The 142,956-nt window shown below is 37.0% G+C and overlaps 9 protein-coding genes, 1 long non-coding RNA gene and 1 other non-coding gene across 18 annotated transcripts; 5 read left to right on the top strand and 6 right to left on the bottom strand.

The window, feature by feature from the left end:
- The first annotated feature begins 7,624 nt into the window (after positions 1–7,624).
- On the top strand, positions 7,625–11,806 carry LOC100265848 (ABC transporter G family member 9). Its single transcript, XM_002281913.4, has 4 exons — positions 7,625–8,100; positions 8,826–9,615; positions 10,184–10,503; positions 10,841–11,806. Exons 1-4 carry the CDS (start codon positions 8,002–8,004, stop codon positions 11,501–11,503), a joined length of 1,872 nt encoding a protein of 623 aa, XP_002281949.1. The 5' UTR covers positions 7,625–8,001; the 3' UTR covers positions 11,504–11,806.
- Positions 11,807–15,908: 4,102 nt separating this feature from the next.
- LOC100243607 (NAC domain-containing protein JA2L) lies at positions 15,909–17,916 on the top strand. The gene is made up of 3 exons (XM_002284632.5): positions 15,909–16,535; positions 16,614–16,882; positions 17,001–17,916. Exons 1-3 carry the CDS (start codon positions 16,355–16,357, stop codon positions 17,550–17,552), a joined length of 1,002 nt encoding a protein of 333 aa, XP_002284668.1. The 5' UTR covers positions 15,909–16,354; the 3' UTR covers positions 17,553–17,916.
- Positions 17,917–29,290: 11,374 nt separating this feature from the next.
- Positions 29,291–31,181, bottom strand: LOC109121808 (uncharacterized). The gene is made up of 2 exons (XR_002029068.2): positions 30,543–31,181; positions 29,291–29,500 (listed from the first exon to the last, which is right to left on the bottom strand). It is a non-coding gene; the product is annotated as an uncharacterized LOC109121808 (long non-coding RNA).
- Positions 31,182–32,800: 1,619 nt separating this feature from the next.
- LOC100248744 (NAC transcription factor 56) lies at positions 32,801–34,841 on the top strand. The gene is made up of 3 exons (XM_002284618.5): positions 32,801–33,304; positions 33,417–33,724; positions 33,796–34,841. The coding sequence occupies exons 1-3, from the start codon at positions 33,121–33,123 to the stop codon at positions 34,363–34,365; spliced, it is 1,062 nt and encodes a 353-aa protein (XP_002284654.2). The 5' UTR covers positions 32,801–33,120; the 3' UTR covers positions 34,366–34,841.
- A 5,083-nt stretch (positions 34,842–39,924) lies between these two features.
- Positions 39,925–44,948, bottom strand: LOC100253839 (uncharacterized). Of its 3 annotated transcripts, none has more exons than XM_010645921.2 (7): positions 44,161–44,948; positions 42,528–42,668; positions 42,320–42,433; positions 42,039–42,212; positions 41,129–41,244; positions 40,345–40,429; positions 39,925–40,265 (listed from the first exon to the last, which is right to left on the bottom strand). In XM_010645921.2, the coding sequence occupies exons 1-7, from the start codon at positions 44,638–44,640 to the stop codon at positions 40,263–40,265; spliced, it is 1,113 nt and encodes a 370-aa protein (XP_010644223.1). In that variant the 5' UTR covers positions 44,641–44,948; the 3' UTR covers positions 39,925–40,262. The 3 variants fall into 3 exon arrangements, with proteins under 3 accessions (XP_010644223.1, XP_002284644.1, XP_059591291.1); XM_002284608.3 differs by having other exon boundaries at positions 39,925–40,268; XM_059735308.1 differs by having other exon boundaries at positions 39,925–40,429.
- A 2,025-nt stretch (positions 44,949–46,973) lies between these two features.
- LOC100258986 (peptidyl-prolyl cis-trans isomerase CYP37, chloroplastic) lies at positions 46,974–77,799 on the bottom strand. Of its 2 annotated transcripts, none has more exons than XM_059735311.1 (12): positions 77,480–77,799; positions 76,557–76,817; positions 76,386–76,475; positions 75,021–75,116; positions 74,683–74,790; positions 74,390–74,439; positions 49,044–49,146; positions 48,252–48,305; positions 47,875–48,024; positions 47,645–47,767; positions 47,420–47,469; positions 46,974–47,323 (listed from the first exon to the last, which is right to left on the bottom strand). In XM_059735311.1, exons 1-12 carry the CDS (start codon positions 77,639–77,641, stop codon positions 47,212–47,214), a joined length of 1,359 nt encoding a protein of 452 aa, XP_059591294.1. In that variant the 5' UTR covers positions 77,642–77,799; the 3' UTR covers positions 46,974–47,211. The 2 variants fall into 2 exon arrangements, with proteins under 2 accessions (XP_059591294.1, XP_002284643.4); XM_002284607.5 differs by having other exon boundaries at positions 76,557–76,825; positions 77,480–77,616.
- A 727-nt stretch (positions 77,800–78,526) lies between these two features.
- LOC100253761 (trafficking protein particle complex II-specific subunit 130 homolog) lies at positions 78,527–116,198 on the top strand. Its single transcript, XM_002281885.5, has 21 exons — positions 78,527–78,924; positions 80,101–80,330; positions 87,862–88,043; positions 88,614–88,797; positions 89,166–89,256; positions 90,266–90,426; positions 93,888–93,977; positions 94,062–94,223; positions 94,550–94,611; positions 94,808–94,898; positions 95,708–95,871; positions 96,084–96,297; positions 103,679–104,224; positions 104,333–104,545; positions 104,921–105,314; positions 105,431–105,521; positions 105,625–105,709; positions 110,131–110,320; positions 114,452–114,750; positions 115,439–115,529; positions 115,645–116,198. The coding sequence occupies exons 1-21, from the start codon at positions 78,861–78,863 to the stop codon at positions 115,818–115,820; spliced, it is 3,780 nt and encodes a 1,259-aa protein (XP_002281921.2). The 5' UTR covers positions 78,527–78,860; the 3' UTR covers positions 115,821–116,198.
- A 707-nt stretch (positions 116,199–116,905) lies between these two features.
- On the bottom strand, positions 116,906–116,977 carry TRNAQ-CUG (transfer RNA glutamine (anticodon CUG)). Its single transcript has one exon. It is a non-coding gene; the product is annotated as a tRNA-Gln (tRNA).
- Positions 116,978–117,357: 380 nt separating this feature from the next.
- LOC104877516 (uncharacterized) lies at positions 117,358–119,972 on the top strand. The gene is made up of 4 exons (XM_019217119.2): positions 117,358–117,444; positions 118,612–118,744; positions 119,279–119,404; positions 119,580–119,972. Exons 2-4 carry the CDS (start codon positions 118,670–118,672, stop codon positions 119,742–119,744), a joined length of 366 nt encoding a protein of 121 aa, XP_019072664.1. The 5' UTR covers positions 117,358–117,444; positions 118,612–118,669; the 3' UTR covers positions 119,745–119,972.
- Positions 119,973–123,509: 3,537 nt separating this feature from the next.
- Positions 123,510–125,505, bottom strand: LOC100264154 (uncharacterized). Its single transcript, XM_019217487.2, has 3 exons — positions 125,408–125,505; positions 125,073–125,116; positions 123,510–124,839 (listed from the first exon to the last, which is right to left on the bottom strand). Exon 3 carries the CDS (start codon positions 124,698–124,700, stop codon positions 123,825–123,827), a length of 876 nt encoding a protein of 291 aa, XP_019073032.1. The 5' UTR covers positions 124,701–124,839; positions 125,073–125,116; positions 125,408–125,505; the 3' UTR covers positions 123,510–123,824.
- An 8,203-nt stretch (positions 125,506–133,708) lies between these two features.
- LOC100264076 (PAP-specific phosphatase HAL2-like) lies at positions 133,709–139,807 on the bottom strand. 5 transcript variants are annotated; one of them, XR_009465279.1, is made up of 5 exons: positions 139,174–139,662; positions 135,080–135,767; positions 134,442–134,802; positions 133,891–133,990; positions 133,709–133,800 (listed from the first exon to the last, which is right to left on the bottom strand). XR_009465279.1 is itself a non-coding variant. In XM_059735415.1 (3 exons), the coding sequence occupies exons 1-3, from the start codon at positions 139,352–139,354 to the stop codon at positions 134,499–134,501; spliced, it is 1,173 nt and encodes a 390-aa protein (XP_059591398.1). In that variant the 5' UTR covers positions 139,355–139,662; the 3' UTR covers positions 134,092–134,498. The 5 variants fall into 5 exon arrangements, 1 of the variants encoding a protein (XP_059591398.1); XR_009465280.1 differs by having other exon boundaries at positions 133,709–133,990; positions 139,174–139,807; XR_009465278.1 differs by lacking the exons at positions 133,709–133,800; positions 133,891–133,990 and adding an exon at positions 134,092–134,265.
- Positions 139,808–142,956: the final 3,149 nt, after the last annotated feature.

The raw sequence follows: 142,956 nt of genomic DNA on the forward strand, positions 1-142,956 counted from the left end.
TGTTTCAGATTTTCACCACCATAGATTTTCATCTATGGGCATTTCAGATTCACCATCATGGATTTTCATCCATGAGCCTTTGTTTCAGTTATCACCACCATGGATTTTCATCCTTGGGCTTTTGAGATTATATCACCACCATGGATTTTTGTCCTTGGGCATTTCGAGATTATCACCACCATAGATTTTTATCTGTGGGCATTTCAGTTTTCACCACCATAGATTTTTATCTGTGGGCATTTCAGATTTCACCACCATAGATCAGACATCCATGGGCATTTCAGATTCACCATCATGGATTTTCATCCATGAGCCTTTGTTTCAGTTATTATCACCATCATAGATTTTCATCTATGAGCATTTATTTCAGTTATCACCACCATGGATTTTCATCCTTGGGCTTTTGAGATTTTCACCACCATAGATTGGCATCTATGGGCATTTTTATTGTATCACCACCGTAGGTCTTCACCTATGGGCCTTCTAGTTTAGTGTTTAGGGTTAGTTTTTTTTGTTTGGCTTGCAGAGCTTTATTTTCTTATTTTCTAGTTTAGTGTTTAGGGTTAGTTTTTTTTGGTTTGGCTTGCAGAGCTTTATTTTCTTATTTTCTAGTTTAGTGTTTAGGGTTAGTTTTTTTTTTGTTTGGCTTGCAGAGCTTTATTTTCTTATTTTCTAGTTTAGTGTTTAGGGTTAGTTTTTTTTGGTTTGGCTTGCAGAGCTTTATTTTCTTATTTTCTAGTTTAGTGTTTAGGGTTAGTTTTTTTGGTTTGGCTTGCAGAGCTTTATTTTCTTATTTTCTAGTTTAGCGTTTAGAGTCAGTCTTGTCATGCAGAGTCACAGCTCCTAGCGTTCATATTTTCTGGCATTGCATGTCTCACCTTCATGGATTTGCACTTATTCTCACTCTCCTCACCTCGTTACCCTGTGCTTATCGCCTATTCATCTCGTAGTCCACATAGGGCATTCTCCTTTAGACGCATTCTTGTTCATGCTCTAGGGTGGTTCGACCGTTACTCACCTTTGACATCGATCTTCGGGTCACTTTTGGAGACGTTTTAGAGGGAGTTTGGATCCTTAGTGTGGCTTCAGAGGCATTTCGAGACACCCATCTTTCTCTTTTAGGATTAGAGCCTTTGTGTTTGTCTTTTGGCCTGAGTGAGTTCACATCTCACTAGTGTCCCTATGGGGGTCTCCTTAGTTCTTCGGTAGAGTTCACTTCATTCCACTCACTATTCACACTTACCTTTCACTTCAGTGTTCATATTCTTTACACTCGTGAACTCTACCGAAGAGGGGCATATTTGTAGACCCCCATTTGGAGCTCATTTTCTGCAGCTTGCTTTTAGCTAGGTGACACCATCTGGGGGAAGCCACGTGTCACATTTTGACTAGCTGCTAGAGAATCACAATAGTGGAGTTGGAGGAGCAATCAGGGATTGACACTTGGAGGGGAGCTGCAGAAGAGGTACGTTTCTGTTATAGTGGAGGAGGCCGGCTGCAGGGTAGGGGACTGCGGTTGAAGATATTTTGGAGGGAGATTTTGAGGGAGCTTTGGGGGATGCTAGTCGGAGAGAAGTTGAGAGAAGGAGATCTCTGGAGCTAGGGGGGTGAGGGTTTTCCAGGGGGGCTTCCATTGCCATTGAGGAGGTTTTCTTGAGAGGTGCAGGGATTCTGCAGTGATGAGAGAGCCGTGAGGGGATTTTCCTTTGGGGGCTTGGAGGTCAAGAGAGTAAGAGTTTTGGCTGGAAGGGATTCCTTGAGCTGAGTGCTGCCTGGAGAGCAACTTGAGAGAGAGGAGAGTAGAGACAGAGAGGTTGATGGAGGATTTTTGGGGGCTGTTTAGTAGGAGAGAAAACTAAGAGGCAGAGAGCTGAGCGTTTGGTGAGAGAAGAGGTTCGACTATTTCAGGAGTTTCGTTGATTTTGCAGGGGAACAAAACCTCACTGGAGAAGGACATTCTCAGGTACGAAGGCAGCAGGTTTATTGTTTTATTTTGGTTTCTCATTATTCCCCTACATTTCCTGTTGATATCTGCATGTTGTTTGGTTTGCTTGGGGTGGATATTGAAGGCCACTAGTTGTTTGTTGAGATGAAATCTTGCATTCACGTTCGCCATTGCTGTTTTTGATATGTTGTGCTCCTATTATGAATATGCCTCAATGTTATATTTAAAATGGACTTTCTCACCTAATCAGGGGGTTCACGGATGATTCATGAAGTGAAACTCCTGAGAATCACCTTTACTTGTTTCCTTTCCTGTCTGTACACCATCTTTGCTTTTTCTCTGCTTCTGGGCTTTGGATCAATGCAAGAGTTGTGGGGAAGTGGATTCGGGTTTGGACTGTGTGCTCCTTCAAAGAAATCTGACAGAGGAAAAGGACTATGACCAGGGGTGAAAAAGTTCTGCTATGAGGTTTAAGAGAGGCTCCATAGCCCCACTCGGAATTTGTTGATATCCTATTTGTGTGTAGAAGAGATGCTCTGTGGGGGTCTCCTTATTGGCTGTCTTCGTCATCAAGCACCTACCAGCCAAGGCTATCGTAGAATATGCCAAGAAATGCAGAGCAAATGAACAAGGCTCACCTGGTTAGAAATTAAAAGGTCCATCTCCATTATTGGGTATGGTGGGAAGGCCATCGTTCACTTCAAAGAAACCATAGTGGGCAACGGGAATTTAATGTTAGACCAGAACATTGCCATTCCTTCAGGAGACATGCTGGCAGAAACGGAAGTAATGGTTCAGACTGGGGTGCCCATGTCTATTGATGAAGAGTTGTCAGGAAATACCGTCTGGGTTTATTCCAGCTTCGATGCAGGAAAGGATCCTATATGGAGGTGAAATGCAGATGAGGGTTCAGCATGAGATGCGGTAATGCAGTCCCGTTTGTAATCGCGGGCCCACATGTATAATTGCTATTTGCATGGTCAATTTTTCTCACCACTGTTTTAACCACTGTACCCATGTACTAATCCAATGCTTTACATGCCCGCTGCCCACTCCTTCATACCCATTAACGTCCATCATCATATACCCACTTCCCAAACACCCCTTCCATTCCACCTCATCGTCTTTCTACCTTTTCAGGTCATCCATTCCCCATCTTTCATAATACCCATACCCAGCTGACTCGCCCCTCATTTCCCATGCGCACGTGATCACTATGCATTTCTACCCGGGCTCAATTCGCTTCTAGGCCTCTATTATGTCCAATCTGCTGCCCATCTCCCATTTGTCTACCATTCTCCATGTCTTTCTTTCCTCATTTGATCATCATCTCAGATTTAATCTTTTTATTCCATCATCATGCCCACGTCTCCTTCTTTCATCCTACCACCCAACCAATTTCTCTCATTATCCGTCACATTAATCACAACCTGCACTTGTCAAACCCGCTACCCCATCCAGTGGTATTCGGATGGTCATGCATGGTGTTCTGGATATGAGCTTGGGAGGCATTGACCCGTGTTCCATGTGCATGTATGAACTTGGTAATGACAGATGTCTCTTTTTAAAGCGGATAGCTGCGTCTTATGGACCTCCATGTAAATATCAAAGTCACGGGTGTTTGAATATATATTCTCGTTATAGCTAGCTGTCGTGAATTTTGTGGACTACTTGGGGTATACCTAAGATGCTAAGGAGCATGGAATATTTCATAAGAGGAGTGAGAAAGCAAAGAAAGCTTCAATGTAACGGAAAGTCATGGCTTATAACCAGCTTAACAGAGATGTTTCAGGTCATCAGCTAAAGCAACATGGGAGAAGGATTGTAGATATTGCATTTGCTCAAGATGCTATTGATAAGTACCAGACTCGTGAAGCTGCAGCTGCTATCCAAGGAAAAATGGTGGGCACGCAGCGTAAGAAGAGGAAAGCATGCTAGCGATCTTGAAGGAGAAGAGGAGGGAATTATTGGTGCTGCGGGGACTGCTTGTCTTGGAGATGATTCTGTAGAGTGCTGTCAATGGCGATCTACACTGCGCTGTTAGTGGCTTTCTCATCACTATTTCTGTAACAGCTGGAGTACAAAAGACATGGAGATGTTTGATGCGCCTGAAGCTTGATTGGCCACATGTGATGGGATTTAGAGAGGGTATTTTTGTGCCGATATACTGAATCTTTTGACAAAGCTGTACGTGAAGGAGTAGCATTATCAATCCTATTCAGTTTCAAAGACGTCCAATTCCCTGAAACCATCAAGTCTGGTGGCATCCTCATGGGTTCGTTTCATGTTGTGGGTGTATACAAGAATGGCAATCACTTGATCTCTTTTCAGCAGCAGAATGAGAACTCCACAATGTGGAATCATGGGCCTGGTTCCCAAACGATGTCTGCTGTTCCAGCAAACACATATTACAGCTTCCAGGGCCAAAATCAGCAACCCGGTGGATTTCGGCAAGGGCATCAGCCTTCCCAGCATTTTGGGGTCCTTGGGTATCCAAATTTCCACCATTCTCAGGCTGGGATCTCGCTGGAACATCAGCAACAAAACCCTAGAGATGGGTCCCTGAGTGGGTCTCAAGGCCAAGCGTGCAAGCAGTCCCAACAGATATGGATTTACAGAGCCTGACAATCCAAATGATATAGTGAATATTAATCTTGAACTGATACTTCATTGGAGTTCAGCTTTGTTCTCGGGTCGGCATAGCAAAGGAAAATTTACCCAAGATTGAGAATATATGAGCGAGTATCTAAGGGGACTTCTGAAATTCTGGAACTGGCATTCTGTAAGATATTCCAAACCCGAGCGCATCTGGAGTACAGCCATAAGTCCAAGTGAAAATCAACAGTTGCGTGTTCAATGATGTGGTTCAGTGATCAGCTTACCTACACCCCGGGGGACCCCTAACTTGCATGTTTATTCCTTACCAACTCTCCCACTTATACCTTTCTGCATGGCCACCTTTGGTGCCACATACCTTTTCTTCTCTTTTCATTTCATCATCTTTGTTTTTAAAATAATCCATCAAATTCCAGTTTTCAAATGGTTTCTCAAATTTTAAATTCTTCAAATAATTTTACCATTTTTTTAGTTTTCATCCTTAGTTTATTTTTTTTTAGGACCTAAAAATCCCATTTTCAATGAAATTTGGTCGCCTTTTTTTTCTTCTTGGTGAGCCACTTTCGAATTTTTCGTGATTTTAAAATGTTTTAAAATAAATATGAATTTAAATTCCGTAATTCCGAATAATGGAATTTATGGAATTAATTCATGCAAAAATAAACGGGCTTTGGTGGGGGCCCTACATATGTGATTTCATGATTGATTTACTGATTAGTTGATTGGCTTTCTAGGCATGATTGATTTGCTCTATTCTTGATATGCGCTTAATTATATCTGTTTATTGTTCACTAACCATGTTTCAAGATAGCGCATTCGTGATTGCCGCCCAGGTATGCATCTATTCATATTTTGCTCATTCTTTATATATGTTTTGCCTCTCATATTGTGCATGATCGATTTGAGTATTCATCGATTTTCTTGTTGATGGCCATGTTAGCTTCACTTTATTAGTAGAGACCCGTTTTTAGGGACTTAGAGGGGTGCTACGGTGTTTACCGTACCTTCCCGATAAGTAACCTGACCCCCGAACCCGACCCGGTTTTTCGCAGACCGCCTTTCCCAAAATAAGGAGTCACACTTAGGGTTTTTCTTTCTTATTTTGTTTACCCTTTAAAAATAAAACAAAAATAAGTGGCGACTCCGAGTCAATTTTTCTTAATCAATAAAAATCAATTTTTTTCAAATAAAAATCGAGCTCGCCATCGAGTGGGAAACGCATTCGAGCGATCGAAATGCGGGGTCCACAATAAGTCATTGAATAAGGATATAAATAAATATATTACAATATGAAGAAATTAAATTAAAGTGTAAAGAATTAAAGTGTAAAAGGCTACTTAAAGAAATGAGATTAAAGTATAAACTACTTTGAGACATATACGTGATATGTATACATTCTTATTAATTATAACAACATCTTATTAATGATATTTAGCTTTTTGTACGTCTAAAGAAGGAAGGCTTATGACAATATTTTTAGCATAAAAGGTTTTTTTATTTAAAATAATAAATTCAATTTCTTTCAATTATTAAATATTTTGTAAAGTCTTATCCCTTTTAATCCATAGGAATGTGGAAAGATGTGAAACAAAATTTTTAAACATTAAATTATTAATATTACACATATGTGATTAAAACTAAAAATCTAAAGACCTAGAGATACAATTCAACATCTATAAGAATAAATATTAAGTTAGTTATTAAAAAAATATAAAATAATTTAAAAATATAATCTTATATTATTATAATATGTTACAATGTATTATCTATTAATATAATAATTTATTACAATGGATTACTATCATATTATTAATAAAATATATTATATCATTTTAGGGGTGCAACTTGGACAGGTTGACCCGACCCAACCCAAACCCAATTTGATATTTGGAAGGATTTGGACAAACATTTTCATTACACAAGTTGAACTTGGGCTAGGTTTTCTCAATTCAAGCTTAATTTGGATTGGGCTCAAGTCATGGTTCAAATAATCCGAGCGAACCTGATTTAATATTTTTATAATTTTTATAATTCGTATTATCCTAATAATATTTATTTTATTTAAAAAAAATCAAATTATAATTATATCATATATTTTTTCATTTAAAAAAAAAGATATATAAGTTTATTTTTATTTGTATATCATACTCTTTTTTATTTTTGTAAAAAAGATATAGAAGTTTATTTTTACTTTAAATTTTTTTGTTATGTATTATTTAAATTTTAGTATAAACTTATAAAAAAAAATTAAAAAGCACTATATATGGATTTTGAATTACACAATCCACGCAATTTGGCTAAGCCAAGTATAATCAGATCAACCCAAGTTCAACTTGACCAATCAAAATTCAACCTGAGTTTAAAAAAATGAGATTGAGTTGGATTTGTATCGAGTACTTTGAGTTAGAGATTGAGTTAAGTTGAACTTGGATTGGTTGTTTTTTAATTCAGGTTGGGCTTGCCGTCCAAATTACAGGTCTATGTCATTTAATACATATTATTTTAATTAATTTAAAACTATTTATAAATTATTGAAAGAAAATAAATTATAATCAAATTACTTTTTAATAATATGTATATATATAAACTCTCAAATTTAATTTAAATTTTTTTATCTCACAAAATATTTTATAACAATTTTATATATTTAAAATAATAAAATAAAATCTCCATAATCATTAATTATAGTATGAATATTATCTCTTCTCATAGCTCCACCTATACTAATCAATAATTAGTAATAATTTATAAAATGGTATTTTAAAATTCATATTTAAAAAAACCATTTTCAAAACGAGATTCTATGAATATTTTCTATTACTATAATAAATTTTTATTTGAAATAGTAATTACGAGAAAACTAAATGTTTAGATATCTATAAAAAACAAATTTAGATGTTGTTTGAACTTTCATCTAGCAAAATTATCGTAGGTTTTTTATTTGAAAAAAAAAATCATTTTTAAACCTTAAAACTAAAACTCTACATATTTTATTCAATAAGTATATTTAAAAAATTATTTCAAATATTGAATTATTGAAGTAATCAACAGTCAACACCGCCCAAAATGGAAATTTGAGATGGTTTGTTTGTGAGTGGTAGTAGGGTTAGAGAGAGAGAGAGATGGAATAGAAACCGAATACGAAATAGAGAAGGAGATAAAGCTATGGACTCGGGAATCAAAAACAAACGAAAAAAAAAAAAACTCATAAAATTAAAGAATGCCTCTCCACCTGTGACCACCACCCTTCTCCGAGCCGCCCAGCTGCCCCTCTAATCCCTCTTGCATGAACCCCTTCTTTTCTCCACATTTATTGTTCACACTCATAAAGTGATTCTCAGTCACGCAACACACAAACACAGAAGCGTTTTTGTTTTTCGGTTCTTTCTAGGGAAAGATTGAGTAAAATGGAATAAGAAGAAGAAGAAGAAGAAGAAGAGATGGTGGACATTAAGGCACAACCAGAGTCTATTACAGCAAACCCTGAACCACCACCCATCTTTACGAAAGCTAAGAACAGTGGCCATGTTATATTGAAGGTATTTTGCGACGTCGTTTTATGATTGTCTTGTCTTTCTGTCTCGCAAGAACCTCTCTCAAGATCACCCATGGCCCATGCATGCATATCCCTCCTCCTCATCTTTCTGTCCAAGAATACTGAAACCCACATTGAATAGTTTTTTCTTTTCTTTTCTTTTTGAAGCTGGCGATTTTTTTTTTCCTGTTATTTTTTCTCTAGCTTTTCTTTCTTTTCTTAAATTTGTTTCTTTATTTTCCTTTATTGTTTATGGTGAAGAAAATTATTTTAGGGCTTGTGGGCTTGTTTGGATGCCAAGAAAATGGCATAGCTTCGCATTTTAGGGTTTCTCTGTAGTTTTCTTTTTCTAGGGGTTTTTCATTCCTGTTGATGTAGTATAAATAAACAAATAAACAAAAAATAACAACTTCGCCATTAGAATTTTCAATCAAATATATTGATTTTTATAAATAAATAAACAAAATCAGATTATACTGGGCAAGGATGAAAAACAAAAAGGAAAAATAAGGAATGCAAAACCTTTTTTTTTTTTTTGGCAGAAAAGGGGACTGTTTCATTGATCATAATGCATGCTATTAAATGATTCAAAATTGATTGTGTTTTTCAAAACGGCATGTCAAATTGCATCTCACTTAAAATGAAGGGAATTCATCCTTTATTGCAGGATATATTGATTAAACATCTATTAACAAGAATTTCCTCATAATAATTTGATCAAATTTACAGTTTGAGGAGGTTGATTACAAGGCTAAAACCCATAAAGGAGGACTGCTTAGGAAGGATTCGAAACCAGAGGAGAAGCACATATTGAAGGGAATCACAGGCATTGTGCTACCAGGTGAAATGCTGGCCATGTTAGGCCCATCAGGCAGTGGCAAAACAACACTGCTTACTGCCCTTGGAGGTCGTCTTGGTGGACGGCTCAATGGAAGCATAACCTACAATGGCAAGCCCTTTTCAAACCGAATGAAGAGGAGCACAGGGTTTGTAACACAAGATGATGTTCTTTATCCACATCTAACTGTGACTGAGACATTAGTATTCACTGCCCTTCTCCGGTTGCCTAATACTATTAGTAAAGAAGACAAGGTACGGCATGCGGAGGCAGTGATAACTCAGCTTGGTTTAACTAAGTGCAAGGATAGTATAATTGGGAACCCCTTTCTGAGAGGGGTTTCGGGGGGAGAGCGTAAAAGGGTTAGCATAGGGCAAGAGATGCTAATAAACCCTAGTCTACTGTTTTTGGATGAGCCCACATCCGGCCTCGACTCAACAACTGCTCAACGCATCGTGTCCACGTTATGGGAGCTAGCGAAAGGAGGAAGAACCGTTGTGATGACGATACACCAGCCTTCTAGTAGACTATTTTACATGTTTCATAAGGTGTTATTGTTATCAGAAGGGAACCCTTTATATTTTGGGAAGGGAGCAGAAGCCATGGACTACTTTTCTAGCATTGGATTTGCCCCATCAGTTGCAATGAATCCGTCTGATTTTCTACTAGATCTTGCCAATGGTATGTATACCATAACTTTTATAGAAATTGCTTAGTGTAAGTGAAGCTGGAGACAAATTGTTGCATGGTAGGTTAGGCTCGGTAAAGGATGTGAGTGCTTATTTGTAATGTCTATCTTACAAATTTTGTATTGCCTTAGAGTATGTCCTACTAATTTTCCTCCATGTCCTTATAAAGCAACCAAACAGAGTATATTAATCAAGAAGAACCAAAACTAAGTGAATTGAAATGTTAAAAATTGTTGGTTACTCAAAGATTTTCCCTATGAATGATGCTTTCTTTTGATTCTAAAGCAAGTAGTTTCGAAAGGATGAATTAGAGAACTAGAAAAACTCTTATGTACGTCCTCAATAAAAACTAATTTTTATAAATGGAAGTAACTTGTATTAAACTCAACTCTCATCAAACAATGTAATTTATGCTGAAACTTGTATCAAAGTGTATTTGGATTGATATGATGAAAGTCTATTTGCTTTAACATCATGCATAAACCCGAGAAATGGTATCTAATTTAGTTCTATTAACTAGTATGTAAACTGATTGCTGCATTGTAAAAATTATTTTGCAGGTGTTTTGTCTGATGATATACATGAGGATCCAACCACCATCAAGCAGACACTGGTTTTATCATATAGGAGCAAGATTGATGAAGGACTGAAGGCAGAACTCCGAGAAATCGATAACCACCTTCAAGACGGATTAGAAGACAAGCAGCTAGACCGGTGGGCGACAACTTGGTGGCAGCAGTGCTCTGTGTTGTTTAGAAGAGGGGTAAAGGAAAGGAGGCATGAATCATTCTCTGGCCTCAAGATTGGTCAGGTCCTGGTTGTGGGCTTCCTTTCAGGGTTATTGTGGTGGCAATCTGATTCTTCACACCTGCAAGATCAGGTTAGAAATCCTTCACTGACTCCCTACATATGGCAGATACTGTCAATGAAATATTGTTCTACATGGAAGTTCTTCGCTTTCTTTTGGCGGGAATTTGGAAATTTATTGAAAATAAACTCAACCCTTCTGCTTTATATGGTAATGGATGATGCAATAACTTAATAGAAAGTTATTAAATAGACCAGAATGATATTGAAATTTCTTCCCTTTTTTCCTCTCTTTTCTGGGACAATTTCTTAGTGTTCATGCAGCTAAGCCTCTTAGACTGATATACAAACAAAATGAATTCAGATTTTGTGTTTTAACAATAGGAAATCTTGTTTATCTATCTATGCAGATTGGGCTTCTCTTCTTTTGCTCTGGATTTTGGGGCTTCTTCCCTCTGTTCCAAGCTATTTTCACCTTCCCCCAGGAGCGGATGATGCTTGAAAAGGAAAGATCTTCAGGCATGTACAGGCTTTCATCATACTTCATGTCAAGGACCATAGGTGACCTTCCCATGGAGCTGGTTCTTCCCACCATTTTTGTTATCATAACCTATTGGATGGCAGGCCTCAAACCCAATGCCATTAACTTCCTACACACCTTATTTGCCCTCCTATTTAGCGTACTAGTTTCTCAAAGCCTCGGCCTTGCTCTGGGTGCTGCAGTAATGGACCAAAAATCAGCCACCATACTAGGATCAGTAATCATGCTCTCATTCCTTCTTGCGGGAGGGTACTATGTCCAAAATGTTCCCCATTTCATAGCTTGGATTAAATACGTCTCTATTAGCCATTACACATATAAACTGTTGTTGGGTTCACAATACAAGCCTGGAGACATCTACCCATGTTCTGCCAAGACCACCTGTTTGGTGGGAGACTTTCCTGCTGTACAGCTTGTGGGCCTAGACAAGCAAATCCTTGCGGCGGTTGCTTTGGCCATAATGCTTGTGGGTTACCGGCTTATCGCTTATATTGCCCTCATGAGGATTGGAGTGCCCGGTAAAAATAGCTAGACCCCCTTTTTATGGTCATGATCATGAAGATATGAGGTGGTTCACATCATTTTTATAGATGCATTTTCTTTGTATATACTCTTAAGTAAATTTGAGGTGTAAGCTAGTGAAGAGATTCATATATAAATGAAGTTTAAGTAGTGAAAGTTTTTCTAAGGCATTTGAATGTCCCATTGCTAGAAATTCAATCTATCCATTGTGATTTCATGACATCTAAAATGAGTTGTTTTGTAAGAATCTAAGCTACTTTTTGTGTAGGCACTGAAATATACATAGATCCCATGGCTTTATGCCCAAGTTAAATTCTGTTGTAATTTTTCAGGTTGATAGGTTTCAATTACATCTGAAAATCGCTTTTAAGAAACATTGATGTACAAAATCACTTAGTACTTGAATGCATGTCACCCCCCTTGTCATGGCCAATCATTTCCACAGGAATTGTGTGCATATTTTTTTGTTAAATTTTGATTTGTCTCTCAACCCAGAGATGGGGCATGGCCCAGTGTCTTGCTCATCATAAGTTTTTTGAATTATAGTCCTTTTATTATTGGAATCCCAACTATCAATACTGTGAATTATGCATGTCTTCATCAAGGGCAGTAATGGTGGTTGTGATGGCAAAGTTTCAGTTTAGAGTCATACATAGAAATTGAAGTCCATTGATGACAAAGAGATTCCACTATCTTTCCCACATCTTCTAGATCCAATGTTGAGTCATAACTTTAGGTGAAGAAAACCAAAAAAGGCCATTGAAATGCCCTTTTTCTCATTAGATCTTCTCGATTAAAAACATAAACATATTATATTATCAAAATTATTCAAAAAACGTTTCCAAGACATAGCTCAACTCAATATGTCACTGCTCACATCTGTAAATTTTGAATCATGGGGTTGCCTTTATATGACATTTGGGTTTGACTTTGCCTATAAAACCCACGTGGGTTCAAGGCCAACTGATAAAAAATTAGTAAATGAAATTGAAGTCAAGATCCCTAAGGAATTGGACTTGATTTTTCGTAACAAAAAACAGTATATGTTGAAAGCTGAATCCATGGTGGGTGGGCTTCCACCACAATTGATCAGTTTGACTGATTTCAGGGCCAATCCATTAAGGAAGGCTATGTCTAGACACCTTTTAGAGAATTTATATGAGTTTGGCCTTAACCTCCCACTTGATCAAACACCAAAAAAAGGTGGAATTCAACAGAGATCCGGATACAGCTCATTGTGGGTTTGACCCCAAGAGCATGATGTAATGGAACTTTGTCAAATAGTCAAAGCTTGGCCTGAACCCTCGGAGCCATTTCACACTCCAAATCAGCCGTGCCCATGATTGCCTGGTTGAAAAACACTGCGCTATGATCAAACCCAAGTCGAGAAAATCAAAGGGTTGCTGCCCACATTATTGTCCAATAAAGGAACGTGCTTTGAGCAGTTGGTCTAGCAGGAAAAACTGACCTGAATTTTGTGGCATTTATGTTGACTCCAGCTTTGGTGTCATGGAAGTGTTTTTCTTCTTTCTCTTAAACTCAACCCATTCCACATCAGGGCTTACATAATACGATGCTTTCCTATGACATGTGGTCTGCACGTGCGTGCTTCATGCAACAGTAGATCGAGGCTAAACGTTTTCAACTCATAGGCTCTGTTTGGGAAGCGTTTTTCAAAACATTTTTTAACCCGTTTTTTATATTTTTATATACATTTTAAAAATTATTTTTTATATATAATATTTTATTTTAAATCATTCTTTATATTTATATAACTTTTTTTAAAAAAAAATTCTCTTAATCGACAGACTTGTTTGTAGTCACGAGGTTCCATTGAGTTCAAACCAGTGTCATTACCCACAATTTCTAAAATTGAAATTAAATTCAAGAAACAGATTGTATAATTTATCATTCTTACTTTCAAAAAGGAGAAAAGGCCATTGGACTGTGAAGTGATTTTTGTTGTTTATGTGTATTGGTTCATTGTATAGTGTCTTTTGACTTTTCTGGCCCATTCCAAAAAAGCAATGACACATTTAAAAGGCCCTTACAGTCCATTTCCTTTTGTCTTTTTACTCATCTTTTTTATTCCGGGCATAAACAACACATGGTGCATGTTCACATCGGGTCAGATATTTTGTCTGATGTGGCAAAGACGAATCAATGTGGAAAATTGAAAATTCCATTTCTATTGTTGGGTGGATTTTGCTTAACAAGAATATTATAAAATTTGGGGTAATTAAGAGCATGTTTGATAGATAGTGCTTCTAAAAAGTGTTTTTAGAGCTCGTTTGATAGTGATTTTAAGAAACGTTTTTAATCTTTATAAGATTTGAAAATTTTTATCAATCAAATGTAAAAAAGTTAGAAATGTTTCCTAAAAGCACTTTCAAACATACTTTTAGAGTGCGTTTGGGAGTTATTCTAGAAAGTATTTCTAACATTTTTAATATTTAAATGATAAATTTTTTCAAATATTATAAATATTAAAAGCGCTTCCTAAAATCACTATCAAACGGACTCTTAGTCTTCTTTTAACGCTTGAAAATGTTTATATTTCAAATATTAAAAATGTTAAAAATATTTCATAAAATCGTTATCAAACGTACTCTAAGAATTTATGCGATAGTAATTAGAAAAGACGTGGTCTGATATTTGAATTCCTTAATATTTTCCCGCTAAACCAAATAAAGGAATTTAAATTCTTTTGTATAATTTTTCTTCTTTCCCCAAATGCAAACCAAAGATTTCAACACAAATTTAATGATAATAAAATCATTTTTCCCATTTGTATAAGATTGTCCCCAACTACCATCATCCCTAACTTTTCATTGGATTAATTAACTCTATCCATCCCCAGGACTTTGTGTTAAACTTGCACTCTATCACAAACTCTAAAAACCTCATTCAATACCATCTTTGACTTGGACCTCATTTGATTAACTAAAGTCCTAATGCACATTTAATTTACTTAATGTTATCCTATACACATAGTTTTAATATAATCCTATCTTACCTCATCAATTAAAAAGTCCATTTGAAAGTGACTTCCAAAGGAATAAAGACATTTTTAAAGATTATCTTATAAAAATTAAGGATATGTTTTGTATTTGTTGTGAAAAATAGTTTTTTATTCTTTAAAATAAAAATAAAAATAGGATAACACGTTTCATAATTATAAAATAAAAAATGAAAACATTTTTTTTAATTATTTTCACTTGTTTCTTGAAAACTGTTTTAAAAAATAATTATATAAAAAGAAGAATGATTAAAAACAACACATGGGAAGCCGGCATATGCCCAGAAAAAGCAAGTAACCCCTGAAAAATTAAATTCTCACTAAATTAAAAAAAAAAAACTTAATGACTAAGGTGGTATTTGTTTTTTTATTTAATTATAAATAGAACTTTAATATTTAATAATGTTAAATATTAGGTTGTTTGTTTTTATAGTATTTTATTTCTATTAAGTATTAAAAAGTAAAAAAAAAAACTAATATATTATTTTTTTCTATTTAGAAAAAATTACATATTTTAGTTTTTTTAATTTAGTAAAAAGTTTATAATAAATTAGAAAAAGTAGAAAAACAAATAATCTAAATTCTGAAAACAAATTACTTTCAGTAAAAAACAAAAAAAACAAACACCACCTAAGTTAATCATACTTTTTTTAATGTGACATTGTCCCATTTAAAATCAATTCAAATTCTCAAATAAAACTATTTTTTAAAACAATTATCAAACAAGGCTTAGGTATTATATATGATAAATTTTTTAAAAATCAATTATTCTAACTTCTAAGACATGGAGCCAAATAAGAGTGTATCATTCTTTTAATGGATGCACATAAATAGTAATGGCGCCTATAATCTCGGAGATTACACCTACTAAATCTTATCATAATTTGACTATTACATCAACAAATTTGTCGATTCGAATTTCTAACAACATGACACGTCACAAGTCTCGACACCGTCTACGTGCCCATTTGACCCACCAAACCCTCCAAATTCCATATCCTCAGCCATCACCCCCCACATTGATTCCCCCTAACTTTTTATTTATTATTTTTTTAAGTGCACATAACTTCACAAACTACCCTCCACGTTCACTAAAGTCTAAAAGACACCCCAATCAACACCACAACACCCCCCCTCTTTATGCCTTTCATTCTTTGACCTAACCAGATGGCTCCAGAGGTAGAAGAAGAGTGAAAGAAACCCTAATTTTCTTTTTCGCCTTTTTTTGCTTACGTGTCGCCATTTGGAGGCTCCACCGCACAACTTTGTGTGTTTTCTCTTTCCTTGTTTTTGAATATGTTTCTGCCTAACCTCTTCGGAGGTGTCCACGTGTTAGCACGTGTCTTACACTCCAAGCCCTCCTTAGTACCGACGTGGTTTAACCCACGCGTGAAAAAATGCCGCCACCACCACACACTCTCTCTCACCCATTAAAAAGCGTGCTTTTTTATTCTGGGCCTCCTGTGTTTTTTTGTTTTTTTCTTTCTAGAAGTTTTACTGTAAATGGCACGTGGCGTCTTGGTGTGGTGAGTCACCGCAGTTTTTCGTGACGGTTCATGCACCGAGTGGCGGATAAGGTCGGCCGCATGATAACGTCGAACCTTGTGCACGTGGCGCGTTTTGAACGGTGATTGAAACCTGAGGGTCCCACTCGACCCAGATTGAGACAAGGACGACCGTACTTATCTCTGCTGCTCTCCTCTATATATAACGCCATATCTCACCACCCAAAAAAAAAAAAAGAAAAGAAAATAGGAAAAAAATAAATTTTGAATTTTCAGATTCGCCCTCCAATCTTCTTCTCTCGAGAAACGATCATCATCATCATCATCATCGCCGGAAATGGGTGTACCGGAGACTGACCCGCTTTCACAGCTTAGTTTGCCGCCTGGGTTCCGATTTTATCCCACCGATGAGGAGCTTCTGGTGCAGTATCTCTGCCGGAAAGTGGCCGGACAGGGGTTTTCATTGGAGATAATTGGCGAAATCGATCTGTACAAGTTTGACCCATGGGTTCTTCCCAGTGAGTATTGATTCGAAAACCTGCGTTTTCTGCTTCAATTTGGATTTGTTTCTGATCATTTATTTACTTGTTCTGCAGGTAAAGCTATATTTGGAGAGAAAGAGTGGTACTTTTTCAGTCCCAGAGATCGGAAGTACCCAAATGGGTCCAGACCCAATAGGGTTGCTGGGTCTGGGTATTGGAAGGCCACCGGAACTGATAAGGTGATTACCACCGAGGGCCGGAAAGTTGGCATCAAGAAAGCTCTGGTGTTTTACGTCGGCAAAGCTCCAAAAGGAACCAAAACTAATTGGATCATGCATGAGTACAGACTCCTAGAAAATTCGAGGAAAAATGGAAGCTCCAAGGTAGATATTAAATATTATCAGTTAAACCAAAAACTTAAATTTTTTCAGTACTAAACAATAATATCAAGTACAATTGACGCTTAACAATCTCGTATCTGGGTTTCTTGTTTTGATGCAGTTGGATGATTGGGTTCTGTGCCGAATTTACAAGAAGAATTCCAACTCTTCGAAACCCATAGCAGCTGTACTTCCCAGCAAAGCGCACAGCAACGGCTCGTCATCGTCATCGTCGTCCCACCTCGACGACGTCCTGGAGTCGCTGCCGGAGATCGATGACAGGTTCTTTTCTCCTAATCGGATGAATTCTCTGAGAGTTTCACAGCCGGACGAGAAAGTCAACTTCCATAACCTGGGCTCGGGCAACTTCGACTGGGCCACTCTAGCAGGCGTCTCCTCCTTGCAGGAGTTGGTCTCCGGCGTCCAATCCCACGCCCAGCCTCCCGCAGCTGTCAACAACAGCAACGAAATGTACGTTCCGTCACTGCCGCCGCTAATCCAAGCCGAAGAAGAAGTCCAGAGCGGACTCAGAACCCAGAGAGTCGACCCAGTAATGAACCAAGGGTTCTTCCCGCAGAACTCGAACGCGTTCAGTCAGAGTTTCTCTAACTCACTCGACCCGTTCGGGTTTCGGTACCCGACCCAACCTAGTGGATTTGGATATAGGCAGTAAAAAAAATGTAGAAAAAGAAAAGTCGGCGGAGAGCAGGAAAGGAGTGGCAATTGTGTAAATAGATGGGAATTCTTTGGGCTAACCTTTAGGCTTAGGATTCCTAACAGGGAAATCTGGGATTTTTAAATGTCGGCAGAGTGGAAAAGAAAGGGCTTTTCTTCTTGTGATTTTAGGGCACATATTCAATGTACACGTGACAAAGGTGATGTACATTTTTTTATATTTTCAAATTAAATTAGAGTTTGATTTTGGACCATGTTCTCAGAATCGGTCGGACCAGCTGCTTCCCACCTTAAATTCAAATTTACATTGTACTTTTGTCTGGATTCATCTTTCTGAAATAAAAAGGTTGTAATTTCTTCCACGGTTTGTACACTTGTGCCTTTCTAAACATTTCTGTATTATATTTTACTCTCAATTTTATTAATAAAACTTTTCTCATTAATCAATAATATTTGTACATGCAGTTTTGTTCATTAGTTGAAATTTGATGGTGAGTGAATGATGGTTGCCCAAGCATGCCATGGACAATCATGGCAGTGATGCATGTCACAATTTTCATCACAATTTTTATTTTTAATATTTTGATCTTTTGTATATCTATATATCTCTCATCTTTATTCACAGTCTAAATTTTATCATGTGCTTGTCATTTTCAAAATTATAAATTTAATAGGCATCAAATTGATACCCTAAAGTTTACTAAACCATAGAAAACTATGGTGCAATTCTCAAAATTAATTATAAGAATATTTTACTATGTGTAATCGAGTAGTCCCTTAAGAGCAATGCAAGCAAATCCTTTTGTAAGAAGAGGGTTTTAATCGATACCGATATACTCTCTAATAATTAAATTCATTACAAAGTTTGTTGCAGTTCATTTCCAGGAAGAAACAAGTCTTTCTTCCTAAAATACGTAATAAGTTCAATAAATATTAAATTGATATCCCAAAATTTCTTTTAATTTTTAAGTCATTCAACAATTTCATTTTCAGTGCAATGGTTATAATTTAAGAAAATCAATAATTATTATATACCACTTTGTGTGCACAAATATTTTTCTTTAGATATTTTCGAAATATCATAATCATTTATTTAGATATTTTCGAAATATCATAATCAATATTTTTCTTTAGATATTTTCAAAATATCATAATAATTTATTTAGATATTTTCAAGATATTATAATCATTTTTTTACATTATGCGATATTTAAGGTTGACTTGAGAATAAGTGTAGTCAACCAACACCATACATGGGATGAATGGGGAACCAAATACAAAATAACATATCATTATTGGATTTAATGAAAATGAAAATAGAAGCTTTCACTTTGGGTTTGAAGATATTTTTAAAAATTATAACTTTGAGAGTTGGGAGAGATAAGATGAATGCTTGCCTCATAAGCAAGAAGGTGATAAATCTAAAATAATGGTAACAAATAAAAGGTAATTAAATTAAAGAAAGGTATATTTTAAGAATAATAATATGATATGGATCATATAATATAATATATTAGTGATGGGAAGCGGTTTGGATGGAGTGAGCATATGGTTTTGGACATTTTTTTAGTCAAGGACAAAATAATATATTAGTGATGGGAAGTGGTGTGGAGTGAGCTTATGGTTTTGGAGAATTTTTTAATCATGTGATTTGAAGATAGATTCTAAGCTATTTTTTAATCTTATGTTGAAAGCAAAGTAGGTGTAACGTCCACTTCAAAAAAAATTATTTAAGACACTTCTCATGTAAGCACTCTTTTAAACAATCCAATATTATCCCCAAAATGCCTTTTTCATATCTTACAATAATAATAATAATATATTTAGAATCAGTTTGGTAACGTGATTTAAAAACAATTTTTTTAAAAAAATAAAACTATTTTAAAAAAAATTTAATATTGTTGGATCGTTATTATTTGAAAACAATTTTTAACAATAAAATGAAATAAAAAATAATTTTTTGAAAATAATTAAAAGTTATTTTCATTAATTTTTTTAAAAAATAAAACATCCCCCTGTTTGGCCATGTTTTCTAAAACTTGTTTTTAAAAATAGTTTTTTTTTATTTTTTCATTTAAAAACAAGTTTGAGAAAATATGAACAAATGAGCCTTTAATTTCCAAAAAAAATTACAAAAAATAAAAGAAAATTTTGTTTTGTTTGATTATCTATGTACATGTTTAGAGATAAAAATTAAAAGAAAAAAAATGGTAGTTAAACTTCTATATAAAATATAATAATTCTTATATTTTATCATATGAAAAAAATATGGATTTAGTTTATATTTTTTTAAAATTAATTTTAAAATTTGAAATAGTGATATTTTTAAATATCATATTTTATTTTTTTCAGTTTTAGTCTTTAAATTTATTTGTATTATAAACAAAAAAAAAAAAATACAAAGTATATCTAAATAATAAATTTTCTCTAATATTTTAATTCCTCGTTTGTCTAATCTAAATGAAAAGGAAAATCATTGAATTTTATTATTTAGTTGTATTGAGAAAATCAATGACGAAAATGGAGTGTAAAAGTTGTATATTTTCAATTTCTTTCATGGCGAGAAAGAATAGGAAAATAGTGGGGAAAATTATTTGAAGGCAAACTTCAATTTTTTGTTTTCTTCTTTTTCAATTCTAGATGATACTTAGCAACTAAGAATCGTAACATTCTTTAATTGAGAGTGCTATGTCGCCGAAAATATCTAGCCTTTGTTTGTTTCCTAGGAATTCACTTTCCTGGAAACCATCAAAAGTTAAGTTGCTTGGTTTGAAAAGAAATTTCAAGAATCACAACTTTGAATCCAATACCTTCTTTTGAGCCTTTTGACACTGCTGGGATTACTCAATTTTATATCTACTACCTAGTTTCAAAATTAAATTAAAATAATTACATAAAAATTATTAAACAAAATATCCGACAAATTTTTCTAAGAAAAATATTAAGGCATATTTGGAAATTGTTTTTTAGAACAATTTTCCATTTTGAAAAAAAACAAAAAGACAAAAAAACACGTTTTCCAAATAAAAATTATTTTTCTTTTTTATGTTCTTTAATGATAAAAAATAGAGTTTTTTTTTTTAAATTTTTTAAAGATTGTTTGATAATTGTTTTTTAAAATAATTCTAAAAAATAGTTTTTAAAAACAATTTTTAAAAATTATTCTCTGATTTTTACATAATAAAAGTTTATTTGAAAACCTAAAATGTTTTTAAACTGTTTTTAATATTTTTAAAAATAAATTTTATATTTAGTGTTTTATTTTTAATCATTCTTAAAATAAAAAAACCGTTTAAAAACCGTTTTCTAGATTTTTTTTGTTCTTAAAATAAATAAACAATTTTAAAAAATAATTCCCAAATAGACCTTAGGGGTCGAATTGACATGTATTGAACTTCCGACCATGGAATTTGTGTGACAAATCATAAGGACTTGAATGTATCAAAAAAACAACTTTCTTATCTCAATTTTGGATTTCAATTATTTTTTAATTATCACGTGTTTAAGTGAGATTAAGTATCTAATTACATTGCTTTTTGCAACAAAATACGGCTTGAAAACAAAATTAATAAAAAATTCAAATAATTTAAAAGTCACATTGGTCAATTTTTATATAGGGTAAAGCACAAGCAAAAACGATTGGGCATTCAGGCATGATTAATTAGACAATGAGTGGGCATCAATAGGGAAAATGACCTAATATTCAACGGTCAATAGGTGGGAAGGGATAAGTACTAGGTTTGAAAGATTGTTTTCAAGTCAGATTATGCCATGGAATCATCCTCCGATGCCCCACTTTTACTCTTTCCACAAAGTTCATCTACACTTCAAGATTTGCATTGACTGCATGCTCTCTTTTGTTTTTATTTTTATTTTTATATTCCTCTTTGGTTTTGTATTTTTCCTTGTTTGTTTGTTTTCCGTGATTCTTGATTTACACGTTTCCTCAACCTCATTGCATGGCTTTTTTTGATTCCTTTACCAAACACGTTTTATCATCTATCATCCTTGCTTTGTTGTCATCCATATGAGGATTGGCTCCAAACTATACATTGAACAATGATGCCTAAGTACCCATGATTTGATTGAAGTTTTGGTATGAGTTTGAAATTCAAGAATTGATTCAATATTTGAATTACTATTTGAGAGTTTTCCACGTTATAAATCCACATATTAATTATATTATTTATAAAGTCAAAAAAAATGAAAAAGACACCTCAACTATATTTTATATTATACATATTTTAATAATTAAAAAATAATTAGACTATGATGACGTATCCCTTATGAGAGGGACAATTGAGAGACAGGTCTTCAGTATTGTGATATGAGATAATAAGACTTCTAATGGAATGGATGATCAAGAGATCAAGTATTTGGTATTATCACGTATCCTTTATGAGATAATTAAGAGACAGATCTTCAGTATTGTGATCTGAGATAATAAGACTCCTAATGGAATTGATGATTAAGAGATCAGGTATTTGGTATTGTGATTCAGATAATAAACTTTTGCGTAATTGATCAATTGATTATAGATATATCTAAACAAATTATTTTGTGTTTTATATTTCTCTTTAAATAATATTATGATTATTCTAAAAAAAAATAAGTTTTGATTCATTAATTTCAAAAAATATAGAAAAAAAAGAACCCAAAAATTTTATAAATAAATTTTATATTTGAAAAATATTTTAAAATACATGCGCTTTTATTATTATTTCTTGAAATACCCTTTTACATTATAATATTAAATAAAATTATCAAAAAATCAATTTATCATTTTAATTTGATAAAAGTATCTTACAAATAAATATATTATAAATTTTTTATTTATATAATATGAGATACAAATCATTTTGAAAAAATTCTTTAGAATTTTTAAATGATAAAACCTAAAAAATTTAAAATTAAAACAAAAAAAACCTAAAAAGTAAAAAAATAATAAAATATTGACTTCCATTGCATTTGTCTTTCCCAAATCTATGTTTTTTATTAGTGTGATTTAGTGAAGTGATAGTTAATATTTTATTTTCATATTTTTACGTTTAAAGATTTTTTGTTTAAAATTTTCAAATTTCTTATTTTATTAATTTCAAATCAGTTCTTACAATAAAAAATAAAAATCTTCAATTCATGTTATTAACCTAATAAGTAAAATGTTATTTTAAGAAATAATTATTTGACTTGTGAAAATGCACACATATTTTAAAATATCTTTAAATTGATGAAAATAAAATTGATTTATAAATATTAAGGTTTTTTTTATATTTTTTCATTATTTTATATTAGTTTCTAATTATCAAATTTACTATATAATATGTTTTAGAACTATGGACCGACCATTTTAATACTTATGCATCATGACTATCACGACTATTCATTAAACCTTATGTTGGTCCCGTAAATTTTCACATTTCTCAAATAGAAGAATAAAAAAAGTGGCATTAATGAAACGATGTGACCAAACAATTGATTAGGAAGTTGTTGTCAAGTAAATATCAATCATCACATACATGCACAAAGTTTAGGTATTTGGTCACTAGTAGCGGCAGCCCCTTTGAAAAGTTTGGTTAAGAATATTCATAAGAATTGACTATTAACTTTCCATTTTGGAACAAATTTTTAGACCCGATCATATAAAATAAATGGAGTCTCTATTCCCCCGTGACAAATAAATTGAACCCGTGAATAATGTGATGATATTTATGAAGGTTCGTAACAGGTTCCCTAAAATGAATAGTCCTTAGTTCTGAAATGGAAAGTAGAAATTAGTAGGTGGGCGGTTGGAAGAGAAGAAATAGAAACAGTACACTACTGAGTTAGTCTGTGACGCAGGCGCTTCCGTCACTCAAAAATTAGGCCTCGAGAGAGTGAGAACGCACACTTACAAAAGAAATTTCGTTTTCCTTCCTTCAATCTTCAGTCAACACATTCCACACTCCACGGGAGAGCGATAACCACAACTTTTTAAGACGGACGGAAGTTGAAAGTCCTAAAATCAGTGAGGGGTGAAGACCAAGTCAGGGATTTCGATTGATACATTTGTTGTTTCTTTTTTTTTTTTTATTATTATTATTATCGATAGGAAAAGATGATTAAATAATAATAAGTATCCACTTATTTTTTTAAATAAAAAATATATTTGATAACCAAAAAACATTTTCACTTGTTTTCGTCTATCTTCACTTAAAGAATAAAAAATATGGTGTTTTTTTTTTTACTTGTTTTGTAAGAACTATTTTAAGAAATAATTATATAAACAATAAAATACTAAATATAAAAAATATTTTTAAAATATTAAAAAGGTTAAAAACAGTTTAAATTTTCAAACATATTTTTGTTTTACAAATATCATAATATCTTTTTCAAAAGCTACTTTTTAGAATTGTTTTCGAAACAGTTACCAAATAGATCTTAGGTGTTTGACAAATTTTAATAAATAGTTTTAAAAATCTAAAAATTCATTTGTAGTGTTAAAAAAAATCACTTATAGTATTTTTTTTTTAAATAGGTAATTCTCCTAAAATATTTTTAGAGAAAATATTTTTATTAAAAATACTTTGAATAGAAACATTATCAAACATACTTTAAAAATAATATTTTAAAATATTAAATAAATAAAAATTAAAATTTTATAGTCTTTAAGAAAAAAGTTGAAGTAGCATAGTATATCCATGCATTCTTAAAAATTACATTTTTCACTCAATTTAGGAAAAAATTAAGAAAAATAAAATAATATTTTTTTTATATAGCTAGATGTATAAAAAATATGAAAAAGATAGGAAACAGTCAAAATATTTTCCTTCTCATTTTTTTAGATAAAGATGAGGAAGGTCTTGGGAAAATGCATTACTAGATAATTTAACCTTTTTGCTTGGACTTTTTCATTGGCAATTAGATAAGAGAAAAATTTTATACATTATTCAAATTTATTTATTTTTACATTTTTTTTCTCTTAACGCTATATTTGATTTCTGAAATATTTGAGAGAAAATGCAAAGGAAGGAAAATAAAGAGAAAAAATAGAATGAAAGAAAAAATAAAAAATAGATTTAAAATCAATAAATTATTTTTATATGTTTTTTTAAATTTATTTCACTATAATTTTAAAATGTATTCATTTTTAACTAATTTTAATTATATTTTATTTTCTTTCGTGTTTTTCACAAACTATTTTCCTTTGTGTTTTATTTTTCTTTCCTTAGCATTTTTGGAACCAAACATACCCTAAAACTTTCCAGAAATATGATATAGGCCTAGAAAACTTAAATCAAACATTACTTTAGATTATCCTAATAAGTCTCAGACCCCAGAGTGGATGTCATCTAATTTGGGTTGTGCCGTGCTGTTAAATCAAGGTCATAGGTTGGGCCATCTTGGACCAGGCATGCTTAGTGGATACTGAGTCAGCGGACCTAGTTCATGTCCTTTCCTGACAACTTAGGAGTTGTTGGGCCACTGGATGTGGTCCACACATCTCCAAGCCCATTTAAGACTTCCGGTGATGAAGGACAAAAACACACGTATGACCAAAGTTACACTTGACTGTGGTTAAATAAGAACCCATATTAAAGGTAAGTGAATCGGTAAAAAGTATGACCTCTAGCTCAGGTGAAGGCTATGACCTCCCACAACTACAAAGCTAAGGCTCTACTTATGAATGAAATAAGTTTTAACCCAACTCACTCTCAAAAACTAGGCCAAGACAAGGCCAACCGAAAGAATCACATGAGGCATCTAAGAAAAATCTATGATGAAGAGATGAATGGTTACCACCTGACCTAAAAAAGGGAACCCAAAAAGAGCATATTTTTAGGATTTTTGCTTGGCTATCTATGGGGAAGCCTAGGCCTTTCCTGTCTGGTTGTAACATAAAAGCTATCTCTTTGCTATGACATCTTCGTATGATGAATTCATGCAAAGGATGTGAAAGTAGCGAATGTTGCCATCTACAACCAACTCTAACAATCGTAGCATCAATTAGAGCAACAACAATTGGAGTACCAACACCAAACTAAGAACATCTTGAATTGGCAGACAAAGTTACTTGAATGAATAGTTCATGATAACCCAAGATCTACCTATCCCATGAATACTTGTGTAAGTTAGCTTAATCAAGAAAAAGAGTTCAACAAGATGAAAGACAACCATAACCCATCAACTACTTAGGGGAATGTAGATATAAGTATGGGACTTATTGAAGTCTTAAACCAAGACATTCGAAAATTGGAATGAAAGTATGAGGGGTTGGCAACAAATATCCAACGTCTAAAGCTGCATTCCTTGACATCTAACAATAAAAAGATGTGGGCAAGGTTTTTCATATCACCCTTTGCTTCTCGTCTCCTTAAATGCAAAGACTTTCTCTTAATCATATGAACGTATTATAAAGTCGTAAGGATCATTAGGCCTAAGTAGACAATGTCTATGTGAAAATGACAAGTCATTATGGTCAAATTAGGGAAAAACAATTGTTTGACTTCTATAACAACTTCCTAAAACCCAACTTCCCTTCAAATCATAACCATGGCTGCAAATAAACCTTCATTTTCTCACCATCATCTTCCACTTGGGACATGAAATGCGTGGTGGAATCTCTAATTCTTTCACAAAACAAAGAACAATAAATTTAGTACTTTATGATTGCAAAAGAGTAAGTAGACCAAGTGAACATGAGATAAAAACCTCAAAGTCAAATTTTGAAAGTCTAGCTCTAACTTTATGGATGAAATTTTATCTTGACTTGAATGAATGCAGTACAAAAATGCAAAATTCTCAACCACCTCATAGAAAAAAATTATCAATATCATACCGAACATATGGATTCATATAAATCAATTATTGTTCAAGAAAAACCATCCTAACTCTCTTTCTCGTATTACAAAGTTTAACTAATTTTTTTGTTCATAATGGAGGCTCGATATCCCTCAAGTGGTTGAAAAATGAATTTGATGATTCCCCCAATCAACGAAAAAATTAAACTAAATTTTGATAGACCAAAGATAGAGAATAAAAATGCTTTTAAACAAGTGATCAAAAATTCCAATGGAATTATAAAAACATTTACAAGTAAACATACTAGTAATGCATCAATATTTGTTGTGGAATGCATGATTTTAAGTGATGGTGTGCTAATAACTAGGAACAACAAATTCTTCAATATTGAGACGACATGCAATTAGAAAATAATAATAGATTGTCATGACAAAAAAGGTAACATCGAAGATATTTGAAAGTTAACTCAAAAGTTTTATATTTACAAATATCATCATATTTATAAAGAAGTTAATAGAAGTAGATTATTTAACTAAAAAGGGTGTATGACTTAGAGGTTAAGTTTCTAAAAAAATATTATAAAGGAGGGAATTGAGAGAGAGAGATTAGAGAGATTTTGGTAGTTGAGTTGGTTCAACATGACCATGTCACAACATTAGTTTAAAAAAAAAATACATCAAGAATGTTATGTCTATGTTTTGAAAAATTCGTGTACACTAATAATTAAAAGTATCTAATTAAAGTAAAATAAATTAATTATTTTTATTTCAAACATTTCTTAATATGCATCTATATTTCTTGTGGCAAGGGGCCATCATTGTAGCCTTTTCCTTTTGGTTTTGAAGACATGTCCTTTGCCAAGAACAAGAGAGGGCCATGAGCCATGATAAGCCCTTCACCTTTCCTTCCTGTTGGCATAAAACAAGAGATGACCCTTATGGTGGGAACCCTTTTTCTCCTCACAAAGAAGACCAGAAAAAGGTGGCCGGTAATAAGGCATTTGTTCCTCCCACCCACCAAAATATCAACACCAAAAAATAAACAAACATGGAGCCCTAGCTTTAAGCCCAAAAACAAGTGGGCCACTGAGAAAATGAAATGGGAAAACCCAACAACACTTTACCACTTTCTTGATGTGGTGAGTCCATATGCCATGAAAGTGGGGGATGTGCTTTGTCCTGAGCCATGAATTTTCTCATCTATGCAACCCAGCACAATAGCCAAATCTTCAGTTCTCTGTGTGACTTTTTCAATCTCTTGACCTAAATTTAGGCGTTCCATTTTGGAAGCACCGATGACTTTGAGGTTTCAATAAAACTCTCCACACACCATTCTTTAGGTGCTTCCATTTGAAGCTCCCATGCATGGAAAGGTATACCTACGAAACCATGCATTGTCTCACTGGAAATTTGTATTTTTCTTTGATATCTATTCCAATTTTCAAGTCCTAATGAAGGGTTTGTTGAACCCTAAATTCAGTCATCATCATTGAGCATGGCATGTCCGATTTCTGTGAGATGTAGAATCTTAGCACACATCTTGTCAAAAATAAACGAATGGATAGAAAATAAAGATGAGATTATTAATTTTCCTACCACTAGAATAGTAATTTGATTTACGACGATATATATATGATCCATGTCATGCTCATGGATCACACGTGTACATTTTTGCACTAAGTACGATCACACCAATATAACATATATGGTAATGGAGTTGGAGAGATCTTATTGGAGAGCTTGGAAGGATCTCAAATGGCCATGAATGGAGTAATGCTTTTCATCTTGGCTATTCGATAAGGTGATGAGAAAGGGCTAAGCTTTTGTCATCACTAGAAAAAATGGCAAGTGATTGTATTTGCAACATTGTTACTAAAACTAGATTAAACACAGCTATTAGTGAAAGCAACCCCTAACTCACATTATCTCATATTCTGTATAAGGCAAGCGGCAAAATCTGGTCACAAAACACAACCCTGATTAAATTGTTTAGGGGTACTTATTGAGGGAGTACAACCCCATATCTCATTTGTTCATGTGTAGCTTTCCCATATGAAAGTGAAGCTCACTAATTAAGATATACAGTGCTGGCCTTTGTCATTCTAGGGTATGACAGCAAAACCACAGCCATGATCAATTGATTCGATCATTTTAACATACTATTGGAAGTAAGATTAGAAGTCTAATAGTAGAAAAAAGTCTCTCTAAGGGCATTGCTGATTTGTTTGGAATGAAATAATTAATTAATGCCTTTTCCTGATTTCAATACTTCAATTTATTATTCATTTGTAACCCTAGTAGGTTCTCCATTCTAATTAGTTTGATAACTAGCTTGCTTGAGCTCACGGCTCTTGCCTTGCTGCATGTATATATATGACTTAAGCTGCGTAGCTTTTGCTAGGGTTAGGGGCAAAACCCAATTTGTGCATGGTTGTTATGAAAAATGTAAGTTGCCAATTCTTTTTTTTTTTGTTTTCATCTTCTTTGATTTCTGTTTTGCCCCATTTTCTTGGCAACCAAACATAGGCTTATCTTTTCTTAAAATGATAACAATACAACTTCTATAAGGTCACCACAAATTGGCCCCCAAAGTTTGACCTTTTAGGGGTTGTTTGGGCATGAGCTGAAGTCTCATTCTGCATGCATAGATGTTAAAGAAATGAAAGAAGACTAGTAGAGTTTGTCTAACAGATGGCAAACAGTATAGTTGAATTTGAAAAACTAGGAGATGCTTCAAGTTAGAGATAAACAAGAGCTTAATTAATTCAACAAACACATTTTTAAAACAAATCATTAAGATAAACATCATTCGACAATAGTTGTTAATTTTGCTCATATTCTCCATGACATCAATTTAGCGTGCAAGTTCCAATTTGTACCTTTTCCCCCCAATAAAACCACATGGAGAATTCCCTTTTTGTGCATTTCAACTTAATTGGATCACCATGAAGACTACTGATGGCTCATACAAATTAAGTTTTGATATTACTAACATCAACTACATATCATTGACCATTAATGTGTCGACTCTTAGTGCAGGCATAAGCACTTTCCAGATTCCAAATGTATGACAAGCAACCATTACAAACAAATCCATGTCAACAGCCATCCAAGTAAGGAAGAGCCAGATGGACGAATTCTCCACACGTGCCATGTCAGCAATGGGATCCTGTGAATGGGTGTGTGGAAAATTGGTTAGCCAAATCATCAAGACCACTAGAGTGTGATATATATATATATGCCAAAGAATCTTGTTAAGAGAAAAGACCTATTCATGCTTTTGTATCTTAATTGTCATGTTAGAAACGCAAGCCTAATGGCCTTGTTTTATTTTTTGTGGTGATAATGATGGTTACAAAAGCAGATGACAACACAATCAACAATGAAGGAGTCATGGTCCTAGGGTTAGGGTTTTCATCACACATGAAATAGTGGTGTTGCACGTGTATTTGGGTGCATAATTCGGTCTATTATACCAAACCAATGATTTCGTGTCATGTATGGATAATAACATCCAACTGACTAGCGACATCTCAATCACATGTGTAAGGGTCATGCAATTTTGGCTTGCCCAAATTTGTTAGAGAGGGGGGAAGTAGGCCTTTCCAATGGCGCAATTCTCGGTCTTGTCTTGTAAACATGTCTGGCATCAAAACCCTAAGAAAGCCAGAGAATGAAATTAAGAAAAAGAAAGATGAATTACAAGAAGATGAATCAAGCTATGATTCAAAATAAGAGAGCTATATGTGTTAAAATACCTAGGGACATACCAAAATTTTACTCAAAGAGAAGGGAGTTGTCATGAAAAATGGCAAGTAAATTAACCGCATCATTCTTTTGGATAGAAGTACCAAAAACAACAACAGAACCCCTGATCAAATATTCTCAAATTAGCATTTGAAAGTGAGTCAATCTTGAAAGTGGGTCCCTTAAACACATGTATGGATATCATATTGATTAGGGTTTTTGATCACATGTTGATCAAGGCACCTCATATATGCACAAAAAATGATTTATTTCTAATGTCCTATCAATGAAAATAATCAGAAACTTGCTTTTGTGTAAGCTTATATTATAAAGCATCATTTTTGAAAACTAACTTTATCATGACTTAAGCATGGAAAGATCACAAGATCAAGAAACAAGTACTATGAGCACATGCATAGTTACTTCGTTCCCCTTCAAATAGATAAAGAGCTAGTTAGGTTTACCATGAGGGGTAGAAACTGACTGATACCGTACTTGGATGAACTATTAATTCCAGCCCTTTCCACTCAAAAATCTAGGAAGCCCACATGCACTGTAACAACGATGTTAGCCGCCCATGTTCTCCCCCAAAAGCTATATCTCTCACATCTCTCAATAGATGATATGATTCTCACAGTTGAATAAACACAAGCCACAAAACTATTGATTCAGCATATCAAAATTTCACCCACTTGTGGCACTGAACATGGCATATCCAAACCATGCCGATCCACGACCCGAGCTCGCTAGGGTTAACAGCATGAGAAAGATCAAACAGGGCCATATGGTAAGGTGGCTAAAGGGCTTACACGAGGCCTTTGCAAGACTCTGTTAAGGTGGCGTCATGTCTGGGTTCTGAAGGCCTTGTTCTCCAGCTGCATTTTTGGATAATGTGGACACAAGGATAGTCTCAATGGGAAAATATTTCTACCTTTGGCATCCTATCTTTTAACATACAACAAACTTGTTGGGCCATTCTTTGCAGCATCTTAGCCACCAATGGCTTTGGATTTTAGTGAAGAAGAGATCATCATATGCACATCACTTCCTTAAACTTAAGAACTTGTCTAGCTCCACAATCACATTCTATGAAATGTAACTGGTTTTGGTATTGAGGCAACCACTGAAAAAATCTCACAATCATAAAGATTCATAGGATTGAGTCCATGATCTCCACTACTATTAATCAAATTAAATTTGTTATTATGCTTTTCTTTTTTTCCTTTCTATGAGTGTTTCGGTGTAATTAAGACTCATTGAGGGAGAATGTATCAATCAAGATGTAATAATTAAGCCTTTATTTTTGGAGTGTGAAATGGATGTAAGACTTCATATACTGTGTGGAATATTCTCTCTTTATTTGAATTATGATAAAATTGAAATTTAATTATATTATTCAAAACCATTGACGTTAATTCGATTTTGACGTGTTTCTATTTTTGTTCTTACTTTGGACTCCACCTTAGGTATGGTGGTGGGGGCATTGTGAAATTGGCAACCTTTGAAAAAAACATATATAAGAGGGCCTAGGGCACTCCAAGGAAAAATAAAATAAGGATATAATTTGTTTTTTTTTTTTGCTTAAAAAGTAAATAAATAAATAATTTAAAATTTGAATGCGAGTTGCTTTCAGAAAAAAATTGAAAAAAGAAACAATATTTCACTATGTGACAAAACCCGGACTAACAACACGAAATAATATGTAAGTTTAAAGGAATTTTCTCCCTTTTCGGTGGAAAATCAGATTAAAACCTGGATTATATATGGAGGGAGGATTGATTGGAATGAGTTTTGTAAACATGCATGCATTCATGTGTACATACCCTAATGGTGTGTGCTCAATATGATCTCTCTCTCTCTCTCTCATTTTCTCAAAAACAAGTTGGTTGTGTCATGTGCACTTAGGGGGCCCATGTTGATTCGGTTACTCCACATCAATGTCTAATCGGGTTGATGCAATTAATTATCACGGATTAGATAATAGGGTTGTTGCGATAAATTAACTGAAATTAATATCAAATAGCAGCAGGGTAGGTGAGTTGAAGATGGGCATTGCAGTGAAATATTGTGAATGAAAGTGAGAGGGGAGAAGGGTGGGGTGTAACATGTAGGATGTGATTGGATGTATATGGAGATGGGGGGTCAGCCCCTGATGATAAGAAATGGACTACAATAGGTGACACCTGGTGGGGCCTGTAGGTCTATTGTACACCCAGCAAAGGAACCTACCACCCCCAGCATGGTTCCCTAAGAAGACATGCCCACACCCACTGGCTCTTGGTGACTGGGTCATATTTCACCCAAAAAGTAGTGATTATGCATGCACCCATGACCAAGGTGGTCGAGCCCAAGAGCCAATGACCCATTGAGCCCGATGAACCCATGACACCAATGGCCCTTGACCCTCCCTTTTGGTGGTGGAGGTGGAGGTGGAGGAGGAGGAGGAGGAGGGTCCTCTCTCTCCCCTTGTGTGTTTCCATAACAAAAGCATGACATCTGAAACGTAAAGTGTGTTCCCACCCCATGGCTTATCACTCCATCTTTTGTTGCCTTGTGTGGAATGTGGGCCACCACAACACATTTCCCACCACATGTCAACCCCTCCGCCCTTCCGGAATCACACGTGTCGCCCCATCAACGGTGCCAGTTCGAGTTCGCGTCATCCTGCGGGTCCTGATCACTTCCGGTGGACTTATAAGCCCGCTCCTTCCATTCACTAATCATCGCACGTCCCTTTCCGAATTCACCAAAACCTAAAAGGGTCATTTGGTTTAATATTTTGTAAAATGACCTATCTACCCTTCCATATATCGACGTGGCGGTATATGGGCAACAACATGAAGGGCGGCCATCTGTATGAGCAATGTACTAAATTCCTAGTGCCCATATCATACCGGTCCTTCTCCATATGATACCCCCATTTAAAAGATGGGCTTGCCAACCTCTATGTAATATTGGAGCTGTCTCCATTGAAATAATATTTTCTCTGAAGCCAAACACAAACACTTTTGAAATTCAGCAGTTGTGGAGGTGGATCGATCAATGGAGAGCACCGATTCATCTTCGGGCTCGCCGCAGCCGCAGCTTCCACCGGGGTTCCGCTTTCACCCCACCGATGAAGAGTTAGTAGTTCACTATCTGAAGAAGAAGGCCTCATCTGCTCCTCTTCCGGTCGCCATAATCGCAGAGGTTGATCTCTATAAGTTTGATCCCTGGGAACTCCCCGGTAACTTACATCAAACCCCAGCTAATTATGATTAAGATTATGTGATTATGTATGATGAATTGTATGTAAAAGGTTAGAAAGAAAGCCATGCTGATATTTGATCAATTCTCAGCTAAGGCCAGTTTTGGAGAACAGGAATGGTACTTCTTCAGCCCTAGAGACCGGAAGTACCCAAACGGGGCTCGGCCTAATCGAGCGGCGACTTCTGGTTATTGGAAGGCGACGGGGACGGACAAGCCGGTGTTGACCTCTGGGGGTACTCAGAAGGTGGGTGTGAAGAAGGCGCTGGTTTTCTATGGAGGGAAGCCCCCAAAGGGGATCAAAACCAATTGGATCATGCATGAGTACAGGCTTGCTGACAACAAGGTTAACACAAAGCCTCCCGGATGCGATATGGGCAACAAGAAGAACTCTTTGCGGGTACTATTCTGATCTGATAATCCGGATAAGTTGATGATTTATCTGTTGATATAATTTAATTTCTTTGTTAGCTTGATGATTGGGTGCTATGTCGAATCTACAAGAAGAACAACACGCATAGAACGCTGGATCCTGACAAGGATGACTCCATGGACGACATGCTTGGGCCGGTGCCGACCTCGATCTCGATGGGGCAACAAAGCCTGAAACTGCAGTTCCCAAAGGTCCCAAACTACAGTGCATTGCTAGAAAATGAGCAGAGCCTGTTTGAAGGGATGATAAACAGCGATGGTATCAACAGTTCCGGCACTATTTCTCAGCTGGCCTGCTCAAGCTCAAAGCCGGATCACCTCTCCTTGGTTGCAGCCACAACATCAAGCATCCTCCCTCTGAAGCGAACGCTCCCTTCTCTATACTGGAACGACGATGATACTGCCGGTCCTTCCACGACAAAGAGGTTCCAAGCCGAAAACACAGATGGAAACATTGGTAGAACAACTGATGGGAACAATTCCATCGCCACTCTGCTCAGCCAGCTTCCGCAGACTCCTTCATTGCACCAACAGTCAATGCTGGGGTCTCTTGGCGAAGGCGTTTTCCGGCAACCCTTTCAACTCCCTGGCATGAATTGGTATGCTTAGCTCGGTTGCGGTTACGGATTGTGAGCATAACTATACATAATATTTGAATCAAAATCAGAGATTATCCCAGGTAGACTATCACCAGCTAGCCAATGTTCTATGCATATATATACTCCGATTATCATCGATACAGTTGGTTAGATATAGAGTGTAGTTGGTTTGTGTATTTTGAGTTTTTGATTGTCAGGGAAGAGCGCTAGGGACTCCATAAATGGCCTCAAGTTTCTTCTCAGTACTGTAACAGTTAGCTGCTAATATTTTCGGGTGAGGCCATAGACATCCTTGGATATATAGTCTTTTTAGCAGTATTCACATACATATTTTGTTCTTCTTGGTGTAGAAAAATAAAAAAGATGAATGATATAATAAAATTTGCTCTAGAACACGACACCAAAACCCTTGTACAGATAAACCCTATTGTAAAATCTCCATTGCTGCTTCTCATTTTAAGAAAATTATGGCTGTGGCTTGTCCAATTCATTGTCTGTGATCTCAATCACAACTTGGGTATTAGGCCAAGGGTTGTGATCTTATTCACTCAATCATATGTGTATACATATAACATATGCTTTTAAACTTGAAAACAGCTTAGTGGTGACTGGTTTTTTGGTTCTTTACATCAAGTAGGATCACCCCTTTTTTGCCTTTTTTGCTGAAAACCCTAACTGGTAAGAATCTTTATTTCTTTCAGTTAGCTTTATATTTCTTTCCCATACCTTTTCCGAAAAATCTATTAGCAAAAACATTAACATGCAATGTAATTTATATATGGGTCAGATCAAAATTCTCGGATCAGTGCAACTTCCTTTCATAAAAATTAAAAAGCACTCCTGAATAAGAATTTGAACTCGCTAAATTTTGAAGTATGAGAGCATTAAGAATTTTCCCCAAAAAATGGGGCGTTGTTCCTTTTATTAATGAAGTAGCTGTTGTCATTAGTAGCTTGTGAAGAAAATTGAGTAGAGGGGTTCCTTAAAAATGTGCTCTAAAGAGCTTCCCATGAAAATATTAAGAGCATGTAACATATATAGTTTGCCATTAGTCTCCAACTATATTGAGACCTTCTTTAATGCTTATCATATGATATTTGTCTTCTCTATTGGCATTCTCTTGCCCTAACAGAGGTTTTCTCGATCAAATCGTTTTAATCACATGTCTTAATTGTTCTTATTCCCTTGATACAATATCCACATGCATAAAGAAATGTGAATATATAAAACAAAGAAGAAGGTAGTATGTTATCGGATAGAGATGTTCAAAAAAATTTCGCACTTGATCAATTGACGCGTATGTGTATTTCGCATGAGAATTGAAACGATACGAAAGTTTTTTAAACATGAAAGTTGAAACCGAAGCAATTCTCTTGAGAACATGAACTTTAGAAATTCTTTACTCACCAATGAGTTCACCACGAGGCACTATAAATGATGAACAAAGTATAAACTTAGGCATTAAGATTAGTATGTGAAAGGAACCTCAAATATAGGTTTTAAAGATACCTAAACCTTTTTCAATGAAAATTTCATCATGATCGATAATCGAGCTTCTCCATATGGTAAACTGAAATTGAGCTTGACACAAGGAAGAGAAGATTGAAAGTTGATTCTCCTTTATACTATCTCATTTATACTTTCCTTGGTTTTATCTCAAAAGAAGTTGAGATATTTTGAGCGTGGGTGTCATTTTCATTCATGGACTGATGAGACATTAACAGGTATATTCCATGGCCTAAAGGTCACACATATTGACAACAAGAGGCAACCTCACAAATGCCTTTCTCTTTGCTGACTATGGGGGCCATCTTACTATCATCAAAAGGAATCATTATCTTAAAACCACAAAAATTAAATACCTTTAATTGCATTCCTTTCAGGGTAAAGAAAACAAAACAACTTTATAAAATTTCATATCATAAGCGCTTAATTTTGGAATGGATTGTTATGGAGCAATGAAATGCACTATTATCCTCATCCCTTGGTGGTGGATGCTTTCATAAAGTTTAAAAATCTCTACATATTTTGATGTGCACACTCATAAATATCTGCTTTGACATACCTTCACCTCTCATTGAATGCATACATGGCGTATACGCGTATAAAGATTATTATTTTTTATTTTATTCTTCAATATTTTATAAAATTAAATATATTTATATACTATATGCAGTATCAAAAAGAAGACTAAACAAACCCTGATAGAAAAATATAGTACCATTGAGTTAACCTCACTATCATGTGTATTGTGATGGTTCAATTCGATGTGGGACACTTGCTTGAATGGACTAGACATGGTGTAGGGCACTATATGTTGAAAGTGTACCTTGTTGAGGCTACAAGGCAAAGAAATGGGCTTTTTTCAAGTGGATTGATAGACAAGTGAAAGGCTTTTCCAAATTCAGGCCTACAATTCAAATGGGGAAGCGGTGAAGAGGCCTTAAGATGTAATTTAGCTCTGGACCACAAGATGTTCCCAGAGCTGTTCTGGGCAAGAAAGAGAAAGCAGGCTGGCCCATTTCAAGGGTTTTGCTTAAAGCCCATATTTAAGGTGTTTGGTACGAAGGGCGTTGGCAATTATCGGCAGTTATTGTGCCCTACTATTCAAACTTGACCAAACCTACTCCTCTACCCCTGTTTGAAAATTTATAATGGGCTTATCAAGGCCCAGTTTCAGGCCCAATTTTTTGGTACTTAAATTATCTTCCTAGGTGACTGATAAGAATTTTGAACCTGGAAATTTTGATTTTTATTGGATCAAATGGTACCATAGCGGTATCATAACATAACATGATCCTACCAAGGCTCGGTGCTGCCGAGTCTAAGAGTATGTTCAATAATGTTTCTAGAAAGTGTTTCTAATTTTTTTAACACTTAAAAATTTTTATTTTTAAGTATTAAAAGAACTAGAAACGCTTCAAATTAATTTTAAGTTTCTAACTCCCTTTCAGATTTTATTTGGCTTCTAAAAACTTAAAACTCTTTAAAAGTTCAAGAAAAGTTTTCATATCCATTTGGATAATTTTGTTAATTAGTTTATAATTTCACCATCAAATAGTTAAATCAATCTAATGGTTCAATATGATTTAGTAAAATAATTTAAATTATTATATATTTTAGATTTATTTAATAAAATAATTTTAATTATGTTTTTTGGTCAAAAATTATTTTAAATAATAAGTTAAATAAGTTTCGAAATAGGAATAAAAATAAATCTATTCAATTTTATTATATTTAAATTATTGTATATCAATGCATGTGTATAATTTTTTGTTATCAATGAAAGGCTAGTTGGTTGGTCACCTTGTTTTTTAAATGGGAAACATTGATAGAACTAATCTTATTCAATTTTATATTTAAAAATTTTAAATTATTAAAAAAAATTAAAAAGTTGATCAATTCAAATCAATTTGACCAAATTAATTTTAATGGTGGAATCAATTTTTTACATATTTATAAAATGAGAATGAATAATTTTTTTATTCTCTTTTAAGCCCAAAAATACTCTTTTTTTTTTTAATTCAAAATAATCTTTTTCCATCCGTTGCCCAAAATTCCCATTTTCTCATTAAATTTTAAAAATAAAATAAAATATTTTAAGTTGATAAATTCAATAAAATTCAGTAACCACAACTTTGGCTCTGAAAAAAATAAAAAACGAAAGAAAAAATAAATAAATATCCTTCACTTTCCTCCTGTCCACACAAAGGAAGATTTTCCTTTCAAAGGTGGCTTGGTTCTGGAACCGTCTCAAGTTCCAGAAGTAGCCTTGGTTCGACTGGTAGAGCACCCACAATCCATAAACCAGGAGGGGCAGAAAGGTAATTCACCCTCGAACTCTGACTGGTACTGAGGTAGTGAGATGGTCAAATTCCTGATTTCATCGTCCCCACCTAGTCACAACCTTAGACCGAGTCCTGTGTTAGTCTGGTCAAACCCCTCAAGCGCAACCTTTCTGAATCATAAAGAAAAGTTCTTTCCTGGAAGAAGGCTCTCCTGCATCCATGGCTATAAACGTAGAAAAACAAAGGGTCGAGCAAAGCAGAAACATATCATCACCTACCCAAAATGCAAAGAATTCCTCAGACCCAAGCCAGAGAAAGGACTCACGCACCATCCATGGCATCACCACGGCGTACTAGGCCAAGGGCTCAAGCTGTCTGCCCATGTTCGTCTTCTAACCATCCTGGGTCGTTCCGGTGTAGCCGCCACAAGCCTGCAATCCCTATTGAGACGTTGAGAAGGTCGCGTTCGGATAAAGAGATACTGCGTAGGGCGCTGTCGCCGCGGAGTCGTCAGTCAAGTCAGCGGTGGTGGAATTTCAGGCCAACGCCCAGCCGGCTACGCAACATGTCCTTGGCTTGAGTTGGGAATCTCCCTTTTTGTTCATCTGAGACAGCAGAAAACTGTTAGTGATCTTGTTCGTGGGATAGGAGAGTGTCACCGATTTGTTGTCTATCTGTAAATTGTTGAGCGTTCATACCAATGAAAATATTCTGTCCGGAGCTTTTTCTGAAAGATCTTGAATGAATTTTTGGCGTTACATGCATTAAAGTGGGTAGCCGGAAACAAATTTGAATTAGAAATGGTTTCTCTCATTCCCATTTTGTTTTCACTGTCCAACTTCAAGATAGAAAAAGGCCTTTCCCAACTTTTCTTTTCTTTTCCTTTCCATCTGGGATTACCTTATTTAGGGTTTATATTGTTCTCGTAGTGCCTTAAACTGGAAAAAGCTAGTGAAAACTGCGTCAGTGATCCTCATGCCAAATGAGAAACCCCACCTCAGACAACTACTTTCTTTCCACTTGGTATTGTATTCACCTTCAGTTGTGTTCCAAGCTTTGAATATTGTACATTCTCAGAGAGGATAATACAAACTTTGTAAGACGACAATTACCAAGGTCATTACGTGATAATCCTATGCTGAAACCTACTCACCATTGCAGAAACAATGAAAGCAAAACGTAGAGCACTGAAGTAATAAGTAATAACCAATCTGAGATTCACATTTCCAAAATGCAAAATGTAATCAAGGGAAAGAAGAGTATCTAGAAGCCATCTCAATGAAAAGATCGTGCTAGTAAGTAGTAACAGCTTATGAAAGCAGATTCTGAAATTAGCTCATCAGAGGCAAGCCAAGATCACTAGTTTGGCTGGTATTTTAAGTGATCATAAACAATGAAGCAGCTGCCACATTATCAGTTCAGAGAAGACTTGCCTGTCAGGGGATTTGTCACCACTCTCTGGATGCGGCTTTCAGGGAGCATGGGTTGTTTCAATCAATTACTCTCACTCTGGAGTATAGAAAATTCGCCTGTTTGGTTCATGTGAACACTCGGCCAAATCACTAAGAATGATTTGGACCAGTTATACATTTTCTGGATTAGTATAGGTGAACCAAATCTCTGGCAATATCAGAAAGAGAAAATACTGTACAGCATGAACCGCCTCAAATTTACTTCTTAGGATCTTGCAGCAGCAGATAAAGAAGAATTTGGAGTGACCCAGATCAAATTATAATGTCGAATCATCCTGATTGTACAGGTACATTCCTTGAAATCATATATTTGGGTAATAACAAAGTGCATTATTGAATTGGTTCATAGGACAAAATGATAGAAAGGGAAAGCTGATCTGTATCTTGCTAAAATTAGAAATTTTCCACATTTGACCTCAACACAATGTTTAAGAATTCTGTATATACATAATTAAAGAGAGTGAAGATACCGTCACAAGAGTATGCAAGCTGCAAAGGAAGGTGTGCAATAAACTAAATCAACCTTTCCCAGCCACATTAAACTTCAAGCCATGGTCTTTCACCGATGTGAACTTCACTCTCTCAATGGTACAAGTGAACTACGCCTCCCCGATTTTCCCTCATGCTTCTGGTTGTTTCCACTTGATTTACTTCTGATATGAAAAAACACCAAGTAAGTGTATTATAGTGTATGATACGTGATCAGAACAAAACATTTAATTGACATACCTCAGGAGAACCTGTTGGTGGAGAATTAGAAGCTGCTTCTGCTGATGCTTCAGATACTCTTGCTTCTGATTTCTCATTTGAGTAACTAGCAAAGAGAAAAGAACCGATCTTAGAGACATGACCATCTTCCTTCTCATATATCTAAACAGCAAGTCTTAATCCAACCACTCAGTAGATACTGTGCAGTTGAACAATGCCAGAACCTTCTAAATATGGACAAATAGATGCATGGCTATTCACACACGTCTGTGTGCTTTATACTTTTGGATCATATCAAAGCCTTCTGGGCCACTAAACATTGACCATAGATGGATAGCCATTCACATGTTGAAGATGCAGGGAAAGGGTTATGAATTTGAAGTGGTCCTCACCCAGATCTCTGACCACCAAAATTAAATAATTTGCCAGCAACCCAGAAAAACAACTGAAAGTTACCCAGCCAAAGGCAGTGAAACAAACTCTTCAGGAAATTCCAACTAGTGGCCCAAACTGACTGGATGAGTGGAAATATCCTTTTTAACATGTGTATTTCCCCCAAAAGGACAGAAGGGCTTTATCATTCATGTTCTTCATCCCAAAAATAAGAAAATTGTTCTGGTGGAACTAATTCCACTTGAGAATTATTTCCATGGGCGACCCATCCTTTTGGCTTATCTTACTAAATTCATTTATTTAGCCATCATTTCTCTTAACCAAATATCCTTCCCAGAAAAAAGGTACTTGTAACAAGGTCTTTTAGGACTCAGTAGCCGACAGTTCAGAATAAGAGATATTAGACACTTACGTTGAAAGGATTGTCACCCAAATGAGCTCTACACAGTCCACCCACAGGAGCCTTTGTTCTACTGGGATCACGCCATATGTAATAAGGTGAGCAAATGGCCAAAGTTTCCATCCGGCCTGTGAAACACATCCAAGAACTATGTTAGATGCAAAACAAATGCACAAACAAATCTAACTCAGCTGCAGTCATTCCTACTCAAACTCAGGTTGAAAAGAAAGAAAATAGATATCACAACCATTAGAAGTTTCCAAAAAGCCAACCCAAAAATATATCTTTCATCTTTCTTCATTTTTCTTAGCATTTAAGTCTCTTACCAATTCCCTCGAGACATAAATCAATTCATAGGCTGAACTAAGGCCAATCAAGTGCTCAGATTCCACACAGAAGAAAAACAGGAAAAAACAAAACATAAACAACACCTCTTTCTCAATAAGAAACATTGATTGATTATCTATTGGCTAAGGATTTGAGGCTTCTCCAGAATTAGGATGACTAGATTTTTAACACTTGAACCAAATCTAGTTTAAAGTTTATTTGAACATACAAAATCTAGTCTGTTATTCTTATTCAGAAATATCAAAAGTTTAAATTCACTAGGACCATTAGACCATTATTAAATGATGAAGACAATGGCCAAACATGTGATCTACATAGATACACATAAGTAATCTATAAATTGTATAACAGAGATTATACCAAACATGTGATCCAATTGGAGAGTTAAAAATGAAAACCACAGGACACCCACTGCAAAATGCAGAGTTTTGACAATCTGTTATAAGTCTTCCCACACCCTTTGCCAAGGCCATACATAAGAGGCGTAAGAGCTAGGATTTATTTACTTCAGCATATGGCTCTAAATAGCAACAGAAGAAAACACAGGTATGGAAAGAGCAGAACGATTTCTTACAGTCAGCATGGGCCAGAATGTTGCCCTCAATTCACCAAAAACATTGGCTGGGGAATCAAAACGCAAAAATCCCACAACTGTATAATAAATGCTATTCCAAACAGCAGCCCATAGAGTTTGGTCAAAGGCTACTTTAGCAGGAACAACCCACCAGTCTTGGAAAGGGAAAAGTGCCTGGAAACAAGAGAACATTGTTCCAGTAAACCATATAAAAAATCAAATATTATGTCAGGCTGACCAACCAAGCAACAGTAAAAGAAAATTTCAACAATAATAATCACCTCGCAAAACTGGTAATAATAATGGGAAAGTGATCCATGTAGGGTGAAACCGACAAGGCCTGATCTCAACATCCGAGCACGGTCAAACTCAAAAAGAGGTTTTCCTTCATAGCACTGCAAATTTATAGAGCATAAGGGAGCTAAAATGAAATTAATCATTCAAGACTGACAAGAGAGATCAAGTAAATTATTAATAGCACCAACTAACCTGTGCAATCCAATCCCCTAAAGAGTAGACCACTCCACTTATAACCATTTTGGCAAAAACTGGGTTTGTCTTAAGAGCTTCTTCATAAGCACTCCAGTTGTGTTGGGGTGCATACCTTAGGATCTCAAAAATCGTCCATCCCTGATAGAAAACAAAAGATAAATTACATTAAACATGTTTAATACTGGAATGCATATTGAAACAGAAAGAGGAAACAAATTCAGAGCTCCAACACAACCAAGTAGAGTTCATGAAGGATATAAATGGATGAGCTAAAATCCCCACATAATGCAATTATTGCATGTCAAAGTAAATAAATCTTCATTGAATCAACATTTGGATAGAGTATTGGGCATGCCCCCTCTTTTGCTTGTCACTTCAATATAAAGTTTTATTTGCCCATGAAAATAAATTAATGCAGCATTTGGATAGAGCTATATGCTCGACTGTACTATATGCTAAGCCAAAAGCCCACAGGTTTTTTCTCACTAACACGATTTATTCATTTCAGCCACTCTCTTGTCCCCAGAAATCTTTCAACTTGCATCATGTCAGCCCTCAAGTGGCACAATCTTTGTCCTTCTTCTTGCCAACAAATAGTGCAACCACTCAGTCTTCACTCTTCAGGATGCTTCCATCTGTAATTTATACTTTATAGTCTTGCAATTCATCTATCTCAACAACCTCATTTCAGCTATGTTCGAAGCCTTTTTTTTAAACTAAAATGCATGGTTAATCTTATGGATGTCTTGAAAATTTCGTCAAGTAACAAAAAAGAGCATGCACTATGAGAATGGATGAACAGTCCTCTAGTGCAGTATATATGGGGAGATAATGGGAGTAGAATTAGTTCAAGTTCTTAAAGGCTTATAGGTGGTTGAAATTGATTCAGTTTGAAATTTGAGCATTTTCTGATAAGGATCTCTCTCTTTAGGAGATAGCATATATTCACTAATCTCACAATAGTTCAAAGCCAGCTGTCCACTTCATCTACCCTGCAAAAATTATAAAGACAATATCCTCGTACCAAAGAAACTAGTATTACAAAAATACTCAAACTAAATTCACCTAACTAGTATCGGTGAGTAGAGCATTTCTCCACAATTATACATGATCTAGACTCTTGAATCAAAAGCTTCTCAAATAAACAGAAAAGAACACAGAGCAAATCCACATCTATAACTAAATTCACTACTAACAGCCTCAAATAGAATCAAAAGAGAAATCCACCAACAAGCACCCAAAAAAAGCTTTCAAACAAAGGTTGAATGAGTAAAAAATTATATAAACCTATGTTCTAATCTTACACAAGCTAGTAAAAATAAAGCCAAGACCCTTTCCCCCTCCTCCATCAATCCAAAAAGAAAGGTCACAAAACAAATTTCTAATCCCATACATTGTGCATCTAATCATCATCAAAAAGTTGCTACTTTGAGAATCCCAAAAACATCACAAAAAAGATTATAAAATAGTTATATATTCTTCTTCAATCAGACATCAAAAGTCCCACAGCAGTTATTTCCTAATCTCATAATTCAAACATTTTGCACCTCGGCATCGATGAAACTCAATCACACCTACATAAATCAAAGATCACAAAATAAATAAATCAATCATGATACGGCTGACTTACATGCCAGTAATCAGCATCGATGGTAAGCAATTTGGTGACGGCAAAACTCCCAGCAGCTAGCACAATCGTTGCATTGATACTTCTATCAATCAACCTCTCAACATCCTCAGCCTCACCCTGTCCCTCCGAACTCGTCGAAGAAGAAGACGAAGAAGAAAAGCCCTGAAACTCCCCAGCTCCCTCAAACGAAAACCTCCCTTCACCAGAGAACCCACCCACCTGGTTCACCAGTTCCCCCTCTTCTTCCACCTCAATTCTCGCCAAAACCCCATCTTGCTGATCCGTGGAGTCGCTGCTCTGAACTGGGATCACATCGAGCTCTTCTGCCACTGCAACGACCCATCTTTTCCGGTTGGTACCAGAGAAAATTCCAGATGTTTGGGGGAGACCCTTTGGGAGAAAAATGGTGGGTCTGGGTTTGGATTTGGGTTCTGTGAATGGTTTGGTGATTGGGAGGAACCGCTGAGTCACAAACGCCATGGCTGAGTTGGGAGGACCGAGTTTCGGTGTCCGTGAATACACGTGGTGGCTTCTCCGAGCAGAATGGTGGAGGCCAGAGGGCTTATATGGTTCGTGTTGGGTGGGGCGATTCGGTGTGGTTCAATGCAAGGTATTTCGGTGGGTTCTGTGGGCGTTGATCGTGATGTACGGTGGAACTTTCAGATTTCCCTATTTTGACTCGATTTATATCAATTATTAGTCTGTGTGTGGTGGGAGGTGCTGTGGCATAGTATTTTCGAGGATGATGAATCCAGTCCACAGAAAAAAGCGGCTGTTGTAAAATCGGAAAAAATATAAACTAATTGAAAGGATAAAATATTGGGGGTTGAAAAAACATGACAAAACGACGTCGTTTAGACGGCAACCTTTTGAGTTGCTTGCCTAAGTAGACAACTTCTACGTTCCACTCATTGTATAAATGAAAATTATAAATTATTTTAAATATTTTTATTAATTATTTATAATTCTATTTGAATTTATTTAAATCCGGAATAAAAATTGATGTAAAATTCTCTACATAATTCAAATTTAAGAAAAAAAATTATATTTTTTAGTTTTTACATTTGAACAAAATATTTAAAAACATACTTAAAAAGTCAAATAGTATTAAGACTTTAAAAAAAAAATCATGATCTAAATATCAAATTAAAAATATTTATCTGTTATACCATAAAAAAACCTGCTTAAGTTGAGTTTGGATTGATGGGTTTTTCTCATCAAAATGTTCCTTTTTTATGAAAATAATATGAGCAAAAAAATATCATCCAAACACTTCCCAGCTTAATTCAGAGGAGAAATTTGTGGATATGCAAGCTCTAAAATTAAATACCAGGGAAGAAAAACACCCGTCCAGACACTGGATTCTGACAAAGCCAGAGGATTTAGATTCAGAGTTCGGAACTACCTCAAATCGTGAGACAGTGGGTATCTTGGGTAGTGGGGCCCATTTAGAGCCCCCTTGGACACTGAATAAACCCCATGGCCCATTTTAATGAGACTGCTATTCAAGCCCATTTATTGTCCACAGAATTAGGTGCAGTAGGCCTGTAGTGGGCCCCATGGACCAGCCCGCATAAACATGAAAGCTACATTTTAGAAATATCGCACCCCACTGATCCAAGATGATCTGGTAAAATGCATCAGTTGGTTGTCTTGGCCACTCATAATTTTAAGGCCACGTTTGACAGACAAAGATGTTTTTGTATTCAATTGGAAATGATAAGAATGTAAGGTATGGGATTTTCTGTGCACCGTGTGGCCTGTGTTTGGTCATGATCAAAGCGATGATATGGTGCATAGTTTTTTTTAGGCTGTTAGTCAATTAAATCAGCTGGACTAGACCCACAACAATCTAGAAACCTTTTCTCAGAGAAATCAAAATCATTACAATCACTTTTTATTTTTGTTAATCTTAGTTCAAAATCAGTTGTTTTTCAACATAAACACGTAACAATCATTTGGTTGACCAATCTCCAAATTTTAAAATTGGTATTATTAAACCCTTAAAAATCACTTTCATGCAATTTTTTAGTCGTCCAAATTTAAAATACATAAAATTTGTAACAATCTACTCCTAATAATATAGAAATTGTTTACTTTAAATCCTAGGGTCCTTACGTAATTAAGACAAATACCTTTTACGAAGTCAAACAATCACAATCACCTTCTCTTTCCGATATTCTTTGCAAGGTTGAACAAACAAAGGCTCAAATGTGTTTATATGGTTAAAAATAACACATATATCACAATCACCTCATCCCATGCGAACATCTCTTGTGAGGTTGAATAAATAAAAACCCACATCAATATTGAAAATCGGCTTTGATACAATTATCAATGTCAGGGATCTACTTTGATATAGTTTGTAATAACCCGCTTTCGACCATATAAATATTATCTGTTCTAAACCCAAAGAACTTTTACAACTTTAAAACACGTCTAGATAGTAAAAAGAAACGTATGTGTATGCATATATAATGTTACAAACATTTTTTTTCATATCTAACATACCATATCACAAAATTAATCTTATATTTTCCAACATATATAACAAAAATAGTTGTTTTTTTTTTTTACTTCCAAAGTTAAAAATAGATGTTAAGAGCTAGTGCAAACAGGCCTGTAAGCATCACCTTGTTGTATATTGACAGTAAGCCGGATACTTTCTTCCCCTTCAAATAAATTCAAGGACCTTTGTGGTTTAGCCAATGATGATTGGTGCTTGCAATCAATCTATATTAAAATAACTTCTTCTCGGATTTTTCCTTCCATTTCTATTTTAAGAGAAATAATGGTAATAACATAGCCAACAATTTTGTAAATCCACTGTGATTATGAGATAACAGAATCATCAGTTACAAAGCTTCCAAACCTTTGGGCTGGTATGCCAAATTCCACTCCACCCAATTTAATGGAAGAAAATTCAACAAACCATAATCACAATGATGAAAAAAGGAAAGGAAGAAACAAGAAATAGAAACTTGGTTACTCAACCTGCAAAGAAAATCGGGTCAATGCAAAGAATGGCAGCTGATTTGGCAGCAGAGCAGATCAACTTTCCTCTGGCAATATGAGGCAATCTCGACCTTCCACGAGCTTTGCAGATCGAATTATATCTCCTGTTTTAATCTGAGAAAGAATTTCCCTCCCAGCAGTTGTGTAACTGTATAATAAAATATCGATATAAAACAGGTGATCGGATATAGAAGTTTGATCAAGTTACTGAGTAATGTAGTTCTAAGAAGTTGAATAGGCATACCCAAAGACTGAAAATTGACCTTCATCAAAGGACAGGCCCCCTAAGCCAGCCTGTGGGGAACGAAGGTTTGGTAATTACCAGAATTAGAAATAAAAATAACATATTAAAGAATAAACTGATTTTTAGTTCAAATTTATGTCTTTTTTCTAAAGTAAAACAGAAGCATCTCAAAATTTAAAACTTGGGTTGCATAATCAAATTGAGCAAAATGTTAGATTGACTTACGCTTCTTTTATCATAGAGATAGAAGAAAAACTGGTATGGCGACGAGTACTCATCAGACGTTTCACTGTGTGCCATAGCAACTGCTCCATAAACAGAGAGTGGAAGCACTGGCAGCTCCCCGTCCTTCCACGTGAAAAGCAGAGGAACATCAGTCAGTGAAAAAAAGAAACGAAAAAAACTTTTGTTGATCATCATTGCTACATTTTTAATTCCAATAAATGTGAACATACCTGCACATTTAGTGTTGTTCTGTACAGGGGCTCAAATTGACCAGATGGCATTATTTCTAAGGGAAGGCTATAACCAATGTTTTTGTTGTCCGATAGAATAGCTTGATTGATAAGGTTGAGCTTTGCCCCATCATATGCCCCATCAATCACCTGAACAATGCAAATTGCTTCTTTGTCACATCAAAAGGTACTTAAACAACCAACAATGTTCTTTAATTAGACATCCAGAGTCCCAATCGAAATGTTCACCAGAGAAAACTAAACATTAAGTCAGCATGAGGTTCATTAGAGCTATTTATACAACACATCAACAAAAACCTTTTTCAACTACTGCTGCAGAAAGTATCAGAAGGTTGAGTGAGGGTCAACTACCTTACCAGTTTTGCAAAATTCCCCGATGTCAGTGGTGTTGAATATCCATCTATAACAACCTGAATGGATGGGTTGATGATCAGCTGACAACTAAGTCTTGAAAATAGCAAATAACCAGCAAACCATTATCATAAGTTATGTGGATCAAATGCACATTAAGATTTCAACAACTGAATAAAACAAAACATAATCTCGTGCTTATGAATGCGAGTGTTGTGCGTGTGTGTGTGTGAGTGTGGAGAGAGAGAGATAGAGAGAGATTGTTGATTTTTAAATCACCCTGAAGAATCAAGTGGGAAATTTGATCTGCTTGCAAATAATTTAAATAAATCAAGGATCCAATAAATTCCAAATAAGATTTCCATATAAACATATGTTTAACTCATAATTATCCTTACAGCCAATTACAAAGTAGTTCAATTGAGGTGCCTTCTATTTGTGACATCATTTCTGAGGATAGGTTGCTACAAAAACCTCCCACTCATAACACTAAAAACATGGCAACTAAACTCAGTTATGGATGTGGGAAATCTGATAAGCAGTCTCTTATGCTAAAGCTTTCAGTTTATTTCTACCATTCAGTCATGTTTTTGGATTTTAAAGGATGTTGCAATATAACTAAGGCTTGATAGCTTCCTGTATTCCAATCACCTTTCATCATGGTGATTGGTAACCCTTTGAGACCCAACATTCAGTTGCTAATCTGTTTTATTTAAAACTTACTATCCAATATTATCACCTAATAATGCACATAGGGATTACTTTCACCCTTCCAAACAGTGTGGGATTTGGCATACCTGAATTGTGGCAGTTTTTCTTGATTCACCACCAGCTTCTGGAGAAAATGACGAACCATCTCCTTTTTCAATGGTAAATTCAATAATTCCTCTCCCAACAAGCCTACAAATTATATGGACAAGTTGATTTCTCATTTAGAAAGCATGCAATACCAACGAAGCTTTACTAAAAAGTTATAATACAACTCCGTAGGCGGTCTTTAATAGCTCATGTATATTTGAATATATAGATTTTATTTTATGTAGCCGCCGAAACACAAAAGTAGGTAAAATAATCACCAAAACATAATAGAAATGGGGTCAATTTCAAATCCTAAAATACTGCAATTGGATACTGACAGAATCACCTCAACTTTCTTACTGATTCAGTTCTCTGTAACATAAAACAATACACAAATGTCTGTGTATAAATTATGCCTTGATAGTTGAGCTATGATGTATAATATGATAAATTTTCTAAGCTTCAAGGTTTTGGTTCTTTCCATTATTAACAGTAAGGGTTTATTTGGTAGATATAATAAAACAATCATTAACATCAGAAATTGCTTCCAACAGCCATGACTTTGCTTACAACTATCCTCTGTAACTATACAAAAAGGAAAAATGTGGAAGCAAAGGACCACCATTTTTTTTTGGACAAAAGCAAAAATGGCTAAATCATTCAAGATAACAAGATCTGCTGGGATAAAAAGAAACATCAGAGTTTTGTCAAAAGAGTTAAACATCTGTGTCAGTTTTTTTTTTTAATTAATGGAGATGACGTTAACCATGTGTAGACCCCCATTGTGGGAGTCATTCTGCAGTTTGCTTTTAGCCAGGTGTCGCGCTCCTAAGCACCCACGTGTCAATCCCTGATTGGCCATCATGGAATCAGAGTAGTGCTTTTGAAGGCCAATCCGGGGTCGACACGTGTCATCATGGAATCAAACAAAAATCGTTTTGGCTGTTATTTGAGGGAGAAAAACCAGCTACATGGGGAGGTCGTCTGGCCGTTGGAGGAGTTTTAGGAGAGAGGGCAGAGGCTGGCAGAGGAGTGGAGGGTTGCGATTTTCGAGGGGAGGAAGGTGCTTTTCAAAAGGAAGCAGAGGTGAATAGAGAGAAGGTGAGAAAAACAGAGAGAGGAGGAGGTTTTTCTTAGCAGCCGAGAGAGGAAGTTAGCAGGGCAGGGGAGGAACCGCTCAGGTTTGATCCTTCCTCACTTTAAATTCTCCAGTATTACTGCATTACTATGTTTCCGGCTGATAGTGGATGCTTGCTTTGGTCATCTAAGCTGTTAAACTTGCTTTTCATTGTTACTTGTTGAGCATCTTTATTTCTCTGTATGTATTTACAATGGTTGCGCTACTTATTAGCGTGTTAAGATTCTCCCACCACTTTGTTTTGCAAGTCTCTTAGTATTCATGAAAATGGAGTTTGGATTTCAAGGCATCGTTCTTCCTCATGCATGCTCTGTTTTTATTTATTTATTTATTTTTCTTCATTCTCTTTCCCCTGTTCTTGTTATCTCTCTCTTGGAGTGTTGAGCATCTTGTTTGGGTTTGGCTGTCTAAATCGGGGGTTGCTTTGAGGGGTCTTAGCATCAGAAATCTTCAAGATACTGCCATGTTTCTTGTAGAACAAGCGGAAAGACAACAAGCTTAAGATATTGAGTGGGGAAGTATTCACTGTCGTTTTTGAGAAAACAGAGGAGAATGGGAAGTACCGATGGAGCCACTTACGAAGGGTACACCTATGAGGAGCTTGAGAAGGAACCACACTAACAATCTGAAAAGTTCCAGATCTCAATCACTGGTGCTGATGGCTTTATTGCCTTTCATATTGCTCGGAGTCTGAAGACGGAGGGCCACTACATTATTGCTTCTGACTGGAAGAAGAGAGGGCCTATGACTGAAGATGTGTTTTGTCATGAATCCTATCTTGATTGATTTCAAGGTGATGAGCAACTGCTTGAAGGTCACTGTTGGGTTTGACCATGCGTTTAACCTTGTTGCCAATATGGGAGGAATGGGGTTCATCTAGTCCAACCATCCAGTTATTATGATGATCAGCTTCGGCATGCTTGAGTTTTCCATGATCAATGGGGGTTAAGAGGGTCTCAAGATGCTTATGGATTGGAGAAGCTCGTTGCGGAAGAATTGGGTAAGCAGGTTCATGGGTATATGACGAGAATTGGGTTTGATCTGTTATCATTTGCAGTTAGTACGCTTGTTCACATATACACATTGTGTGGGAATATTGAGAAGACAAGACATGTTTTCAACGAGATGTTGAGACCAGATTTAGTACCATGGACTTCCCTGATTATTGGTTATGTTCAGAATGCCCAAGCTGACGAGGCTCTTCAGTTCTCTGGGCTGCTATTCAAATCAAGAACTCAACCTGATCACATTACCTTTGTCGGGGTTCCTTCTATTTGTACTCATGTTGATTTGGCCTCTGTGTCTCCCTGCACCGAGACGAGTCAGATTTCAAGAGGAGTGGAGCATGCAGTAGGGATGAAAATGACAACGGCTTCTCGTTCCCACTAGGCTACAATAGTTTAGTGGAGAGGTATCCACGCATTGGAAAGGATCACTTGGTAAAGCTCCTGAAGCAGAGGCTTTTCTAACAGAACCATAGAAAGACGAATTTGGCATGTCCAAACAGGGTGCAACTGAGGTTATATTTAGTGAGGTGGAAAATGAGAATCCAAAGGAAGCAGATTGGTTTCCAGCACCAGAAAGGCAAGAACGAATTGACCAGTTGCAAGCAAAACTGTTCCATGTAGCTGCACCACCCAGTTTAGCTGTTCAGATGGATGGTTCATATGTACCGAGAAATAATCTGGAGGAAACAATGAGCTGAGAGTGAAGGAAAATGAACTTGAGAAAGAAATAGAGCGAGCAAAGCTGTCCTCGAACGACGCCGGCGGCTTTGCCGCCGGCGGCGAAGGGCCTCCGCCATCACCAGAACGCCAAGCAACCATTGAAGCTCTTTCACTTTCCCTCTCCTCTGATGGCCTCTGCAAAACTTGCTGCTGTGTTTCCTTTTCATATTTCTACAGCGATATCATCACGATCATGTGCATGATTCTGCTGTCTCCAGTGTCATTATAGATCTTGAAGGCACCCTTGACCTTGATGAGAGATGTATAGAGAGTCAACGGGAATTGTTTTAGTACAGGACACATGCTAGGGAGATCCTGAACAGAGTGGGAAGAAATTACTGATAACAACCAAACTACTCCATTGTCTCATCCTCACTCAGGGGCAGGGGCTTCCTCAGCTTCACCCAATCCAAGAGACTTCCATGAAGTTATGCATGCTGAATTATATCGAGGAAATAACAGTCAGGCATCAGATGGTGCCCTTCATTGGAGCAGTTCATCCAACACTTTTGTGCCTCTGCTACCTGGGAATGAGGCCCCACAAGAACTCAGTTCTAACAGTGTGCCACTGGCAAGTGCATATGGTCTTACCAGGGATAGGGATGGTCGTTGGGCATGGGCAATTGCCCTTGGTGTGTCACCATCTCCCAAATATCAGCACGCTGCAGTTTTTGTACATTCACAGCTCCATGTATCTAGAGGGGCACTTGGTGATGACCACATGGTAGAAGACAGATCAAGTATTGCAGAGGTGCTGGGCTCCAGGCGGTTTCACTACTTGTCTGTTAACCTCAAACCCTACTGGATGATGACTATCCTTTTCAATGGATATGGGAGAAATGATCAAACTCCACTAAAACAAAGCCAAAAGATCCCCAAAGCTCAACTACCAGAAGAAGAGGAATAAAAATCTGTTTTTTTTCAAAAGAGTGTTAGATACTGTTGCTGGCGTCTGGTGTGACACAAAGGCTATTGTTACAAGTGTAAGAGCAGGTGGGTACAGTGCTAATGCAACTGGTGGAGACACTTCATTTGAATTGATTAGACGCTGTAGACATGCAGCTGCTGCAGTTGGTGATTTGGTCTCTGCTTATGGTGGATTACGTTGTGGAATGTTGCTTGATGACCTGATTGTTGCTGAAAATTGTCATGCTGCTGAAACAACAAATGATGCTTCTCCTACTGCAGCAACCACAACAACTGTTGCAGCTACCAAGCAAACTGGAAGATTCCCTAATATATGTTCTGGTCCAGAGAATCAGCTGATATCTTATGACACATCTGGTGTTATTAAGAAAGGACAAAGACTCAAAGTTCCGATTGGTTCTTGTAGAGAGCAGGATTCACTGACTTGCCCGCTGCTACAAGAGAACAAAGAAGCTTCCTCCAGTCTGGAGATACGAGTCCACCACTGCCATCACTCTCGTGGTTTAGGCTAGGAATGGGGAGTCGACTCGTACCCAATTGCAGATCCATATGCCAAGCCTGTTTTCATGATTGAGAATATCGTTGAAGAGTCAGCAATTAGCCTCAGTCGGCAAGAATACCTTCCATGTCACTGAACCTGTTAGCCTAGAAGCAGCGAAGATTTCGGGTGAGGGTTGTGGCCATGCTGCAGCTACAGAGGGTTCCTGATGTCCGCGACGGTTGAAGGTGAGAGAAAATGTAGTAAGCCATCAGTGGAGACCAGTGTGCACCACATGAACTGTCCAGAAGATGCAAAGTTTCATGCTATCAAGTCTCTTAATGAAGCTAATTTTCTCAAGGAGAAATTAAAGATTGCATAAGGACTTCGTGTTAATCATCAGCAATTTCATCAGATCCTTAGTCACACAAAATCTGGTATTGAAGCTGGTGCAGTTTTTGGTGTCAGATGCGGGAAATTTGGTTCTAAAAGCTATTATATCCAATCCACCGACTTCTCAAATGTCCATGGTAATATGTTGGTAGCAACAGAAAAGATTCTTATACCGGTGCAGTTCATTTTGAAATTCAAGAACCTGGAATGTATGCTGTTAGTGATGAAAGAAAAATGGGAACCTTTCCTGAAGCCATTTCCAACAACGTGCTTACAATGGAAGCTGCCTTTGGGACGAGAAGACTCGCTACTGAAGTCAAATTCAATGATGATGAATCGAAGTCTGGAACATGGTTTCTGTCAGCGCCTTCTTAGCGGCAAGGAATGATGAGCCTTTGCATGGCAGAATGCATGTTATTTGTGACACATGGCTGACTATGAAGCTCCAGACATGAGGAAGCCCATAACAAGAGAAACTACAATTGGATACCCTCCAGTAATAGGGCTTGTCGGTCTCTCCTCATTTCTGATGTGGTGGTTTCCTAAACTTTTGCTCCACAAATGGCGTCCTTCCTCTGCTGGCTTACTGTGTGCACTGGACCCACAAGCACGACCTGTTTTGCATGGCCACCTTATGCATGTAACCCAAGGGCCACGTGTCATCTTCCCTTTTCTCCAATCTTCTTTGATTTTGAAAAAGATTTTCCCAAACTTCATTTTGTAAATAATTTCCTAAATTCCGGTTTTTAAATAACTTCAAGTCTCCAAAGCTTTCATCCTTAGAGTTTTTAGGACTCAAAATCCCATTTTCAATAAAATTTGGTTGCCATTTTCTTTCCGGCAAGCCACTTTTGAATTTTCTTTGTTTTCTAAAAATGTTTTAAAATAAGCAAGGATTAAAATTCGTAATTCCGAATAATGGAATTTATGGAATTAATTCATGCAAAAATAAATGGGCTTTGGTGGGGGCCCAACATATGAGATTTTATGATTGATGGATTGTTTGGTTGATTTGGGTGCCATACATGATTTATTCTGCTCTATGATATGCATGTGACCATCCTTTAATTGTGCATTAATCTCACTTCTTGATAGCGCATTGAAGATCGTTGCCCAGGTACGCATCTGTCCTTATTCTGGTCTTGCTATACGCATGTTTTGATACTCATATGTGCATGATTGATTTGAGTATTTATTGATTTCCTCATCATCGCCATGTTAGCTTCATTCTATTAGTAGAGACCCGACTTTAGGGACTTAGAGGGGTGCTACGGTCTTTACCGTACCTTCCCGATAAGTAACCTGACCCCCGAACCCGATCCGGTTTTTCACAGACCACCTTTTCCAAAACAAGGAGTCACACTTAGGGTTTTTCTTTCTTATTTTGTTTACCCTTTAAAAATAAAACAAAAATAAGTGGCGACTCCAAGTCATTTTCAAATAATCAATAAAATCAATTTTTCAAATAAAATAAAGATCGAGTTTCGCCATCGAGTGGGAAACGCATTCGAGCGTTCGAAATGCGGGGTCCACAAAATGGCGACTCCACTGGGGACCTATAGAGGGTCAAACTTGAACTTAAGATGAAGCAAACATGGCATTTGATGAGTCGATCAGCGAGTACCTGTCTCTTGATTGCACATTGGGAGTTCTTGATGTATGCTTGGATATTGTGTTGTGACATTGATATGATTGATCATCTTGATTTGGGGCTTCAGATGTCGCTTTTTCTGTACTTCATTGCTATATTAGTTTGGTACATTGACATGTCGATTATCATAGGTTGCTCACCTTGTTTTGCTTGGTATGGCGATTCTGTTTCTTCCTGATTATTCTGCTCACTTCACATGCCTAGACTCACTATTGTACATCGTTTGACTTGCTGTGTTGTTTTCTCTGATTGGCATATTATCTTGATCGTCTTTTGAGCATGATGTTCATATAGCTATTCATCCTGATAGTTGTAGCTTTTTGTGTGGACATGAGTGATATATCCTGTACTTTGCTTGACTGTATGACGCGTGACTGCCTTCTTTCTGCATGATTGCATGTTGCCTGTCTATGTGGGTCGCGCATATATCCTCTTGCCTCCAACTCTCTTGGTTTCGGTCATTCCTTTCATCCCGGTTCTCACTATTGCAAGTGTGAGACCTTCTGTGTGTTTGCTCTTTGACCGAGCCAGAGATTAGGAGTAGGGTCTAGCGACGGGCTATATCGATGTACGGGAGCATTCTGGAGGAGAGCGACACTTTGATGTCGATTGGAGTCTGATCATTGAAGACATGTATAGCCCGGAGCTAGGTTTCATGGATATTTGTGTGGCCAGTGTGTTTCATATCCTGCTTTAGCTTCTTAGGGTTTCGGATGCACCCACACCATCACTGTGCACTCTAGTCGACTATTGAGTGTTGAGAGTTTGAGAGGTTTCACCATAGGAAACCCCCTGGGATGCGAGGTAGTGCATGTGTGGAGGTGATGACCACCTTGCATGGAAGCGCCCCGTCTCTTCGGAGACGTGCAGAGGGTTGCGTACCGTCGGAGGGTATGATCGCTTCTGCTAGGGATATTTTAAAGTCCACCCTTATCCATTTAGAGCCACCTTGACCTTGTAGGTTGAGCCGTAGATCCTTCGATTAGGATTCCCTCCCTACACGTGGGTGCATCTGAGGGCTTTCCGTGCCTCTATAGCCGCAGTTTTGGATCCGATTTTCCCTCTGTTTAGTCTCCAGATGAGAGTGCACTGAGATCAGGACGAGTTTGAGTACGGTCGGACCACTCATCTTCACTTGGATGCTTTGCTTGTTTCCGTTCAGATTATCTTTTCTTCTATACATTCCCCGAGCCATATCCTTATTCCGTTCTTCGTGCTTTGTAGGATCGGACCTTTGATTCCTCGTCTTGATATACCTTTTGTGGATCAGAGCAGAGGAGGAGTACTTTCAGGATCAGGATTTTTACTCTCAGTCTGGGTATAGTTTCGTGGATCAGAGTAGAGGGTAGATTAGTTCGGGTTTCAGATACACCAGATATGGATCAGCAGGTTGTCACGGTCGATCAGTTCACGACTGCCATGGCTTCTATCCAGGAGGCTCTGGCTGGCCTTAGGCAGGAGATCAGTGACCAGCAGAGCAGGCCACCTATCGCTCAGGACGGGGTATCCTATGACCCGGTGCCACCTCCACCACCCCCACCCGTTCCTTCAGTGCATCAGACATCACCATATGTATTACACGGGCATTCTGGGATCGCTCCACCCGCAGTCGCCCAGGCCGTTGTCGCTGATGACACGCATGCGCGCATGGACCGCATCGAGCAGTGTATGAGACAGATGAGAGTGTCAGATGGATCCGTTGTTTGGGATGATTTTGGGGGTATGCCGATAGCCAGCTTGCCGGCTAAGTTCAGGATGCCAGATATTGAGAGGTACACTGGTATTGGTTGTCCGCGCCTCCACCTCAGACTTTATAGCACCGTGATGAGGGCTCATGGACTGGACGAGCCTCAGATGATCACTCTTTTTCCCCTATCTTTGAGTGGGGCGGCTCAGCGCTGGTTTGCGTCTCTAGAGTCCTCGAGACGCCGTACATGGGATGACTTGGCCCAGGAGTTCCTACGACAGTTTTCGTTTAACACTGTTGTAGACGTATCAAGGAGAGAGCTCGAGGCTCTGAGGCAGAGGACAGAGGAGTCCGTTTCTTCTTTCATTTCCCGCTGGCGCGGGAAGATAGCTGAGATAGTGGATAGACCATCAGAGAGAGACCAGATTCAGATGGTTTTGAGGAGCCTACAGCCGGGGATCGCCAGACATGTGGTCGGGGTCCCGTTCACAGATTTTGGGTCTCTGGTTATGGCTTTGTATGATGTCGAGGACGGCATCACGAGGGGTTTATGGGCAGATTCTTCCCCTAGTGATGTTAAGGGGAAGAAACCATTCGTAGGACCGAGACCGACAGAGGTCGGTGCTATCAGTTCATCCAGTCAGAGGCCTCTCAGACGCCATCAGCCGATCCCACAGTTTTCCGAGCCTCATTCTTCCTATGCATCTCATCAGTACAGGCCACAGGCACCTCGTCCGGCTTACGATCAGACGCACATGCCACAGACATTGGTTTTGCCTTCTTATGCCACTCAGGGCATTGAGAGACCCGCGGTCTCCTACACAGCCACAGGGCAGCCATGCTACGCTGCTCAGCTCACCGCGAGACCTGCGGCGCCTTATCCCCGACCTGGAGCCCAGCAGACTTCTGCTCCGTTTGCTTTGAGGACGCAGAGACAGTTCTCGCAGATAGGCATGCCGTTGAGCCAGGCTCTTCGGAAGCTTACGGAGGCTGGTTTATTGACTGCTCTCACCCCTCGGCCACTACCTCAACCGATTCCAGCTCAGTTCAGGATGGATTTACACTGTGCTTATCATCAGGGGCCTGGACATGAGACCGATCGATGCACCGCTCTGAGGCACGCTATTCAGGATCTGATAGACCAGGGTTTGGTACACTTGGGCCAGCCGAGTGTGACCACAAACCCGTTGCCGACCCACACCACACATGCAGTTCCTCCACCAGCCGGTGGTATTCATTTCTTGGACTTTGATGAGACTGATGATCATGTCCATATGTTGAGTTGGGATGATCCAGACCCAGAGCCTATCATGCCAGCTGGGATTTACGAGACGAGTGGGGTGACCTTAGAGCCACAGATGCCTGCTCCATTCCGATTAGTTCCTGAGGTGGCATCTGTACAGGCGGCCACTTCCGAGCCTCTGACATTCACACGTTATAGCGTTCAGGCGCCGTACATTCTGATCCCAGATGTTGAGGAGGTTCAGGCTCCACACAGTGATGATCCTCAGACTCCGGACGTTCAGTATATCCTCCGGGGAGGGAGAGTAGTGAGACAGCCACCTCCCGCGGCAGCTAGGCCAGTTGAGGGTACATCTGCTTCTCAAGAGGAGGTCAGAGCAGAGGATGACGAGATTTTGAGGCAGTTGCAGAGCACTCAGGCTCGTATTTCTATCTGGAGCCTTTTAGCGTCCTCCAGTACTCATCGGGACGCACTGACTCGAGCTCTGAGCCAGATCAGAGTTGATACCACGACCACTCCCGAGGGACTCATTCATATGATGACGGCTGGCAGAGCCACTTGTATCGTCTTTTCCGATGATGACTTGCCACCGGAGGGCTCAGACCACACTCGCCCGCTCTACATATCTGTTGGGTGTTCAGGCCGCCGAGTCCCATCTGTCCTCTTGGACAATGGCTCGGCCCTGAACGTATGTCCTCTTGCCACTGCCATCGCCCTTGGATACGCTCCTTCTGATTTTGGTCCCACTACTCAGACCGTTCGCGCATATGACAGTACTCGGAGGGAGGTCATGGGTACATTGGAGATCGAGTTGCTGATCGGTCCGACCACTTTTGTCACTGTATTCCAGGTTTTGAGGATTCCTACATCCTTTAACCTGCTTCTGGGCCGGCCATGGATCCACAGAGCCGGGGCCATTCCTTCTTCCCTCCATCAGAAGGTGAAGTTTATTCACGATGGTCAGGTCGTCGTGGTGCAGTCTGTGGGAGACATGTTCATTGCTGCCGAGCCTGTGCTCGAGATTAGTCACACTGATGACGATCTTTTTCTGACTGGATTCACCTTTGATGAGGTGCAGACTGTGGAGATAGAGGATTTTTGCCGAGATTTTGTGGCCATGTCTTTTGACCAGCATGGGAGCACAGTGGTGCTCGATATTATGCGGAGCATGTCCTATCTACCCGGCATGGGGTTGGGTCGACGTCAGCATGGACCGAGCGAGTTCATAGCCATCCCTGATCACGACGTACCGTTCGGACTTGGGTTCATCCCCACTGAGGCCGATTATCTCTACATGGCGCGTTTGCGCAAGGAGAGAGTGAGGGCTCGACTGACCCACACACCTTTCTACTATCCTCTTCGTCCATACACCAGGAGCTTATCTGATTATTTTGTGAGGGCATCAGAGCCATTGACCCGTTCGGACATGATCATTGGAGGACTTAGCACCACTCAGGAGGTCGAGCTTCAGCGCCTTGTCCAGCAGTTACGATTGAGAGACGGAGCTCCTGGCTCTTCGACTTCTGTGTTGATTGCTCCTTCATCTCCAGATCGCACGAGCCTTATGACGCTTTGCTTCCCGGATGAGACCGATGAGCATGGGACCTTTGCTAGGGTCGGAGACATAGTGGACGGAGCCGTCCCACACGACGAGTACATCGACGAGATGCTCGCCCTGAGCCTGAGCCCGATCGAGGAGAGAGTTCATCCTGGGCTCACTTCACCATTCGATCTTTTCGGGGTGTCTTTCATCGAGATCGTTGAGGAGATCCATACAACCCCTACTCTGGGGATTGCTGAGGATGCTATAGTTTTTGATGATTTGATTGATAGCCATGTTGGCATTGTTGAGGGAGCGTCCGACTCTGTGGACCCACCTCTTTCATTTGACGTTCTGTCGGGGTTCGTCTCCCGTTCTGACATTGTTTCCGATGTTTCATCTATGGATTTGAGCATTTTTGAGTATCTGCCTGTCTCTCGTGATATTGATTTATCTGCACCATCTTCACCCACATCACAGATTTTTGATATTGATGATGAGATTGCACAGCATGACTCAGATGATGACTCATCTTCTGTTTCCGATTCGGATCCCGTTGATCAGAGGGTTTCACCTGTTGTAGGAGACACAAAGATTGTTGATTTTGGCACTGCAGATCAGCCTAGGGAGTTGAGGATCGGGTCAGATTTATCTACAGATGAGAGGGACAGCCTCATCCAGTTGCTCAGAGCATATTTGGACGTCTTTGCATGGTCCTATGAGGACATGCCGGGCCTTGATCCATCTATCGTCCAGCATCGTTTGCCACTTCTGCCCCATGCCAGACCGGTTAAGCAGAAGTTGAGACGATTGCACCCTCGTTGGAGCTTGCAGGTGAAAGAGGAGATTCAGAAGCAACTCAGTGTGGGATTTCTATCAGTGGTCGAGTACCCGGAGTGGCTGGCCAATGTCGTCCCTGTTCCCAAAAAGGACGGCAAAGTGAGAGTCTGTGTTGATTTCCGAGATCTCAACAAGGCCAGTCCTAAAGATGATTTTCCTCTCCCACACATCGACATGTTAGTTGACAGTACAGCAGGTCACTCGATGTTATCCTTTATGGACGGATTTTCCGGGTACAGTCAGATCTTGATGGCTCCAGAGGACATGGAGAAGACGTCCTTCATTACCGAGTGGGGTACTTATTGCTATAGAGTCATGCCATTCGGATTGAAGAATGCAGGAGCCACCTATCAGAGGGCAGCGACCACACTCTTCCATGACATGATGCATCGAGATGTCGAGGTTTATGTAGACGACATGATAGTGAAATCCCGAGATAGATCAGATCACTTGGCAGCTCTTGAGAGGTTCTTTGAGAGGATCAGACAGTTCAGATTGAGACTGAATCCCAAGAAGTGCACTTTTGGAGTGACTTCTGGGAAACTCTTGGGATACATAGTCAGTGAGCGAGGCATAGAGGTAGATCCGGACAAGATTAGAGCCATTCTTGACATGCCTGCACCGAGGACAGAGAGGGAGGTCAGAGGCTTCCTGGGCAGACTTCAGTATATCAGCAGATTCATTGCCAGATTGACAGACATTTGTGAGCCCATTTTCCGACTCTTGAGGAAGAGTCAACCTACTGTTTGGGATGATCAGTGTCAGCGCGCATTCGAGAGGATCAGAGAGTACTTGTTGTCGCCTCCAATTTTGGCTCCGCCTACACCAGGTCGTCCTCTACTCCTATACCTATCAGTTTCGGACGTGGCTTTGGGTTGCATGTTAGCTCAGCTCGATGATTCGGGCAAAGATCGAGCCATTTATTATTTGAGTAAGAGGATGCTAGATTACGAGACGAGATACGTCACGATTGAGCGCTACTGCTTGGCATTGGTTTGGGCCACTCGCCGATTGAGACATTACATGACCGAGTATTCAGTGCATTTGATATCTCGTCTTGATCCTCTGAGATATTTGTTTGACAGGCCCGCTCTAGTTGGTCGCCTTATGAGATGGCTGGTACTTCTGACTGAGTTTGACATTCATTATGTCACTCAGAAGTCCATCAGAGGGAGCATTGTCGCAGATCACTTAGCCTCATTACCAGTTTCTGATGCCAGAGCTATTGACGATGATTTTCCAGACGAGGATGTCGCAGCTGTGACTAGTCTGTCGGGTTGGCGCATGTACTTTGATGGTGCAGCCAACCATTCTGGATACGGGATAGGCGTTTTGTTGATATCCCCTCATGGTGATCACATTCCCAGATCTGTTCGCTTGGCATTCTCGGATCAACATCTGGCCACGAACAACATTGTTGAATATGAGGCATGTATCTTGGGGTTAGAGACAGCCCTCGAGCTTGGGATTAGACAGATGGAGGTGTTTGGTGACTCCAACCTGGTATTGAGACAGATTCAGGGTGAGTGGAAGACTAGAGATGTGAAGCTTAGGCCTTACCACGCATATTTGGAGCTACTGGTCGCGAGATTTGAGGATTTGAGATATACACATCTGCCTAGAGCGCAGAACCAGTTTGCTGATGCTTTAGCTACTCTAGCTTCCATGATCGACATTCCCGCTGATGCCACTGTTCGCCCTTTGTTGATTGAGTCGAGATCTGCTCCTGCGTATTGTTGTTTGATTGATGATGTAGAGCCAAATGATGGTTTGCCATGGTATCACGACATATATCACTTTTTAAGACTCGGCGTATATCCTGAGGCCGCCGCGGCCAAGGATAAGAGAGCATTGAGACAGTTGGCTGCCCGATTCGTCATTTGCGGCGAGACGCTGTATAGACGATCAGCTGACGGGATGCTATTGTTGTGTTTAGACCGTGCCTCTGCCGATCGAGTGATGAGAGAGGTTCATGCGGGAGTTTGTGGACCACATATGGGAGGGCATATGTTGGCCCGTAAGATCATGAGGACCGGCTATTTCTGGTTGACTATGGAGACGGATTGTTGCCAGTTCGTCCAGAGATGTCCTGAGTGTCAGATACACGGAGATCTCATTCACGTGCCGCCCTCAGAGTTGCATGCATTGACTTCACCATGGCCGTTTTCAGTGTGGGGTATCGATATCATCGGGAAGATTTCGCCGAAATCTTCCAGTGGTCATGAGTTCATCCTGGTAGCTATTGATTACTTTACCAAGTGGGTGGAGGCCGCCTCGTATGCGAGATTGACATCATCTGGAGTTGCCAGTTTCATTAGATCGCACATCATTTGTCGCTATGGAGTCCCTCACGAGCTTATTTCAGACAGAGGGGTGCATTTCAGAGCAGAGGTTGACACCTTAGTACAGAGATACAGCATCCGGCATCATAGATCGTCTGCGTACAGGCCGCAGACGAATGGGGCAGTAGAGGCCGTGAATAAGAATATTAAGAGGATATTGCGGAAGATGGTTGAGACTTCTCGGGATTGGTCCGAGAAGCTTCCTTTCGCACTATGGGCTTACAGGACTTCTTTTCGCACCTCTACAGGAGCCACACCCTACTCATTGGTGTATGGTATGGAAGCAGTGCTACCAGTTGAGATTGAGATGGGTTCATTGAGGGTAGCCTTGGAGCAGCAGATTCCCGAGACGGATTGGGCTCAGGCTCGATTTGATCAGCTCAATCTCCTAGATGAGAGGAGATTGAGAGCAGCAGACCATGTTCATGCATATCAGAGGAAGATGGCCCGCGCTTTCAAAAAGCGGGTCAAGCCCAGACCACTGCATGTAGGTGACTTAGTTTTGAGAGTCATCAGAGGATTGATTAGAGATCCTAGAGGGAAGTTCAGACCCAGCTGGAGCGGGCCTTACTTCATCAGAGAGTTGTCCCCAGAGGGCGCCGCATGGTTGATGGATTTGGATGGAAACCAGTTCTCAGAGCCGACTAATGTGGATCAGCTAAAGAGGTACTATGTTTGAGACCATGGTCGCAGGATGGGTGGCCATCATTTCGGTTAGCCATATCCCTTTGTCCCTCTTCTGATATATATAGTCCATTGCTAGCCCATTTGAGCCTCGCTCGCGCATTATAGCCTTTCTTTCTTATTGCCTTGCTCACACTTTCTCACCGGGATAGGGGCCCTCTAGTGGATGCATGCATTGTTTAGGAGTTTCACGAGCCTTGGACCTAGGGGTGCATTCTCCTCATTATATTCTCTATATGTTTGCATCACTGCATTTTCATCTCACCTCATCAGTTGTGTTATTCGTCTCATCTTATTTACCCTGTTTATTGCTCATTTGCATCATTTTCTTCCACCCTGAGTGGTGATCCTCCTCAGTTCACTACATGGGGGGTAGTCATGTCATTTCCACTATCTATCCTACGGACGTTGGTCCAGGGATCCTTAGTTTGAGAAAGTCACATCATCAGAGAGAGTTCATGTTACACACCCTGAGTGGTGATCCTCCTCAGTTCACTACATGGGGGGTAGTCATGTCATTTCCACTATCTATCCTACGGACGTTGGTCCAGGGATCCTTAGTTTGAGAAAGTCACATCATCAGAGAGAGTTCATGTTACATTGACATTTGAGAGTATGTTATCCTTTTTTGATGTCATCTTTGGGGATTTCTTGGTTGCGTTCAGAGCATGTATACTTATGTAAAAAAAAAAAAAAAAAAAAAAAAAAAAAAAAAAAAAAAAAAAAAAGAAATAAAAACATGTGTGCATTGTTATCTATCACTGAGTATGTATTGATGTTCGAGGGTCACTTGATCGAGTATGTTTGTTGACGGGAGTTCGTATGTGAGCTTCCCGGGATCCCTCAGGCTTTGTATTCATTTTGTTGCATGTTTTGTGAGCGAGATGAGTGACTTTCTCTTAGGAGCTCTGGGTTATTGTCCGTTCCATCATTATGTTCGTAATTGATGTGACTTCACTCCATGTCTGATCTGAGTTGATCATCACTCCTTTTGATGTTATTCGCCTCATTATCATCGCCCTCGTTTTCGCTTATGATTCATCATTCTCACTTCGCCTCTTATTTCTTTTCTTACCACGACCCATCTCGGGTTTGATATTCTCTTCACATCACCATTATACATCTCATTATCAGTTTGATCTATTTCGTTTGTCTCCTCATCGACACCATGTTCACATTAGGCACCATTGGGTCCATGGCTCACGGGATTTACTATACTTGCTGCATTTCATACATGAGGGCATGGGTTTTGATCATCGGGTATTTGAGCTTAGTTTCCCTTCGTTTCTATCACCCTATCACCCTAGCCTACGTTACGTCCTGTGTCTTAAGACCACCCTGAGGCCATGGAATCGGATATCGTCTTCTACAGCTTCTATGTGGACAGGTGTTTGAGATTCGGTTGACATTTAGATATTTGCCATGCATCTTCTTCTGGGGGACACTCCTACGATGTTATGATTCGTTTCAGCCGTGTTTGGATTACCGGGATCACATGTTTGATGAGAGATGATTTGATGTCACCTGTTTTTCCTGGTTTGTCGCACGTCAAATGCCATACTGGGGCATATTCCGTTTCGGAGGATCTTTATGGATTTTCGCAGAGGTCACATGTTCTAGGATAGATGATTCCATGCTATCTGATCTCCGACCTATCCTACATTTCAATGCCATACAGGGGCATATTTCCGTTCGGATGAGATTTACAGATCATGAGGGAGTTGCGTGTTTATCCTTATTTGCGAGATGTATGCAGTGATGATGATATATTCGCTATCCTCGCGATGATTCCTTAGTGGACCCTATCGAGAGCCATCTAGCTAGGCCCGCGCTTTTAGATGCTTAGATGTCGTCATGCTTCCTTCCGAGGGACACCTCTTTGATATGTGGATTTGCTTCAGTTGCAGGCATAGATGATTTGAGCTCGCCTGATTTTTCGACATGTTACATTTTCGATGCCACACTGGGGCATATCCCCCATCTTGATCGAGATTTATAGATCCCCACTGGTTTACATGATCATCCACCGTTATGAGATACACGCCAGGTTGATGATTGATTTCATTTTGTCCTGATACTCCGAGGAGCCTCTCTTGACTCGTTCAACCAGATTCATACTCTTTGATGTAGTCGTGATTCCTGGATGGGGTTATGTCGAGTGCCTGGATCCCCACGTCATCATTTCAGTGCGGTACACATCAGGTCTTTTATGCATCCCCATGGTGTTATCCTCGGGTCATCAGGGCAGATCGGGTACATCTGATGCCATACTGGGGCGTATTTCCCTCATTTAGCCATGGGGGCGATCGTTCTCTCACATGTCCGTCACAGTTTTCGTCACTCGACCGAGATATGTTGTATTCGCCTCACTGACCATTGTTCCTGAGTTCTTCGTTGACATGAGCTTTGAGTGGTGCGTCGTTCGAGACTCGTAGAGCCCCTTTTTAGCCATTTCTAGCAGTTTGAGATTTGCAGCGGCATGCCACACTGGGGCATATTTCCCCCTCATTGTTTCCTTGCAGTCTGGCGTTCAGAGCTGCCGTTCATTCACGGTTTACGACATTCAGAGTCATCATGTCATATTTTTTTTAGTTCGGCGTTCAGAGCCATTTCTCCAGTTGTCGGCGTTCAGAGTTATCATGACTTCTCAGTTTCAGCGTTCAGAGCCGTCATCGGTTCTCAGATCGACGTTCAGAGTCGAGTTCTTGGTTTCGGCGTTCAGAGTCGTTATCACTTCTCAGCTTCGGTGTTCAGAGCCATCATCACTTCTCTCAGTTTCGGCGTTCAGAACTGTCATCGGTTCTCAGATCGACGTTCAGAGTCGAGTTCTCGGTTTCGGCGTTCAGAGTCGTTATCACTTCTCAGCTTCGGTGTTCAGAGCCATCATCACTACTTCTCTCAGTTTCGGCGTTCAGAGCCGTCATCGGCTTTCAGATCGACGTTCAGAGTCGCGTTCTCGGTTTCGGCGTTCAGAGTCGTTATCACTTCTCAGCTTCGGCGTTCAGAGCCATCATCACTACTTCTCTTAGTTTCGGCGTTCAGAGCCATCATCGATTTTCAGATCGACATTCAGAGTTGCATCCTCGGTTTCGGCGTTCAGAGTCGTTATCACTTCTCAGTTTGACGTTCAGAGTCATCATCATCACTTCTTAGTTTCGGCGTTCAGAGCCATCATCGATTTTCAGATCGACATTCAGAGTTGCATCCTCGGTTTCGGCGTTCAGAGTCGTTATCACTTCTCAGTGTGACGTTCAGAGTCATCATCATCACTTCTTAGTTTCGGCGTTCAGAGCCATCATCGGTTTTCAGATCGACATCCAGAGCCCCCTCCTCGGTTTCGGCGTTCAGAGTCGTTATCACTTCTCAGTTTGACGTTCAGAGTCATCATCATCATTTCTTAGTTTCGGCGTTCAGAGCCATCATCGGTTTTCAGATCGACATCCAGAGCCCCCTCCTCGGTTTCGGCGTTCAGAGTCGTTATCACTTCTCAGTTTGACGTTCAGAGTCATCATCATCATTTCTTAGTTTCGGCGTTCAGAGCTATCATCGGTTTTCAGATCGACATTCAGAGTCGCATCCTCGGTTTCGGCGTTCAGAGTCGTTATCACTTCTCAGTTTGACGCTCAGAGTCATCTTCATCACTTTTTAGTTTCGACGTCCAGAGTCGTTACTATCATCTAGTTTCGACGTCCAGAGTCGTTACTATCATCTTGTTTAGGCTTCCAGAGTCATTACTATCATCTTGTTTAGGCTTCCAGAGCCATCACTGTCATCTTGTTTAGGCTTCCAGAGCCATTACTGTCACCTTGTTTAGGCTTCCAGAGCCATTACTGTCATCTTGTTTATGCTTCCAGATCCATTACTGTCATCTTGTTTAGGCTTCCAGAGCCATTACTGTCATCTTGTTTAGGCTTCCAGAGCCATTACTGTCGTCTTGTTTAGGCTTCCAGAGCTATTATTTTCTAGTTCAGCTTTTAGAGTTAGTTTTCGGTTTGGCTTCCAGAGCTGTTATTTTCTGGTTTAGTTTTTAGAGTTAGTTTTTGGTTTGCTTTCAGAGCTGTTATTCTCAGTTTAGCATTTAGAGTTAGTTTTTGGTTGGCTTCTAGAGCTGTTGTTTTCTAGTTTAGTTTTTAGAGTTAGTTTTTGGTTTGCTTCCAGAGCTGTTATTCTCGGTTTAGCATTTAGAGTTAGTTTTTGGTTGGCTTCCAGAGCTGTTATTTTCTAGTTTAGTTTTTAAAGTTAGTTTTTGGTTTGCTTACAGAGCTGTTATTTTCTAGTTTAGTTTTTAGAGTTAGTTTTTGGTTTGCTTCCAAAGCTGTTGCTTTCTCAGTTTAGCATTTAGAGTTAGTTTTTGATTTGGCTTCCAGAGCTGTTATTTTCTAGTTTAGTTTTTAGAGTTAGTTTTGGTTGGCTTCCAGAGCTGTTGTTTCCTAGTTTAGCTTTTAGAGTTAGTTTTTGGTTGGCTTCCAGAGCTGTTGTTTCCTAGTTTAGCGTTTAGAGTTAGCTTTTCGGTTTGGCTCCCAGAGCTATTGTTTCCTAGTTTAGTGTTTAGAGTCAGTCTTGTCATGCAGAGTCACAGCTCCTAGCATTCCTATTCAGTGGCATTGCGCGTCTCACCTTCATTGGATTTACACTTGTTCTTGTCCTCCTCGCTTCGTTACCTTGTGCTTATCGTGTATTCATCATGTAGTCCACATAGGGCAGTCTCCTTTAGACGCATTCTTGTCCGTACCCTAGGGTGGTTCGACCGTTACTCACCTCTAGCATTTCGATCTTCGAGTCACTTTTGGAGACGTCTTAGAGGGAGCTTGGATCCTTAGTATGGCCGTAGAGGCATTTTGTGACATCTTTCTCTTTTAGGATTAGAGCCTTTGTGTTCGTCTACTAGCCTGGGTGACTTCGCGTTTCACCAATATCCCTATGGGGGTCTCTTTGATTCTTCGGTAGAGTTCACTTCATTTCACTCACTATTCACACTTACTTTTCACTCCAGTGTTCATGATCCTTACACTCGTGAACTCTACCGAAGAGGGGCATATTTGTAGACCCCCATTGTGGGAGTCATTCTGCAGTTTGCTTTTAGCCAGGTGTCGCGCTCCTAAGCACCCACGTGTCAATCCCTGATTGGCCATCATGGAATCAGAGTAGTGCTTTTGAAGGCCAATCCGGGGTCGACACGTGTCATCATGGAATCAAACAAAAATCGTTTTGGCTGTTATTTGAGGGAGAAAAACCAGCTACATGGGGAGGTCGTCTGGCCGTTGGAGGAGTTTTAGGAGAGAGGGCAGAGGCTGGCAGAGGAGTGGAGGGTTGCGATTTTCGAGGGGAGGAAGGTGCTTTTCAAAAGGAAGCAGAGGTGAATAGAGAGAAGGTGAGAAAAACAGAGAGAGGAGGAGGTTTTTCTTAGCAGCCGAGAGAGGAAGTTAGCAGGGCAGGGGAGGAACCGCTCAGGTTTGATCCTTCCTCACTTTAAATTCTCCAGTATTACTGCATTACTATGTTTCCGGCTGATAGTGGATGCTTGCTTTGGTCATCTAAGCTGTTAAACTTGCTTTTCATTGTTACTTGTTGAGCATCTTTATTTCTCTGTATGTATTTACAATGGTTGCGCTACTTATTAGCGTGTTAAGATTCTCCCACCACTTTGTTTTGCAAGTCTCTTAGTATTCATGAAAATGGAGTTTGGATTTCAAGGCATCGTTCTTCCTCATGCATGCTCTGTTTTTATTTATTTATTTATTTTTCTTCATTCTCTTTCCCCTGTTCTTGTTATCTCTCTCTTGGAGTGTTGAGCATCTTGTTTGGGTTTGGCTGTCTAAATCGGGGGTTGCTTTGAGGGGTCTTAGCATCAGAAATCTTCAAGATACTGCCATGTTTCTTGTAGAACAAGCGGAAAGACAACAAGCTTAAGATATTGAGTGGGGAAGTATTCACTGTCGTTTTTGAGAAAACAGAGGAGAATGGGAAGTACCGATGGAGCCACTTACGAAGGGTACACCTATGAGGAGCTTGAGAAGGAACCACACTAACAATCTGAAAAGTTCCAGATCTCAATCACTGGTGCTGATGGCTTTATTGCCTTTCATATTGCTCGGAGTCTGAAGACGGAGGGCCACTACATTATTGCTTCTGACTGGAAGAAGAGAGGGCCTATGACTGAAGATGTGTTTTGTCATGAATCCTATCTTGATTGATTTCAAGGTGATGAGCAACTGCTTGAAGGTCACTGTTGGGTTTGACCATGCGTTTAACCTTGTTGCCAATATGGGAGGAATGGGGTTCATCTAGTCCAACCATCCAGTTATTATGATGATCAGCTTCGGCATGCTTGAGTTTTCCATGATCAATGGGGGTTAAGAGGGTCTCAAGATGCTTATGGATTGGAGAAGCTCGTTGCGGAAGAATTGGGTAAGCAGGTTCATGGGTATATGACGAGAATTGGGTTTGATCTGTTATCATTTGCAGTTAGTACGCTTGTTCACATATACACATTGTGTGGGAATATTGAGAAGACAAGACATGTTTTCAACGAGATGTTGAGACCAGATTTAGTACCATGGACTTCCCTGATTATTGGTTATGTTCAGAATGCCCAAGCTGACGAGGCTCTTCAGTTCTCTGGGCTGCTATTCAAATCAAGAACTCAACCTGATCACATTACCTTTGTCGGGGTTCCTTCTATTTGTACTCATGTTGATTTGGCCTCTGTGTCTCCCTGCACCGAGACGAGTCAGATTTCAAGAGGAGTGGAGCATGCAGTAGGGATGAAAATGACAACGGCTTCTCGTTCCCACTAGGCTACAATAGTTTAGTGGAGAGGTATCCACGCATTGGAAAGGATCACTTGGTAAAGCTCCTGAAGCAGAGGCTTTTCTAACAGAACCATAGAAAGACGAATTTGGCATGTCCAAACAGGGTGCAACTGAGGTTATATTTAGTGAGGTGGAAAATGAGAATCCAAAGGAAGCAGATTGGTTTCCAGCACCAGAAAGGCAAGAACGAATTGACCAGTTGCAAGCAAAACTGTTCCATGTAGCTGCACCACCCAGTTTAGCTGTTCAGATGGATGGTTCATATGTACCGAGAAATAATCTGGAGGAAACAATGAGCTGAGAGTGAAGGAAAATGAACTTGAGAAAGAAATAGAGCGAGCAAAGCTGTCCTCGAACGACGCCGGCGGCTTTGCCGCCGGCGGCGAAGGGCCTCCGCCATCACCAGAACGCCAAGCAACCATTGAAGCTCTTTCACTTTCCCTCTCCTCTGATGGCCTCTGCAAAACTTGCTGCTGTGTTTCCTTTTCATATTTCTACAGCGATATCATCACGATCATGTGCATGATTCTGCTGTCTCCAGTGTCATTATAGATCTTGAAGGCACCCTTGACCTTGATGAGAGATGTATAGAGAGTCAACGGGAATTGTTTTAGTACAGGACACATGCTAGGGAGATCCTGAACAGAGTGGGAAGAAATTACTGATAACAACCAAACTACTCCATTGTCTCATCCTCACTCAGGGGCAGGGGCTTCCTCAGCTTCACCCAATCCAAGAGACTTCCATGAAGTTATGCATGCTGAATTATATCGAGGAAATAACAGTCAGGCATCAGATGGTGCCCTTCATTGGAGCAGTTCATCCAACACTTTTGTGCCTCTGCTACCTGGGAATGAGGCCCCACAAGAACTCAGTTCTAACAGTGTGCCACTGGCAAGTGCATATGGTCTTACCAGGGATAGGGATGGTCGTTGGGCATGGGCAATTGCCCTTGGTGTGTCACCATCTCCCAAATATCAGCACGCTGCAGTTTTTGTACATTCACAGCTCCATGTATCTAGAGGGGCACTTGGTGATGACCACATGGTAGAAGACAGATCAAGTATTGCAGAGGTGCTGGGCTCCAGGCGGTTTCACTACTTGTCTGTTAACCTCAAACCCTACTGGATGATGACTATCCTTTTCAATGGATATGGGAGAAATGATCAAACTCCACTAAAACAAAGCCAAAAGATCCCCAAAGCTCAACTACCAGAAGAAGAGGAATAAAAATCTGTTTTTTTTCAAAAGAGTGTTAGATACTGTTGCTGGCGTCTGGTGTGACACAAAGGCTATTGTTACAAGTGTAAGAGCAGGTGGGTACAGTGCTAATGCAACTGGTGGAGACACTTCATTTGAATTGATTAGACGCTGTAGACATGCAGCTGCTGCAGTTGGTGATTTGGTCTCTGCTTATGGTGGATTACGTTGTGGAATGTTGCTTGATGACCTGATTGTTGCTGAAAATTGTCATGCTGCTGAAACAACAAATGATGCTTCTCCTACTGCAGCAACCACAACAACTGTTGCAGCTACCAAGCAAACTGGAAGATTCCCTAATATATGTTCTGGTCCAGAGAATCAGCTGATATCTTATGACACATCTGGTGTTATTAAGAAAGGACAAAGACTCAAAGTTCCGATTGGTTCTTGTAGAGAGCAGGATTCACTGACTTGCCCGCTGCTACAAGAGAACAAAGAAGCTTCCTCCAGTCTGGAGATACGAGTCCACCACTGCCATCACTCTCGTGGTTTAGGCTAGGAATGGGGAGTCGACTCGTACCCAATTGCAGATCCATATGCCAAGCCTGTTTTCATGATTGAGAATATCGTTGAAGAGTCAGCAATTAGCCTCAGTCGGCAAGAATACCTTCCATGTCACTGAACCTGTTAGCCTAGAAGCAGCGAAGATTTCGGGTGAGGGTTGTGGCCATGCTGCAGCTACAGAGGGTTCCTGATGTCCGCGACGGTTGAAGGTGAGAGAAAATGTAGTAAGCCATCAGTGGAGACCAGTGTGCACCACATGAACTGTCCAGAAGATGCAAAGTTTCATGCTATCAAGTCTCTTAATGAAGCTAATTTTCTCAAGGAGAAATTAAAGATTGCATAAGGACTTCGTGTTAATCATCAGCAATTTCATCAGATCCTTAGTCACACAAAATCTGGTATTGAAGCTGGTGCAGTTTTTGGTGTCAGATGCGGGAAATTTGGTTCTAAAAGCTATTATATCCAATCCACCGACTTCTCAAATGTCCATGGTAATATGTTGGTAGCAACAGAAAAGATTCTTATACCGGTGCAGTTCATTTTGAAATTCAAGAACCTGGAATGTATGCTGTTAGTGATGAAAGAAAAATGGGAACCTTTCCTGAAGCCATTTCCAACAACGTGCTTACAATGGAAGCTGCCTTTGGGACGAGAAGACTCGCTACTGAAGTCAAATTCAATGATGATGAATCGAAGTCTGGAACATGGTTTCTGTCAGCGCCTTCTTAGCGGCAAGGAATGATGAGCCTTTGCATGGCAGAATGCATGTTATTTGTGACACATGGCTGACTATGAAGCTCCAGACATGAGGAAGCCCATAACAAGAGAAACTACAATTGGATACCCTCCAGTAATAGGGCTTGTCGGTCTCTCCTCATTTCTGATGTGGTGGTTTCCTAAACTTTTGCTCCACAAATGGCGTCCTTCCTCTGCTGGCTTACTGTGTGCACTGGACCCACAAGCACGACCTGTTTTGCATGGCCACCTTATGCATGTAACCCAAGGGCCACGTGTCATCTTCCCTTTTCTCCAATCTTCTTTGATTTTGAAAAAGATTTTCCCAAACTTCATTTTGTAAATAATTTCCTAAATTCCGGTTTTTAAATAACTTCAAGTCTCCAAAGCTTTCATCCTTAGAGTTTTTAGGACTCAAAATCCCATTTTCAATAAAATTTGGTTGCCATTTTCTTTCCGGCAAGCCACTTTTGAATTTTCTTTGTTTTCTAAAAATGTTTTAAAATAAGCAAGGATTAAAATTCGTAATTCCGAATAATGGAATTTATGGAATTAATTCATGCAAAAATAAATGGGCTTTGGTGGGGGCCCAACATATGAGATTTTATGATTGATGGATTGTTTGGTTGATTTGGGTGCCATACATGATTTATTCTGCTCTATGATATGCATGTGACCATCCTTTAATTGTGCATTAATCTCACTTCTTGATAGCGCATTGAAGATCGTTGCCCAGGTACGCATCTGTCCTTATTCTGGTCTTGCTATACGCATGTTTTGATACTCATATGTGCATGATTGATTTGAGTATTTATTGATTTCCTCATCATCGCCATGTTAGCTTCATTCTATTAGTAGAGACCCGACTTTAGGGACTTAGAGGGGTGCTACGGTCTTTACCGTACCTTCCCGATAAGTAACCTGACCCCCGAACCCGATCCGGTTTTTCACAGACCACCTTTTCCAAAACAAGGAGTCACACTTAGGGTTTTTCTTTCTTATTTTGTTTACCCTTTAAAAATAAAACAAAAATAAGTGGCGACTCCAAGTCATTTTCAAATAATCAATAAAATCAATTTTTCAAATAAAATAAAGATCGAGTTTCGCCATCGAGTGGGAAACGCATTCGAGCGTTCGAAATGCGGGGTCCACACCATGCAAATTCTGAAATGTGTTAATGAAATGTGCATAGGATTCTTCTTTTAATCTGTTTGTTACTTAGGATGTTGGTCTTATGCTAATTGACCCTAAGGATCTTCATAGGATAATACTAAGTTGTTAGTTGTTATGTGTCCATATCATTCAAATATGTCGATTGAAGGCTGAAATAGTGATTGTATTATTGAAACATTAAAGAAAAATCAATGGGAAAAGGCCTTACCTTGGATATTTCAAGTACTGCTCAGGTAACAAAAATGACAAACCTGGAGCCTATTCAGATCAGAAAAAAGTTGAGAATTCAGACATGTACAATCTATAGCTATGGTTTAACTGATACCATGAATGCAAAATACATTGACTTATTAGACAAAAATATTGCCAGTTTTCATAGCAAGACAGTGGTTATTGACGGAAATGTGTAAGAAATGGTGACTCCAGAAGTTATTTACTTATCCATCATACATATGTTGCAACTTATGTGAAACTGACAAATTCTCATGCGTAGATGCAAACCTGTAACAACTCCAGTTCTGCAACAGTATCCAGTGAAGATGCAAGGCCTACTGATACTTTATCTGGGTCTTTATCTTTTACACATTGAAGGAGGGCTTGCAGTCCACCCTGGCAAAGAAATCAACTTTAGTATCATTATGGTGGTATCTGCATTGAACCAAACTAAAGTTTAATGTTATTGTTATATTGTTGATAAGATGATAATTTTAAAAGAAGTCATACTACTGATATTTAATACAGTCAGATGACATTCAAAAAATAAAAAATAAAAGCAAAAATCAAATTTATGCTACTGGCCTACTCATCTGCATAGGCTAAGTCTCTTTCTTCTAAAGTACCTTCCCATCTATCAGAGATGCATACAGTGTGGAACCCTTTTCCTTCAGGTCTGGGGGTAGAGTTGCCAAGATAGACTCCTTTTCATCCATTGCAATCTAAAATTAGGAAACAAGGAACCAAAAAAAATTTAAAAATCAAAGCAATTATACTAACCCAAGATGCATAGTGTCCACATATTGTAAACATAACCAGGAATGAGAATATGCAAACTAGAAGTTAGAGCATCAAATGGTAGGGCTAAGAAGATCAACAAAGTAGGTATATGAACCATGATCACATGTTTCTTGTAATGTGACATATGGAAAAGAATGCAGCTCCTACAATGTGCTGGATTTTGCACCAATGAGCATAATAGAACAGAACTTGCATAATCCAAATAAAAATTTCCTAATTATAACAGAATTTGGTTACTTGGGAACTGACCTATATGAATAAAAAAAAGGGAAAAAGAAAAGGAAAAGGAAAAATAAAAGGGAAAGGAAAAACAAGAAAAAGACCTAGAAGGCTATAAATGCAGATACGGAGGAATCCTCTAAAAACAAACACTTCCAATTTGAAGATTTACAGAACACTTATTATGCCACTTACTGAATTGTATTACACTAAAATCTCTGCTTTGCTCAGCATGAATTTGTTAATATGAGAGAAAAAAATTCATCAAATTTATCATTATTATTAGATTCCATGTACAAGATACCACTTAGGTGAAATCAATTCATTTTCAACCCAACTCCTTTCATTTCTCCTTTTGAATGTTCCTGAGTTCATTAATAAGAATACTTGCCCCTATTGAGTCTTTCTATGACCCTCAAACTTTTGAGGTTTAAAATTTTCATCCTTAAAAACCTGCAGTTTTCCCGTTTAAATCAATTCTTTCAGTAAAACACTGGCTCCCCTTTTTTTTTCATTATCATCAAGCTTCTGTGTTGCTCATTGCACATTTCTCCTTTTTTTTTTTTTCTTTCTTTTGTTATTGTGAGTCGGAACAGAAACCACACTCTTAATGATCTTTGTGCTGAACTGCCAATTAACATCTCAGTTCAAGCAAAAAACAAATTCATAAACGGCAATCAATGTTTCTTTTGGTTATTTTCATGAGATCCTGTTATAAGATGGTGCAGTGAGGAAGATAGCTTAAAGTTTACCAAACTCAACAAGTGCAGAGATCAAGTTTAAGTTATTCAAAAAGAAAAAAAAAACTATGTCAAGATTCCAAAATTCCATAATGGAACAAATGATATGAATATGGTAGAAACTCTGTCGTGAATTCAATGCTTGATTTCAATTGGAATGACTAGTCCTTACTCGTAAGTTGGCTCTATCTCCTGTGTAACATTATAAACAGAAGGCTACATAGGAGATACCTTTAGAGATTTCTTCACATTACCCTCCATGGTTCCATATGGCTTTCTTTGTGGAATCCTTAGTAAGTATGAGATTTCCTCCAGTGAATCCTACAAAGAAAAGCAAAGTAGCCTGCAAACTGATTAGTATAAATTAGAAAAGTATAAACAAAACCAATTATCGTCAACAACCTGTATAGCTTTCATGTTTGTATTTGCCGGGATAGCCTTTCTTAAAGCAAGTTCTCCTGTTCTTGGAACTTTGGTGTCTGGCGAATAAAGCACCGCCTTTGCAGGAGATATAGACATTGAATCCCAAGCAACTATAGGTAGAGGAGATGAGATTTGAACAAAAATAAGGATTGCTGCAATAATGCTCTCAACTTTCCTCAGTCCATGATCCTGTGTTGGGATACAGGCCATAGTGGGAACATCAAGCCGGTCTGTAAATTCCTGCATGACTGAAAAACGATCTCAGGAACAAGGAGGACCTAAAAATTGAAATATATTACCATCAATTCTTCTTGATCTAAACAGGATCTTTTCATTATTTTGAGGAGAAACTAGGTGATTTCTGTCCTGAAGTTCTTCTCCTTGTCACAAAGATAGAGTTAACTCCCATAATATATTATGCATGAAATAATCACCACTGCCAAATCAAAACAGACAAGCTACTGGAGAAATCAATTGGATTCAGGAAATGAATCTAAATTGTGTGAAAATATCCATTTCAAATAGCATATAGCATTTCACTGTTCCAGGGACTATTACCTTATTGTTTGGTTAATCACATTTGGTACTATATCCAACCCCACATCCTGATTCCATATACCCAAGTGCAATAATTGATCAATGCTCACTCAATTGCAACAAAAAATGATGCAGCAATGGAGCCATAAACGGAATCGAAAAATAAATATAAAGACCACTGATCCAAAAGCGCAGAGCAGCATAAGAACACAAAATCCAGAAGGAATATGCCCCGACGATTTTCTCACAACCTCTAAAACCCATTAAACAGCTCCAGTTACCGAGGAACTAAAAATACACAAAAATCAACTACAGAATCATAAAAAGATCAGTTTAAAAGAAAATTGAGAAGTAATCAAACCCACCAGGATAGGATTTTTGGAGAAAATTGGGCGAAGGGGTCTGGGTGAGGTCAGTTGAATAGGCAAATGGGTAGAGAGAAAAGACTGCTTCGAAGTGAAAGAAGGGATGGAGACATTGAAAGAAAACTTGTGAGAGAGTGTGGCGGAGGAGAGAGGGAAGGCCATTGGATGTAGTTGGTAGTTGCAGGGGTTTTGGCGCGCCTCATCCAAAGCCTATCTATCTGAGAACCATTTTTCATGGCTTTTGTATGGTTGTCGGAATATGAAGTGTCTGAACTGCCCTTATATTGGGTGTGAAATTGAATTGGATTTGTTAATGGGCCTGATTCTAGCTGACCTCCGTCTTCATTTGAGTTTGTAGTTGGGGCTGAAGCCAAAAATCGTCATAGCAAAAAAATTATGTTTAGGCTTGGTTGGTAACTATTTTTTAAAACAAATCTGAAAAATAAGTTTTAATAATATGAACATTTCTATCTTTTAAGTATTAAAAATATTATAAATACTTTCAATAATTATCACCAATTGCATCCTTAATTGTTGGAAAAATAATCAAATATTTATTTTATCTATTTTTAAAATTTAAAAAATAAACCAGAAAAATACTTTCACACCATGATTTAAAATCAAGATAAATATATTTACTTTGTACGGGTTGGATTATTATCGTAGTATAGTGAGTTTAGAAAATTTTAAAAATTTCAACCATCCATCACAAATAGTTAGTATTCATAATTCGTATACTTTGATATTTTAATGTTTTATTACCATACATTAAAATGAACCAAGAAACAACAAGATTTTGAATAAGAATGATAATAGAATAAGTCTTTTCACGGGTATTTGCCCATTTCCATCCTTAATTAATGAGATTTAAAATAAAAATAAATGAGTTTGCTTTTGAGTTCAAAAAATTATGATGATAATTTTTTTTTATATTTGTATAGTAATTAAATATACAAAATAAACTTATAACTGAAATTAAAAATATTTTTTAATAAAAATAATATTATATATATATATATATATATTATTTATATTTATTTGTTGGGCGTGAAACACTAAAAAGACGAGAGAAATAAAAAAAAAAGAAAAAAAAAAGGAAGAAAATAGAAGGGGAATAGGGAATGGGAGAGTGGGTAGAGAGGGAATGGGAATCCCAACATGGACGGAAGAGATCTGGGAAGTGGCAAGTCTAACGTATGTCGTAGCTTTAAAATCGACGCCACTGTTCCAACACTAGGCTTATAGTTTATAGTTGATACTCTTACACTAGCATTTTGATCCGTAGAAGCCAGTTGGTGTGGGGTTTACACTTCCTACTCAGCGGAGAGGAAGTCCGATCTCACCTCCTCAGCAATCAGCATATGGTTTCAACAGATCCATCATGGCCAATTACTTAGCCCATTTCCAAACCATCAAGAACTCCTGCGATCGCCTCGTCATTGCCGGTATGTCTTCCCTTCCACTTTCTTCTCCTTCTCCTTCTATGGAATTTTCGTTTTTTTTTCTTGGTATTTGCAGTTTGTTATCTGGATCTTAATGTATTAGTTTGATTTGGATTTCGAATTCCATGCAATTCGGAGAATTGTTGCTTCAATTTGGGGTTTATGGAGCTGTGACGATTCTGGTGTGTGAAGCTGCTCAAAATTGGAATTGGAATTGGAGGCCGCGGCCAATTCCAGCTCCAGCTATGAATCACCAATTTGACACAACTAAAATGATTTTTCCATCGATTATGTGGTGTTATTTTTAAATCTTTGGATAGAGGATTGGATTTTTGTATGCAGGGAGTAGGTCTTTGAAGAACGTATTTGAGAATAAGGCTTAACCATTGATCTTTCATGGCAACGGAAAAATCATGGTTGCAAAGCCTAATTGGTCCCTTCATTTGGGCTGATTTTTTTTATAGTTGATTTTTTATTTAATGTAAGCAGTTCACTCAGTTTCAGTAGATTTAGTGTATACATCAGCAGTAATTTGCAATGGATTAAGTCATTTGAATTGGTGGAGCCATACACTTTAGGAAGCTGCCTGGTGCAGCAATGTTACTAGAGCATTTGGGTATGACAAGAAGTTGTTTTCATTTCACCCTTTGTTTGTATATGTTTTTGTGGGAATTATATTCACCAGATGGACAAGGAGTGATATATGAAATCAGAATAGTTTTCTTGATTCTTGATTATGCCGTGTTGCTCTGTTTTGTTCTGATAACACTGGAATAATGACTTCTGGTCTTTCTTCTCATTGCATTATTTATTTATTGAATTTTGTTGCTTTAGGGATTTCATAATTCCTTTATTAATACTTTGAATCAGCATTCTTAATTTGGAGAATGATAGCATGATATTGTACTATTGCAACTTTAACAATGAAAGACAAACAAGTCTCTTTCCCCTTTTTCTTTCAGCCACCACTTATCTCTGCTTTCTCCTACTATGTTTTTTTCCATATCTTAATTTCATAATGAACTGATTTATGATTTATTTTATGCACTAACTGTTATATTGCTACACATGACCCTTTGAGTTTCTAGCAACGACATAAAAGCAGCTCCTTTTGTGTGTCCATTCACTACTTATGTCAACATCTTATCTGACAATTTTAGCACATTAACCGATTTTCAGTTGAAGATGTAAGTGATTTGTGGCCTGCTGTGAAGAAGGGATTTGAAGAACGATTACCATTCAAAAGAGCTTGTTTGAATAACAAGACCCGAAATCCAGTTTTTGTAGAGAAATTGGCTGCTGAATTCATATTAACAACAGATCCAAGACTTCGTAGCCGGTTTCCGCAGGAACAATTACTATTTTGGTTCCGAGAACCATATGCAACAGTGGTACTTGTTTCCTGTGAGGTATTTTGCAATCTCTTTGCCCTTATTAATATATCCTGAATATAACTGCAGGAAAAGTATCTTCTGTTAGCTAATGAATGTTCAGTGTATCTTTAGTTGCTTGACACTTTGTAGCAACCATCTTTGGAAGCTGAATTCTGTACATGATATCCTTATGCTCAAAATTTTGGATCATCTGCAAGAGTAATTTGTATATTTGTATTTCAGAAGTTGAAGACATGGGAAATGTGGCAATAAGTAGGCATCTAATGTTTTCATAAAATATAAGGCTGGATGCTTCTAAACTGTTTAGAATAATATTTAGCATAACTTGGCCCAATCATATGATGTAGGATAATCCTTAGAGGGTTGCCTACAATCATACAATGTGAGCTAAGGATTCAACAATTGACTAAATAAGGGGAAGGATGAAGTAAAATTCTGGTAGCAAGAAAAGAAAAAGGAAAAAAAAAAAAGATATAAGATGATAGAGAGAAAGGGGTAAGGAACATTAGAGTCTCGCTAAGGGCTTTTGGAAGTCTTACCTAGGAGAAGGAAAAAAAAAAGTCAATGGATTCTCATGGTTGAAGAATGTAGCACATGCAAAAGGAACTATTTTTATTTAATCACTCTTATCTTGGTTTACAACAATTAGTCTTATTTATAGGCTTTTCTAAGAAATCCAAATTCTTCTAAGATTCTAATAACCTATTATGACTCTAATTTTAATTCTCTCATTATGACTCTAATAATTAACTACTCCTAATATAACTCCAACAAACACTAATGTTCCTAAATAATACCAAGTTAGTTGAAGTTTATTTGTTCCACTATAGATGTGTAGTTCCTTTCAATTCTCCTTTCACAAAATGAACCATTCTATTTTTGGGCATAGCATACCTATCAAAGTAATCTTTCATTAACATAATCCAATCAAGAAACGTTGTTGGATTTAATTTTCCATAAAATAACTTCAAGGTGTGCCCTTTTTGTCATATCATTATCTTGCTCAAAGATTTTGAAACTCTCTATATCAATGTCTAGATGAATGTCTTTGATTTTGCCCCATCTTTGATTTCCATCATAAAATTGCTTTGTTTTTCACGTGGTCTACTGAACTGATGGTTTGCAATCTCTTCTTCAATTGGTTGTTTTTCTTTGTTAGTTTATAATAACTTCATTTTTTTTTCATAAGTATTCATTTATAATAACTTCATAATCTCATCAAGTTTGCTATTTAGTTGTATTGTAGCATCTTGATGGGATTGTTGTGTGGAAAAAATTTCCTCTAAACATGTTCTAGCTGCATTTTGATTGTTAGAAATATTTTTTGAACTCATGCTTGCATAAGTTGCTCTACTCCTCAATTTCATATGCCTTTAAGCCAAGAACCTTTGGCTTTGATGTCAAAAACTGGTGTAGGACAATCCTAAGAGGGCTGTGTACAATTGTATAGTGTGTGCTAAGGATTCAACAACTGAGAAAATATGGAGAAGAAGGAGTCATTGGAAAAGGAAATCCTAGGTTTTTTTATCAAGATTAGAAAAAGGCGGGAAATGATACACAACAAAGGTACGTTGGAGAAATCGAAATTCGAAAGGGAGCTCAAGAGGCTGGAGTGCTCAATCAATTATGAGGGGGAAATTAAGAAGAACTGTCATCTTAAGGGTAGAGGGGGTCAACTAACGATTGGATAATGAATCTCAAATTAATGAGTTGGAATGTGAGGGGTGCGAACGACAGTAATAAAAGGAAACTAATCAAGTCTTTTGTTAGAAAACAGAAGGTGGACTTACTTTGTATCCAGGAGACAAAAATCCAATTAATGTCTGAAGGGGTGGTGAAAAGTTTAGGGGTGGGGAGATTTTTAGACTGGAGAGCTTTAGAAGCTTCTGGATCGGCAGGAGGTGTTTTGATTTGCTGGGACAAAAGGTCTATAGAAATATTGTATTGGGAGGAGGGCAAGTTCTCAATCTCCTGTAAATTCAGAAATGTTGAAAATGGGGTAGTTTGGGTGTTTACGGGAGTCTATGGCCCTTTCACCAAAGAGGATAGGGAGAGCCTGTGAGATGAATTTAGGGCAATTAGAGGAATTTGGGGAGAACCTTGGTGTGTAGGGGGCGATTTTAATATTATTCTATCCCAAGGGGAAAGAAGTAGACAAGGGAGGGTTACCTCAGCTATGAGGAGGTTTGCTCAGGTTATAGATGACCTCGAGCTTGTTGACCTCCCCCTGCAAGGAGGATCATTTACTTGGAGTGGAGGTCTTCATAATCAAGCCTGGGCCAGGTTGAACAGATTCCTTGTGTCTCCCAGTTGGCTTGATCAGTTCAGCAATGTGATCCAGAAAAGACTGCCTTGGCTCATTTCGGATCACTTTTCTATTCTAATTGAGGGGGGTGGCATAAGAAGAGACCCTTCACCATTTAGGTTCGAAAATATGTGGCTTAAAGTGGAAGGGTTTAAAGACCTCATGCGGAACTGGTAGCAGGGGATGTCGGTCAGAGGAAGGGCTAGCTATAAGCTGGCTACTAAACTGAAGGTGATTAAACAGAATTTAAAAATCTGGAATAGGGAGGTGTTTGGGAGTTTGGAAAGTAATAAATCTGCAGCTTTACAGCAAGTGGAATACTGGGATCAGGTGGAAAGTGAGAGAAGGTTGACAGAGGAGGAAATCTCTATTAGAAAAGAAGCCAAAGAGGGATATGCTAAGTGGGTAAATCTAGAGGAAATTCGCTGGAGACAATTATCAAGGGAGTTATGGCTAAGGGAAGGGGATAGAAACACGGGTTATTTTCATCGTATGGCGATTGCACACTAAAGAAGGAACACCATGGACAGAATAAAAGTCAATGGGATATGGTTGTCAGAGGAGCAAGAAGTAAGGATAGGGATTGCAGACGCCTTTAAACAGTTGCTAACGGAAGACTCAGAGTGGAAGGCGGATATAGGGGGATTAAATTTGAACCGGATTAGTCAGCAAGAAGCGGACACCTTGGAGCTTCCCTTCACGGAGGATGAAGTTCATTCGGCCCTAATGGATATGAATGGGGACAAGGCTCTAGGTTCGGATGGCTTCACTGTGGCCTTTTGGCAATGCTGCTGGGAGTTCGTGAAAGCGGAGGTTTTAGAGATGTTTAAGGAGTTCCATGAGCAAAATTCTTTCCTCAAGAGCCTCAACAACACGTTTCTGGTCCTTTTACCAAAAAAATGAGGGGCGGAGGAGCTGGGGGATTTCAAGCCTATCAGCTTGTTGGGGGGGCTGTACAAATTATTGGCCAAGGTGTTGGCCAATAGGATTAAAAAAGTGATTGGTAAAGTGGTTTCCCCACATCAAAATGCATTCGTCATGGGTAGGTAGATTCTGGACGCTTTTTTAATTGCAAATGAGGTGATTGATTCTTGGCAAAAAATGGGAGAGAAAGGCCTAATTTGTAAATTGGACATTGAGAAGGCGTGTGACAGCGTTAATTGACATTTCTTGATGAGGGTATTGCAAAAAATGGGGTTCGGGTCTAAGTGGAGGGAATGGATGTGGAGTTGCATCTCAACTGCTAAGTTTTCAATTTTGGTAAATGGAGTGCCTGTTGGGTTTTTTTCTAGCTCAAAAGGGCTACGTCAAGGTGACCCCTTATCCCCATATTTGTTCGTCATGGGAATATAAGTGCTGAGTGTTCTTATTAGGAGGGTTGTGGAAGGGGGATTCATTTCTGGGTGCAACATTTGGCGGGGTAGTGGGCCGGTTGCCAATATTTCTCACCTTATCTTTACGGATGACACAATAGTGTTTTATGAGGCAAAGAAGGAAGACATGACCTACTTGAGCTGGATCTTATGTTGGTTTGAAACTGTTTCAGGGTTAAGGATAAATCTGGCTAAAAGTGAAATTATTCTAGTAGGGGAGGTGGAAGAGATACTTGAGATGGCCATGGAGCTTGGATGCAAGGTAGGTCAGTTGCCATCAGCCTATTTGGGGCTGCCCTTGGGGGTGCCCAATAAGGCCTCTTCCGTGTGGGATGGGGTGGAAGAAAAGGTGAGATGGAAGCTTGCCCTTTGGAAACAGCAGTATATCTCCAAAGGTGGAAGAATCACTCTCATAAAGAGTACGTTGGCTAGTATGCCTTTGTATCAATTGTCCCTTTTTCGTATGCCTAAGATAGTGGCAAGAAGGCTAGAAAAGTTGCAAAGAGACTTCTTGTGGGGAGGGGGAAATATGGAAAGAAAAGCCCACTTAGTCAATTGGGAGATGGTGTGTGCAGGTAAGGAGAAGGGGGGGCTTGGCTTGAGGAAGTTAGTCCCCTTGAACAAAGCTTTGCTTGGAAAATGGGTTTGGAGATTCGCTCGGGCCAAAGACAAGCTGTGGAAGCAAGTGCTTACGACGAAATATGGGCAAGAGGAATTTGGGTGGAGGACTAAGAAGGCAAATGGGGCATTTGGTGTAGGGGTTTGGAAGGAAATTCTGAAGAAATCTAATTGGTGCTGGGATAATATGACTTTCAATGTGGGACCTTGATGTGGGGATGTGGAGTTGTCCCTAAGGTTCCCTCAGCTCTATGTTGTGGCTGCTCATAGGAACGCCACAGTGGGAGAAATGTGGGACCAAAATTCTGGTCAAGGAGGCTGGAATTTAAGGTTTATTAGAGACTTCAACGATTGGGAGTTGGACTTGGTAGGTGAATTACTCCAAGCCTTAAGGGGCCAAAGAATTACTTTGGAGGAAGACTCAGTCTCTTGGAAGGGAGGAAAAAACGGGCAGTTTGGTGTTAAGAATGCATAGAGCTTGCTGATCAGCCTCATTGTCTCCATTTTCCCCAAAAATAGCATTTGGGTGGATAGAGTTCCAACTAAATTAGCGTTCTTTGTGTGGGAAGCTGCATGGGGGAAGGTTTTTACCCTTGATAGACTTCAAAAGAGAGGGTGGCAGCTTCCTAATCGATGTTATTTATGTGGTAGCGAAAAGGAAAATGTAAATCATTTGCTCATTCATTGTACAGTGGCCAGAGTGCTGTGGGAGATTGTCCTTGGTTTGTTTGGTGCCCAATGGGTTTTTCCAGAAACTGTAAAGGAGGTGGTACTTAGCTGGAAGGGCTCGTTTGTGGGTAAAAAGAGGAAAAAAATTTGGAGATCCATTCCGTTATTTATTTTTTGGACGGTTTGGAAGGAGAGGAATAAATTAGCTTTTTAGGGGAGGGGGAGAGAGTTAGCTATCCAGAAAATTAAGAATTCTTTTGTTTGTAATGTGTGGGGTTGGGCAAAATTGTATAGTGGAGCGAAGCCACGCTCCTTTATAGGATTCTTGGAGTGGTTAGCCTCCATTTAAGGGCTAGTGGGTTTTTTGTCTCTTTTTGTTTGTGAGGCCTTTGCCGCCTTGTATACTCGCTGTATGCTTTGCGACTTTTTTATCTTGTGTTAATTTATTCTGTGTTTACTTATCAAAAAAAAAAATATGTGCCAAGGATTCACATACTTTTTGTTGGATTGGGTTAGGGAGTCAATAGGAGACTGTTCCTTTTCCATCTTGGACCTAGTGGAGTGGTGAAGTTCTAAGTAAGGTGTGGTGCTTTTTATTGTGTTCCCCTTGCCTTGTTCTTTTGGTCCCTTTTGGATTTTGTATATACATCATGTATATACTCCTTTGCGCTTACTTAGGTGCTTTTAATACAATTGCTTGTTTACCTATAAAAGGAAAAGGAGAAGAAAGATGAAGTAAAATTCTGGTAGCAAAAAAAGCAAGATGAAAAAAAAGATATAAAATGAGAGAGAAGGGGATAAGAAACCTTAGAGTCTCTCCTAGGATTTTTTTATTCTTTCATTCATTTCTTGAGTAAATCTTGGAGATTCATCCCCATCATCCTGATTCTTTGAATTGCTCCCTTTTGCATAGTCAGAAACAATGGTGTTTCTATCCTGCCTTTTCCCCCAGCAGAAAACCCATTGAAAACCCACCTTCACCACCCTGCCTATCAATTTGATAAAGCTTCCACAACCAAATTTGAGAGCAAATGAGCAAGACAATTTCCTTCTCTGAGGCTGCTTGTACTACTGAATAACGTATTATTAACCAGCACTAAGTACTAAATTATAAGGATATGAGATGATATCCGCTTTCTCCACTTTACACCAAAACCAAGTATATAAAAGTAGAAAATCCAAATTCACATGGTTATGTGCTTTATCTATGTCCAACTTAGGAACAAGTCACAGTTCTTTGCTCAGCCAAAATCTGTGCACTCTTTTGCCACTAAACCACTTCCAAGATCTGCCTTCCTTCAACATATACATCCTAAGGGGGGAAACTAATATTTATTGTTAGGATTTCGTGTCTTCAAAATGTTTGCATTGGCAATTCTTTTCCAAAGTGGGATTTTGCATGTCTCCTAATTCATGTTATGAATACTCAATCCATTCACCTGAAGACTGGAAAAGGTTGTAGTTGAAGATCATAACTCAAGGCAAACCCATCTTTGGGCACCCTTAGGAATGGTAAGGACTTAAGAGGCCCTGTTTTCTATGCTAAAGATCTCAAAATAACTTTTGCAGATGCTTAAACATTGTTTTATTTGTAAAATATATTTTTCAAAAATTCAGGCCCAAGGAAATGTGTTCTTGAGCTTCTGATAAATCCATGGAAGTGGCTCAACTGATCAAGGGTGTAATATACTCTTTGGTCCATTGAGGCTACTTCTTAAATGATCCAAGCAGAAAAATGCTTTCTATTGATTGAGAGAGCATTGCAGTGATAAAGTTGGAAGCAAATTTGCTTTCCTGACTCTAATTCTTTCTAGTTGGAGTATTTTAAATTCTTTGTTTATAAATACCAAACTGGAGAGTTGTTTCACATAACTTCGAAGCATCTAATCTCTTGCTTAGATTTGAGGGTTCTTCTGGAGACTATTTCTTCAAAAAACATATTGTTATGAGCATAGTAAACTGATTTTTGAAAACCATCAAGAAGCTTTCAGAAGCCTTCTAGCCTTCTAGCCTTCTTTGTTGTTGGGTTGTTGGCTCAGGAGTATTCGGATCTGGTGGAGTTTTGGGTTCTGACTGATCCAGTTGAAGTGAACTATTAGAGGTTGTGGACAGACATGAGGTCAGGAAGAGCAGGATTCATTATGGATGATTACCATAGACTAGAAATTGGTAGTAGGGGACATTCATTTGGTATTCCTATGCTTCTATTTCATGACCAGTCCTGTAGTTTTTCCCCTAAATATCATATTTGGGGTTTCCATATGAAAATCATGTTTCTTCTCTTGATCTTGCTTTCTGTATATTGGACTATTTGCATGAATAGAAATTAATTTTAGCATAGTAATTTGATTTTAATCTTAAACCACCATAGTTAATTTTAGTTGAGACCTAGTGTTGCCCTCTGGGTCTATTCAGATTATTAGCATTGCCTCTTCATTAGTAATAACGTGCTAATATTAGTTTGATAAAAAAAATTTGACATTGTTTCATTCTGTGGTGATTTCTTTCATTTTGGGTCTAATTATATTTTTGTTTATCTCCTTGTTCTACCGTGCATTCATTTTTTTCCAACTATGTCCAGGATCTTGATGAGTTCAAGACCATTCTTAAACCACGCCTGAAATTAATTGTTCAGAATGATGAGCGAGAATGGTGTATTGTATTTGTGTCTAAAGCTCACCCAAATAATGACCAGGCCACTAAAATGGCAAAAAAAGTATATGCCAGGCTTGAAGTTGATTTCAGCTCTAAGAAGAGAGAAAGGTAAGCTTGCAGCTATTAATAAACATGTCTTTGGTTTGTCCACTAGTTAATGGATTGAATTTTATTGACAAATGTATGAACTCTACTTGCTTACTATCTGAACTTCATTATTATTTGCTAAGTTAATTATGGGTATCAGGTTGGTACCCAAATTAAGCTGTTCCGGTGAAGTTTTTTCTTTCTTTTTTCCTCTCCCTGTCACTGTTGCATTACTTTTTTTCGTGTCGTCATTATCATTGCCTACTTTGACCTTCTACTTCTTACTTTTGTTAACCTGAAAGTTGAGAGAGTAAAAGATAATGCATTTGAGGTTTCTCTTAAATAAAAGAATTCAGGGCCAAAACTGAAAAGGATTACATACTAATTAATATGATTAGTTAGTTGGATTTGCTAGCAAAAAATGATTGGTTAATTAGATTAAGGGTGAATCCAGAGATAATATAAAAGCAGGGTAAATATGAAAAATATCAAACTGTGTTTTTTCTTTAGAGACAGATTTAGCAAAATACAAGGGCGCTTTAGTGAAAGCTCCCTTTCCCATCTCATGATCTAAAGATATGCTTTGCTCAGGTGCTGTAAGCTAGATATACATAGCCCCGAAGCAAATTTTTGGGAAGACTTGGAGTCCAAGATTATGGAGTCCATCAGGAATACATTGGATAGACGTGTGCAGTTTTATGAGGATGAGATTCGCAAGCTCAGTGAACAGCGCCTCATGCCAATTTGGAACTTCTGTAACTTTTTCATTCTAAAGGTTATTCTAGTGATCGTCTTATTTTCCCTATACTGATAGGGAGAAAGCTATGATTCTTTAGGAGTTGTTATGGCTGCAAGGAGACATTGTCTCAATCGTTGATGAAATTCAGAGACTTCCCCATGCTTCAGTTTTTGTTTCTCTTATAATTATCATTTAATTTAATACCATTATCCATGAATTTGTTTGTGTAGTTTCCGTATGGCCTGAAAGTAAGTGAGTGAAACAACATGCTTCCTGATGGATACTGAGTGGGAAGTCTCAGCAACTTGCTGTGTCCTTGTAGCCATACATCCCTAAATTACTTGTCATGTTTTTTTCCTGCTTATCCTAGAATTTTCATCATTTTTTATTCTTTATGCTCTCAGGAAAGCTTGGCTTTTATGTTTGAGATGGCTCATCTTCATGAAGATTCATTGCGTGAATACGACGAATTAGAACTCTGCTACTTGGAAACAGGTGCTTAAATAACAGTTTATGTGCATATGTTATCTTATTCCTCATTTTTTCTGTCAAGAAATATTTTTTGATTTCTGTCTTTTTTTCTAAAATCAGTGACATTTCACTGTGACGTATGCATAGTATGGGGGCTTTATATCAACCCCTGTAGGCCTACTGGTATTTAAAATTCTAATCTGTTACCTCCAATTGGTGTCATGCTGCATGTCCTTGATCCTGCAGATTTATTATTGGGTACTTATTGAGGATATAGACTCTAGAATAGAGCTGCATGTTGAAGCTATTCTTGTGTTCTACCTAAGTAGTTGGGATAAAGCTTGATTGGGTTGAGTGCAGTTCTAGACTTCTTTTCCCTGGAGCTTCCATCTCAGGACCTATGCTATTCTTCCCACCACTTGTACCACATTCTTTTACCACTTGCCAAGTAAGCAAGTTGTAATTGGATGCCCAAAAGTTTTTGTATTTAATAGGTATTAACCACTTTTTAACTCATCCAATTATCATTTATTGTGTAAGCAGGAGGTAAAAGAATGTCGTAAAAATGGTGAAAACAATAGCATTACTCTATCACATATACTTTCTCTAAGCAGATGTAAACTTTTTTGAAGGTGGTCTTTTTTTCCTTGCCTTTTTTTTTTTGTTTTTTCCTTCTCATGCCTAACATTTTTGTCAATGGCCTTTGAGAATAGGTTCATTGGGTTATCTTGCTTTAGTCCAGTCCAATTTTTGTATCTTTTGGTTTTTCTGTAAGCATCCTTTTGTAATTTTTTATATTAATGACACATAGATTGGATATTTAGTAGTTAGATATCTTCTTCGCTTTTAATTGTAGATATTAACAGGTGACTTTTTCTTAGTATTTATTATTTCTACTCACAATATATGATTATCTCTATACATGTAAATCTAAATACTGCTGCTTGTGTGCTATTGGTGAGATCTGTAATAGAATTCACTAGAATGCTTCTTGGGCTGTGGCTCATTTGTAACTTGTTTGAATGTGATGCAGTTAATGTAGCAGGGAAACAAAGGGACTTTGGGGGAATAGACCGTGGTGATGATCAGGCAGCACTGCTAAACCCTGGAAACAAGCTATTGACACAGATTGTCCAAGATGATTCATTTAGGGAATTTGAATTTAGACAATATCTCTTTGCCTGTCAATCCAAGGTGTGCAAGATTGAGAAATAGCATTATAACATTAGGTTGGTTTTATAAAAGAAAAACTGAAGTAGCCAGTTATCTAACATGAACTACCTTATCTATTTACTTTGTCCATCATGTGCACTATATATCAAGTACTTAGTTTTGCTGCTTAATTAGTTGTTTGATTTCATTGTTTGACTTAATCGCAATTGTGCAAGCCTATCAGGATGGCTATGACTTGACTTTATTTTAACTCATCCTGCCTCTCTCAGAGTACTTAGACTACTTTGAATTGGTTTTATCAAGTTTTGGTGCTTTTGTTAGGCTGTGCCATATCATTGTTGCAACTCCTCTCTCTCTCTCTCTCTCTCTCTCTCTCTCCCTCTTCCTCTCCCTTGTGCACAAACAACTATTACACACACAGACAGAGGGAGTGAGGGAATTACTATTGTTTTTCCCCTAACAAAAATGTTAATGTAAAATGTTATCCTTGGAGGTTCCATGGATGGCGTTTTGCATTAACGTTTTTAGGTTTAAGGACTTGAGTCTACATTGTTTACTGGATGGTGTGGAAGCATATTGTAGGGAGGAAAATTTTAAAAGGTTTTTCAAAGGTTGGGAGGATTGGGAAAGAAAATTTAGGCTGGAATGGTGTTCAAATGAGGTGGAAGGTTCATCCTTTGCTCTGTTTTTGACTTGGAAGTGAAGAGATTTTGTTTGGTCTTACTTGAGGGTAAAGGGATTCTAGAGGGTTGGGTCATTTTGGCTGATAAGCTTCACTCTCTAGGTGTAGTTACTTTAGCTGAGATGAGGATTCGTCCTGACTTTGCTGTTTCTAGGATTGAGAAGAGTTGCAATGTTCCTTCAAAGAAAGCGAAATTGTTTTTTGTTGATGCTGCTAAAGCGAATGCTAAAAGGGTTGGAGAAGCTATCTGGTTCCTGCTGGGGGGTAGGGAGGTGTTGAGTAGGGAGGAGCAACTGGTTTGTTGCCTGGTTGGGCAGTGGGGAGAGGCTTCAGACCCAATCCTAGAGTTGTTTTCACAGAGGAGATGGGGGATTTACCACAACCTAAAAAGGGGGCGTGAAAATTGCTAAGATGGGAGGTGCTCTCCTTCTATTTGAGGATAAAGCAGTCAAAGAGGGTGTTGAAAAGAGGGCTTCAATGGTTTGAGAAGAAGTGTCTGCACTTGGAGAGGTGGGAACCTAAGGTGGTGTTTTTTCGAAAAGGTGAGCTTGCAAAGGAAGTTTGGGTGAGGGTGGTGGGTCTTCCTTCATATTTGTGGAGCTAGGAGGTGTTCAAAAATAGTGGGGATTGCTGTGGGGAGTTCATTGTGGTGGATGAAGATATTGCCCTCTTTTCACAGCTTTAATAGGCTAGGGTTTTGGTGAAATCAGAAGCTAGAGACCTGCTTGGCTCACTACAGGTGGTTATGGGATTATCCTATTATGTCGTCTAGCTATGGTGGGAAGCTCTACCATGGATTTTGACAATGGCTTCAATGAGCAGAAGTTGTGGGTGTGTGGCTATGGAGGTTAGGGATGAGGGAGGGAGTGGTTCACGAGCTGGTTTTCGCATGAGACAATTGCAGCCGACCTTGCAGTCCATAGTGGATGGGATGTTGTGCTCTTATGGATAGAGGAAGGGAAGAGGAGACATTGATTCTGACAACTTCTGTAAAGGGACTACACATGGATCATGGAGGGGGGGTAGCTAGAGGAAAAAATGTTGTTCTGGGTAAGACACTCCCCTTGGGAGCACTAAGTGGGGCTTGGAACAGGCCTATAGTTGCGGGCCAACTGGCTAAGGTTGAGGCCTTGGCCTTGGTTGGTTCTAGTGGCTTTGAGCCCATGCAGATAAAGGCCTTGTGTGGGGTCCTCTAGATCCAAAGCACATGAGGGGTTTGCTGGAAGGGTTCTTGGCTGCTGTCAAGAGTAGATTTGGGGATTGCTATGGCTTGGGCGAATTGGAAGGAGATGCTATTCTTGACCCATTGAGGGTAATCTTGCTTGATGGGATGGCTATGGGTGGTTCAATTGGTTTGGAGCTTGGAGTTGTTGAGGAAGGAGGTGGGGTACTGATGGAGAGGGATTTGATTAGCGGGCTGTTAGAGGAAGTGGGAGGGGTTTCGGACTATTGGTCCTCGAGTTGTTTGGCAAAGTTTAGCCATTTCCTAGGCATGTTGACTAAGGGGTTTGAGGGGGGGATTTTGAAATTGCTTAAAAGAATGAAAGAGAGAAAAGAGCAAAGGGGCAGGTGACTGGTGGGAGGAGGAAAAAATTGATGCCTTAAAGGTTTGAAAGGGAGCTTAAAAAACTTTGAGTGTTTTGTGAACTACTTGGGAATGAGGGGGTTTGTGGGGGCAACACTTTTAAGTTGTGAATGAAGGTATGGATATTATCCTGAAATTTAAGAGGGGCCTATGACAATGACAAAAGGAAGGTTATTAAGTCTATGATTAAGTCTCAAAAGGTGGATTTGATTTGTTTATAGGAAACTAAGATTCAAAAGATGTCTATTGGGCTAGTGCGTTATTAGGGGTGGGAAGATTCAAAAGATGATGATGGTCCTTCGACTCTAGTTAGCTTCTTTGATTGGTTGGGCTCTTGTTGAGGGTGGTGTTGTTATAGCCATTCTTGTTATGTAGTTCTTTTTTCACTGTTTCACCTTTGGGCGGTCGGTGTATATATCCTGTATACTTTGGTCGCTCTTTGGGTGCCTCCCTTTAATATATATACTTCTTTATCTATAAAAAAAAACAAAAAAAAAAAAAGTCATCCTTGCAGCTTCCAATTTCATAAAATTCCAGATAGGACCTGCTAAGCAACATCACTTTTGTAAATTTAATAGAATTACAAAAACAATAAAATTCCAAAAACAATATTATATTTTTTTGGGCTACAAATATTTAAATGCAAAAAGTGTCAGACACAAATGTTTGGAGACAAATCTCTTGCCAAGTACCATAAATTAACAAGAGGTTGTTAAGTGTCTTCCACAAATCTTTGCAAGAATAAAAATACTTGGTTAAGTGGCCTTGCCTTACCAATTCAAGGACAAACCCTTATTTGATGAAACTCCAACAAATAAAGGTTGTTTTTTTAGGGTATTTTGTCTGCCTCCAGGATTTTTGTATGAAATGAAACACTGGAAGTGGCCAAAATAGCTGTAGTAATATCCCTTCCCCAGGAAATATCATACCATACACTTGGAAGGTAATGACAATGATAAAATTCTATAAATCATGTGTTATATATATTAAAGATAAGTTAAAGTAAGAATTTATGCAGAATAACAATTTAAATTAGTTTGGTTAATGTAGATTTAAGTTGCTTTCTTAATCAGATATAAAAAAATTGTACTTGACTACTTCCTGTGGCTTCTCTTATTTTTCTGAAACTAGAAACAGTTCCCCCATTTGTAAGGGATTCTATCTTTGCTATCTTTATGCTTGAACTGCATCTCAGTGATATGTTACAATATGCAGCTATTGTTCAAGCTAAACCGTCCTTTTGAGGTTGCATCAAGGGGCTATCCATTTATAATCAGCTTCTCAAAGGCATTAGCACTTCATGAGGTATTTGATATTCATGTTCTTAAATGTATTTGCTTCATATGTTATTGTTACTTCTTTTGAGGTTCTGCTTGGGGTTATTTTCAGAGGATGTTACCTTTTTGCATGCGTGAAGTTTGGGTAGTAACTGCTTGCTTGGCATTAATCAATGCTACTGCTTCTCATTATAATGATGGATTTGTGGCACCTGATATAGAAAAGGAGTTCTACCGCATTCAGGGCAACCTTTATTCACTATGCCGTGTTAAGGTAAACTTCAATATATTTCATGAGTAGCAGGTAACTTCATATTTAATCCCATATGATATTTTTCCTTCTGATGCACCTGACATTAAAAGTGAACAGAGTAGAATGGAGTTTTAGAAAAGGTAAATGATTATACAAACCTTGTGAGTTTTAGAAAAGGTCCAGGCTCTATAGAGACCTTGTTTTTGACATGTGGACATTTTTATGGATGCTTTAATTTTGTAGGTCACACCGTTCTCAGTGGTTGTCTGATACAAACTTGTTCTTTTATTTGTTAGGTGTTTGCTACCTAATATGCTGTTTAATAAAATGTATCCTGAATGTGGCAGTTCATGAGGCTTGCATACTTAATTGGATATGGAACTGAAATAGAAAGAAGTCCTGTCAACAGGTAGAAATTCAGTTCTTGTGAATCAAATCTTGACACCTTATCAGAATTTGGGTGCTTGTTAAACTATACTAAAAGAAATTTCTTGGTCACAAAATGAATTGTTTTTTGAAGTTCTGAAGAAGATATTTTCATTTGCTTTATAATTCTCTTACTGTTTACCCATCTTTTAAATATATATTCCCTTTGTTTCAATCAGTGCTTCACTCAGCATGTTATCTTGGCCCATGCCCGCAGTTTGGCCTCCAGTTCCACCTGATGCCTCATCCATGGTGCTGGAGAAAGAAAAGGCAAGTTTTTCAATACTTAATATGTGAAATGGAGTTAGCAAGATAACTGTTTAAATGCATTCATATTTAATGAAAACCTCATCCATGCAGTGGATATAGCAGGGAAGTATCTTCAGCATAAATGTTTTTTCTCATATTTCTTCTTTGTGCCAAAACAAGGTCCAGAATCAGAATCAACAGGCCACATCCTAACTATTTGGGGTTGGCTTTTTAGGTCACACTATAATAATCTAGGTTTAGTACTAGTTTGTAACTGGTATCAATCCTCTATGGTATAGTGCCAAAATCACGTGATGAAATCCTTCTTGATACTCCAGACCCAACAGACTTACATGGTGATCTTAATTAGTGAACAAACCAACCATTTTATTGAACTTGAACTTTGAGTTCTCAACAATTACATCCTTGTTATCTGAAACTACACAATCCAATTATCCATATTGGGTGCTATGCTTTTTGTTGTCATCCTCATCTCTATCCTGAAAGGAGTTAACTGTTTTAACTATGTGATAGTCAACTTCATCATTTCTATAAGGTTAAGGTTAAGGTTTCATGTTTTGCCTATAAAAGAAAGGTTAATGTTACATGTTTTGCCACAGTAGAGTATCACTAATCATAATGTGACTTTTTCCATGATTCAAGGTGCATTTTCTTGTTTCATTTAACTTGTTGATTAAGGTTATTAATATTTGTTATTATTGTGGTGTATTGCTACTTATTGCTGGAAACATGGTTCTATCAAAGTTGTCTTTTTCTACTAAACCTTGGTTGTTATATATTTCATGAGATCTGTGTTCACTGCCATGCAGACGATTCTTCAAGCGACTCCAAGAGTCAAGCATTTCGGCATTCAGAGGAAACCATTGCCTCTTGAACCTTCTATACTTTTGCGTGAAGCTAATCGGCGAAGGGCTTCTCTTTCTGCTGGCAATATGGTTGAAATGTTTGAGGGTCGTCCAATTTTTGTTGATGGGTAAGGGAAATTTAACGTTGAATCAAATGTAGTACTTTTTTATTCTCCAAATATGTGCTAGTTTGGTTTTTTTTTTTTTTTTTTTTTGTGTTAAAAATAGTCTTTTATATCATCAAGAGATTTTAAAATATTTTAAGTACTTCATTTTTTTTAAATAAATTTTTATGATTTAGATTGTTTTGAGTCCTTATCTAGTTGATATATACTGACAGATCAGATTCAGATGCATCTTTAAGGATGTCTCCATCATCAAAAGTACATGCAATCTCTATGACACGGACTAATTCTTCGCCAATAAATTTTGAAAGCTCAATTGATCGACCTATGAGACTTGCAGAAATTTATGTTGCTGCTGAGCATGCTTTGCAGAATACAATTTCTGATACTGATCTATGGAAATCTCTGTTATCTGTTGAGGAGTTTGAGGTATTCACATCAGGGGGTGTGTTTGAAATTTCTGATTAAGAAAAGCATCTTTGATCTGTAGTTTACTAGTCCTGCAGAATATCTTCTCAACAGTTTCTCATCCTCATTACTTATTAGTCTTATTTTCTTTACTTGATGTGGAAGAATGTTATTAGGAAAGATTATAGATGTATATTTTTGTACTTAAGGAGAGGCAAAGGACAATCCCATAATCAAGGGGATTTGATAGAATTAGGTTAGGAAAGTTTCTATTTTTTGTGCTAGGAATATTTGTATAAATATGTGGGTATGTACAGATTGAAATCAAGGAAGAAATTTATTCTCTTACCATCGAATTCTTCTTCAAATTCTACATGGTATTAGAGCCTTAGGCTCGTAAATTTGGGAAGAGAAGATTTTTCCGGCCTTCATTGCCAAGTAGGAGATTGTTGAGAGAGAGAGAGAGAGAGAGAGAAAGGAGAAAAACCTTATTTTCATTCATCTGATCTCTACTTACAATTGAGAGATATATATATACAAGGCTAGGAGTCCTAACTACCATACATGTGACCTATATTAACAAGGAAAGATAGTATACTATACATACATTATATTCAACACTCCCCCTCAAGCTGGAGCATATACGTCATATGCACCAAGCTTGTTACAAATATATTTAATCCTAGGACCTCTGAGAGATTTAGTGAAGATGTCTGCTAGTTGATCATTTGAATTGACAAAACTTGTAGCAACACATCCTGATGCGATCTTCTCTCTAATGAAATGACAATCAACTTCAATATGCTTGGTCCTTTCATGAAAGACTGGATTGGATGCAATATGTAATGCGGCCTGGTTATCACAGATGAGTTTCATCTGTTCATCCTTTCCAAATCGCAACTCCTGAAGAAGATGTCTCAACCATATGAGTTCACATGTTGCCAAAGCCATAGCTCGATACTCGGCTTCAGCGCTAGATCTGGCCACTACATCTTGTTTCTTACTCTTCCAAGATATTAGATTACCTCCAATTATTCTTCGATATATCAAAAGTACACCAGGCCAAGGTGTATTGTACGAGAACAGAGGTCATACTCAAGTTGTTGGTTACAGAAAAAAAAATTAGGTTTTCTCCTTTGGCTCTGATACCATGTTGAGAGAGAGAGAGAGAGAGAGAGAAAGGAGAAAAACCTTATTTTCATTCATCTGATCTCTACTTACAATTGAGAGATATATATATACAAGGCTAGGAGTCCTAACTACCATACATGTGACCTATATTAACAAGGAAAGATAGTATACTATACATACATTATATTCAACAGAGATCATAGTTGACATTCATTGTCGGCCTTAAGAATTTGCCTCTCATTTGCATCACGCCATTGTTGCAGACAAAGCCTAAAAAAAAACAAGAAAAAAAAACCGATCGCAAAAGCAATTAGACTCATCATGTCGTCACATTATCACACCTCTAGTGCAAGAGAAATTGCGTTGTCACCTTCATCCCCACCCTTGCACTGAGATAGTGTCACCATCATCTTCTAGCTGTCTTTGGCACAACTTGCATAGCCTATAAATATTGTGAAGAGGACCCCTCACAGTCACTACCATCCTCACACCTCGTTGCCACCCCCTTGGATTTTCCTCGCCATCGCCTTCTTTTTGCCTCAATCTTCCACTCTCGCACCTTGCAAACTCATTAGAAATCATGCCATCGTCATTGTCTCTGCCAGTGACAACAATCGTTGCACGTGACGTCTTCGCCTCACATTGAATCTCTTTCTTGCCATTGTTGCAAGTGAAGATTTCTCCGTCTCTTGGTCTTGCCGTTGGTGCAAACGTACATCGCAAAGAGCAACTAACAACTATAGGCGTTCCTTGCACTATAGATATTGTTGAAAATCAAGAGTGTCGGACCTCCAACATACTTCCGTGACCATTGAGAGTGTCGGACCTTTGATACCAGGGTTGCGGCAACAGTTATCCCACATCGGCACCAATGAGAGCTCTTACACTGTTATTTGAGCCTTTTAGTGAGTTATTTGACTTTAAAAAAGCTTTTTCATATTTTCCAAAAAGAAAAAAAAAAAATTGTCAAAGGTATTAGAAACCACCACTCAATATGAAGGAGTGACAACTAGTTACAATGGGGGGCGACAAAAGGATATTGGACAAGCACACTTGTCTTTTGTTCAACTAGTTGAAAAAAGATCCCTGAAACTAGGTGGATTCAATTGGGAAGAGATTGAAAGATTGAGAGTTTTGTTGGGAAATCTTGAGAAACCTTTAGGTACCTACTCATTGGTACTTTTAGGTAAGTTTCCTATTCCTATTGGATTAAAAGTCTCGAATGAAACCTTTGCCAACTCATGGGTTATAAATTTAGGTGTCACAAATCACATTATTCATTCATCATATCAATTTAACAACTATAACTTTTGTCCAATTAGTAGGAAAATAGTCACAATTGATGGTTCATTAACCACCATCGCAGGTGTAGGTGATATCTAAATTAGTCTTATACTAACACTTAGAAATGTGCTTCATGTTTCAAAGTTGTCTACTAATCTTGTTTCTATATAAAAGCTTATACAATATTTGCATTGCGATGCAATTGTTTATCCTACTCATTGTGTATTTTAGGACCAACATTTGGGGAATATGATTGGACTTGCTAAGGATTGGAACGGGCTATACTACCTTGAGACACTAAGCAAATCATCTGTGTCTCTTCTTTTTGAGCCGCACCTTTTTAAAGAAAAAATTTGGCTTCATCATCATAGGTTTGGACATCCGTCATTTAGAACTCTTCAAGTCTTGTTTCCTTCTCTATTTAGGAAATTAGATGTTGTGAGCTTTCACTGTGAGGTATGTGAACTAGCCAACTACAGACGTTCAACCTTGTCAATCAATAATAAAAGAAGTTTAGAGCCTTTCCATCTAATTCATAGTAATATTTGGGGTCCTTCCCCTATCCCAAATATATCTGGGGCACGTTAGTTTGTGTCTTTCATCGATGATTATACTAAGGTCTCTTAGATCTTTTTTACTTAAGCACAAATCTGATGTGAGTTTTGTTCTCCCAAATTTCCATAACATGATAAAAAACTAGTTTGGTCTCACTATCAAGAGGTTTCAATAAGATAACGCCATAGATTATTTCAATCAAGTCCTAACTCCATACTTTCATCATGTAGGTATAATCCATGAGTCATAGTGCGTAAATGCCCCACAATAAAATAGAGTTGTTGAGAAGAAAAATGGTTACCTCTTTGATACAATACGAATTTTTTTGTTCCAAAAACATGTGCCTAAATCTTATTGGGGGGAAGTTGTTCTAACCCCACACATCTCATAAACCAGCTACTTTATAGAATCCTAGGTTTCAAAAGTCCCCTAGAAATACTCTCATCATTTTATCTTAATATGAGAACCACAAACCATCCTACTCCTAGGATATTTGGGTGTGTGTTCTTTGTGCATGTTCAGAGTCCAAACAAGGGAAAATTGGACCTTAGAGTAGTCAAATGTATTTTTGTGGGATATTCATCAACTCAAAAGGGATATAATAGGTGTTACTATCCACCATCCATTTTTTTTTCTTTTTTTTGTCTCAGCTGATGTTACTTTCAATGAAAGTGAATCTTAATTTCCCACTCCTTATCTTCAGGGGGAAAATTCCATCGAGGAAGACAAGGAACAAGATTATTGTTTTATTGATTTCTTTCTCATTGACTCTATTAACCCTCCTAAAGTGTTTAATCTAGTATCCATACCTTTCATTTATTGTATCGACGTTTCTAAAGTGTTTGATCCAATATTTGTACCTTCCTCTGAATTCAAGTCATCTATTGAGCCTACTCCTAAGAATCAAATGACTGGCAAAGTGTACTCAAGGAAGAAAGCTGCAATTCCTCAACTTATACAAGTCTAAGAATTTGAACTGACTTTTGGAAATGAGATAGTAGTCTCTCATCCTCCCTTACAAACTAAGTTAGAATTTTAGGTTGAAAAGTTCATACACTAAAACCTTCCTATTGCCATGAGGAAGGGAACTAGGGAATGTACTAAACATCTTTTGTATCCACTTCCCATGTTGTGTCATTTGAAAGGTTGTCTCCATCTCATAAGAGTTTTCTTACAAGTTTGAACAATATTCATATTCCTACCACTATCTAAATCTTTATCTAATGAAAATTGGAGACAAGCCACGAATGCAAAATGGAGGCCCTGGAGAAAAATGAAACTTGGGAGTTAGTACATTTGCCTTCAAGAAAAAAACTAGTGGGATGTAAGTGGGTCTATACTATTAGGTATAAAGTAGATGAGACATTAGAGAGATGCAAGGCAAAATTGGTGACTAAAGGATATACTCAAACATATGGCGTGGATTATTTAGAGACATTTGCCTTGGTTGCCAAGATGAACACAATTAGAGTTTTGTTATCATTGGTAGCAAATTATAATTGGGATCTACAACAGTTCGATGTCAAAAATGCATTTCTAAATGGAGATTTGGAAAAGGAGATTTATATGGAAGTCTCTCATTGATTTGGAAGTGATCTAACCACTAAAAAAATATGTCAATTGAAGAAAGCGATATATAGGCTGAAGTAGTCTCCAAGGGCGTGGTTTGGAAGGTTTGCTAACGTGATGAAAGACATGAGATATAGACAAAGTCAAGGAGATCATATGTTGTTTATCAAACATTCAGATTGAGAGAGAGTTACAACTTTTCTAGTATATGTAGACGACATTATTGTGATGGGAAATGATGAAAAGGAGAGACAAACTTTGAGGCAATGCTTGACCGAGGAGTTTGAGATTAAAGAGTTAGGAAAGTTGAAATACTTCTTAGGAATTGAAGTTGCACATTCTAAATAGGGAATTTTTATTTCCTAGTAGAAATATGTAATGAACCTTCTCAAGGAAACAGGGAAACTAGTGTGTAAACCAACAAGCATACCAATAGATCCTAATCATAAGTTTGGAGAGGTTGAGGAAGGTGTTGCGATAGATAGAAAGATATATCAACGTCTATTAGGAAGACTCATTTATCTCTCTCACATAAGACTGAATATAGCATATGTTGTGAGTGTGATTAGCCAGTTCATGCACAATACAAAAGAATTTCATTTGGAAGCTACTAACCAAGTGCTACAGTACCTCAAGGGGTCTCCAGGAAAGGGCATCCTATTTAAACGAAATTTAGGACTAATACTTGAAGCATACACAGATGCAAATTATGTTAGATTTGTGGTTGACAGAAGATCAGTTACTTGGTATTGTACCTTTCTTGGTAGAAATCTAGTAACATGGAGAAGTAAGAAATAGAGTTTGGTGACGAGGTCTAGTGGAGAAGTAGAATTTTGTGCAATGGCTTAAGGAGTTTGTGAACTACTATGGTCAATATTTTAAAAACTGGACTGGACCGGCTAGTCCGATCGTTGGCGGTTACTGTTCTGATCTGGTTTGGCCAATTGAACCTGAAGGGCTTTGAACCGGTCATGAACTGTCGAAATCAACTGAATCAGCCGGTTTTTCACGAATTCAACGGTTCATAACCTTCCTCAAAATGACATCATTTTGTTGCGTTAGGCATTGAAACATCGTTTTGCTTAGTATAGCTCCCCCTTTCCCCTTCACGCATTGAAGCCCTGACTTGCTGTCTTTCCCTTCTCTAGCTTTGTTGTTGCACCTCTAGTTGCAACTATAGCCATCACTGACATATTCCAACGGTTGTAATGGTACTCACCCATTTTGCTCAGTATAGCTCCCCTTTTCCCCCATTGAAGCCCTAATCCGCCGCCCTTTTCCAGCTCTGTTGCTACACTTCCAGCTATTGCAACCATTGTCGATGCCAACGAGGATGCCTCTGATGCAAGCAGATTCCTACGGCCGCAACGGTGATGTCCGTGAATTGCATATTCTCTGGCATTTTCTTTATATTTTTAAGTTTTATTTACTTTATTTTCATTATTATATTTTTTATTTTTTTAACTTTTTGATATTTAAAATTTGTGATTTTAATTTACATTAATGAAAACAAAAAGCATTATGATTTTAAATAAATTTATGAAATTGATCAAATTTTAAATAAATTTTTGATTTTATAATATGTTTATGATTTAAAAATAAATTTCTAATTTCTAATTTTAAATTAAAATTTTGATTTTTAATAAGGTGTTTTTACTAGTAAAAAAAAAATTGTGAAAAAGTTCAACAAATAAAAGAAATACCGTTGAAATTTATATAAAATTAATCATTTTTATTTTTTATAAATATTTTTAATTTTAATAATATATAAATTATATATTTATGACATCACTAGTTCAACCGCAGTTCAACCACCGGTCCAATTGGTTAATCGTGAATCGGTAACTTTTCTGATTCGATGACTGATCCAGTTCTAAAAATATTGACTATGGTTGAAGATTATTTTGGAAGATTTGAAGATTGAATGAGATGACTCAATGAGATTATTGTGATAATAAATTTGTAATTAGTAGTGCACATAATCTAGTGCAACATGATCAAACGAAGCATATAAAGATAGACAAATATTTTATTAAGGAGAAACTAGATAGTGGGTTGATTTGTACTTCTTATGTATCTACTAACCGCCAACTTGCAAATATACTCACCAAAGGTTTAAGTAGTACAACATTTCAAGTAAGTGTATCCAAGCTGGGAATGAAAAACATATGTTCACTAACTCGAGGGGGAATGTGGAAGAATGTAATTAGGAAATATTATAACTGTATATTTTTGTAATTAAGGAGAGGATTAGGACAATCTCGTAATCAAGGTTGATAGAATTAAGTTAGGAAAGTTTCTATTTTTTGTGTTAGGCATATTTGTATAAATATGTGGGTATGTATAAATTGAAATCAAGGAAGAAATTTATTCTCTTACCTTCGATTTTTTTTTCAGATTCTACACTTGATGAACTCTATTTAACCATATAAATCCCCATGCACCTATACTGTGAATGGTTTGAATGATAATAAAATTTTATATAATAAAAAAGTTGGATTCTCTGTGGAAGTGGTATTGCTTAAAAGACCTTGAGTTCTTGTTGAGCCTTTAATCACTGTCTTTCTAGAACTGTACTGCGTGGATTTGAATGCTTTGATGGTTGAATCTCTCTCTCTCTCTCTCTCTCTCTCTCTCTCTCTCTCTGTATGTCTCATTTTTTCACAATCCCATGCTTTGTTCATTGCAGCAAACTTCCCTCATTTTTTCACAATAGTTTGTTCATTGCAGCAAACTCTCTCTCTCTCTCTCTCTCTCTCTCTCTCTCTCTCTCTCTCTCTCTCTCTCTATCTATCTATCTATCTATCTATCTATCTATCTATCTCTTTCTCTCTTTCACAATCCTATGTTTTGGTCATTGCAGAAAAAATATCTGGAGCTAACAAAAGGTGCTGCTGATAATTACCACCGTTCCTGGTGGAAAAGACATGGAGTTGTTCTTGATGGTGAAATTGCAGCTGTCTGTTATAGGCATGGAAACTTTGATCTAGCTGCAAAGTCATATGAGAAGGTCTGCGCCCTTTATGCAGGTGAAGGATGGCAAGATTTATTGGCTGAAGTCCTTCCCAAGTTAGCTGAGTGTCAGAAGATACTCAATGATCAAGCTGGCTATCTATCATCTTGTGTGAGGTTGCTGTCGCTAGATAAAGGCTTATTCTCAACCAAGGAACGTCAAGCTTTTCAGTCAGAGGTTGTTCGCCTTGCACACAGTGAAATGAAGCACCCTGTGCCCCTAGATGTATCCTCACTAATAACGTTTTCTGGCAATCCTGGGCCACCATTGGAGCTGTGTGATGGGGATCCTGGTACTCTATCTGTAACTGTTTGGAGTGGCTTTCCTGATGATATAACTCTAGAAGTGCTGAGTCTCACTTTGGCAGCTATATTTAATGTTGATGAAGGTGTTAAGGTATGCTTTCTTGGGAATATGATGTCCCTCATCCTCATCATCGTACAGAGCAGTTTTTGGCACCATTTGTAGCTTTCAATGACTCAATTGTTAACTCTGATATTTCAGGCATTAAGAAGCTCTGCTGCTCCTATACTAAAGCCTGGGAGGAATACCATCACCCTTGCTCTGCCCCCACAAAAACCAGGTTCCTATGTCCTAGGGGTTCTTACAGGACAGATTGGGCAATTGAGATTTAGGTCCCACAGCTTTTCTAAAGGTGGCCCTGCAGACAGTGATGATTTTATGAGTTATGAGAAGCCAGCAAGACCTATCTTAAAGGTATTGTTTTTATGCCTTATAGAAATTGTTGCCCTTGAGGACTTGGCTCAAGTGGTAAAGGGATTTTGTTGGGGGTGGGGGGGTGGTTTGGTTAGTGGGAGGTTCCAAGTGACAAAAATTTACCTATCAGGAAAAAAAAAAAAAGGTTTATAGAAATTGTTACAAGGAAAAGAAGCTTGGGATTGTGATAATAATGATGAACTATTATGACAAGAAGAGTTATTGTTTATGATGATATATCCAGTTGCTGCTTTTTTCTTTTCATATTTTTTATTAATCATCTTGCCTACAATAGCAGATCCAGTTGCCTGTTTTTTCTGTGGTATATACTTGCTTATTTACTTAGCCATCTAATAGAGTTTTTCTTTTATTTAGGTTTCCAAACCGAGACCTCTGGTTGATCTTGCCGCTGCAATTTCATCTGCTTTGTTAATGAATGAGCCTCAGTGGGTTGGAATTATAGTAAGGCCTATTAACTACTCCCTCAAAGGTGCTGTCCTGTATATTGATACTGGTCCAGGTCTGAAGATAGAGGAATCACATCCCATTGAGATCGAGAGGCATTCTGATGTATCACAGAGTGCTACAGACATGGAAAGTTGTGATCAAGCTAGAAAAAAAGACTCTTCAGTTGTCATTGAAGAATTTAAGCAATTAACTCTCCAAAATGGTAGAATAGAGTTGCCTGACTGGGCTAGCAATATAACTTCTGTTATTTGGTTCCCGATCAGTGCTATCAGTGACAAGCTTGCGAGAGGAACATCTTCAGGTTAAAATAATAATATTTAATGGTTTTGATATGAGTGTCTGTGACTTGATGCTATTTATACATTTTGTGTAGCCCCTAACCGATTCAGTGAATATGATTCTTTGTTTTATGGGCAGTCACTCCCCAGAGACAAAGCATTGTGGATGGCATGAGGACAATCGCTTTGAAACTTGAATTTGGAGTATCCCTCAACCAGACATTTGACAGGCATTGTTTTTCTTTCATTATTCATCCAGATTCCACTACAAAATTATATGTTACTGGCTATTCATTTCTCCAGACTCCTTGAAATACCAACATCAATGTGCAGGACTCTAGCTGTTCATTTCACTGACCCTTTTCATGTGAGCACACGAGTTGTAGATAAATGCAATGATGGTACTTTGCTTTTGCAGGTAATGTGTCTTCACAATTTGGCACCCTGATGAATGCTATAATCATCTTGACCTGGCACCCTATTATCATTTAGTAATTTATTCAGAGAAAAGTGGATGTTTGTTGTCTTGCTATTCATTTAAGGCTGCAAATTAGGCTAGATTGGTATCTGGGCTGAGCTCAGAGGTACAACCTGTGTTTGTTGTCTTGCTTTGCCATTCATTTTAGGCTGCAAATTAGGCTAGCTTGGCATCTGGCATGAACTCGGCTTACTTGGCACTTTTGGGCCATGCCTAGTTTGGGCCTAGTCTGAGCTCAGGCCTAGATTTCAAGCATGAATACATTAACCCTGAAACTTGGTCAGCTGCAACTCAGAATCTTTTATGGTATACTTTATATCAAACAAATACTTGGTATCTTTTTTAGTATGAAGGAAATGGTTAATAAGTAAAATCGCTTAGTACTCTGCCTTTAAAGTTGTCTAAGATTCAACTCTTCATTATTTTTATTTTCTGATCAGAAAAAGAAAGACCAATGATGAACATTAGAGGCCTGAAGACTACTTCCCAAAATGAATTAAGTTTGGGCTCAAAGTTTAACACAAAAGTGTACTTTAGTCTTGTGTAGTCCTGGTTGACTTTCGCTACTGTCTTTTTGTAATTCTCTTTGCCTAAGGAACACTACATTTATGGAGTCAGCAATCTTAGTGACATGACCCAAAAATTTATTTTATAGCAATTTAAGCTTTATATCCAAAATAACCTAAGAACTGAAAGAAATAGGTAGGGTAAAAGCAGTAGAAGAGTTTATATATATATATATATATACATATAATATTTTAGTTCTAAGCAAAAGAGAGAGTATTAAGTGAGCTTCGACTAAGCCAGCTGAATGGTTACCTAAGGTAAGGATTTCCTGTGCTGTTAAAGTTCTCTACATTTTACTTGTTCATAAAAGATTTAGAAATTATAGAAGGAGAGTTGATGGCATATTCTCTGACCAAGATCTTGAATATTTTTATCATATTTTTCATGCACAAGACCTTTGCACTAGTATTCTAATTTCTATTTGTAGCATATTGAGATCCTAATACCTCAAGGCCTGGCTGCTTATTTCTAGCATCATTTAAATGATTAGAATACTGTAAAATTTGTAATTCTTTTTCACTAGTTTTGAACCTATCCTTTACATCTAAAATGACAAGATCTTGATCGAATAGGTAAAATAGCCTTCATGGATCCTGGGGAGCCCCTTTTTGTAAATTGTAATTGGGAAGGACCTTACAATAAACGTGTTTGAAAACTATGGCTATTGGAAGTTGCTTGGGTCAGACACCACTGGTTGGTGAAAACTCAATCTTGAGTTGAACTTTCCTTGAGGATTTCTAAAAATAAACTGATGATTGATCTTTAAAAATTTCTGGTGTTGAAACAATTTTCAGTGTTTGATTTATCAGGTGAATGCAAACAGAAATTCATAATGTTATGTGGATTAGAGCCCAAAAAGAAAATAATAAAATGCTTTTTGTTATACAAAATATGATTTGATTCTTACTAGATAAATTGAAAATAAGATAGAATTCAATGAAGCTCTATGTTATTATCAAAAGAGGTAGGAAAAGAAAACAACTAGAAATATGAATTTTAAGGATTTTTCTGTATTTGTCCCAGGAAAAGAAATGCTCCTTTCATCTTAAGCTAGCTAAAACAATTTTGCCTGGTTTGCTATGAGTTGCAATTTTAGGAAACTAAAACTATTTAAAACATAAGGTTTGGGCATCTAAAATTCTTTGGGAAGGAAGTGCCTTAGAGAATAAAACATGCTTGGTGAAGTGGTCAACTATATATAAGGCCAATTTGAAAGGAGGAATAGGTGTAGGTGTTCTTTCTTTCGCTTTGCTAAATAAAGCTCATCTTTGCAAATGGTATTGGCATTATTCATGTGAAATGGAAATGCTTTGGAAGAAGGTCATAAGGGGGAAACACGGGGAGGAAGAAGGGGGGTGGCTGCTGTGTGGGGTGAGACACTCTTGCAGGGTCGGATTATGGAAAGCCATGAGTAAGGAGTGAGATCTCTTTAACACGAGAGTTTCCTATGCAGTGAGTGATGGGAGTAGAGTAATGTTTTGGAAAGATAGATGGGCTAGTGAGGAGTCATTAATTGTGATATTTCTATTATTGTTTGCCCTAACCAAATCAAAAGAGGCATGGTAGCAAATTTATGGGAGCAGAGGGCGGAAGGAGGAGATTGGAATTTCTGTTTTGTAAGGAATCTGAATGACTGAGAGTTGGATATTGTGGAGCATTTCTTGTTTAAAAACCAAGGATAGTTAGTAAATAGGGAGGAGGAGGATAAAGTAAGTTTGGAAGGGTATCGTAAAGGAAGGTTCTCTGTAAAAGCCTTGTATTCTCTTTTGGAACTAGATTGTGTCATCCCTTTTCTGTTAGTGATGATTTGAAACTCTTGGATTCCTTCTAAGGCTAGCTTTTTGGCTTGGGAGGCTTGTTGGGGTAAGATCTTGAATTTGGATTAACTCCAAAAAGGAGGTTAGTCATTAGTCAAAAGGTGTGCTCTGTGCAAAGAGGAGGTGGGTGTGATAAAAGTAGGATTTTATGTTAGTTGGTGTTCTCTTTATTTAGCATTCCTTAGATTATTTTTGCCTCGATTACAGAAACTCTCCTAGGGTGACATGGTTCTTTCTTGGGTAGAAGGCAAAAGATGGCTTGGAAAGTGAGATGTTAATGCTGGTAAATCAAAGTTTAACTGAGAGTGGCCATCGCCAAACATAACACAACTAAAAACCTGATGCAGCACACAATCATCATTAGTTTCTATTTTTAGTTTCCTACATCATTAGTTTCTATTTTTAGTCTTCTAGATTATTAGTTTCTATTTCCTACATCATTAGTTTCTATTTTAGGTTAGTTTCTATTTTCTACATTATTAGTTTCTATTTTAGGTTCATCATTAGTTTCCTATTTCTTTCCTAGTTTTCCTAGTTTCCAATTACCGTGGTTTCCTATTTCTAGTTTCCTATTTCAGTTATTTCCTTTATTTTTGCATTACAAACATTATTTAAAGGCTCATTGTAATTGTTAAAGAGGAGTTCAATATGTTTTTCAGAATTATTCCCTAATTTTTAGATCCTATTGTGGTCTTTGAGTTTGTTCTTGAGTGTTTTTCTGTTTCGTTTTGAACAAACCTTCTGCTGCACCAAAACCCTATGCTTCGATCACTCAGAAGAGTTGAATAAATGAGAAAGAGGGATAAGTTTTCGCATAATCTAGCTTATAAAAAAACAAAGCATTAATACTGAATTTAAGGCTTAAGCAATTGCTCACCTTGCCTGTTGAATAGTCATTAAAAAAAATGTAAAGTGATAAATCCTTGTAAAATTTTACTATTTTTATTGCTAATTCTTGCACCTGTATGTCAAGGTCTAGTTGACATACAGAATGGTTGTAGTATTAACCACTAAAGGTCATTCCTTGGAGATGAACAAAAATCAAACAGGATAAACAACTACAAATTTGTTGTTTCAAGAGTATCAGTGCAATTGAGTAATTGATTCAGGGTTGAGTTTGTTGGCCTCACTTGGTTTGCAATTTGTCCAGGGTTATTATTAGGTACTAATCTATAACTGAAGAACAATGAGGCTTATGCATATGGTTTTGAGGGGAACAACATGGAAAGCGCCCATTGAAAACTAATAAAAGAAAAGGGAAATATATCAACATAAGCGGTTTAGTAAATTTAGCATTTCGTAGTTTTAGTTGAGTTTTTTGTTAAGTTACTATTTTAGGTAGGAGTTTACTTTTTACCAAGTTTCAATTTCTTTTAATCTTGTTATTAGGAAATTTTCTGTTTTTTAATTTCTGAATAATTATTCATTTCCTATATCTTTCCTATTCTTGAAAGGAAGGATAAGGAATTAGAAAAGTTTTTGTGTTAGAGAAGAGGATTGTAAGGGGTCTATATAGATCTATATAATCTTTCAAAGTGGAGAACAAGAATCTTAATAAAAGTTTTCAGCATCTATATTCTTCCTTTGATGGTATTACTGTTTTCTTCCCAAACATGATTGCTTATGAGACTCTAGGTGTAATGGACTAGGAATCTTGATGCGATGGCCTAAGAACCTTGGTGTGACCAAGGATCTATATTTTCCTTTCTTTCCTTTCTTTCCTTTCTTTCCTTTCTTTTAACTTCTTCAACATTTTATACCATTACACAACAAAATAAGCACTTCTATAGTGCTGGAAATTTTAAGATATTATATTACATACAGTCTACGCTTGCATTACCAACAACTTGTGCTCAATTTCAATATGTGAACTTTTAATAATTCACAGCTATTAGTGTGATTAAATACTTTTGGGCTTTTAATGTGATGATTTATTTATATAGTTTATGAATGCACTTTGGTCAATGTTACTTTCAGGTTACGCTACATTCTCAAGTGAAAGCCACTTTAACCATCTATGATGCTTGGCTCGTCCTCCAAGATGGATTTGTTCACACTGGACAAGGTGATGGAAGGCCAACTTCAGACTTCTTTCCTCTTGTGATTGCTCCAACTGCTAAAGCCGGTATTCTGTTCTGTATATGCTTAGGGACTACAATTTCTGGAGGTATAGCCCCTTTCTCTGCAACAAATGATCATATCTTCAAGTGTTAAAGTAGAATTTGAAAATAAGCTCATATTATCATGTCATCTTGATATTCAACATGCTGATATTTGATAGACCAAAGTGTCCTATGTATTATAGATTACCAAGAATTCTTGCAGGTTCATGAATTGTCAATAATAATAATAATACACATGTGGAACAGGTGTATAGGGCATGAGATTTCCTATTTTAGTAGCATCCATTTTAGCTGATTTGCATATAGTACAAGTTCGACCTAAGATATATAGCTGATTTCCTATCTATCTATCTATCTATATATATATATAGATATATGCATGTTTTCCATCTACCACAGTTTGTGCTGGATCAGGACTACCTACTATTCCTTGTCATGTGTGAAAACTCTTTAGGTTATTCATAATGGCAATTTTCCCCTTATATATCTACAATTGGGGATGCAATGTCTCAAATGTCTTTAGTGTTAAATAGTCCATTATTGCTTAGGTTACACCATTCAACCTTTTTTTTTATCCGAAACAAAAACCATTTCCATTGAAAGAGTATACAAGAGAAGGATGAGTAATCCTTCCCTAAATATAAAACTTGATCAAAACAAAGGAAAAAAAAACCAAAATACATCAAAATGTCTCGACATTGCTATTTTAACTCTTTTGTTCTACATATCAAAATCCAATCAAGTTGAATGATGTTGAGAGGAATGCCCTTAAAATCTATGGTAGTAAAGGCCTAAAAGGATGAATGGAAATAAACTAAGTTCCATAACGTTTTGGAAGTCCTCCATGTGTCTTCAAAGATCCTTATATTTTTTTTCCCACCATATTGTGCAAATCAACATAAGACAAGCAATTTGCCATAGAACTTTGCCTTTAGCAGTACTCCCAAAGCCCTTAAAAGAAATGGTGAACATGCCACTAATATTGAGGAACCCAATCCAAACTAGCTAGTTTGAATAACTTATGCCATGTCTCCAAAGTCATCGGATAATGTAAGAAAATATGATTTATCAATTCTTCAATGCCCCTACATAGAGTACAACAACCTAGGCTAAGGGCTTTGAAAAGTCTTCTAATTTGAAGCAAGTTATTGGTATTAACCTTCTTGTTGGCCACTAACTAAGCAAAGGCCCTGCCCTTTGGTGCGGCTTTTGATTTCAATTTGAAATTAGCAAGAGAGAAGAAAACTAAAGTTGATTAATTAGACAAGACTAGGAAGAAAGATTTGACCATAAATAAACTAGAGGGTGATAATGAACAAGCTCTCACAGTTGGGGATGAGGGTGATAAGTTAACACTATTTACAATGGATATGAGTGTTTCTAGATCCTTTATCTTTGAATTGGTGAGGTTTTTTGGAAAGTTGAAGTCCCAAGTAAAAGGGGGAGAGAGTCTAAGGATAAATGAACTAGAGAATTGAATTGATGAAACTCTGTAAAGACTCAAAAATTGCGAGGCCAAAGGTTGATTCCCTCACCACCAGTCTTTCTAGAAATGGATTTTATCCCATTTTCGACAAAAAACCCGTTATGATTATAGAAAACATGAAAACCCTGAGAAATGACCTTCCAAGCGCATCGATGCGACCACCTAACTGAAATTTTGACATCCCAATTGGATGTGTCCCATAGATGCTCAAGATAACCTTGTGTTATAGAGCAATACTCTCCCTAGGAAACCTTTACAATCACTTCCCTAAGGAGGTCCTATTTCTCAAAGATATGTTCTCGAACCCCAACCCGCCTTCCTTTTTAGACTTGTAGATTTGGGTCCAGCTAATCAGATGATCTCTCTTTTCCTTCCCAAACCTTGACAAAAAAAAGTCTCTTTGCATTTTTTCAACTTTTGTTGCCACCGAGGATGGAATCTTGTGCAACGAAAGGAAACAACTAGGGATATGAGACAAATAAGACTGAATTAGAGTTCTTCTAAAGAGTTGTTTTTTTACCTGGAGACAGAAAGGCTTGTTTTCGCCCATCCACTCTTAAAATTTTGTCTGTGACCAGGTCCCAAAAGACTCTAGCTCTAGGATTCCCCTCCTAGTGGAAGACCCAAATAGGTTAAAGGCTAATAAAAAACTTTACAATCTAACAAAGTTTGAATCTAGCCATTTGATCGTGACTCATATTGATTCTTGACAATGTACTCTTGTCTAGGTTGATCTTAAGTCTTGAAATGCAGCCAATAATTAACAAAATGATTTTAAGATTTCGCAACTCTTCCATTCTGGCATTAGAAAAAAACATAATGTTTGAAAATTGCAAATTAGTCACCTTAGTTCTGCTTCTCTCCACTAGGAAGCCTTCTAGGATACCACTATCCTCTGCTCTTAATAAACATCCTGCTTAAAACATCTACTATGATGGTGAAAGGAAAGGAAAAAGAGGATCTCCTGGCCTTAAGCCTCTGATTGCATTAAACCATCCCTTGGCATTTCCATTCGCTAAAACTGCAAAACTTATTGAGGACAAATATCCCCTCATCCAAGATCTCCATCTAGTACTAAAACCTTTTCTTTCTTGGGATTGTTTTCTGAATTGTTCAATTGAGAAAGCAGTGTCTAGATTTTTTATGAAATTGCCTGTGTTTCTTCAAAAATTTTCTGAAACTGACCGCTCCTTTTACTAATTTTGGAACTGAAGGTATAGTATTTTCTGAATAAAAATAAAATAACCCCCCACCTCCCCCCAAAAAAAAATATAGTTCTTGAACTTTCAATAACCCTGGCGGTAAATTGAGAGAGACATGATGGTTATGGGTTCTAAGTTGGGTAGAGCGCAGCCATATCGTCTTGTGTATGAGATATTCTTGAAGAAATGTGCAGTATCTATTTAAATCTAAAAGAATTAATGAGGATGCAGAATGTGATGAGCATACATATTAGGTCCCTGTATCACAAGATGCCCAGTTTACAAAAATTTGGTTCCTAAAATAACATGCATGTTGAAGTTGTCTTGTTTAAACCTCTATTTGTAAAGTGTGCAAAGTGAGCAGCTTCAGTCTAATTTGGATTTTTGGCTTGTCATGCCCAATCCTGGCATACTTTTTTCTTTGATCAGTGACCAGTACCCAAACATATTTTGTTTATATTCTACTTGTATGTGAGGATTGATGATTGACTCTTTGGGTTAAAGAAGTAAGCTAGTTGATGGCTCCTTTCCTTGTTTATGGTGTTATATGCATAAACACATATATTCTACCTAAGCATGCTGTGCACATACATATATGGAAAGAGCTCATGTTTCTGCAAACTTTTGACAACTAAAATGAACATATGGTTTGTGGTTTTAGAAATTCTGTTTTGAACCTTCTTTTTGGAAAAAGACATGTGTGAGACATGAGCACAAGAAAGTGTTTTAATACTCGTTTTGAATATATGCATAAATATATGTACTTGCATGCTTACTACATATATAGAAAGGAATCTTGTTTCATCAGAACTTTTGATGGCTAAATGAATTTATGTTTTGTGGGTTTTAAATTCTGTTTGAGGGGCAAGCCATCACCTCAAGAAGCATTAAAATACCCCTTTTTGAATAATACCACAATTAATGAGTAAAATGCATTTTAATTGACATCCTAACTAGAAGGTTGGTCGAGTCTTGGGGCTCCAGATGAGGCACAATCACTATGATCTGCTGAACTTACAAGATATTTGCCTTTGCCTTGACATTGGATGTGATAATGCTGCAAAATTATTCCTCCCTCATGATCTTAAGTGTTTGGAACGTTTGGAAGTAAAACTATGAAAGAGGCTGGGTTTTCCCAAACTTAAAATTTTAGTGCTGAAGATCAGGACTCAATTTCAGTGTTTTTCGGGTGGATACTCCTCATAGCAAGAGGACCTCTATGCTTGGTTTTGTTAGAAATATTGTATATGCATCAAGTACTACAATATACTAAAATCTTCCTTCAAAAGGACACATGAGAAACCTTAAAAAATCTGTAGATCCTAGACAGACTTTTTTTGTAGATAGGAGTGCTGATAACACGAGAAACTCCACATCTCGAGTATCTTGCAATTGGACCAAGCAGGACGTACTGCTGTAATGGTAGCAGTCTACTAAAATTTGCTTTGTTACTTTTTAGCCTAACAATCAATATTTTGGTTTTACAGATGAAGCCAAGGCACCACAACCAGAGAGTGTGTTGAACATCAGATATGGAATTGCTGGTAATAGAACAATCGGAGCTCATACGCCTGTCACTGTGGAACCTGCTGGATCTGAGGGTTCTACACAGGATTTAATCTTCAGGAGTGCTCTTGTTTTACAGAGACCTGTGATGGATCCGTGCCTTGCAGTTGGTTTTCTTCCTCTTACTTCAGGAGGCCTTAGAGTTGGGCAGCTAGTAACCATGAAATGGAGAGTTGAAAGGTTGAAGGATTTTGATGAGAATGCAGTTTCTCAAAACAACGTAAGTGAGAGAACTTTTCATTCTAGATTACTGCTCAAAATGATTGATTAATTTAGGACACCAGGTGTTCCTTTGGTACTTAGGGTTTAACTTTGAGAGCATGATTACTCTCAAGCTAAGTTTGTGCCATGCTGTGGTAAATCATTGCCTTAGTCATTTCATTTGTGAAAAAAAGGGCTTATCTATTAATCTCCTCCTGTTCTCTTTTCAAGTGAAGTATCCTTAAATACCCAGATGTTTCACATTTTTTCCAACTTTGCTAAAGTAAACTAAGTTGTCTGTGGCATCCTAATTTAATTTTTTTCATCAAGATAATTATATTTTTAGTTAAAAACTAGCTCTAGCACTATTTTTCAATTGGTTAACACTAGCTCCAGCACTCGATCCATGAAAGTCTTAATGCTCTATTCACAATATGAAATTCTTTTCCCAGGGTAACACTAGCTCCAGCACTTGATCTATGAAAGTCATAATGCTCCGATCACAATATCTGAAGTTCTTTTACCTGGGTTCAATGTTAAGAAAAATTAGATAGTAACTCAAGTTGGGGTATTTTGTGTTTGCTGTTAAAATCTAAAACCGTGTTTGGGTATTATCCTATTACTTACTGTAAGGGATATGTGACTTTAAGAGGAACTCTTGTGCACATTTTTCGGACAGATGGCATAACCCTTTCCTTGTGCAACAGGATGAGGTATTATACGAAGTCAATGCAAATTCTGAGAATTGGATGATTGCCGGGAGGAAGAGAGGCCATGTATCGCTCTCAACAAAGCAAGGTTATTGAACTACTTTTTATTGACTTGTGGGTTTTTGTTAAAGGAAATCATCATAGGATCTTATTTGTACTTAGCATTTTTTATGACATGTTAAATATCTCTTTTACTGTTACAGGTTCGAGGATAGTTATTTCTATTTTGTGCATGCCACTGGTGGCCGGATACGTACATCCCCCAAAGCTTGGGCTTCCAAGCGTTGATGAGGCAAATATAAGTTGTAACCCTGCTGGCCCCCACCTGGTCTGTGTTTTGCCTCCTGTTTTCAGCTCTTCTTTCTGTATTCCAGCATGATTACTCAAGTTCATCATCCATTTCCATTATGGTTGGATCGGGGTTTTTCTTTTCTTTTCATTTCATAAAAAAATTATAATGATAGATATAGATATTAGATATCCGATTTTTGTTTAACGTTGAGATTTGTAAATCTGTAATTTTACCCCCAACAGCCCACCAAGATCCACACCTCCCAACTGCTTGGTGGTTGATTGTATTTTTGTTTGCTTTTCAATTTTCAGAAAATCAAGAGAACTCTCATTTGAATTGAATTTGGGTTGGGTAACTATCTGGGTGTTTGAAACATCTGTGAGTGATGTAATTTCCTAGCTCATGTACAGTGGAACTTTGGACTGTTACAATGTTGTAAACAGGAACAATTTTCTTCTTGGTTGATTTTTTTGTTGTCATTCTTCTCTGTTTTCATTTTCTTTTCCGGTGACACAAAGGTAAAATCATTGAAAAAAAGGGTTTGATAGTGCAGTTGGACGTGGCATACCTTGGGGATGACACTTTTGTGTTTGATTTAATCCTTGGCTTACTAAAAAGCATAGAGTGATTCTCTTTGTAGCATGGGACAAAGCTGCATCAAAGATCCCAATAATGAATTTTTATATTTTATTTACTTTCATCAGGTAAAAAAATTAAAGGAGTTAAGTGTATACAACATGAGAAAATCATACCATTTTCCTTCATCCACCCGTAACCTTAATTTTTGTTGAAAGTGTATTAAGCTTTAGGAATCATTTCCCTTCACGTGGATTGAAGCTCCTTAGGCGAGCTGTCTGAAGCTGTTAACCCTGAAAGGAGTGGGATTGCCAAACTTTGTATCAGCAGGAATATCAATGCTGAACCTGAGGAGGTGTCTCTTTTATGCATTGTTTTTTAAACTGAACTTTGGGTTGGAAATGGGTAATTTCGAATAGACGGGAAAAAAGAAGGAAAAAATTGGGGAAAAAAAATGGGGCAAATGGCAAAATTTTAAAATATTTTTTAAACGATTGTTCTATGAAAAACATTTTTCATATTACTAAATATTAAATTCCATGTGAAAGTCAAATTGGAGAAAAAATAAATGGGAGAAAAAAAAAATAATTCTATGAAGGTCCCACCGAGATTTGAACTCGGGTTACTGGATTCAGAGTCCAATGTCCTGACCACTAGACCATGGGACCTTTGATGTTGGCTCCTTGAAGAATTTTATTAATCTAATTAGTTATGTGATCAAGGTTGATGTATTTAAAAAATATTTGGAACTCTTTAAAAACATTTTAATTCTCATGAAATTGTTTCCAAATAAGCTATAAATATAATTTTTTTTATATGTATATTTTTTTAAAAATTATAATATTTTTTTTAAGTCATAACTTCTACTTCTTGTGAAAGGTCAAAGAAAGTTTGCACCCAAAATCAATTTTATAAATATAATTTCAAAAAAATATAAACGTTCACAAAGGCACAAGAAAATCACGTGATTTCCATGTGAGAATGGGTAATTCGGGGGCTATAAAGCGGAGATGGTTGCATTTCTCAGGACTCCAAAGCCCAAATAATTTCAAAGAGGGAAAACGGAATGGTTGGTTCGCACCAACATCACGCCCTCAAAGCCATTTGTCGACTCTCGCCGAAAACCATGTTGTTGGTACGTTTCCATCGGAAAATCTCCATTCTTCCAAAATTCAATCCTATTATTTTCTTGTGCTTTTTATTTGTCTTTAATTCACAAATTTGGTAAGGATATGTTTGGTATTGGGAAAATTTAAGAGAAAATGATATGGAAAGAAAATATGAAAGAAAAAAATTTTGATTTAAGTTATAGCCTTATTATTCTTTTTTTCTTTTCTTAATAATTTCTTGGAATCAAACATATACTAATGTTATTGTAATAAATTTCAAGATCTTATAAAATGGATAGAATGGTTGAGAGAATTCGGAACATGATTTATCATATTCATTGATCAAGATGAGTTTCAATCTTATTTTGGATTTCTTGTGCGTTTCAATTATAAGAATCTATGCTAGGGTGACTCTGTGAAATGTGTTTGTTCTAAGGGTATTAAAATAGAGGACTAGCCCAAAAACACACATGTAAAGGATATAAAATTTTTCAGTGATAGGTTGATGCTTGGCAATGCCCTGTCCTTAAAATATATTCATCCTCCTCAAAAACAAACTCGGTGCACAAGGGTACTAATCGTCTACCTTAGGAATCAACACACCCTATAGGCAAGATAGCTCAGTAATTGAAATATTCCTCCAGATATATGAACGAGTGGAGAGGGAAGCAGAACACTGGAAAGTTTAGAAGAACCTTTGAAAAATTGGTTTAGTAGTAGAGTTGAGGGGTTACTTGCTTTTATAAGCCACTAACATAATCCCAACGGGACTCCTCTTGTAATCAGAACCAATAACATAGTCTCAACGAGACTCTAATTGTAATCTTGTCAAAAATAAAAGAAAATAAGGTGATTTCCAAATGAGAATGGGTAATTCGGGGCTATAAAAGCAGAGATAGTATACTGATGCATGTAGGTCGAATCATGAACAAAGGAATATATTTCTGACGAGGACTGGGAGGAAATGTGCGAAAAGGTAATGATTAGGAAAAAATATATGAATAAGCTGGTGATGAATTTTCTTGTCCAAGAGGGGTATACTTTCGCTGACAAATTCTTTGAAGAGTCTGGAACTGCACATATCCTTAAGCAATACAAAATCTTGAACTTTTTGGATGCCCCCTCAGCCCCTTATCTCTCTCTCTGTCTCTCTTTTCCCCTAATCATTTGTGCTAATGGCTTGATTGTTTTAGTTGTAAGCTTATCCTTAGCAGCATACAGCAACAGAAAATTTCCCACAAATGTCAGTGCATGTCTGTTGTAAAGGCAATACTATCTCACAGCATTGAGGATGCCTTTAATGTTGTTGAAACTTTGTATACTGAGGTAGGGTGTTCCTTCTGTTGCATATAACATTTGCTAAAGATTAATCTGTTTAGTTTCCACATTGATGGTTGGAAAATGTCTCAGTTACCTGACTTAATAAATTGTTTTTCATTTTTATGTAACGCGTGTGCTGTTCGGGGATATAGGATATGTTTGGTAACTGTTTTTAAAAACAGTTTTTTTTTTTAAATGTTTTTAAAAATTATTCTTTAATTTTTTGTAAAAACAAAAATCTACTTGATATTCTAAAATATTTTAAATGTTTTTAAATAAGTTTTAAAAATAATTTTTATACGCAATACTTTATTTTTAATTATTTTTTATGATTATACAATTATTTTTAAAAAAATTAAAATTTATTCTCTAAAAACATTCAGTTTTTTGTCTTTTTTTTTTTTTTTTTTTTGAAAAATCGAAAACTATTGTCAAAAGCAGTTGGAAAACAAAGCTATAACTTTTCATTTCTATATGTATAAAGATGCATTGTTGTTGTTAATATGATAATTCTCTGATACATGAAAATCATTGATGCAGGTACGCGTCTCACATGCACGACTGTTTATCAATTTGGGACAATTGCAATGGAGGGACCTATTTCTTGAGGGAGACGACGGAGAAGCTTCACGCTTTTACGAGGAGCATATTGCACAGTTGGTTGCAGTAAGTGTAGTTGCCAGTTCCCTTCTTGTATTTTGCACTGCATTGTTGTCTATTTCGATTTGTCTCTCCACTTTCTTTATGGGAGTGTCATTTGCTTCATCAGTGATTATTGCACATTTGATCTTTCATGATGAAAAGGTGTCAATAATCATCGGAATCCTTGTATATTGTGCAGCCTAGTTTCGAAGACGAATGGTCGGAATTTGTTGAGAGGTCCATTGAAGCTGGTATTGGTGGTCCTGTCACATCAATCGTGAAAGAAAGGCCGCTTGTGAAGATGGTTATTGATGAGCTCGAGGCAATGACAGCTATGGATGATCTTCCTGAAAAGAAAGGTTAAAGTTCTTTTGTGAATCATCTCTTACTCTTATGAATAAGTAGAAATCACATTAAATTCCGTCGGGTATTAACACGATTGGAATTTTACGCGTGAACTTATATAATTAATTTGATAATGTCATAAATCAGTATTAATTTAATTTTTGTATTGTAGTTATAATGGGACTGGACATATTATTCTTGATTTAATTGACCCATTAAGGCAAATGGTCCAACTATATATATGTGATATATGGTGTATATATATATAAGAGAAAAAGGTAGAGTGACTATTCTATTCTATTTTCTTTTTGGGGCTGAGAAGATAACGTATTGCACGAACGAACTCTTCAAAGCACACAGTTTTTGGGTGTAGAAAGGGAAGCACCAACTAAACTCGGGGTTTCTCTCCTTCACGAATTGAGCGCATCCTTGAACACCAGAAGAGCACAGGAATGACTTTCCATGAGATCAATCAAGGTCAACTTTTCTTAATTCATAATTTTTTATTGTATGTTTTAATGTCTTTCATGAGATCATGTCGATGGTTTAATTTTTTTCAACAAACACGTCATATGTGCAATACAATCATCCACTCAATATATTGAAATTACTTAATAATTTTTACAATTATTTTTGGTTATTTATAAGGATTGAAGTCGGTTTTTGTACAACCCTCCAATGAGTTTGTGAAAAGGTCAACTTCGTAAACTAATAGAAAACCCACAACTCAATGGATTTAGCAAATTTTGTAGTCACTGTCTTCGTGGTTGAAAACATGGTAAGTTCAAGCACGATAAATCTGTTTGGTTTCCAAGAAAACGGAAAAAAAAAAAAAAAAGAGAGGAGAAGAACAGAAAAACCTGTGTTACAAGTAATGGATTTCAAGAACTGAAGTACTTGTCCCGGGCTATCCTGTTTCCTTAGGTCTTAAGAAAGAGTAGTCTAAGACATGGAATTTCAATGCCCTTTCTTTTTTCTTGAAAACCAAATGCAGCATCAGTCTTCTTGTCAACTGAATCTAATCTAATCTAATACATAAACCATTAATTAATTACAAATAAAAACACAACTTCCAATAATTTGTATTTAGTCAGGAACTCTTGGATCCTTTTAATAGAAAAATGTCTTCCTAAAAGATTCATCAAACTCAAAGATACTGTTCTTCAAAAATAACTTTTCATATATAATGTTTTTATCTTTAATCATTTTCTATATTAATATGATTATTTTTTAAAATAGTCAGTAAAAAACATTTTAGAATAATTAAAATCTGTTTTTATTTTTATTTTTAAAGATATAAAAAATATTTTTCTGTTTTTTAAAAATAGTTACCAAAATAGGTTCTATGCTTATATTTTTGAGTAACATATTAAACATGTATTACATTTTCAAGTGTAAAAACAATTGTCACGGGCTTAAACTTCTCTTAAGTTTGCATGTGACACTTAAACAAGTTAAGACATTTGACGTTGTTAAGTCAGTATTTCCCTCAAATTTCCCTGAATTTAGCTAGTTAAGTTAAGTTAAGCACACGACTTAAAAGTTAAAAGAATCAAATGCAACTTTTTCTAAAAATAAGCTTTTATTGGACAAACAATGCTTACAATGTTTGGAAGCTCTCGTTTGCTTGGTTGATTTGGTGGTATCTTAGTTAAATGAAGCCCTCACTTATTTATAAGTACTTATGGAACTCTTTGATACCCATAAAGGTTCATCTATTTATAAGCCCTCGTAGGTGGTGGAATTCCCTTACACCCATAAAGATCTCATTCTATCTTATAGTTCTTTAGAATTCTCTATACAAAAGTTATTTACAAGTATTTATAAAACTTGTCTGAAAATCTCTAAAATATCCCGCATATTTCCCTTGCCATTCACTCTAATGTAAAGATGTGTGAACATTTTTAGATCTCTTTAAAACCTTACACACTTTTTTAATAGTGTGAATGACACCAAGAGGTTCCAAGTGATTTGTGACATGGTGATACCATAACAAATTCCTTTGCTATCAAACAAGTATAGGTTAAAATACAATAAGCACTAGGGGGAGGGTAGAGTTATTTAATATGTATATATGTCATGGCATGTGAGAGTAAAGGAGGGCTCCACAATCTTTAGCCAAAACAGGCACAAAAATGTTGATGGGGAGAATTTAATTCCCAACCAACTCATTCAGCAATTCCCACTTGCCGGTGCCCTTCTGCCTCTCATCGCTATCCAAACATAAGGATAGCGACCATTCACCAACCCCACCGTACGATCTGCTCCAGCAACCCTTTCATAGCTTCTACGAGATCCTCCCATACCTCCCAAAATATCGTTCTTTCTTAAGCTTTTATTTTCTTTCCCTATCCTCAGCCCAGCTCTGACTTTCGACCCACAGTCTGGAAGGCGTTTCAACAATTCACTCCATTTTTGACCGAAAATTTCATTTATTGGCTGTGGGTATTCATTCTCTTCGTGTAGACATTGTTGTACATTTTTGAATCAATAAATACCCATTGCAAGGTGCGACTCTGACTTTGCAAATATTCGACATAAGTTATTCCCTCTCGTGTAAACACACCTATTGCGGGGTGGGACTTGGACTTTGATAATATTTGTTATGACTTATACCTTGTGATATAAAACTATATATCCATTGCAGGTTAGAATTCGACTTTGATAATATTATATTGAGAATTGTTTCGGGGTAGATGTTGCCTATTTTAAATTGAATGGACTATGAAAATTTAAAAAAAATATATATATAAACATGAATTAATTTTAAATTTTTATATAAATATTATCTGTTTTAGATTAAATAGATTATCAAATCTTAAAAAAAAAAAAAGTTTAAAAATGATTTTTTTTTCATATTTGATTGTAATATGAAAAGTTTTCAAAAATTCAAAAATAATTAAAATAAATTAAAAACTTATATATTTTAATTATTTAATCTTTATATTATATCAAAGTTAAAATAAATAAAATGAATTTAAAATAATATAAAAAATAATTTATTAACTTTAAATATATTTTTTATTTATTTAAACTTTTTCTTTTATTCTATTTTTTCTATCATTTTCTTCCCATTGTACATTCCACAAATCAAACATAATAAATAACATCTAAATGGGAGGGCATGCATTGTTTGCCATAAAATGAGTAAAAGACGAGGCAAAAGATTAAATCCTCAAGAATCAATATTTATTTATTTAATTTTAAATAAAACCTTAATACTTAATAGTACTAAATATTAGGTTATTTGTTTTTATAGTATTTTATTTTTATTAAGTATTAAAAAGTAAAAAAAAAAAAATATATATATATATATATATATATATATATATATTATTTTACTTTTTTTACAAAAAAATTACATATTTTGACTTTTTTCATTTAATAAAAAATTTATAATAAGTCATTAAAAAAATAAATAATATAAATTCTAAAAATAAATTACTTTTAAAAAAAAAAAACACACACACACCACCTACGTAGGCTTCCATTCATTGTCTTGCCGTGAAGCGTACAAGTTTGCCTTTAGATGGATGGTCACAGTGTTAGGTAGGAATTCCCCAATAAATAAATAACATTTGAACTTTCACCAAATTGACAAAGTCGTAGTGCGGAGAATTTAAAACTCCATACCCCATGTTAGCTGTTCCACATTAAACTACCAAAATATCATTTCCATAAAAAGCTTTGGGAGAAAAAGTACTCTCACATAAAGCATCAACAGATTCTCCTTCCATCACCTTTTTTCTACAACATCATCATTCTAAATTTTGCGAGGAAAATATTTTGAATTAATCTCATATATCTTTTCATTAATTCAAACTCCAGAGGCCATACAAGTATCAATACTTTCTGAAAGCAAAAACACATAGCTAAAATAAAATGAAAATGAAAACGAAAACACAGATATGAACAACATAAGAACAATACGTCCATCTTTCAGATAGAAGCATCGTCGTCTGGCTCGGCTTCGTCTCCCCAGACATCTACATCTACTTTGAAAAAACAAAAAACAAAAAACAAAAAGCACTATCAATACTGTTTTAAGTATATATAATTTTTTTTTTTTTTTGTCTGAATTACAGTTGAAGGTGAAATCTCAACAAATGTTGGTGCATCTCCAGTCCAGCCTGACCTCCCCTGGACCCAGGAGCAGGTGATTGGGCTTCCGGAAGGAGACAATGTGACTGCTAACCATGAAGGCGGTAACGCGCTCGGAGACCCTGATGTCCTCCATTCTCAATTCCTGGAGTCTCTGCACGTACTCCGGCACGTGTACCAGGTCCCACACCACTCCTACCCCACCTGGCTTCAACACCCTCACCACCTCCCCCAACACCCTCATCCTCTCCGCGGCGGCAGCGGCAGTCCGCTGCCCGAACTCCTTCCCCACCCTGTGCACGAACACTGCCGACACCACCACGTCGAAGTAATTGTCGGAGAACGGCAGCCGACGCGCGTCGCCTTCTCGGCACGTCACGTACTCCTGCACCCCCTCGATCCCGGCGGTGCGGAGTGTGGAAACCGTGGTCTTCCGGCGGTCCAGCCCCACGACGCGCCCCGAGCTTCCCTCCTTTTTCAGCTGCATGGCGACGGCGTTGAGGAGGATGCCGCGGCCGCAGCCGACGTCGAGGGCGTACTTCACTGTTGACCAGTCGTTGACCGCGCTGACCATGCGCTGGGCCATGTCCCAATGGAGACCGACGGAGGAGTAGAACATGTTGCCGGCGGCAAAGAAGAGGCAGACGGCGGAGATGGCCGTGACGGAGCCGGTGAATCCGGCCGCGAAGCGGGCGGCTCCGGCAGGGAGTGCGAGTGATCCGAAGAAGTAGCAGATTGGGTTGAAGTAGAGGAGGAAGAGGATGGAGAGGAATGAGAAGAAAATGGCGTGGATTAGAAGGAAAACTAGGGTTTGGCCTTCCTCCATGCCGTAGATTGCGTAGATCTGTGTCCAATCTCTACCAGATTTCCCCATTTTTTGGGTAGATTGAAGGCTTTGGAGGTCAAAACCTGAGATTTGTACACAATTGAAGACTACGAGATCTGTCTGAAGAAGACAAAAGAGTGCGATTGTCTCAACTCGATCTTCCCATAATACCGATTGACTTCCAACACTGCAATTTCGAAACCATTATGTAGTTAGACAACAGGTACAGAGTAGAAAATCCAGTACACGACAGTTACAGTCATAGTGACATTCCGCTTGGTTGCTGAGAAAAAAAAAATCAAAATTTAAGCCCGTTTCTTTCCCTCGAGAACAAAATGTAGCACCACTGACTGTGGCTAAGTTTTCTCGGCAACCAAACGGAGCAGCAAACAAACTACTGGGGTTGGTTTTAAACATTACCAGAGAAATCCAGGAAGCGCAGAGGGAATTGAACACGGGAAGATCTGGGAGCAGAGAACAAGTACAAAGAATCAGGCAACAATACCGTGATCAGAGATCAGAATGGAAGGGCGAAGAGACCCATGTAACGCTTGCGTTTCAGAGGGACAGAGAAAGATAAAGGAGAATCAAACCCATAATAATAATAATAAATCTGCAAATGTCAGGTGAGTTGATACTCGATAATGATCCCAACCCTTTACGCGCTTTGATTCGTCGGTTTCTATTCTGAATTCCGGGGAGAAAATAAAAAAGAAAAACGAAAAGGCGGCAATTTGGGATTGGAGGGAACCCACCTGTAAGAACTTAGGTACACCAAGCCACAAATGGTATAGGCTCAGGGAGAGAGATAGAGAGAGGAAAATAGAGAGAGGGAGACTGTTTGGGGAGTGGGATTTTGGAGTTATGTATTATAGGGGGTTGGGAAAAAAATAAAAAATAAAAAATAAATAAAAAAGGAAAGGGAAAGGTGGGTGAATTTGGTGAATTTTGTGACTGCTCTGCATGGGGCTCTGTACCTAAATTGACTTTCTGACGGTTAAAAAGTCAATCCCCAAGTGTAGATTTTGAAAAATTAAGAGTGGGAGATCTCAAATCTAGGGGCCAAATCCTTCAATCAGGCCTTCCTGTATTTTGACTGGACCATATACATGTGGTTCAGCTTTGCATGATAAAGTAAAGTTGCAATATGTTAGGGTGCTTTGCATTTCATGAACATCATATCTTTAACATGGACAATTGGGTTTTTTTAATAAATTAATTTTAGTAAAATATGGTAAGAAAAATGATATTTTTATCTCTTATTAAATATATTTTTCTATTTTTGACTTTTATTTGAAATATGAAATTGAAGCCAATATCATAAATTTTAAATTATATATTATAAAATTTTTATTAGAAATGAAGTGGTTTTCTTAAATTTGATTTTATTAAAAAAAGTAGATGAAAAATTAAATTAAATTAAAATTAATAAGAAATTTATACATTTTTAAATTACTTACTTTATATGTAAAAAATGAAAAAAAAAATTGTATTAATTTATAGCAACATATAAAAATATTTATTGATATTGAATTTAAATTTTGATTTTTCTTTTTGTTTTTTTTATTTTAGAACTAAACATACCCAAAAGAATTTCTTACATAAGCTTAAATAAAATTATTACAAAAGCAACATTCTGTTAAATTGTATATTAAACGTTTTCTTCTTAAGTTATAAGCTCTTTCAATAAAATTGACCAAGTGTAAAAACTCTTAATAAATTTAGAAAAACTTTTTTTTTTTGTTTGAAATTGTTCCAAGTACACGTGTATACGATAAGAAAGACAAATATTTTTCTAATTTTGCAGTGATTTAAGAAAACATTTTAAACTTTAAAAATATTTTTGAGAAAAAGATTAGGTATTCAACTAAATTTAAAAAATATTTTTAAAAATTTTAAAAATCACTTATAATATCACGGACTTAACAAACCATCTTATTTTACCCTCTAGTACAGCAAATAAAACCTTTGTTTAATTTATCTAATTGAATTAATACATTAAAATGAGAGATTTCTCTCTCTCTTTATATATATTAATTGAATATTAAAAAAAATAATTACTTTTAATAGTATAAATAATGATAAAAATAAAAAAAAAAGAAAAAGAAAAACCATAAAAGCAGAGAAAAGCATGAAGGGGATGAGAGGGAGCGAGGCAAGTGTGATGGGTAAGTATCCGCAAATCAAGGGGAAGGATGATGAAAGTTTTGTAAGTATCTATTTGATGAAGGCATGAAGCGGGCAGTGAGGGCACTCCATTCTGTTCCCTGGATATCAGGCCATAAAGTCCATCTTCCTCAACTAAAGTCCGAACACGGCGACTCCTTTTCAATTACCCAACTACTCATCCCTTTCCCCTCGAGAAAAATGCATGGAATATTTTGTCCAAGGGCAGTTTTGGCATACAAAAAAACGTTGGTAATGAATTTTAATGCAAAGATTAGATGTGATACGGACTTAATTAAGGTAGGCCCAGGATTCTTTTTGGAAAAGGGAGAGAAGTAGTGGTGGGTGGTGAGTATGGTGAAAGAAAGCGACCCGTTGAGGAAGACACGACCCTGCTACTGTGCTGCGCTGCGTCCTAACCCTCTAAGTCGCACCCGGCCGGGGCAGACCGGTCTAAATGAACCTCCCATCTAGCCTTCCCACCGGCTATTCTTATTCAATTCAATATTCTTCAAATAAATAATTAAAATATATTTTCAAAAAATACCTCATCCAAAAGTAAAATCAAATTTTGGAAATTGATTTTAGAAAATAAAAATAAAAATAACAAAATTTGATAAAATTGAAATCTTTATTTTCTGTCGGCAAAACAAATTTAGAATGAAATTGACATGAAAATAAAGAAGATAGGAGGTGACACCTATCCGTAAGAAATTGATGTAAGACATAGTTTGAATATTACACGGCCCCTTCACTCTCCACTTTTCAGAAGCATATGAAGTAGTAGAATTATTTCAAGCCACAAAATGCCAAATGGCTTCCAGTAGTCCAAGCTTTTCTTTCTGGTGTCAGCGGTAAATTTGACAAACTCTTTGGTGACAATATAATTAATTAATTAATTATGTTGATATTTTGATGATTAGACAGTGGGCATCAAAGCTAGGTGGTGTCTGGGCAGCTTTGCATATGGGATATGGCTAGACAAAGTCATACCATACCATATTCTATACTTTGGCGTACAACCCTAGGCATTCATACGCGTCTTTAGATCTTTCCTACAATAAGATATTTCTATGAATGATTAAATTATGCTTTGGGATTAGATGTAGCTTCATATAAAATTGGTTTTTGACAAGACCCATTCAAAGTTCGATCCACACTTGATGTCATGGAGTTTTTTATTTCTTGTACGGAAAGCAAATTTCTTCCTCATAAGTAAGAATGAAAAATATTCCAAAATTAAACATGAAAGTACTTTCCATGGTTAAAAAAATAGTGGTAGTCACTAGTCATTCTATTTTTATTGAATGCATTTTTTAGCTTAGGAGTAATAAAGTTTGATGCGATCTCTTAACATAATTTTGAGTTGATCGAGTTGATTTGTATAACCCGTTTAATAAATGTGTAGTTTTTATGTTAATTTGTATGATTAATCTAATTATAATTTTAAATTATTTAACATATATTTAACTATTTTAAATAAATAAGTCAATTTAATTATAAATATGTTTGATCAAGATATTAATCATATATACTTATATAAGTTTTAATTCGACTTAAGTTGAATTATTTATATCATAATTTTGAGTTGATTTGTATTATCCATTTAATAAATAAGTAGTTTTTAGGTTAACTTGTATGATTAATTTAATTATAATTTTAAATTGTTTAACCTATATTTAACTATTTTAAATTTATTTTTAAATAAATAAGTTAATTTAATTATAAACATGTCTGATTGAGATATTAATCATATAAACTTATACAAGTTTTGACTCAACTTAATTATTAAAATAAAAGAACTCATTTCATAAATGAATTAAATAGGTTACAAGATATGTTATCCGGTTAATAACTAAGTGAGATTTGAGTTTATTTTTTCAACCTAATTATTATTTATATCGTGTTTGTGTTGACCTATTTTGTAAAATGTATAAGTTTTGACACGATACAAACATGACCTACCAATATAAATTGTCGTTTAAGTATCATACATATTCTATAAGATTTTTATTTACTAAGTAATTTTCTTTTGCCTTTTCAATCAAATATATATAGCATAAATACTTACTATTTTAAATTAAAAATAGTAAATCACATAATTGAATTTGTCAAAAAAGGTAAAAATGAGAGAAACAAAAAGAATTTTTATTTTTTATTTTTTATTTTAATAAAGTACTTTCCAGGGAATGATATGGGCAGGGTCATAACCTACCTAATCCAATTGACACTGTCCAGATCCTGCTTAACATTGACTTAATATTAATTAGTATCTTAAGATGTGGGGAAGGCTTCATATTAAGAAATATTTCATATAATTTATTAAATAAAAGAAATAGTAAAATATGGACATATATTATTCGATTAATATAATTGTTTGCAGGCATGAACCAAGTCTCTATTGAATCAGTACCCCATCATTGGATTAGGCTAGAAAACATCTGATTCATCCTGTTGACAGGGAATTTTTATTTATTTATTTATTTTTTATTTTTATATATGTATTTATATCTATTGGGTGTATAAAAATTTCAAAAAATCAAAACTTTTTCATCCTTCAAATACCCTTTCACATGTTGAAAATTTTCAATATGACTCATTTATTATAGGGAGAATTATGTTTTGGGGGTAGATGGACCCCCAAATTAACAAAAGGTCCATATAACTCTTCAAATTGAGTTGAAGGATATGAAATAGTAATGGACAAATATACCTTTTAAGAACATATATAAAATATTTTATAAAATTAAGTTAAATAATTTTTTTTTCAAAAATACTAAATTAAATAAAAGTAGTTTTCAAAAATATTAAATTAAATATTTTTTTAAATATTAAATTAAATTAAATTTTTTTCAAAAATATTAAATTAAAAAATTTTAAAATATTAAATTAAATAAATTTATTTTAAAAAAAATATTAAATTAAATAAAATTATTTTAAAAAATATTAAATTAAATAAAATTATTTTAAAAAATATTAAATTACATAAAAGTATTTTTTTAAAATATTAAATTAAATAAAAGTATTTTTCAAAAATATTAATTTTTTTCTCAAAATCAATAAAGGGCATTTTTAGAAATACGAAAGGATGATATCCTTCAACTCAATTTCCATACTTTCATTGGGTCTGGGGCTCAATTTGAAGAGTTACATGAACCTTTTGTTAATTTGAGGGCCCATCTACCCCCAAAACATAATTCTCCCTTTATTATATATTTACACTTTTTTTCCCCAAAATATTCTTTCATGTATTAAAATTTCCTAATATATCTCATGTATTATATTTTCTTAATATTATTGTTATAGTAAGGTCTAGACCTTCTATTTTTATATTTCTCTCTATCTTTTTCTTTCCATATTATTCCTTTTCATAAAGAATTTTAAATAATTTCATTACTTATTTTTTTATTTTCATATTTCTCTAAACCTTCTCTTTCCATATCTCATTAATATATTATTCATTTTTATAAAAAATATTAAATAATTTTGTTATTATATTATTATTATTATTATTATGAAATGTTCCATAATTTTTAAGTGTAAAATATATCATCACTAATATGCTATAATAAATCACTTTGAATAGATATTTGGTAACTGGTTCCAACCATGTAGATATTATTTATTTTATATTTAAAAAAGTCTTATATCATTAAAACGTATTTACATAATTAGGAGAAACCTATATATATCTAGCACATAATTTTTTTTCTTCTCTTATTCAATGTGAGATATTACAATCATTTCCATAATGCAAACACAATGTCTTTATTGTGTCATATGGAATGGTAGAAAGACACTGCTTACGGGACTAAACAAACTTTCACATTAGGAACGAATATCGATTCTAATATCATTTGTAACAATCTACTTTTAATTATGTAGATATTGTTTTCCTTATACCCAAAGGCCCTCGTGATTTTAAAATACCCCTTCAAGGTTTAAAGGAGCTTATATATATATATATATATAACTTTAAGAACATTTCCTTTTATTTGGGATGTGATACCACAACTTGGTAGCAAAATGTCTAATTTTCTTATATACTTTATGTTTAAGAGTTTGCTTTGATGTTGATTCCCCAAAAAAGGAGCATTCTACATGTTTCATAAAAGTAGTTTTTCCCTTAAATCTCTACTATCTCTAAAAGCTTTTCATTTTTGAATCATTTTAGTTAACACCTTGGAATTAGGGGGGAAATTTTCAGATCAACTTACTAGTTTGTTTTTGAGTTGATCTAACTTCAAAGAAAGACGTTTATTCTTTATCATAATGTTAAGACATTTAGATTCAAGACACTTAAATTTTTTAATTAAAATTTCTTTTTTAATTAATAGTTCCTTGATTCTATTAGCTATATCACTTTCATGAGATTCATATAAATTTAATTTATCATTTAATTCTTCTTTTTTTTTTTCGGATTTTATAGACTCAATGACAAAATTCGTTCTCCTTTAAATTTGTTTAAGTTTTACATTCTCATAACTTTCATGATATTTTAGCTTTAAATACTTCTTGAAAATCATCAAATTCCCCTTCTTTTTTGAACTAAATTTTTTTATTCAATTTTTTGGGATTTTGATAACAAGGCTACGAAAGCAACCAAATTATTATTCTAACTATTATTAAAACCTGGGGTTCATTATTTTCGAACTTGGAATAATTCAAAGTCACTTGCATGACATTTTTGTTGTTTTTAGGTGGAAGACAATCTCTAACAATGTATCTTTTTTCTCGACTTTTACTGCCTTCAACTTAAAAGGATTTTGATAGGCTTCTTTCTTTGTTTTTCTTTAGGGTCACCCTTTTAGGCTTTTTAGAGGATGAAGAGTTGTCGCATAGGCTTGTGGGGAACCTATAAGCTTGTCTACTCGCATCAAAGTCAACATTCTTGCCCTACTGCCTTGAATCTCTGTAGAAAAAAATCTCAAATTTTAAATTTTGATAACTTTATAGTACAAATATCTTCGTAGGTAGTGGTTTGGGGAAAGAATTGTAGGACAAATTATGGGCAAACATGGATGAGTGAACCACTGAAGAACATACATGTGAATCATTGGTGAGTTTCCTGAGTGTTTGAACTATCACAGCCACTTCATTGAAAACTTGAAACATCTGCACTGTGTGGAGGAGGGATGTTCATGGTGTAGACATTTTTTTCCTCCGGAGAAGATGATATTAGGGAGTGGAGAGAGACATTCAATGTCTTGAAAATGGGTTTGGAGTTCCAAGTGGACTGAACCACATGACCCAATATTTTAAAATTGAAGGGAATTGTTTTAAGGAGTTTTTAAGTACCCACAAACTGCTGCTGACAATAAGCAAACCCGAATTCAAATGCTTTTCAAAATCAAGGTACTGCTTGGCGTTGTGCATGACAAAAGGGTGCATTGTAGCAGCAAGGTTGGCTCCCTATGAATTGGATCCTTAGTCGGAAATCTTCGATACGAAATGATCATCATTGCCTACACATTACCGACACTCTTAAGAGTCAATACTGTTATTGAAATTGATCATGGTAGTTGACCGCATCCCTTGAACCATTGGTTAGTTTTTAGTTGCCATTCATGGGTCATCCCATTGGTTAGTTCTTTTGTTCTCACTCCTTTGGAACTCTTCAACGACTTTAGGAGATGTGACAACAAAAATGACCTCAATAATCAACAAAATTTTTACTTATTGGCGTTTCAGGAAACTCATACCAACAGCCGGCCGTGATGGGTGTAGTATTGTCTGCAATATGCAAAGGTTGAGGCTTGGAAAAAACCCGAGAGAAATCGAAAATTAGTTGATTAACATAAAAAGGGTTGTTGAGTGTTATATTACCAATTTTCCTAAAAACTTAAATTTACGGGATGATTTGGGTTTAATATGCATATTTTAAACACTCTTCCTCATGTGTGGCCCCATCCTCACAACATGGAGAGACAGAAGAGAGAGACACAAGCAAATGCAAACAACCCTTTTTTGACTCATAAACATGCAAATTGTGGAAAGATGACTCACGAGACCTTCGTGGCCTTTTAGGTTCAATATGCATATCTTAACACGGAGCAAGTGCGAGTGGTAGAGGATGGATGTTTCTCACCATGGCTTGTGGAAATATGCAGTGAGGAATTAGAAGGGCTTTGTTGAGATTAAAGTTTGCAATAACATATTACAAAATAGTAGTGCCTCTCTTGAAGTTTATTCTGCAGCCCACACTTCTAAAAATTATCCAAGGAGAAAAGCCCATCAAGTGCTCAATTGATTATGTGATTGACACACGATCCCAAGTTCTATTCCTACCATTGGTTGACTGCATTAAGTATCCAATTATGGCAGAAGTGATCAACACACTGAGATTTGGGTCCTCATGGAAAGGACGAAGGGCTCTAATGCTAGTTGTGATAGGTGCGGTCGGCACTCTAAGGTTTGAATTCCCATAGAAAGTTGAAAGGGCTCAGTCATGAAAGTTGCTTGGTTATAAAAAGAAAAACTACCCAAGGGGAATGGAAATCTAATCCTCAAGGTCTTGATCACCCAGTACTGGTTGAGACAGATGCGGTCATAAAAAAAAATTATCCAAAGAGAAAAGAAGTCTAATCTTCGGCCCCACTTGCAGAAACTTACAACAGCTCACGTATTGGGTGCTAGAGTCTTTTTCTTCTGTTGTTCATACATATGATGAAGTTGCCACAGCAGCAACTGTCTTATCAATCATCCTTCCAATTCTTTGGCTTCAAAAGAAGTCCTCCTATTTTGCTTCAACTCATATATATTACTAAAAGTATTAACAAACTTTTAAGCTGTATTTTAAAATTTCATGCTTTAATAACAATTTTTACTATTTTTTAAACACAATATTCTTAATCAATGCATGTTCAACTTGATTGAAGCTCTCCCTCAGATGATTATGAACTCAATATATTCCTCCAGTTGCAGCCTTAATTTCAGCACCAGATATGAATTACAGTCTGGGATTGATTTATGAGTATAAATCCTACACCTCAACATACCAGTGATGAAGAACAGAGCAATTGAACTAAAAATCATGCTCTTCAATGAGGTAGAAAGGAAAAAAGCAAAATACCTCTTTTATGTCTCCTCAACTCAACTCCTGAGAATTGTATGGAGCATTATCAAAATCACATGAATGAACACTGTCTAATGTCTTCTCATCTGTCCTTTCCCTGAAATATTTTCAGAAATTCAAAGTTAAATATAGGAAGCAACCATGGGCGAATGAGGGAATTCTGAAACTGATTGTATGCCAAGTTGGATGAACACCATATTTCAGAAGGAAACAAGTTTATTGATTTTTTTCATTCAAATCTATACATAGATTTTCAAATTCTAGCATGAATTGTGGCCAATTATTTATAAGCAAAATTTTCAGACAATTCAAGCCGTAGACTATAGCCAACCAAGTCTTCTTGCATAACTATATCACTTCTTTGACCAAAATCTGTCTGAATAAATCATGGAGAGAAAACCAGAATCAGTTGAAGTCATCTTGCATGACTAACCAAATCAAAAGAGTCTCTTCAATTTTGGCTCAAGTAGACATGTCAAAAATGGCTTGTGGAGAATCAAATAGAGTTCTACAATAGATCAAATTACTTATGAATGTGATGACCTTACCCTATCAAAAGTATCAAAATATGGCTGCATTGATGTATTGGCCAAGTACCAAAGGCCTCAAAGATTGGAAGAGTCCCAGCTAGCATAAACAGCACCAATGATTTTCTCATGCAGTGCAGCACCAGAGCAAACAATGATGCCCCGATCAAGACCTTCTAGGTATATTCCCCTCGAGAAGTCCAGTGGACGCCCTCCAGCATCAGTTACCACACCACCAGCCTCTTCTACAATGAGGACACCAGCAGCATGATCCCATATCTTCTCCTTGTATCCAGCTCTTGCAAACTTCATAAAAATCTCAGCATCTCCCCGGGCTATGGCTGCATACTTCACCATGCTATAGACGCGCAAAGGCTGCTTTCTGCCATTGGAATATAGAAATATATTTATGAGAATCAATTTTAGGCATAGCCCAAGTTAGACAATTTAATGGTCGAAGCCATCCTAACATATTGGTAAAAGCATCCTAAAGGGTGAATTTAACTTCAAATCTTACCATTGACCTCTAAGTCTATAACACAATTCAGACTCCATTCCTAGTATATCAAAATCAAATTATAGGCATTTATTCCAACTTTTCAAGTAGACGGTATTAGACTTCAAATTTGTAACAAGAGGGAGATGACGGGCATACAAACCTAAGCCCAACACTGTGAACAAGTCCCTTTGTGAAGGAGTGGTTTGAATTTGCCTTCTCCACCGGTTCACAAAAAGTAGCCATTGCTGGATTGTCAATGGAAGAAACTTTAATCAATCTTGCAGAGTTTGGCCACTCAAGCTTCTGATCTCCCAGGACCATTGGCTGCATCCATGCTTCACCACTTCCTCTCCTTGCATACATAACACATCCCTTCTCCCATGAATCAGAAGCGGGTGGGGACTGTTTTGACATAGCTTGGTAGAATTTATTGTGGTAATTTAGCCATTCCTTGTTCATTGGGTAATTAGGGCAACCAAGAACTCCAATGACAACCTTTCCATCCTCAATCAAGGCTAGAGCTACAGCATACTGATCCCCTCGTACAAACCCTAATGTTCCATCAACAGGGTCAAGTATCCAATGCCTTCCCTTGGGCCCTCCAGTTGAGTTGCATCGGCTGATGGCATCAAGAACTTGTGATGTCCTGAGGGCTTTATCTGGGCATTTGAGACCAAACTTAGGTGCTTCAGATAAGCATTCATTAACTGTGTTCACCACCGCTTCCAATAAATCGGCTGAATCAGGTTTGGAAAGAGTTTGGATCTCTTCTTCTGCAACAATGGACACATTTTGACTTCCAAACACTTCCGCCAATATCCAGCTAACAGTTGCTTGCACACTCCAATCTGTTCATGCAGTGGCATCAAGAACATCATCCCATCAAGCATGAGAATAGGCAAACACGATATAGTACAACAAGCTATAGATTCAGAATCAAGAGGTCGAGAAACTTTATATCCATGGAAATTGAACAGATAGTATATTTGTAGAGAGCATATTATCATTCTCCATTTAAAAATATTTACATATAATAATGGGTTACAAAGTAGAAACAAAGCTTACAGTCGCACCAGCACTATGATCAAATAATAGCAGCTCTTACCAATTTCTAGTTTACTATAACAAGTTGATAGCATTACACTATACATGACAATACAAAAACCTTTTATGCAGTAATTTTTTTCATTGTGACTCAGTACAGCGACAACGACAACCAACAAGGAAAAATATGAAAGATAAAGGCAATGTGACCATGGAGAAAACCTTACTAGCTATTAAACCAAATTGCTAACTACTATATTAAAAACTGAAAAGAAGTCGAACATTTTGGTCCCCAAGAATCAAATCTGCAATCGGCATATTTCCCACCAAAGAGACAGACAAAATAGCAGCATAGAAAGCAGGGTATATCAGGAGAAGAAAAAGAATTTAGTACCTTAAAAAAGGATAGTGTACAAGGATTTGGAATCTGAATTTTTTTCATAGGCAAATGGATGACAAATATGCATTAATTGACACCAAACAGAAAAGATGTTCTATGCATTAATTGACACCAAACACAAAAGAGGTGCAATCCTAGTACATGGGAAGTAGACTAGGTGCACCAAGGTTGAAAAAATGGAATTAGCCAAACAACAGCCACATATTAGAAGACAACCCCCTACACAAACTATCTACAAAATCAAGCAAGGAGTAGATCATTTCCAAACATAAACTGCACCCCCCACTGCTAGCAGCTCAACAAAGAAAGCAAGGACTAGGAAAAGAGGGCTTTCACCGGCAATAAAAAGAGGGCTTTCACCAGCAATAAAGTGCAGTATGAGCCTTCAAATATTTTTATCTTCTCTTTCCGAATAGTACGAAATAAGAATAAAGAGGCCATTTTTTGAGCTATCTTTCTAATTTTACTGGCAAAACTGTCATTCCACCCATAAAGACACACAAAACTTCTTTGGGAGGGCCTAACAAAGAAAACACCATACACGAAAAAACGACAACCACCAGAAATGGATGAGAATATGGTTGACCTAATCTTCCTGTTGGTTTCAAAGACAAAACCTATTTAGCAAAGGCCAACCTCTTCTCTTTAGATGATCAACTACGATGGTTTTTCCCTACACCACCTCCATTTTTTTTTATCAAAGACGAACAATTGTATTAAAAGAGAAAAACATGAGAAGGATGAAAAGTTCTCCCCATGAAGTACAAACCTGACCAAAAAACTAAAACCTCCACTAAACCAGGAGGGCTATACAAAAAGGACAAAAGGCCTATACATGTATAGCAAACCCAGACCCTACAAACCCAACCCTAGGGTGTACAGATCGACAGCCAGCAAAGCTATTACTACATCGCCTCCAATTCAAAGAAACTAATCTTAGAGAGCACCTTAGAAGACCAAATCTCTCCAGATGGAAAAGCGGAAACAACTTTTGGACACAAATACTTGCAGCAGGACCTTATTGAGACAATGTCCTTCCTGATTCCTTCCCACCAACTTATGGTCAAAATTAACTTTAAGGAGAATCAAGCTCAAAAGGTGCAAAAACTCCTCCACCATCTGCAATTCTCAATCAAAGGGGCTCCTACTAAACCTAGGACACTAGGACTACAAAAAGCTCTCATCTGGGCCCTCTACATCTCAATGGTCCACCTCTATGAACAGATGAAGCAAACAGCACCAGAAGAGATACACTCTAAAGTCAACTCCCCATGCCACATTGGATTTTTCAATAATGTCAATTATAATCATATATTATAGAAATTAGCATTTATTTTAATGTATTATTTCAAGAAGATATAGGATAAAATACTGGGAGGTTCTTTTACTTTTCTGCAAGAAATTTGACATATGCTGAAGGTTACCAAGGAAACAAAAGCTAAACGCAATTTCCTGCCCATTTAGTGATTCACATCCTGTAACTTTGCATTTATGGTGCTGCCATGTAATACATCACACTAACAAAGTAACTGGTTCTATTCCATTTCTGATCATGACTTCTCTTGTTCAGTTTATGATCAGGCTGGAAAGAATGAGAAACAGAGAATGATGGGATCCTAGCATGGCACATGTTCCAAAAGGACAGATTTTAAATATACTAGAGCCAGTTTTAACTACAACGCTTGATATGCTAAAAAAAACTAGCTTATGCTCCTAAATAAACCCAATAATGAACCCAATTATGTCAAATATTCTGTGCTTCATTCATCGATTGGGTCATAAGCATCATCTCTCATGCTCATTCTTCCATGTTTAACCCTTCCTATGAGAGAATAAGAAAAACTACAAATCTAAATCTGTTAGAATTTCACTAGTCATAGGTTTTATCATAAATACCATCATGGAACAAATAATTTTTTAGAGCTCCTTGGATGGTTCATGAGTGCTCAGGGCAGTAACTCCCCTCAAGAATCGAATATGTCCTCCATAATCCTCACAAAAAGATTCTTCAGTAATTCAATCCAAATTAAAGGAAGAAAGAGGAAAAACAACAAAATCTAAAAATATGCAGGTTTCCTTCAACCCCCACCCCTCAAACATACAACACTTCACCACCTGGCCGGTATAATACTTAAACAGAAAGCAATTCAACATCAACCAGAACAAGTTTGTCAACATTTCCCTAAACTTTGTGAAGTTAAATTCCGGACTCCACTGTATTTATCAAAAAAAAAAAAAAAAAATTCCGGACTCCACTGTAAATATATGCAGGCACACTACAAAGATTTACCTTCTGTTTGAATGGAAAATGAACTTATGAATAGTATGTTTTACAATGTTTTGGCTCCCAAAATGATAAACACACATTACCTAAACCATTCTTTATTACTCCTAAGACCAAAATTTTTTATTTACTTCTGTCTCAGCAACCAAAAAACTGAAAAATATATGTCAGTCAGACCCCACACCCCAAATGCAGGTCATTTCAAGCCTAACAAAATGCCCCTCATTTCAAGCATAATTGAGAGGAGGTTTTTGCACAATCGGACCCCAGATAAATGAAATCCATGACCCAAAATTCTAATTTTCATTTTTGTTCTCACATTTTCTCAGCAAGCAAATAGATCATAAACACAAAATCGCCGGTAATTAGACAGCATATTCCAAATGCAAATCACCCAACACCCAAAAACCAAAACCAGAACCAAAACAAACCCAATCACAAACACAGAATTCAAAGCCTAACCCGCAAAAGAACAGAACCCAATTCAACAAAATGGGGATTGAAAACAAAGGAAATAAAAAAATACCTGCAACTGTAACAGGTGAATCATCATCCTTGGACTTCACCTGCTCACTGCTCGTCCCAACCAACCCATCCTGCACTCTCTGGCACAAACAACACGCCATATGGACAACTCTAACGGCAACAGCCAATTCCTCTGAGTACATGGCATTATCCATGGCTAAATTTGGACGATTTAAGCCCATACCCAGATGCGAATCAGCCTAATGTGAGAGACCCACCTCCAGAATCATGCAAATTTTGATTTTCCTAGATGTCTCTGAGTTTGATTTAGGAGGGCTGGCTCCAAAACAGATATTTGGAGCCCAAATAACGCTGTCATTATCTTCATTCATTTTTTTCCCATTTCAAAATAAAGTCAAGAAACTCGGTAGACGATTTGATTAGACTTGAGACGACGTAATCGATTATGATCGATTCCACTGAGATTACAATTACGCCATTTCCATGTGACTGACGCGAGGTTTCAGACCAATCTTGGACCTTTCAAACACGTATTCCCAATTTAAGGATCCATAAAAATGAAAAATATTCTAAAATCAGCATTTATTTTTTGGTGAACGAAATAATAGCTTGATTTTTATTTTCCAAAAAATGTAATTCCCTGTTTTAAGATTTTTTTCTGAAAAAAATAAAATCATTAATAGAAATAAAATATTTTCAAGATTTTTAAAATCCCTTAAAAATATTTATAGGAACAGCATTTTTAGGTTTTTCCTCAAAGAAATCGTAAAAGCATTTATGGAAATAGTCTTTTCCATGTGTTTTACAAACATAAAAACATTAATAGGAATCAATGGTTTTAGAATTTTTTTTTTCTTCTTAGAATGCTTAAAATGTTAATGGGAATTATAATTTTAATTTTCTTTCATAAAAAAAAGTATTTAAAAACACTACGGGAAAAATATGTTTTGGGTTCATAATATGTAAAATATGAGAGAACCCAACTTTGGATTTTTTAAGACAACTCTTTCCAATCCTAAAAATAATTTCGAATCCATTTATATCCAAATTACCCTCTTTTTTCTTGCGCTCAACTTCCGAACAAACCTTTAAAAAAATTACAATTTTTATTTAATAAAGTTTTTAAATACCATACAATAAATTAATAAAGTTTTATCTAATTTAAATTTTAAAAATATCTCAGGTACCCATAAATTTAATACAAATTATTTTTAAAATATAATTTTCAAACCTCAATGAATCACACAAACAATATTAATTACTTGTTCTTTCACTTTTATTATGAAAACAATTTTTTTCCAAAAAATATATCCTAAGATCTAAAATATGGTATTTGGAGGTTAACATTTGTGGGTTTGGTCAAAGATGGACAAATAAAGAAAATGATTCTATATTTGGAAGGTCAGCGGCCTTGAATAATTATGACCAAATTTTAGGTAATTGACCATTAGCTTTCTACAAGCATCTTCCAAATGAGAGGAAAACAGGTATTTAGGAATAAAATTAGTGTAAAGAAATAAGATATAATATATAAATGTATTTGATTTTAAATTTCATGATATTATTACAAGGTTTGTGATGCAAATTTAGATAATTTAAGATTTTAATTTTTTGGATATAGTATTATTCAAAGGATTTTTACAAGCAATCAAAATGTATACAAATCTTAAAAAGAAATAATCATTTATCCAAAGATTAGGTAATTTGAGTTGGGCTTGGAGTTGCTGTGCTACAGGGTTTATGGGCCAAAACTGATCTTGGGCCCAATAAACAATTAAGCCATGTTCTGCACCCCAAGGCCCAAAAATAGCAAGCTAATTTGCTTGATAGAATTGGGCAGCTATAAAAATCTCATGCATAATGATATCCAGGGTTCAAAGCATTAGGGAGCAATGCTTTTACTCATTTAGGTGATGTGAATATTATAGAGAAAATTCTTTTCTAATCATTTTCGTTATCTCCTTTGTTCCTTTTTCTTTAAAATGATCTTGATATTATAGCTTCCTCCATTAAATCCAAATAGCTACTACTCAATGTTATGATTGCAAATGGATTAGAGGGTTTTCTCGGCAACACTCATCCTAGTCCTCTTAAGTTTCTTGATCTGCGGCAACTCACCATCAACCCAAAGTACTCTTTATAGCAAAGATACAATAGGCTTATCATGAGTTAGTTCTATGCATCCTTATTTGTGAATATAATGACTCAAATAGTTGGATGTAACACTATTAGTGAAATTTGGTTAGCATTAGATCAGATCTATGCCTCAGCTTCAATGGCTAGACTTACCGAGCTACGTGCTCAACTCAATCTCTTAAGAAAGAAGGTATGTTTACCTTGGAATATATTTAAAAGATTAATAGACTCTGTAATAGGTTAGTTGCTAATGGTGAACTTATTTCTAGAAATGATCAATTGATTTACATGTTTAATGGTCTTGACTTTAAATATAATGCCTTTGTAACTTTTGTAAATAATCGATTTGCTTGCCTTTGGAGGCGATACATAGCTTGTTTTTGAGCTACGAGTTTAGACTTGAAGAAAAACATATAGTTATGCAAGCTAACAATGCCCGGGTTCAAGCTAATAATGCTTAAGCTCAGTTGATTGCCTTTTATCACAATAAGAAACTCTTCAAACCCTCATCCCACTTCTCCAATCCAGATCCCCATATCTCTATTAAGACATACTTTTATTAGCAACATCCCTATCCTGTTGCAAGCTCCTTTCAAACAAGAATCTTGGGTACACCTCAAGAAAATCTTTTTTCCAACAATTAGCTATCCAAACATATCAATACTCTTAATGGTCCTAAACCATAATCTGAAATTTGTGGCAAATTTGGCCATACTTTTATTTGATACCATAGAGAAAACCTTAATTATCAACCTCAACCTCTAAAGAATTTTAATATTATCTTCGCTTCTGATTCACCTTCTTAAGCCTTCTCTCATGTGACTAGTCATTTTGCTACATCTTCCCCTATAAAAAGGATCACCCTTAGTTCATGGATTCTAGAGCTACCCATTGTTTTGTTCTATACATCTCCATGATATAGAATCCATTCCCATTCACTAGTAATAAGCAAGTCATGGTTGACCATGGTAAGAAAATTCTCATATCTCATTTTGGCTATTCTCTTTTACCTTCCCTTCTTATCCTCTTAAATTGAATAACATACATGCGCCTACTCTTCCAAACAATTTTGAAGTGTAACTAAACTTATCTTGATAACACTGCATTTTTGGAATTCTATCTCCACTTCGTGCTTGTGAAAGAACATGTCTCAAGGAAAGTTCTTCTATAGGCTAACTTGTTAATGCTCTTTATCAAGTTTCTTTAGCTTTTTCATCTGATCACTCCAAAGCTTCTCCACACACTTCCAATTTCTCTAAAATATTTCTCTTCAAGACTCGAGCAATCAACCTGTGGCATCATTATTTAGGACATCACAATTCTAAGATTGTCAAAAGAGTCTCAAACCTATGTGATTCAAGTATCAAACACTTTGATGTGGTTTTTTGCAATTCTTGTCAGTTTGTTAAAAACCATAGGCTTACTTTTGTAGACACTAATTCTTGAGCCACATCTTCTTTGGAATTAATACATTCTGACATTTGAGGTCCCCCCCTATTAATTCTGTAAGGAGTGTTCAATATTTCTTGTTATTTATTGATGACTATTCATGTTGCACCTAATTGTACCTTCTTAAAACTAAAGATGAGACTCTTTCCACTTTTCTTTAGTTCAAAATCTTTGTAGAGAACCAATTTGATGATAAGATAAAAACATTATAGACATATTAGAGAGAAGAATATAAAAC

Source organism: Vitis vinifera, chromosome 19, assembly GCF_030704535.1.
Source record: "Vitis vinifera cultivar Pinot Noir 40024 chromosome 19, ASM3070453v1".
NCBI classification, from domain to species: Eukaryota; Viridiplantae; Streptophyta; class Magnoliopsida; order Vitales; family Vitaceae; genus Vitis; species Vitis vinifera.

What these genes read in the sequence shown, in the direction of transcription:
- LOC100258986 (XM_059735311.1), bottom strand. Translation starts at nt 77,641, where the DNA reads ATGGCCTTCCCTCTCTCCTCCGCCACACTCTCTCACAAGTTTTCTTTC. An exon ending in CAAACATGAAAGCTATACAG is followed by an intron (nt 76,476 to 76,556) that starts GTTGTTGACGAT and finishes TTTTCTTTGTAG; the next exon opens with GATTCACTGGAGGAAATCTC. An exon ending in GAAAAACTGCCACAATTCAG is followed by an intron (nt 48,306 to 49,043) that starts GTATGCCAAATC and finishes CCATCCATTCAG; the next exon opens with GTTGTTATAGATGGATATTC.
- LOC104877516 (XM_019217119.2), top strand. Translation starts at nt 118,670, where the DNA reads ATGTCTGTTGTAAAGGCAATACTATCTCACAGCATTGAGGATGCCTTT. An exon ending in TTGAAACTTTGTATACTGAG is followed by an intron (nt 118,745 to 119,278) that starts GTAGGGTGTTCC and finishes TCATTGATGCAG; the next exon opens with GTACGCGTCTCACATGCACG. An exon ending in ATATTGCACAGTTGGTTGCA is followed by an intron (nt 119,405 to 119,579) that starts GTAAGTGTAGTT and finishes TATATTGTGCAG; the next exon opens with CCTAGTTTCGAAGACGAATG.
- LOC100243607 (XM_002284632.5), top strand. Translation starts at nt 16,355, where the DNA reads ATGGGTGTACCGGAGACTGACCCGCTTTCACAGCTTAGTTTGCCGCCT. An exon ending in TGACCCATGGGTTCTTCCCA is followed by an intron (nt 16,536 to 16,613) that starts GTGAGTATTGAT and finishes CTTGTTCTGCAG; the next exon opens with GTAAAGCTATATTTGGAGAG. An exon ending in GGAAAAATGGAAGCTCCAAG is followed by an intron (nt 16,883 to 17,000) that starts GTAGATATTAAA and finishes GTTTTGATGCAG; the next exon opens with TTGGATGATTGGGTTCTGTG.
- LOC100265848 (XM_002281913.4), top strand. Translation starts at nt 8,002, where the DNA reads ATGGTGGACATTAAGGCACAACCAGAGTCTATTACAGCAAACCCTGAA. An exon ending in GTGGCCATGTTATATTGAAG is followed by an intron (nt 8,101 to 8,825) that starts GTATTTTGCGAC and finishes TCAAATTTACAG; the next exon opens with TTTGAGGAGGTTGATTACAA. An exon ending in TCTACTAGATCTTGCCAATG is followed by an intron (nt 9,616 to 10,183) that starts GTATGTATACCA and finishes ATTATTTTGCAG; the next exon opens with GTGTTTTGTCTGATGATATA.
- LOC100264154 (XM_019217487.2), bottom strand. Translation starts at nt 124,700, where the DNA reads ATGGGGAAATCTGGTAGAGATTGGACACAGATCTACGCAATCTACGGC.
- LOC100253761 (XM_002281885.5), top strand. Translation starts at nt 78,861, where the DNA reads ATGGCCAATTACTTAGCCCATTTCCAAACCATCAAGAACTCCTGCGAT. An exon ending in CTCAACCAGACATTTGACAG is followed by an intron (nt 105,522 to 105,624) that starts GCATTGTTTTTC and finishes ATCAATGTGCAG; the next exon opens with GACTCTAGCTGTTCATTTCA. An exon ending in ATGCAGTTTCTCAAAACAAC is followed by an intron (nt 114,751 to 115,438) that starts GTAAGTGAGAGA and finishes CTTGTGCAACAG; the next exon opens with GATGAGGTATTATACGAAGT.
- LOC100264076 (XM_059735415.1), bottom strand. Translation starts at nt 139,354, where the DNA reads ATGGGCTTAAATCGTCCAAATTTAGCCATGGATAATGCCATGTACTCA. An exon ending in TTCACCTGTTACAGTTGCAG is followed by an intron (nt 135,768 to 139,173) that starts GTATTTTTTTAT and finishes CTGCATGAACAG; the next exon opens with ATTGGAGTGTGCAAGCAACT. An exon ending in GTTCACAGTGTTGGGCTTAG is followed by an intron (nt 134,803 to 135,079) that starts GTTTGTATGCCC and finishes TTCCAATGGCAG; the next exon opens with AAAGCAGCCTTTGCGCGTCT.
- LOC100253839 (XM_059735308.1), bottom strand. Translation starts at nt 44,640, where the DNA reads ATGGCGTTTGTGACTCAGCGGTTCCTCCCAATCACCAAACCATTCACA. An exon ending in TAGGGGATTGGATTGCACAG is followed by an intron (nt 42,434 to 42,527) that starts GTTAGTTGGTGC and finishes ATAAATTTGCAG; the next exon opens with TGCTATGAAGGAAAACCTCT. An exon ending in TGGGTGACAATCCTTTCAAC is followed by an intron (nt 40,430 to 41,128) that starts GTAAGTGTCTAA and finishes TCTCTTTGCTAG; the next exon opens with TTACTCAAATGAGAAATCAG.
- LOC100248744 (XM_002284618.5), top strand. Translation starts at nt 33,121, where the DNA reads ATGGAGAGCACCGATTCATCTTCGGGCTCGCCGCAGCCGCAGCTTCCA. An exon ending in TGATCCCTGGGAACTCCCCG is followed by an intron (nt 33,305 to 33,416) that starts GTAACTTACATC and finishes ATCAATTCTCAG; the next exon opens with CTAAGGCCAGTTTTGGAGAA. An exon ending in ACAAGAAGAACTCTTTGCGG is followed by an intron (nt 33,725 to 33,795) that starts GTACTATTCTGA and finishes TTTCTTTGTTAG; the next exon opens with CTTGATGATTGGGTGCTATG.